The sequence below is a fragment of the Natator depressus genome, chromosome 19 (assembly GCF_965152275.1).
Source record: "Natator depressus isolate rNatDep1 chromosome 19, rNatDep2.hap1, whole genome shotgun sequence".
Classification (NCBI taxonomy): domain Eukaryota; kingdom Metazoa; phylum Chordata; order Testudines; family Cheloniidae; genus Natator; species Natator depressus.
In genome coordinates this window covers 14,344,322-14,488,500 of record NC_134252.1, presented here as the reverse complement: position 1 = coordinate 14,488,500, position 144,179 = coordinate 14,344,322, and the positions used below count along the sequence as shown (strand labels likewise).

The window sequence follows — 144,179 nt, the reverse complement described above, 5'->3', positions numbered from 1 at the left end:
CGTACAGAACTATAAAATCCCTCCTGGCCAGAGGCAAAACCCTTTCAACTGTAAAGGGTTAAGAAGCTAAGGTAACCTCGCTGGCACCTGACCAAAATGACCAATGAGGAGACAAGTTACTTTCAAAGCTGGAAGGGGGCAGGAATAAAGGGTTCTGTCTGTCTGTGTGATGCTTTTGCCGGGAACAGATCAGAAATGCAGCCTTCTAACTCCTGTTAAGTTCATAAGTAATCTAGCTAGAAAATGCGTTCGATTTTCTTTTGTTTAAGGGCTGGTAAAATAAGCTGTGTTGGAGGGAATGTATATTCCTGTTTTTGTGTCTTTTTGTGACTTAAGGTTTTGCCTAGAGGGATTCTCTGTGTTTTGAATCTGATTACCCTGTAAGGTATTTACCATCTTGATTTTACAGAGGTGATTCTTTTACTTTTTCTTTAATTAAAATTTTTCTTTTAAGATCCTGATTGCTTTTTCATTGTTCTTAAGATCCAAGGGTTTGGGTCTGTGTTCACCTATGCAAATTGGTGAGGATTTTTATCAAGCCTTCCCCAGGAAAGGGAGTGTAGGGCTTGGGGGGATATTTTGGGGGAAGACATCTCCAAGTGGGCTCTTTCCCTGTTCTTTGTTTAACACGCTTGGTGGTGGCAGCATAGGGTTCAAGGACAAAGCAAAGTTTGTACCTTGAGGAAGTTTTTAACCTAAGCTGGTAAGAATAAGCTTAGGGGGTCTTTCATGCAGGTCCCCACATCTGTACCCTAGAGTTCAGAGTGGGGAAGGAACCTTGACACAAGCTTTCACAGGGGTCACTAAGGCCTGGTCTACACTACAAAGTTAGGTCAATGTAAGCTGCCTTGCATCAACCTATTTATGTGTGTGTCTACACTCAACTTTGTCTCCCACCGATATAAGCACCTTGTTATTGCAACACAGTAACACCTCCTCCCTGAACACCATTGAGCCATGGTCAATGTACTGTGGTTGATGCAGTGCAAGTGCAGACACTGTGTGACCTATGTTGACCCTAACAGTCCTCCAGCAGCTTTCCCACAATGTCTGACAGTGGCCACTCTGGTTACATTGTAAATGCCACTGCCCAGGGGTCACAGAGACCAGAAAACAACCCCCCCGCCCCCACCACCTCTTTAAAAACCCAGCATAGTTTTGAAATGTTTTTTCCTAATTGCCCAGACTGGGAGCTCACCTGGCAGCTCTCCACTGTTGTGTGCAACTGTCCAACCTACTCTGCTATCTACACGCTCTAGACATACTCCTGCCTGGAGTAGACAGGAAGAATTAGATCTCCTGGCCTATGGGGAGAAGAGGCACAGCTAATGAGCAGACATAGAAACATCAACATCTACATGCAGATTGCACAGGGGATGAAGGAGAAGGACTACAATAGGGGCAAGAGCAGTGCCCTGTGAAAGTGAAGGAACCATGGTAGGCATAGCAGAAGGCCAGGGGTGCCATCAGTTGATCCAGTGCTGAGCCAGCCACCTGCCACTTTTACAAGGAGTTGCATGCCATACTTGGTGGAGACCCCACCTGCACCCCACAGAGCACAATGGATACTCCTGAGAAGCCTGAGACACAGACCCATACCATGAACAGTGAGGAGGAGGATGGGGGTCTTGTGACCTATGGATCCAGCTATGCCATGAGCCAGGACTGTTCAAAACTCTACCACAGTCTAGGCAGTCCCATCGGGCTCACCCTAGCATAGGTGAGCCTGATGCAGGTCCAGGAACCTCAGGTTAAGTGAGTGAATTCATTTTCCATTACAATGTTTAACAGTACAGATGGTGTCACACCCCAACATAGAAGGACACTGTTAGGATATAGATATTCAGGCCTGTCTGTAAAGGCCTGTAGTTTAAGAATTTAGGTGTATTCTTATCACTTGGCTAGTCAGAGGTATAAAAGAAAGAATCAAAATCACTGTCTGCCAATGTAAGGTCCTTCTCTTACTGTGACAGTCTGAGGCTCTGTTCTTAGGCTAAGGCCTTTGGCTAAGCAGCAGAGGCAGCCATAAGCTAGGAAGCGAACAGTCACATCCTCACATTCCAAACTAGTCACATTGAAATAAGGTGCTATTGGGCTGTCAGGCACTATCAGGACAGGATTGTATTCCTATCACCTCCAGAGAAAGGGAAGTGCCTAGAAAATGTAAAAGGAAACTTAGTTTGATAGCATCCTGTCTGGCAAGAACTCACTTATCAATAGCTGGGATGTGAAATCCTCACTTCTGTATTGTTTTGTCATTATAGTTCCCACTTTGCTATTGTTTGTCTGTATAATCTCTGTCTGGTTCTGTGATTGTTCCTGTCTGCTGTACAATTAATTTTGCTGGGTGTAATCTAATTAAGGTGGTGGGATATAATTGGTTAGCTAATCATGTTACAATATGTTAGGATTGGTTAGTTAAATTTCAGTAGAATGATTGGTTAAGGTATAGCTAAGAATATTACTATATAAATTAGGGGCAAACAGGAAGTAAGCTGGGATTCGAAAATAAGGAAAAAGGAACTTGTATTTAAGCTTGCTGGAAGTTCACCCCAATAAACATCGAATCGTTTGCACCTTCGGACTTCGGGTATTGTTGCTCTCTGTTCATGCGAGAAGGACCAGGGAAGTGGGAGAGTGAAGGAATAAGCTCTCTAACAGACACTGGTATCACATTTTCATTAATTTACTCATCTAAGTAGAGGCAGTGGTTCGGCAAACACCAGTAGAGTTATCTGCATTTCATTTCCCCTATAGGGCTAGATAGGGGTGGGCGGGCAAAGAATCACAGAAGTGTCAGACTGAAACGGACATCAGAAGATCATCTGGTCCAGTCCCTTTCACTCAAGGCATGCAGAGCAATTTATGTACGCATGGATGTCCTTTGACTCCTCCTGAGAGATCTCGATGAAACTTTGCAGAGTACTTCCATGAATCCTCTCCCGAAGGTTTCTAGTGATTGCAGGCTTATTTTTTCGTCCAGGATAGGACACTTTCCCACCCCAGTGCACAATGACTTTGATGGGCACCATTGCAATATACAGACAAGCAGCTTAAGGGCCCAGGTGGCTTTGGGACGCCAGCAATTATCCTCAGGAGTGAGTGTCATGGATCAACAGGATTGGTGCTGTGGCCCCAGCTTTGGAATGGTCTCTAGGAGGTAAACCTTTAGTGTGCCAGACCCCCCTAAGGGTCTCGCTCTTCTTCCATAGTAAGCTATGCAGCTTTCGCTGCCTCCTTAGACTGGGCCTCTGGGCCTGCAGCCCTCCAGCTTCACACCGTGAGCTCCTTTCAGCAACTCCGACTGAGAAAGACGCCAATGGAGACCTGTACACCCTTCAGGGATTAATGCACCTCACCAAGCATTTGCGATGACGCTCACACAGCGTTGTCAAAACAATTGGGTTTATTCATTAACTGGACACAGCATAGGAAGTCCTAGAATAGTCTAGAGAAATAACGGTTAAATCATAGTCCATTCTGGTTAGCCCAGACAAGCTGTAGCGAACCCCTTGGTTCAAGCTCTGTCTGTCTCTCCATCTGACCTCTTTCAGCAGACTCCAGGTGAGAGCCCTTACTCCTTCCAGCAGCCAACTCTTATCCCTCACCTCACACTGTCCCAGTCCTTTGTTCTGCAGCTGGGGAAATGCTGCTCAGCTTCCTGCAGAGAGGTGGGCAATCTATGGCCATTGGTTGGTAGATGTCAGTGTCCTGGTGATGGAGTTGCCATTGTCTTCATAGATTCTCCACTGATATGGGGTCAGCCTCGGTCAGTCCTTTTTCAATGACCCAATTAGTCCCAGATGGATGCACCATTCACACCTGTGTCTTACCATGCCCCAAGAACAAACAGTCCTTTTCCAACCATACAGCATAGAGAGGAAACTGAGGCACACACAGGCTTCATAAAAATATTACAAAAAATCCCACTTCATCACAGTGAGATATCGGCTAAAATCACCACTGCCTATGGACTATAGCACCAGTATTCAGTGCCACTGCCCATTGCCAACATTTTACTGTTTCATGCCACTGAACAATTAACTCCTCATTTTAACTCTCCGCCCACTATTCACCGTGACTGGGACTGGAGAGCATTCCTGTGCACTGTGAAGATGAAATGTCAGTCAGCATGTCTTGTCTAAAAATGTAGAGGAAAAAAGAAGGGAGTTTTGAAACTTAACTTTTGCTTTCTATTGTGACTGTTTGTTTTATCTGTAGCTGCTGCCACTGCAGCCTTGAGGGGTCCCTTCCTCCACACCTGCAGAACATTTGACCATAAGGAGGAGAAAGAGGACTTGGGAGGACATGTTAGCTGAGATCCTGCAAGCCAGTGCTGCATCAGACCATGAACAGAAGACCTAGGGGGTGAATATTTCAGACAGGTGGAGAAAGACCCAGGAGTCCCAGCAGGAAAAGAAGGGAGATGCACCAGGACATAATGGGGCTTCTCCGGCAGCGAACACAGATGCTGCAAACTCTGGTTGACCTACAGGTTCAATAAGCATGGGCTCACCTTTGCAGTCAATGTAGAACACCATTTTAGCACCTCCCTACACCCCCCTCCAACATTCAGCATGGCTTCAGGGGTCACATCCATACCCCAACAGCGGGAGGAAATAAAGACAATCACAGCTGCAAATACATTGACTTGCAAGAGCCACGGTTGGTGTATGTGTATCCTAAATGGACTGATATGGACATGAATGTTCTTTCCCCTTGTTAAATTCTGTTCTGTTCATTTATTTCAGAAGTTTTTATTGTATTTGTTTTTAACTTGCACATAGGATTTTTTGCACTGGTTTTGGTACACAGTAAAATTTTTATTTTTTTGGAAAATAATTCCTCTTTATTTCTTCACACCATATGCTGCCAAATACCTAGCACTACTGAAAACACCCACTACATGTTATTATTCATGGTGACAAAACTCATAGGATCAATGACAAACACAATGTAATAATTATAAATGCACTTGGCAAACTATAATCCCAACTATACATATAAAATGATGGGGTCTAAATTAGCTGAACCAGTCAATAAAGAGATCTTGGCGTCATTGTGGAGAGTTCTCTGTCAACATCTGCACAATGTGCACTGGCAATTAAAAAAGCTAACAGAAGATTGGGAATCATTAGGAAAGGGATAGATAATAAGAGAAAATGATCATATTGCCTCTATATAAATCCATGGTACCCCCACATCTTGAATAGTTCATGCAGATTTGGTCACCCCATCTCAAGAAAGACATATTAGATTTGGAAAAGGTGCAGAGAAGGGCACAGAAACGATGAGGGGTATAGAATGGCTGCCGTATGAGGAGAGATTAAAAAGACTGGGACTTTTCAGCTTGGAAAAGCGTTGACTAAGGGGGGATCTGACAGAGGTCTATAAAATCATGACTGGGGTGGAAAAATTGGATAAGGAAGTGTTATTTACTCCTGCTCATAACACAAGAACTAGGAGTCACCAAATGAAATTGATAGGCAACAGATTTAAAAAAAAAGAAAAAAGTATTTCTTCACAGTCAACATGTGGAACTCTTTGCCAGGGGATGTTGTGAAGGCCAAAACTATAACATGGTTCCAATAAGAACTAGATAAGTTCATGGAGGACAGGTCCAGCAACGGCTATTAGCCAGGGTGGGCAGGGATCCAACACCATGTTTTGCATGTCCCTCACCTCTGTTTGCCAGAAGCTGGGAGTGGGCAACAGGGCAACTTGATGATTGCCTGTTCTGTCCATTCCCTTGGAAGCACCTGGCATTGGCCACTGTTGGAAGACATAATACTGGACTAGATGGACCACTGGTCTTATGCAGTATGGCCATTCTGATGTTCTTATATAGAACCCAGATGTATCTGCGCCAAGAGCTGGGATAGAACCTAGGAGTCCTGGTGGGGTCTTTTTCTGCGCAGAGTTAGTAATAAATTAAGAATATACATTAAAATTTTAAACCTAACCAGTGTCCCTTAAGTGGCTTGCCACAAGATGTCAGAACATGTTATTAGAACTGAGTGGGTCTAATATTTATTTAATTTTCTTTCTTTTATAAAGGAATTAGATACAGGGCTCCTGTCAGCTAATTGCTAAGTTATTTACCAAAAACTAGAGTTTTCAAGTGCCTAAGTAGCCCCAGAAATCATGGTTAAAGTTGCCGCCCCCACCAAAATCTGAAATGGTGCCAATGTGCCAGTGATCCACCAATGCTTGCATAACCACAGAAAAGTAGCCCTTTCTCTTGATGTGCGTTATGGCTGGTGCCTGTGACAGGGTGCTAGGCAGAAAACTGCTTAGCCAACTCTCTGTCACTCCAGGTCCAATTCAGGGAGGTGAACTGGAGCTGGGTAGATCACCTGGCTCTGACTGGGGAAGCTTGAACAGCTGCTGCCTCATCAGGCTGAGGCTGGATAAGAGCCCCAGGGAAAGGAAGCTAGGGGGAGGAGCTGGAAAGAGGAAAGCTGCAGTTCTTCTGAGCACTGGGAAGCCGAGAGAGATAGCTTGCCCCCTCTCCTGCCGGTGGACTGCAAGAAGGGGCCTATGTGTATGGTGGAAAGGCAGTGCGAGCACAGCCAGTAAATAAAAGCACCAGGTGGACACTGCATCAAGGTCTCTGTGTGACTTTCTCAGCCCAGCGGGGGCAGGAGCCAGGAGGCGATTGTGCCAGGGCAAGAGTTTGGCAGCCTGAGATGGAAGAGACCTTGCAGTGGCTGGTCAAGCAGCAGGAAGGGCTGCAGAAGGCAGTGCAAACCTTTCAGCGGTCCCAGCAGCTGGAGAAGCAGGCTCTTCTCAGCTGGCAAGCTGAGCAGCAGAGGAGCCTGCGAGACTTAATTTGGGAGCAGACAACCGCTCACCGCAGCTCCCCCTGAGGGCAGGGAGTCCCCCAGTGGGGGATGGCATGCGGGCACTGGGCTTGGGCAGGGCCGCCTGGGGGGGCAAGTGGGGCAATCTGCCCCAGGCCCTGGGCCCCCAGCAGAGTTTTCGACGGCACTTCAGTGGCAGGTCCTTCAGTGCCGCCAAACACACCCGGAGTGAAGGACCCACTGCCGAAGACCAGCCGCCGCTTCTTCCACTCTGGGTCTTCAGCAGCAATTTGGTGGTGGGGGTCCTTCCGCTCCATGTCTTTGGCGAAGTGCCCCGAAGACCCGGAGCGGAAGGACCCCCGCCGCCGAAGACCCCAGGCTCCCTGAATCCTCTGGGCAGCCCTGGGTTTGGGACTGTGTAAAATGGGCCTGGCAGATGACCCCGATGCCTTTCTAGGCCCTTTTGAGGGGGTAGCTATGGGGGCAGGATGGGACAGGACAACCTGGGCTCTGCAGGTGGCTCCCTACCTGGCTTGCGAAGCCCAAGTGGCCTATCTGGCCCTGAGTGAGGAACAGGCCAGGAGCGAGGACACGGTAAAAGCAGCTGTCCTAGACCAGGGAGGGCCCTGCAGGGGTGGTGTTATAGTGCCAGATAGGACTGGAAGGGACCTCGAGAGTCATCTAGTCCAGTTCCCTGCACTCGTGGCAGGACTAAGGCCTTGTCTACACTGGCAAGTTTCTGCGCAGTAATGCAGCTTTCAGCCCTGTAATGCCGGAGGTGTAACACTGCCAACCCAGAAACTGCGCAGTTGCAGCGCTCTAAAAAAACCATCCCGACAAGAGGCGTAGAGCTTTCTGCACCGGGGCTACGGCGCAGAGGTGCCAGTGTAGACACCATGGCAATTACAGCGCTGCGACTGGCCTCCGGGAAGTGTCCCACAAGGCCTGTTCTCACCTCTCGAATCATCGGTTTGAACTCTACTGCCCTGCCCTCAGGTGACCAACCGTCATCCCCACCCCGTATATTCCTCTGTAAATTCGAAAGTCCCCTTCCTGTTTGCTCAGTAGTGCATGCAGTGGTCTCAGAGCATCTTTCCAGGTGGCCAGGCCTGCTCCACGCACCATGCAATGCCGAGCTGCTGGACTTGGAGCAATGCCGAGCTGCTGGACTTCATTGGCATTTGGGGAGAGGAGGCTGTGCAGTCCCAGCTGCACTCCACCTGTAGGAATTATGATACCTATGGACAGATTTCACGATGCATGACAGAAAGGGGCCATGACTGAGACACATTGCAGTACAGGGTCAAAGTGAAGGAGCTGCAGAAAGCCTATCACAAGGTGCGGGAGGCAAACTGCCGCTCCGGTGCTGTACACACGAGCTGCTGGTTCTACAAAGAGCTGGACGCAATACAAGGTGGCGACCCCACCTCCACTGTGAAGGCCTCTGTGGATACTTTGGTGGCTCGCATGCCAGTCGAGATTGGACCAAGCTAAGAGGAGAAAATCTTGGACGAAGATGGGGAGTGGGACCCAGAGGCAGAGGATGACTCGGAGGCTAGAGATGCATGCAGTCAGGAGCTCTTTTCTACCCCAGAGGAGCCTAGCCAGTCACAGCAGTAGGATCTTGGCAAAGCGCAAACAGGAGAGGAGGCCCTTGGTAAGTGGTTCTGATTTGGGGAACCACTGAAGCGAGTTGTTGGGGGCAGGAGGGTTGCAGAAAGCAGGCTTGTCTCCCACTGCATGCCTAGTCTGAACAGCGGAACAGGCTGTTGATTGACTCCCTCATATCACGGGAATCTCCCTCAGATCTCCAGGAAACTCTCGTGGAGACACTGGGCAATCCACTGCTGCAGGTTCTTCGGAAAAGCTGCTTTGTTTCTTGCCCCATTAACAGTAACTTTCCCATGCCACTGTGTCATCACGGGGCAGGGATCATTGCTGCACACAGGCGAGCCGCATAAGGGCCAGGGGGGAAGCTGCAGGCTTGGAGAAGACCCTCCCTTGATTCCCTGCTCACCCTCAGCAACAAGAAATCTTCCATAATGATCACCTCCTGTTGAAAGTGTGCGGACAGGAATGATTATCAGGCCCCCACTACAATCCCCATGTGCCCAGTGTACAGCAGGGTCTGGGAAGAGTGATTTACCCTGCCCCTGCAGCTACTCACAATTTTGGGGGTCTTGTGGCTCATGTGTGCTTGCCTGGGGTCAGCCAATTAGTGACAGGTGTGTGAGTACTGGCTGTGTTTTAAAGCACTGAAACAGGGTTGTCTGTGTTGCAAACAATACTGCTTCTGTAAAATGTTGCATTTAAACTTCACAGAGATGACCTTGGGAGTCCAGCCTCCCCCTTTGTTATCAGCGGCAGAACGGCTGCACAGAATTAGAAAGCAGCCAAGAAGAACTAAGGAGGACTTTCTCCGTGAGGTTATGATGCACTCCACCGCTGAGAAACAGGAATTGAAGGAGTGGCAAGACAGCAACAAGAGGGACCAAAAGGAGAACGCGGCACACCAGAAAGAAGCCACAAAGCGTCTCTTAAATGTTATGGAGCACCAAGTGGACACGCTCCAGGTGGTACTAGCTCTTCAAACTGAGCAGCTCCACACCTGCCCTGCTCTGCAGCCGCTGTCGCAAAACTCTTTCCTGTGCACCCCCCACCCCATACCAACAACACATTGTTATCAACCTCCTGGCTCCACTCTACCTGCAGCATTCCACTCCTCCCTCCTCACAGTCCAGCACTGTGGATTCCCACTACCCACTGCACTCAACACCCATCCCTCTGCAGTTTGGCCCTGCTGAAATACAGCATTGTACTCCAAAGGAAAAAGTTGCATTGTACTCCAAAGGAGAAAGTTGGGTATGATCCCTGGACATACACAAATCTGTAGCTGTCCCGGGACCCCTCCTCCTCCTCTTGAGACCTTTCCTTCCCCTATCCCTCTCCCTGATGATGAATTTTTTCATTTGACTCTTTCCTCCACGTGTTGTCTTTTAATAAAATAATTGTGTTTGTTTGAAAGCAATGTTTATTCTATTAAGTGAAAGCAAAAAGAGCACTGCAAAGCACATACAATTATGTTAAGGCCCCTTCTTGCATCATGTGCACCAATCACCTCCTAGCATTGCAAGCACTGCAATCCCTAGCATAGCAACAAATATTAGTGGCTTTCCACTTCAAATTGCTGCCTCGAGGCATCCCTGATTCTTATGGTCCCGTTCTGTGCCCCTCTAATAGCCCTGGTGTCTGGCTGTCCAGACTCAGCCTCCAGGTCCTGAGCCTCTGTGGTCCAGCCCTGAGTGAAGCTTTCACCCTTCCTTTCACAAATATTATGGAGTGTACAACAAGCAGCTATAGGAATATTGTCATTGGCCATGTCCAGCTTCCCATACAGGCATCGCCAGCGGGCTTTTAAACAGCCAAATACACACTCAACAGCCATTCTGCACATGCTCAGCCTGTTGTTGAACCGCTCCTTGCTGCTGTCAAGTTGCCCCGTGTATGGCTTCATAAGCCACGGCATTAACGGGTAGGCAGGGTCTCCCAGGATCATAATGGGCATTTCGACTTCCCCTGAGGTGATCTTCTGGTCCGGGAAGAAAGTCCCTGCTTGCAGCTTCTTGAACAGGCCAGGTTCTGAAAGATGCATGCGTCATGCACCTTTCTGGACCAGCCTGCGTTAATGTCTGTGAAACGCCCACAGTGATCCACAAGCACCTGGAGAACCATTGAGAAATACCCCTTGCGATTAATATACTCTGTGGCTAGGTGGTCTGGTGCCTGAATTGGAATATGTGTACCATCTATCACCTCTCCGCAGTTAGGGAAGCTCATTTGTGCAAAGCCATCCACAATGTCATGCATGTTGCCCAGAGTCACGGTCTTTCGGAGCAGGATGCAATTACTGGCCCTGCACACTTCTGTCAACATGACTCCAACGGTCGACTTTCCCACTCCAAGCTGGTTAGCAACAGATCAGTAGCCGTCTGGAGTAGCCAGCTTCCACAGTGCAATCACCACGTGCTTCTCCAGTGACAGGGCAGCTCTCATTCTCGTGGCCGTGTGCCGTAGGGCTGGGGTGAGCTCATCACGCAGTCCCATGAATGTGGCTTTCCTCATGTGAAAGTTCTGCAGACGCTGCTCATCAGCCCAGTCGTGCACCACAATGTGATCCCACCACTCAGTACTTGTTTTCCGAGCCCAAAAGCAGAGTTCCACTCTGGTCAATATCTCTGTGACTGCCACAAGCAATCTCATCTCATGGCTACTATGCGCGGCGAGAACAATGTTGTACTCCTCTTGCCTTTGTAGTTTAAGGAATAACTCCACTGCCACTCATGACGTGTTGGTCAGACCGAGCAGCATACTGGTTACCAGTTCGGGATCCATTCCTGCAGCCCGAAAGAGGAAGGGCCCAGCGCGCAGTACATAAACCGCTGAAAGATGGCGCCAACTGCGGACGGAAGCCCAGGGATTGCTGGGATGCAAAGCAATGCATCACGGGCATTGGGACGGGACCCAGGATGCCCCGCAACCCCCTCCGCCTTCCCACAAGTTTTAGCAGCAAAAGAGAAAGAGGTGCTGTGTGGGACAGCGGCCCAGTGTGCACTGCTCCGAATAGTGCCGCAGGCAGCCGTCAGTGTGAACACACAACAGCAGTTTTCCTTCGCGCTCCCTGAGCGGCGCCGCCCTCTGTCACCGCGGCGCTGTGACTTTGCCAGTGTAGACGGCCCGAAGCATCACCTCGCCCCTCCACGGGGTCCTGCACGCTGCTGAGAGCCACAGGGCCCTGCACGCTTGTTTACAGCCCGCCCCGTGGGTGTCTCACCTCCAGAATGATCTCCCACCGACCAGCAGCAACGCAGCCTCGCAAGCGCACGGAGTGAGCCGGCCCCCACGCGCCCACTGCCCGGGCAGCTCCGGCTCGCTGGTGTCCCTGCGCCGACAGGGCCAGGAGGCGCCCGGCGCACAGACCCAGCAACGCCCCCGCCTACACGACAGCGCGAGCGCCCCGCCCGCGAGCTCCCAGCCTGCGCGCGCAGCCCGCGCTCTCCCAGGGGCCGGGCTGCTCGGCCCCGCCCACGCTCCCGGCACTGGTTGGCGCGGAGCCGGCCCCGCCCCGCCCCGCCCCGCCCGCCACGGCTCGTGGGCGGCGCTGGCTGCGCGCGGCGCCGTCAGGCGGGGCCGCAGCGCCTCAGAGTGCGACCGCGCCAAGGGCAGGCGGGCGATGGCAGCGGCGATGGCGGCGGCGGCGGGCCTGCGCGGGGGCCTGCGCGGGGCCTTGGCGCTGCAGCAGCGGGGATGGAGCTCGGGCTCCGGCTCCGGCTCCGGCTCCGACCAGGTACCGCGGCCCGGCCGCCCAGCGTGACTCTGGCCCGGCCGCTGAGGGGTGCCGGGAGGGGCGAGGCGCCGCGCGGCGGGGGCAGGCGGGGCCCGGGGCTTCCCTGACGTGTGTCTTTCCCTGCAGCTGGGCGAGCTGGGGAGCGGGGCTGGGAAGGGCGGCGGCGGCGGCGGCTCGATCCGTGAGGCCGGAGGGGCCTTCGGGAAGAGGCAGGCGGCCCACGAGGAGCGATACTTCAGGTGAGTCTCGTACGCCGCCCGGACTCCTGGGTTCCGAACTGCGCGGCCCCCGGCCCGCGTGGGAGAGGGGGGAGCCTGGCTGCCCCTCCCCGGGTCCGGCCCGCCCGCGGCTGCGGCCCGCGTAACCTTGGGGCGCCCGGACTCGCCTCCTGGGGGCCCTGGCAGCGCGTCTGACCCCTCGGGGGGCTGCCCCGGAACAAGGGGTCACCCGTTCGCTGCCGTAGGCTCTGCCTCGCGGCCCGGCTGCTGCCCTCGGGCCGGTTGCGGGCTCGTTCCTCCTGTAGCAACAGCCCTGTCAGGGCTGGCTCGCAGTGGGAATCCCGACGCCTCTCTCGCCGGCGGCTGCAGTGGCCCTGGCGCGCTCAGTCCGGTCGAGAATAAGAGAGGAGTCTCGCTGCCGGCATGAGGCGAGGGGCGGGTGAAAGACCCTGGAATACCCCAGCTGAGACCGCAGATCCTCCTAGATGTTAAGGAAATATCAATAACTGGGATTGCCTTCTGTTAGAAGAGCTGTCTCGTATCATGCCCATCTCTGTAGTATCCCAGCACTTTATGTAGTGACCTGTGTGTGTTGCACCCTACCCTTTTCATCCTTTTACAACTCTACCCTTTTCATCCTTTTACAACCTGATTTCTCTTCATGAAATTGGGGTACGACCTGGTAAACTCTAGCCTTTTCGTTTTGGGGCACTGCTGCTAGATAGGGTCAGGTTTGGTAAATGTTAACAGCAGAGCAGTCCTGATTGCCGCCCTCCCAGGAGAACATACCTGCTTGGTGGGGATTGTTGGTGTAGCTCAGCAGCCTAGGTTTTGTGTCCAGTGGTGCCAATCAGTCTATAGAATCCTGCATTCCTGTCTAGTTGGAAACATTGTCTGCTGTTCTCCTGAAATGAAGGTGATCCAATTAGCTATGTAAACTTTGAAACCATTCTGTGTCTCGGGAATACTTGTGTGTGGGGGGGAGTTTGATTTAGACAGTCTACTTAAACCAAGTCAATCTCAAACTCCCAAATAACTTGGTTTGTCTGAACTGGTGATGTGCACTGTGCAGGGAGAAGGAGGCAGAACAGCTGGCTTCTTTGAGGAAACATCATGAAGAAGAAATCGATCATCACAAGAAAGAAATAGAGCGGCTGCAGAAAGAAATCGAACGCCATAAGTACAAGATCAAGAAACTTAAAGATGATGATTAAGCTGCTGTTGGTTGTTTTTTCATGTACAGCCGGTGCTTCTCAGTGTAATCATTGCATTGGAGACTGTATGCTTTAGCCAACATAATATAAATTTTCTCTGTTAGAGGATGTACTACAAAAGTCAAATAAAATTCTGTCTCCTGCTCTGTTTAGTGATGGTCTTATTTAAAATAACATTTTTCTTTTTCAGCTAAACCCTTGTTGGAGTTTCATATACAGTTGAAATGCTTTTTATACCTTTCTGTAGACCACATCTAAATAAATCAAATTTAAGGTAATTAGAAGGTCATCAGCTGAACCCCCACATGAGGTTATGGGCTGGAGAGTTATCAGCTAAAAACTAGCACCAATATTACTCAATGTTCACCTTCTTTGTTGAACAATTGAAACTTGTTTTCATTGCCTCAAACAAACCTTCACCCTAGTTAAAGGGGGGTTGGAACAGATAGGTGAAATAAATGAGGTTGTAAGGGGTTTTTAATCAATGTGCAATTTATTATACACCTTGTTAAAGAAGAACCCACCCCAAATACAGTGGAGTATTAGTGGATATGGAAAGTCAACCTGTTTGATTTCCTTGTTAAAATGTTCCCTTATTCAAAAGATTTAACCTATCAAGGGCTGGCTTTCAGTCTTTCTGGGTGAGTGTGTAAGTCCCCTTTCAAAGGGTGGGTTATGTTAGACTTGACATTTTACTGCTAGTGGTTTTATTTTGATGGTCAACAGATTTTCTCCACATCTCAACTACCAGCAAACAACCTACTCAGCTAGTATGTAGCTTTCTGCAAGTAGGGAGCTAAAAGCAGATGAGGAGAAGGAGGCAGACGGACAGCAAGAGTTACCACTCCTGCTCTACTCTCTCCATCTGCCAACCTATGAGTTAGGGGCAAATTCCCTAACAAACTATTTCTAAGTAGTCCCACCTTGTGCAGACTAGTGTACTTAGCTATAACACAACTAAGTAGTGCAGTGCAGTTGGTTGGATCTCAGGATTATGTGGCTGGAAGAGATGCTTCTGACCAACTGGTGGGTAGCGCACAGAGGCTTTGATACAGAAAATGTTTTCACTAGGGTACAGTTTCCACAGACTGAATGAGAATAGAGTAATTGTTTTTCTTTAAGAGTGCATAAATCAAATAGCAACTAGAAATAATTGATTTCTGCATCAGTATTTTTTTCTCCTTTCACCTGAGAAATTGTGCAGCTGCCATGTGTTGGGTTTTGCTAGTGCTGGTAAATATTTTCATTATGAGCAGGGGCATAGTGCCATGTGGTGCTGGATGCTCTGCAGACAGTAAAAGAATCCCTGTCCTGACAAGCTTATTTTTACTACATCTGCATTAAACCTGATAAATAATCAACTGTGGAGGAAAGAAACTGCCTTGCAGAATATTTCATGCCCACCCTACTTTTAGCTTGTGGGGGTGGTTGCAGGGTGATCCCAGAATGCCTGTCCTATGTCTGAATTCATTCTCTGAATTTTAAGCATTTTATTATTTTAAAGGAAGGTCTTATCTTCACACACAAGTTACGGTAATTTAAATTGGTTTGAAAGCTAGTTAAACCAGAACAAACTCCTATGTAGACATTAGTTTAAGAGGATTATTTTGCTTTAGTTTAAACTGAATCCTGACTTAAGATAAATGTCTACTTGGCCTTTTATATGTGTTAGTATCTGCAAAGCCCAGCCTACTATGGTATGAGAGGTGTGAACTACCCCACAGTCATCTCAGTGAGTATTAATGTAAGTGCCTAAATATGCTCATTTAAATGTCAGTGTTAACTATTTCTCTGCTGCCAAAGTATGTATTTTTTTTTAAAAAAAGGGAGGATCATATATGAATTGTGCTTCATTTTGGTACCATAAGTATATGGTATTGGAAGGCACCACCATTTCTTCTATCTCAGGTTGACCAGTAGAGTAAAAAAGGCCTGAGAGGAGGGATGGAGTGAAAGATGCACCTGTGCCCCCAAAGAGCCAGTCCCTCTAAGACCAGTGGGTCATCTAAGGCTTGCAGCCAGTCAGTCCCACTCTCCTCTCAGACTAGCAGAGGCAAGGGCTGCTCTGATGGATGTGGCTTAGGCAGCTTTCTCCTGGAGTCAAATGACTGATGCTCCACCGAGGGGAGGAGCTCAGCAGTGTCTATCTGATCATATTTTAAGGTGGCACAATCTGCTATGGGAGGCATTTCCAGTAGTATTCTTTCTTTTTCTTTTTTCTAAAACAGCCCTGCATAGCATGTTTTCTTCACCCACACCTGCCAGCTGTGAGAGAGTCTAAGTAGGGGCGGAGTCCTCGCTCCCGGGGAGCAGAAATGGGGAAAAAGGCAGGCAAAAGACATAACATTTGCAATAAAAGAGCTAACTGCATTAACAGCAGCACAATGTGGTGATCACAGCCCTGAGAATGAGGCAACATTACTAATCCATGCTTTCATGGAGTTGATGTCATTGGGGGTACTGATTTCAAGGTATCTAAGGTACTTTGATTGCAGGATACATATACATACATCATCCGCATACAGCTGAGGTAGCTTTGCAGGCAGTATATGGTAAGGCAGCTTGAACCCCCAATAGAGAAAATGTATTTGTTTTGAAATGGATGTCCATACAATATGATATGCCTCAGAAAGTGCTGCTGGACAAAGCTTTGGCCGTTCACCCGAGGAATTCCTCTTCTGATAAACAACTAAGCAATGGTGCTGGGAATGCTGGGGTGGAGGGAGAGGAATAGTTCACATTCCTCATTGGATGAACATTAAACTATTCCAATAACGTGGGTGGGTGGAGAACATTTCTCTTTAATGCTGGGAACAGAAGTGGAGAGGTAGGGGATACAAAATACAGGTACTATCAGCATTAACAATTGCTTTTCTCCACTGAAATTGATTTAATTAGATTTTTTTAAAAATAATATTTAGAAATTTATTTTAAAATGTTACTTTAAATACATTAATTTCTCTTCAATGTTCAGTGAGTGCACCTATGCCTTGCTCTTACATAACCACCCCACCTGGCAAATTTGCTGTCAGTTACACTGGCATCACTTTGGAGTGTAATTCTGCTGACCCCAGTGGATTTACAGTTTAGCTCAGATCGAGCCAGGATTCTCTAGTTTCCATGGCTGCTTACCCACCGCCCTGGGAGGTGGATATAATAGGCCAGGGAGGCCTCACCTCTTCCCCAAGGCCCCACCAATTGCTGCATCCCTCCTCTCCCCCTCCCCTGTGAGACCCCCCTTCCTGCTGCTCGGCATGTCCCTTTTTGCCCCCCAGCCTTTATGGGGGTGGGGGATGTAGGAGAGGGCGGACATGGAGAGTGTGAGTGGTGGGAGCCTTGGAGGGAGGGGATGGAGGAGAGGAGGGACACAGCAGGCATAGGGGGGCCATACGGGGGAGGAGGGTGGAGGAGAGGAGGGATGTGGTGGGCGGAGGGGCAGAGGAGGGCCTGGGGCAGAGCCGGGGTGGAGTGTGGGTGGAAGAAGCAGGGCAAGGAGCTAGCCTCCCCAAGGAGAAGTTTCACCTGCCGCCCATGCACCCTCCAGGCTGTACATGGAATTAGGTAGGGTCATGTGGAAATAATAGTTTGTGATTGTGTAATTAAGGACTGTAGCAGAATAGACAAGCACAAATGTTGAGGTTTCTCTCTGAGAATAACACCCACCAACTCTTGTCTCCTTCATTTTTCTGTTTCTCCCATTGTGTTTGCCACAGCCCAATGGCATCATAACTTCCTGGCAGAAGATTCCTCTTCCCAGGCCCCTTGATTGAGACTGGGAAGGGGGCATAGGTTCCAGACACTCTTCACTCATCAGCATTTCCCCATAGAGGTTACACGTCCTCTTTTCCATGGAGATGTCTGCATGAAATTACTCAGACAACAGTAACCTCGAAAAAGGAGAAGAAACAAAGGAAAATGTATTGAGAAGAGAAAATGGAATTTAAACAAAAGAAATTGTTAGTTTATCAGACATGTCAATCTAGATATACTGTGCTAGATATGGCCTTGTCAGCTTAGCTATAGCGACAAAAGGAATGTGAAGATCAATCCCCTTGAATCAAATCCAATCTCTCTCTGTGATCATGTTGGTCTGCTAACAGTCTTGTACCCCACGTTCACCCATTTTACAAGACTATGATAAATTCTGTACAAAGTATGCTTTGTGAGGTATCATTTGAAAATTCATAATTTGCTGATCGGTATTGTCCTGGTAAAATATGTGTGGCAACATACTGTATGTAAAGTTAAGTTACAAAATAAACTAAGAGATGGGGGAAAGCCGATTGCTGCAGAGGAGCACGTGGATCGGACAGAGACTTCTCTTAGAGGAGAGTCTGTTGATAGAGATTATCTAGGTTTTAGTCAGGAGGAGAGGATGGAAGAGGATAAAGGAGGATATTGATATAATAGGCATCACAAAAACCTGGTGGAGTGAGGACAATCGATGGGACACAATCATTCCGGGGTACAAAATATATCGTAAGGACAGAACAGGTTTTGCAGGAGTGTGTTGGGGAAGTGGCACTATATGTGAAAGAAAATGTAGAATCAAATGAAGTAAAAATCTTAAATGAATCCACATGTTCCATAGAATCTCTATGGATAGTAATTCCATGCTCTAATAAGAATATAACAGTAGGGATCTATTATCGACCACCTGACCAGGACAGTGACAGTGACTATGAAATGTTAAGGGAGATTAGAGAGGCTATCGAAATAAAGAACTCAATAATAGTAGGGGATTTCAATTATCCCCGTATTTGACTGGGTACATGTCACTTCAGGATGAAATGCAGAGACAAAATTACTCGATACTTTAAATGACTGCTTGGAGCAGCTGGACAGGAACCCACAAGGGGAGAGGCAATTCTTGATCTAGTCCTGAGTGGAGCGCAGGATCTGGTCCAAGAGGTAACTATAAGAGGACCGCTTGGAAATAGTGACCATAATATAATAACATTTAACATTCTTACGGTGGGAAGAACACCTCAGCAGCCCAGCACTGTGGCATTTAATTTCAGAAAGGGGAACTATGCAAAAATGAGGCGGTACTTTTAATTTCTGTTTAACTTATCAGAGGGGTAGCCGTGTTAGTCTGGATCTGTAAAAGCGGCAAAGAGTCCTGTGGCACCTTATAGACTAACAGACGTACTGGAGCATAAGCTTTTGTGGGTGAATACCCACTTCGTTGGATGCATGCAGTGGAAATTTCCAGAGGCAGGTATAAATATGCAAGCAAGAATCCGGCTCGGGATAGCGAGGTTAGTTCAATCAGGGAGGATGAGGCCCTCTTCTAGCAGTTGAGGTGTGAACACCAAGGGAGAGAAACTGCTTTTGTAGTTGGCGAGCCAGTCACAGTGTGTTTAATCCTGAGCTGCTGGTGTCAAATTTGCAAATGAACTGAAGCTCAGCAGTTTCTCTTTGAAGTCTGGTCCTGAAGTTTTTTTGCTGCAGGATGGCTACCTTTAAATCTGCTATTGTGTGTCCAGGGAGGCTGAAGTGTTCTCCTACAGGTTTTTGTATGTTGCCATTCCTAATATCTGATTTGTGTCCATTTATCCACAAATCAGATATTAGGAATGGCAATATACATTAGTTTAGTCTTTTCTCAAGACTAAACATGCCTAATTTTTTAACCTCTCCTCACAGGTCAGGTTTTCTAAACCTTTTATCATTTTTGTTGCTGTCCTATGGACTCTCTCCAATTTGTCCACATTTCTCCTAAATTATGGTGCCCAGAGTTGGACACAGCACTCCAGCTGGGGCCTTGCCAGTGCTGAGTAGAGCGGGACAATTACCTCCTGTGTCTTACATATGGCCAGGGGTGAAAGTGAGCCGGAACGGGCCGGTACTGCGTACCGGTAAGAACTCGCACTGGCCCATACCCAGCCCACAGTAAAGCGCTGCTGCGGCGTCCGGAGCCCTGGGCCCTTTAAATCCACCTGGGAGCCCTGAACGTCCCCAGCCAGCCGGACTGGAAAGGCTGGCTGGGGGATGCTGACCCCCCCAGCCCTGCCCCTTCCACCCGAGGCCCCGCCCCTTCCCGGGGCTGGAGCTGCCCCGCCCTTCCTGGTAAGTGGCCTCAGTTACTTTCACCCCTGCATATGACACTCCTGTTTATTCACCCCAGAATCATATTAGCCTTTTTTGCAGCTGCATCACATTGATGACTCACTCAGTTTGTGGTCCGCTATAACCCTCAGACTCTTTTCAGCAATACTACCGCCTAAAATTGAATTCCCTTTTTTCGCAACAGCATCGTATTGCATTAGTTTTTTCTTCCCCATGGGTGGCACATGAACTGCCCATTTGGGGAGGCTAGCCCTGGGCTCTGCCCCTTCTGCCCGAGGCTCTGCCCTTCCCGTCCTCCTCAGCCGACCGGGCCCCAAGCCCTCCCCCCCCAGTGCCCCCTGCCTGGAGTGCCAGGTGGGTGCCCCCAGCCCTGGGCTGCAGGCTGGCCTGTCTTAGCCCAAGCCGGGGAAGAGGAGTAGCCTGGGCTAGGGCCATGGGGGAAGAGTGGGAAGCAGGAGGCGGGGCTCAGGGTGGAGCATGGGTGAAGCCACGCCTGGCTGTTTGGGAACGCTCAGCCTCTCCTGGCCTCCGATGCTCACCGCCCATGTTCTTCCCAAAGTGTAGCACCTTACATTTGTCTTTGTTAAAATTCATTTTGTTGTCTATAGCCCACTTCTCCAATTTCTCAAGATGTCTCTGAATTTTAGCTCAGCCCTCCAAAGTATTGGCAACCCTCCTAGTTTTGTGTCATCTGCAAATTTGATCAGCATGCTCTCTCTTCCTACATCCAGGTCATTGATAAAGATGTTAAACAACACCGGACCCAGAATAACAGATCCCTGTGGAACCCCACTTGAGACCGCCCTCCAATCTGGCATCATTCCATTAATAGTTACTCTTTGTTTCCACTTAATGTAGTTCTACCAAGCCCACATTTCTCCAGCTTATTTATGAGAATGTCATGTGGGATTGTGTTAAAAGCCTTGCTGAAGTCCAGGTATATTATGTCCACTGCATTCCCCCATCCACCAAACCAGTTACCCTGTCAAAGAAGGAAATCAAGCTGGTTTGGTATACCTTGTTCTGAGTAAATCCAGGCTGGCTGCTAGTGATCACCCCTTCATCCTCCAGGTATTTGCAAATTGAATGTTTTATACATTGCTCTAGTAGGGTTCCATGTATTGAAGTCAGGCTGACTGGTCTATAGTTCCGCAGTTCCTCCTTTTCCCCCTTTTTAAAGATGGGCACTACACTAGCCCTACTCCAGTCTTCTATTATCCATTAGTTCGTAAATGTTACTGCCAGGGGCTCTGAGTTTTCTTCAGCTAATTCCTTCAGCACACTGGGATGAATAGCATCAGGCCCCACTGACTTGAATTCATCCAAAGATCTCTGATGTGTTCTTTTCTTCTCCCAATCTGCATCCCTTCCCCTTTGTTGTCTGTGGTAACTTTGCTAGTCGTCCGGTCACATGTTACTTTTTGTGAGAAGGCTGAAGCAAAGTTGGCAGTGAGCAGCTCCGCCTTCCTATCGTCTTCCATTACCAGCTCACCTTCTCCATTGAGCAGCAGACCCTCACCATCCCTGATTTTTCTTTTTTTTTCTCTGACATATTTGTAGAACCCCTTCCTGTTGTCTCTAAAATTTCTTGCCAGTTGTGACTCATTCTCAGCCGTGGCTTTCCTGGTTTTTGTCCCTACATGCTTGTCCTATTCCCATGTATACTTCCTTGGTGACATGCCCCTCCTTCCATTCCCGGTATGTAACCCTTTTGGTTTTTAGATATCAGTACAGAGTTCTGCAACTCAGAATTTCAACTGCACCAAGAGAATTCACCACATGCTTGGCAGTCATGGCAGTTCACCTGAAGAATCTGTGAAACACAGGCTCCCATTCTAAGCAACAATCAGCCCAAAACAGCTGTCCTCCAGTGGGGTCCCTTGTAGGGACAGCACTGCAAACCCAGCCATTGAGGCCAGTTCTCAAGGTGCTGCATTTCAGTATCAAGGGGATATTGGTCGCTAAAAGGGATATCCTCCTTCTCTTAACTACAAACCTTGAAGCACACATAATCTTGCTTTCGGAGATGCACTCATTCACCAATATGCAACTTCCTGTTCCATGCTGTGCTGTCACAAACCATATGGGATGGCATCTTATGTTAGAGAAGGGCTGTCTGCTGCCTCAATATTGGCATCTGGTCCAAATGACATCATAGAATGGCAGGCGATAAGGGTGAATGGGCTTACTCTGATCAATGTCTACAAGCCTCCATCAGTTAACTGGCCATCTCCCACTGTGTCCAGCTTTTCAGGTCCTTCCACCTACTGTGGAGACTTCAATTCTCGCATGTCAATTGGGGATATCCTGACAGCAGCACAAATGGAGAAAGTCTAATGGAATGGGCAACAGGTGCTGACCTACAACTCCTCTACAACCCAAAGCAAATGCTAAGCTTTCACAGTAGCAGATGGACAACAGGCTCTTCACCCAACATTGCATTTTCATCTTCTAGGCAACTGCCACCCAGTGGTCATAGAGTGAAAGCTGCTTGAAACTTTCCCAAAGTCTCATCATTAGCCATCTTTGAACACCATGGGCCTGCAGATATCAACAACTCACAGAAGTCCCTGTGGAATTTTTGGAAAGCTTAGTGGGAGGTCTTTCAAGCAGAACTAGAGAAATATGTCAGCGAACTGGCTGAATTGGACTTGATATGTCCAGTCAACATAAATGACTCCGACCAAATTTTCTGTGAATTAGTTCAGGCAGCTGCTAAGAAATTGATCCTTAGAGGCTATTTTGGACCATATATCCCTGGGTGGTTGTCATAGGCAATTAAGTTCTATCAGAAATTCAAATATGCTGGTAGTGAACAAGAGGTCTGTAATAAAGGCCTTGGTGAGTTAGGTGGCCTATTGGTTAGCGCACCTAATAACTCCTTCTCAGTGGGTTGGTTTTACAGTCCTGGTCTCCTTTAATCAGAGGTATGGTGAGGTGGACAGATGGTTTGACTCCCTCCTTTTGTGGGGGCAGTGGTAGGGCAGCCTAGGCCCATGCACTCCACTGGGCTCCAACCCATGGCCCTAGAAGGATCAACAGTGTCTGGCCTCCAAAGGCGCCCTCTGAGTTACTCTCCCTGGGTCACTTTTCTCTCCCCACTTTGCTGCTTTTCTCTCCGCACTTTGGGTCCTGGATAAGATGAAAAGAAGAAGAAAAGGAAACCACACTGTCAGCCCCACCGGGCTCAGCATACTGTCTTACTCCCTCAGGGAGGCTTCTCTGATGCCCTTGTCAGGAATCTGCAGAGTAGGTCTATCCTCCTTCCCAGCCTCCCCCTTCTGAGCTGGGTTGATCCATTTTCAACCCGTTTTTCAGTTGGAGCATGCTCTGCAGGGCTGCCAGGGTCCAGTTCTGTCCTTTAAGCCCTTCTGGCCCAGTATGGGGTTTGTATACCCCATCATTAATAAGAGCAAGGAACTCATTCAACTCCTGGATCAAACCAGGTTCGATTGATGCAGAGAGACAGTAACAAACATGGACTTTACTTATGCTAGCTAGAAAGACTGGCATATCATCAGAAGACTTTCTGGAGTGTCCAGCCTCAGCAAAAAGGAGTTTCCAGTCTCCGCAAATGCTATTACATCCCAGTTAATGGCTCATGGTTGTACACAGAACTTGGCTTAGTCTTTCAGCCATGAGATCAAAACTGAGGTTACAGAGAAGTGGCAGGTAGAACCCTGTGTGGGACTATTTTAAAATCCCACTCCCACCCACTTCCAGTCCTGCAAGATCCGTGGAAGCCCAGCTCCGCTGCAGGGCTCTACACTAGTCCTGTGCAGGGTTCTACTGGCAGGCTCCTAGTGTGGATTCAAACCTGATGGCTTCTTTTTTCAAAGAGCTGGACCAGGCCATAAGTTTATGACAACAGGAAAGGTTCTAGGCCTGGATTACATCCACATGGAGTTCCTTCTTCACTTAAGCCCAAAAGCTTGGCCGCTTTGGGTTCTCAAACAATGTTTCCAGGACAACTGCATCCCAAAAATCTGGTGCAGGGCAAAGGTCATCGCTATTCTGAAACCAAGAAAACTGCTGGAAGATCCCAAGAGTATCGACCCATCTCTCGCCTTTGTGCCACATACAAAGCTTATGGAGAGACTGGTTCTGATGCGCATCAACGAGGTTATTGAACCACAACTGCTGTCTGTTGTGGCTGGCTGCAGATGAGGCCAGTGTACCCAAGAGAAGTCACTTGCCTAACACAAGACATCGAAGAGGCCTTTGAGAAGGACAAGAAAATTGGAGCTATTCTGGTGGATCTGTCAGCTGCATAAGACCCTGTTGCAGACTATTCTCTGTAAGCCTCTGATGCAGTCCATCACAGAAATAACAAATCAGAGCTTCATCTTACAAGCTGGAGACAAAGTCAGCTAGCTTAGGTGTCACAGTAACAGAGTCCCCTAAAGATCTGTTCTAGCTCCTCTTCCTTTCAATGTATAGACTTGTGACCTACCAACAACTAAGGCTGATAAGTATGTATATGAAGATGACTTCTGTCTCGCTAATGTGGGTAACGATCGACACAATATCGTAGGGTCACTCAGCCAGGACACAAATGCTCTCTCCACTTATCTTTCAGTGGAGACTTACATTAAATGAATTTAAGACGGTGGCCACAATCTTCCATCTGAACAATGACCTGGCCAACCAACTCCTTTCAGTCTTCGTTGAGGACAATCTATTCCATTTCCAGCCAGTTGTCACTTACTTAGGAGTCAACCTGGACTGTAGTCTAACATACCAGTCCCCTCTTGAACGCTTAAAGAAAAAGATGACCTCCCCCACTGTGATCCAGAGGAAATGTTTTATAGACCTCAGTACTAGTGCTGGTATTTCTTCCCGTGTACTATTTTGCAGCAGTTTGAGGCAGGAGTTGGCTCATGTTACCTGAAATTGGGCCAGCTCATAAGCTTAGGGAGGACTAATGACCCACCAGAGTTTGGCAGAAAGCAGCACGTTTATTATACTGATAGCTAAGCTCAAAAGAAAGGAGGGGGCCACACTCACACTTGCATACTCATGCTCCCAGGACAGGCCTGGCACTGGAGATGTCAGGATCCTTCAAGGTAAGTGTCCCACAGTGTAGCGATGGGTGGGGCGATGAAGGTCAGTCTTCCCGAGGCACGATGGAATGCAACGTGGCAAAGCACCGGCCAGGCGGTCCGGGCGAAGGGCGTTCACGGGAGGTACAATCTTGTGAGTGCACTGCCGAGCACATGGCCTCTTCCCCTTTTAAGGACCTGTTCCTCATGGCCTGCGACTAGAGATGACTTGGCCACGTCTGGTTGGTCACACTCCACCTGGGCAGTGTCCATGCATTGGGTGTGTGATCGCTGCCTAATCAGAGTCCCAGACACCTTGTCTACCTGGGAGCTCTTCTGATCTTCCAGCTGCTCAAGCAACCCATTCATTCAACAAGCATTCCAGGAGGGAGCGGGAGGGGGAAAGCCACTTCACAAGTATTCAAAGAGGGAGAGGAGACAAAGGGGGGGAAGGTGTTACAGCCTTTTGAATATAAAGGTTATACAGAGCATACAGATCACTGCTGCTCCTACAACAACTCATGCATCTTGTTGATTCAGAGCTGAATACAGCTACCTGTATCATTAGTGATTGACTTAGCCACACATTAACGTCTAACTGATATGTGTTGGCTCATATAGCTTCCCCAAACTTCAATGAGATGCCATCACCTTTAAAAATGCACAGAGGGCTGCACACAAGTTTGACAATGGTTTCAATAGGTGTAAATAAGCAACATACCTCGCCACAACCAACTTTGTAACATCCTTTTGTGGTGGCCATTCCTACATTGATGTCCAGTGCTGCATATCAGAGCTGACAGCTATATCTTTGCAGAGTAGCAGCAACTAAGGGTATGTCTACACTACGGAATAAGGTCGAATTTATAGAAGTCGGTTTTTTAGAAATCGGTTTTATATATTCGAGTGTGTGTGTCCCCACAGAAGTGCATTAAGTGCATTAACTCGGCGGAGTGCTTCCACAGTACCGAGGCTAGAGTCGACTTCCGGAGCATTGCACTGTGGGTAGCTATCCCACAGTTCCCGCAGTCTCTGCTGCCCATTGGAATTCTGGGTTGAGATCCCAATACCTGATGGGGCTGAAACATTGTCGCGGGTGGTTCTGGGTACATATCGTCAGTCCCCCCCTTCCCTCCCTCCCTCCGTGAAAGCAAGGGCAGACAATTGTTTCGCGCCTTTTTTCCTGAGTTACCTGTGCGGACGCCATACCACCGCAAGCATGGAGCCCGCTCAGGTAACCGTCACCGTATGTCTCCTGGGTGCTGGCAGACGCGGCATGGCATTGCTACACAGTAGCAGCAACCCATTGCCTTCTGGCAGCAGACGGTGCAGTATGACTGGTAGCCGTCCTCGTCATGTCCGAGGTGCTCCTGGCCACGTCGGCTGGGAGCGCCTGGGCAGACATGGGCGCAGGGACTAAATTTTTGGTGACTTGACCAGGTCATTCTCTTTAGTCCTGCAGTCAGTCGTATTGAACCATCTAATGGTGAGCAGGCAGGCAATACGGATTGCTAGCAGTCGTATTGTACCATCTTCTGCCGGGCAGGCAAGAGATGACGATGGCTAGCAATCGTACTGTGCCATCTTCTGCCAGGCAGGCAAGAGATGAGGATGGCTAGCAGTCGTACTGTACCATCTTCTGCCGAGCAGCCATGAGATGTGGATGGCTTGCAGTCCTTCTGCACCGTCTGCTGCCAGCCAAAGATGTAAAAGATAGATGGAGTGGATCAAAACAAGAAATAGACCAGATTTGTTTTGTACTCATTTGCCTCCTCCCCTGTCTAGGGGACTCATTCCTCTAGGTCACACTGCAGTCACTCACAGAGAAGGTGCTGCGAGGTAGATCTAGCCATGTATCAATCAGAGGCCAGGCTAACCTCCTTGTTCCAATAAGAACAATAACTTAGGTGCACCATTTCTTATTGGAACCCTCCGTGAAGTCCTGCCTGAACTACTCCTTGATGTAAAGCCACCCCCTTTGTGGATTTTAGCCTCCTGAAGCCAACCCTGTAAGCCGTGTCGTCAGTCACCCCTCCCTCCGTCAGAGCAACGGCAGACAATCATTCCGCGCCTTTTTTCTGTGCGGACGCCATACCAAGGCAAGCATGGAGTCCGCTCAGCTCACTTTGGCAATTAGGAGCACATTAAACACCACACGCATTATCCAGCAGTATATGCAGCACCAGAACCTGGCAAAGCGCTACCGGGCGAGGAGGCGACGTCAGCGCGGTCACGTGAGTGATCAGGACATGGACACAGATTTCTCTGAAAGCATGGGCCCTGCCAATGCATGCATAATGGTGCTAATGGGGCAGGTTCATGCTGTGGAACGCCGATTCTGGGCTCGGGAAACAAGTACAGACTGGTGGGACCGCATAGTGTTGCAGGTCTGGGACGATTCCCAGTGGCTGCGAAACTTTCGCATGCGTAAGGGCACTTTCATGGAACTTTGTGACTTGCTTTCCCCTGCCTTGAAGCGCATGAATACCAAGATGAGAGCAGCCCTCACAGTTGAGAAGCGAGTGGCGATAGCCCTGTGGAAGCTTGCAACGCCAGACAGCTACCGGTCAGTTGGGAATCAATTTGGAGTGGGCAAATCTACTGTGGGGGCTGCTGTGATGCAAGTAGCCCACGCAATCAAAGATCTGCTGATATCAAGGGTAGTGACCTTGGGAAATGTGCAGGTCATAGTGGATGGCTTTGCTGCAATGGGATTCCCTAACTGTGGTGGGGCCATAGACGGAATCCATATCCCTATCTTGGCACTGGAGCACCAAGCCGGCGAGTACATAAACCGCAAGGGGTACTTTTCAATAGTGCTGCAAGCTCTGGTGGATCACAAGGGACGTTTCACCAACATCAACGTGGGATGGCCGGGAAAGGTACATGACGCTCGCATCTTCAGGAACTCTGGTCTGTTTCAAAAGCTTCAAGAAGGGACTTTATTCCCAGACCAGAAAATAACTGTTGGTGATGTTGAAATGCCTATATGTATCCTTGGGGACCCAGCCTACCCCTTAATGCCATGGCTCATGAAGCCGTACACAGGCAGCCTGGACAGCAGTCAGGAGCTGTTCAACTACAGGCTGAGCAAGTGCAGAATGGTGGTAGAATGTGCATTTGGACGTTTAAAGGCGCGCTGGCGCAGTTTACGGACTCGCTTAGACCTCAGCGAAACCAATATTCCCACTGTTATTACTGCTTGCTGTGTGCTCCACAATATCTGAGAGAGTAAGGGGGAGACGTTTATGGCGGAGTGGGAGGTTGAGGCAAATCGCCTGGCTGCTGGTTACGTGCAGCCAGACACCAGGGCGGTTAGAAGAGCACAGGAGGGTGCGGTACGCATCAGAGAGGCTTTGAAAACCAGTTTCATGACTGGCCAGGCTACGGTGTGAAAGTTCTGTTTGTTTCTCCTTGATGAAACCCCCCGCCCCTTGGTTCACTCTACTTCCTTGTAAGCTAACCACCCTCCCCTCCTCCCTTTGATCACCTCTTGCAGAGGCAATAAAGTCATTGTTGCTTCACATTCATGCATTCTTTATTCATTCATCACACAAACAGGGGGATGACTACCAAGGTAGCCCAGGAGGGGTGGTGGAGGAGGGAAGGAAAATGCCACACAGCACTTTAAAAGTTTACAACTTTAAAATTTATTGAATGACAGCCTTCTTTTTTTTGGGCAATCCTCTGTGGTGGAGTGGCTGGTTGGCCGGTGGCCACCCCACCGCGTTCTTGGGCGTCTGGGTGTGGAGGCTATGGAACTTGGGGAGGAGGGCGGTTGGTTACACAGGGGCTGTAGTGGCAGTCTGTGCTCCAGCTGCCTTTGCTGCAGCTCAACCATACACTGGAGCATACTGGTTTGGTCCTCCAGCAGCCTCAGCATTGAATCCTGCCTCCTCTCATCACGCTGTCGCCACATTCGAGCTTCAGCCCTCTCTTCAGCCCGCCACTTACTCTCTTCAGCCCGCCACCTCTCCTCCTGGTCATTTTGTGCTTTCCTGCAGTCTGACATTATTTGCCTCCACGCATTCGTCTGTGCTCTGTCAGTGTGGGAGGACAGCATGAGCTCGGAGAACATTTCATCTCGAGTGCGTTTTTTTTTCTTTCTAATCTTCACTAGCCTCTGGGAAGGAGAAGATCCTGTGATCATTGAAACACATGCAGCTGGTGGAGAAAAGAAAAGGGACAGCGGTATTTAAAAAGACACATTTTATAAAACACTGGCTACACTCTTTCAGGGTAAACCTTGCTGTTAACATTACATACATGAAAGCACATGTGCTTTCGTTACAAGGTCGCATTTTGCCTCCCCCCACCGCGTGGCTACCCCCTCAACCCTCCCCCCTCCCTGTGGCTAACAGCGGGGAACATTTCTGTTCAGCCGCAGGCAAACAGCCCAGCAGGAATGGGTTCCTCTGAGTGTCCCCTAAAGAAAAGCACCCTATTTCAACCACGTGACCATGGATTATATCTCACTCTCCTGAGGATAACACACGAACGGATGTTGCTTGAACGCCAGCAAACATACACTGCAATGCTTTGTTGTACAATGATTCCCGAGTACGTGTTACTGGCCTGGAGTGGTAAAGTGTCCTACCATGAAGGACGCAATAAGTCTGCCCTCCCCAGAAACCTTTTGCAAAGGCTTTGGGAGTATATCCAGGAGAGCCGCGAATGCCAGGGCAAAGTAATCCTTTCACATGCTTGCTTTTAAACCATGTATAGTATTTTAAAAGGTACACTCATCGGAGGTCCCTTCTCCGCCTGCTGGGTCCAGGAGGCAGCCTTGGGTGGGTTCAGGGGGTACTGGCTCCAGGTCCAGGGTGAGAAACAGTTCCTGGCTGTCGGGAAAACCGGTTTCTCCGCTTGCTTGCTGTGAGCTATCTACAACCTCGTCATCATCATCATCTTCTTCGTCCCCAAAACCTGCTTCCGTATTGCCTCCATCTCCATTGAAGGAGTCAAACAACACGGCTGGGGTAGTGGTGGCTGAACCCCCTAAAATGGCATGCAGCTCATCATAGAAGCGGCATGTTTGGGGCTCTGACCCGGAGCGGCCGTTTGCCTCTCTGGTTTTCTGGTAGGCTTGCCTCAGCTCCTTCAGTTTCACGCGGCACTGCTTCGGGTCTCTGTTATGGCCTCTGTCCTTCATGCCCTGGGAGATCTTGACAAAGGTTTTGGCATTTCGAAAACTGGAACGGAGTTCTGATAGCACGGATTCCTCTCCCCATACAGCGATCAGATCCCGTACCTCCCGTTCGGTCCATGCTGGAGCTCTTTTGCGATTCTGAGACTCCATCATGGTCACCTCTGCTGATGAGCTCTGCATGGTCACCTGCAGCTTGCCACGCTGGCCAAACAGGAAATGAGATTCAAAAGTTCGCGGTTCTTTTCCTGTCTACCTGGCCAGTGCATCTGAGTTGAGAGTGCTGTCCAGAGCGGTCAAAATGGAGCACTCTGGGATAGCTCCCGGAGGCCAATACCGTCGAATTGTGTCCACAGTACCCCAAATTCGACCCGGCAAGGCCGATTTAAGCGCTAATCCACTTGTCAGGGGTGGAGTAAGGAAATTGATTTTAAGAGCCCTTTAAGTCGAAATAAAGGGCTTCATCGTGTGGACGGGTGCAGGTTTACATCGATTTAATGCTGCTAAATTCGACCTAAAGTCCTAGTGTAGACCAGGGCTAAGGGATAGAGAGACAGGCATACTGATGAACTTCTGAAGTCCTAACTTACACCCACCTGTTTGCAATCTGGGATGCAGATCCTGGTTTAACAGGCTGCTGACTGGAACAGTGAGTGTGGCTGCCACAATGCAAAAATTTTGGCTTAGCCCAATCTTCACAGTGTGACTGAGGGGCAGCAAAGCAGACCGTCAAACACGTGGTGGAAGAGCGAACAATGAAAAGATTAGAGGGTGAACTGCAACACCTCCTAGAGGATGCAGCACTTAGATGGCTCAACGATTTAGATACTGACTTGTGCTAAATATGAAAGAAGACTTGAAGAGACAAGGGATCCAGGCGTATCCATACCTGGACAATTTGGCTCATTTGAGGAACATCAGATGAATGACTCCATTCACCGATCCTACATCTTTCAACACGCTGGGCCTCGGGATCAACAAAGAAAAGTTGTTACTGCTTAAGGACAGTGCTAGATTCCACAGCAGCAAGGGCCTGTCTGCCATGAAACAGGTTCAACACCACAGTAGATCTCATCAACCAGCTACAAGCTCACTTTCAAACATGAGTTTACCTCAGACTTCTGGGTCATACGGCCTCTTTTACGTATGTCGCACAGCATGACAGACTTCATCTGTGCTCCATGCAAGGATTGCTGAAATCTGTGTATCTCCCAAACAGACATCACACAAAAATATAGGTCCCCTGAGAAGTCCTTGCATCCCGAGAATGGTGGAAGACACCCTCTACAGGTAAGCAAAGGGTTATCATTTTCTCCTCACCTAATTAGTGGGGCTGCATGGGTGTGGCTCCACTAATTAGGTGCCTGGACCCTAGAGAGGAGGACCCACATGTAAGCTGGTGGTGTGGGGGGAATAGAAGGTAGTGGGAGGGGCAGTGGGGTGAGGAGATTGGTGCGTGAAGGGCTGTAGCACCTGGGGAGCTCGGCTGACCCCCTCCCCTGACCAGGTCGCCGCAGCCGGGGAGAGATGCACCTCTTCTCTCCCAGCCCCGGCTGGGCTGCGGTGGTTGGGGAGAGGTGCCTCTGGGAGCCAATGGAGAACAAAGTAGTAAGCTCACAGTGGCTGGCAGTTGTATTCTGCATAAGCCGGTGTCTCTGTTGCTCGAATGTTTAGCCCCGAGTACAGTGACAGTAATCAAGTCTGAAGGTGACAAACACATGGATTATTGGGGCTAGATCTCCAAGAAAGTAGGAGTAGAGGATTTTAGCAGCTGAAGGTGGAAGAAGGTGGTGTTGTATTCGTATGGTTCTGGTTTTTTGTTTTTGTTTTTTTGCCACAGACCATTTTATGGTTATAGGGGACCCCCCCGGCCACTGACACTGCCTGGTTATTTAGGGGATGGTGTGTGTCTCCCAGACAAACTAACTCTCCCAGTGCTAATGGGAGTACTTGATCTTCACTGGCGTTCACCAGTGACCAGGGGCACAGCACAGCTTTCAAATGTTTCCAAGGGCTTCCAGCACTTTATTGTGCAGGAGTTAGGGCCAACTCTTGTCCAGCCCTCTCCCCAAACAAATTTTAAAACTTAATGGAAATCACTTGTCTAGATTGCAGACAAGTGATCTCCATTAAGGTTTAAAATTTGTTTGGGGAAAGGTATTGGAAACCATTAAGGCCAGATCTTTGCTATCTACTATAGTTCTCAGAATGGCAGCCGTGTTAGTCTGTATCAGCAAAAACAACGAGGAGTCCTTGTGGCACCTTAGAGACTAACAAATTTATTTGGGCATAATCTTCTGATGAAGTGGGTTCTAGCCCATGAAAGCTTACGCTCAAATAAATTTGTTAGTCTCTAAGCTGCCACAAGGACTCCTCGTTGTTTATGTTATAGTTCTGGCTCTTCAGAGTACTCCCATTGACTCATAAGTAGCAAGCACTAGGTTTGGTGCTAGGTGTTTTGTAGGATAAAGACTTTATTTGCAAGCTCTTTGAAGCAGGGATCTGTCTGCAAACTCCGCAGCCATTTGTCAATGTGCTCTGTTTACTTAAGGGGCTTGTAAAAACTTAATGAGCCTACTCTGAGTTTTTAAATTTGTAACCCTTCTGCCCGTCAGAGTTGGCAGCAACAAGGGCCGGGTTCAATATCTAGGGGATCCATTCCAATAACACAATGCAAACCGGCTCGAGCCCCCACCCAGTGACCTGGGACAAATATATACCACCCCTGCTGGGCGCCTCCAAGAGGCAATACTTCCTCTCTCGCAAGCACATAGTCTGAGTGTAGCAAAAAGCCTTTTAATAACAGAGAGAAACAATGTGGCATTATGTTGGGGAAACACCACCCACAGGATTCATAACACAACCCATGAGCAAAAAAAAAAAAACCCACCCCAAGCAAATTGGGGCATGCCCCTTTCCCTTTGGTTCTTGAGTCCAGCAACCCCAAATCACCCAAAGTCCCAAAAGTCCAATGACCCAAAAGTCTCTGTCCCTGGTCAGGGCAGCCCCAGAGTTCGAAAGTTTATCTGCAGAGCTTTACCTCCCACCCTAGGTGGAGATGGGACGGGGGTAAGAGGCACCTTACATGATCTGAAGTTGAGCGCCCCACAGCTCCATAGGCCTTCGCTCCGCTCCGCCAGCCGCCCCACGTACTCCTTCACTCCGCTCCGCGGCCCACAAGCAGCTCCCGCCGTCCCACAAACTGCTCCACATCCCACCAACAGCTCCCACCGTCCTACGAACTGCTCTGCCAGCCTATCCACAAGGCACTCCAGCCATCCCGCAAACTGCTCCACGATATATCTTCAGGCTCCCCCACTACTTAACACCACGCTCAGTGATTTCAGCTCTTAGTCAGTTCAGCTCTTTGGTGAATTCAGCTTGTAGTAGGGGAGCCTCAGTGCTGCTGCACTATTAGCCCAAAGTGAGCTCAGCAGCCTGTAACTAGATTTCTAATGAAATCAAAATTAGCTCTGATATTCCACAGTGGAGAGAGGAGGAAGTGCAATTAGCATATAAGGCCCTCACCAAAGGGCCCATGCCACCAAGTATTAATACTTGTCCCCACCCTCTCTCAATTCACACAGTTTTGGAACCCATGACCCTTGCCTAGCGAGTGCTACTTAGTTGATGGTGAGTCCCTCCATCATAACAAAAGGCCAAGTACAGTTCCAAGCACAATTCCCATAATCAGGGTAATAACAATGTATTCTTCCTGCCCCAATAACAGAGACACTGGGGATCCCACAGCAGCCAAAGTGACCATTTGGGCAGCTATGGCCTCAGTCTAGGCGGGGTGGGTGTGCCTATGCAAATGAGATCGGCCCCTGAAGTTTTTTTTCCACAACTTGCCACACCTCACCACCAGATGTCAGGGTGGAGCTCATCCTGACACTGCTTACAAATTGGTGACACAAACAATGTGAAACCAGAAGTTTAACTTTGTCTGTTTCTACAGGGTTCTTTGTACTTGTACAGTGTGGGTCCTAAACACTCATTTAAAATACACAGAACCAACCACTTGATGTTTTACTTCCCTTCATATTTTCAGTGTTGCCACTTGTTTGTTTGTGGTTTTGTTTTCTGTCTGTGTTGCTTTATTACTTATTTTTACTGTTCTATGTGTGTGAAGTATTAATCAAATTAAGAATTGACATCCCATAGAAATTGTGTAAGCCTGAGTGAATGCCTTTTACTCTCCTTTCCAGTATCAGAAAATATTGTATTAATATTTGCGATGACAGCATGACAATTTCCAGTTGACTCATAGAATCATAGAATATCAGGGTTGGAAGGGACCTCAGGAGGTCACCTAGTCCAACCCCCTGCTCAAAGCAGGACCCATCCCCAATTAAATCATCCCAGCCAGGGCTTTGTCAAGCCTGACCTTAAAAACTTCTAAGGAAGGAGATTCCACGACCTCTCTAGGTAATGCATTCCAGTGCTTCACCACCCTCCTGATGAAAAAGTTTTTCCTAATATCCAACCTAAACCTTCCCCACTACAACTTGCGACAATTACTCCTTGTTCTGTCATCAGCTACCACTAAGAACAGTCTAGATCCATCCTCTTTGGAACCCTCTTTCAGATAGTTGAAAGCAGCTATCAAATCCCGCTCATTCTTCTCTTCTGCAGACTAAACAATCCCAGTTCCCTCAGCCTCTCCTCATAAGTCATGTGTTCCAGTCCCCTAATCATTTTTGTTGTCCTCCGCTGGACGCTTTCCAATTTTTCCACATCCTTCTTGTAGTGTGGGTGTGGGGCCAAAAACTGGACACAGTACTCCAGATGAGGCCTCACCAATGTTGAATAGAGGGGAACGATCACTTTCCTCGATCTGCTGGCAATGCCCCTACTTATACAGCCCAAAATGCCATTGGCCTTCTTGGCAAAAAGGGCACACTGTTGACTCATATCCAGCTTCTTGTCCACTGTAACCCCTAGGTCCTTTTCTGCCAAACTTCCTCCTAGCCATTCGGTCCCTAGTCTGTAGCAGTGCATGGGATTCTTCCGTCCTAAGTGCAGGACTCTGCACTTGTCCTTGTTGAACCTCATCAGATTTCTTTTGGCCCAATCCTCTAATTTGACCTCTAATTTGTCTAGGTCCCTCTGGATCCTATCTCTACCCTCCAGCGTATCTACCTCTCCTCCCAGTTTAGTGTCATCTGCAAACTTGCTGAGGGTGCAATCCACGCCATCCTCCAGATCATTAATGAAGATATTGAACAAAACTGTCCCCAGGACCGACCCTTGGGGCACTCCACTTGATACTGGCTACCAACTAGACATGGAGCCATTGATCACTACCCGTTGAGCCCGACAATCTAGCCAGGTTTCTATCCACCTTATAGTCCATTCATCCAGCCCATACTTCTTTAACTTGCTGGCAAGAATACTGTGGGAGACCGTGTCAAAAGCTTTGCTAAAGACAGGAATAACATGTCTACTGCTTTCCCCTCATCCGCAGAGCCAGTTATCTCATCATAGAAGGCAATTAGATTAGTCAGGCATGACTTGCCCTTGGTGAATCCATGCTGACTGTTCCCGATCACTTTCCTCTCCTCTAAGTGCTTCAGAATTGATTCCTTGAGGACCTGCTCCATAATTTTTCCAGGGACTGAGGTGGGGCTGACTGGCCTGTAGTTCCCCGGATCCTCCTTCTTCCCTTTTTTAAAGATGGGCACTACATTAGCCTTTTTCCAATTATCCGGGACTTCCCCAGATCGCCATGAGTTTTCAAAGATAATGGCAATGGCTCTGCAATCACATCTGCCAACTCCTTTAGCACTCTCGGATGCAGCGCATCCGGCCCTATGGACTTGTGCTCATCCAGCTTTTCTGAATAGTCCTGAACCACTTCTTTCTCCACAGAGGACTGGTCACCTCCTCCCCATGCTGTGCTGCTCCCCATGTTTAGCATATTAAAGCCGAGCTGTGTGTGCAGGTAATATGCATGCAAGAGGGATATTTCTGTGAACTGCAAAAATCTGTAGCATGCTCTTGTTTTGGCAGATGCTTCATTTTTTGAGAGCAGCTTTCCCTGAAAAGTTATGGTCTACGGTAGGAGTAGGTTATTAAATTGGGCCTCTGGTGCATATTTTTAATGCTTTCACTTAATGGCCATGTCTTTGTTTTATTTATATAGCAGTTTTCAGTATGCTACATTTTGGTATGTTTACTAGCTTGAGTTGTTAGAAAGGATGATAAAATACATGTACTTCAAGGGCAGTGTTAATTTTCTTTTTATCTGATTTCATATTAAATAAACATCTTAAGCAGTGCACCTTATTAATTATCCTTTGTTTTAATATTCCTTTCTTCTTCTTCCATAGCTATGAACTTTAAAAAAATTTTTTTTTAATCTAGGGGTCTTTTTTGTACTGGTGGTGCATGTCTACCCATTACCTTGACATTGGTGCTGCACATAACAAAATTCATTCCGCACTTGGATGAAAAAAATTAGAGGGAACATTGGCTGGCCAGGGGCCAGTGGGGCTTGAGCCAGCTCTGCATGGTGGGATCCGTGGAGGGAATGTCACCTCCAACCCCTGACTCACCCCAGCGGGCGACCCACCCTGTGTGGGTTGCACGTGGGAGGGGAACAAAAATTATAATTCAAAGGTAGGGGGCTCAGCTCAAAAAGTTTGAAAGCAGCTCAGGGTGCAGGGAGGGGGTACCTAAGGGCTGTGTGCAGGCAGGGGGCTAGCTCAGGGTGCAGGGAGGGGGTAGCGAGAGGCTGTGTGAGGGCAGAGGGGTAGCTTAGGGTGCAGGGAGGGGATAGCTAAAGGCTTTGTGTGGGGATGGGGGTAGCTCAGGGTGCAGGGAGGGGGGTAGCTAGGGGCTGTGTGCTCGAAGGGAGGTAGCTTGGAGTGGAGGGAGGGGGTAGCTAGGGGCTGTGTGCCGGGAGGGCTCCCCTGTGGTCCCTGTTCCCCGAGGGCTCAGCCAGCCATGGAGCCGGGTTCCCAACCCGTGGCTCTTACTGGCTGCCTGAACAAAGGGGACGGGGTGCTGAGGAGTAGCTTCAACCCCCTGCACCAGCAGCAGACAAAGGAACGCCACGGCACTAGCCAGAGCAGCAACTGTCCTGCACTGCCCGGCTCTGGCTTCCCACCTCCGACCTGGCCAGGGGGCGGGGAGAGAAGGAGGTGGAGCGGGGCGCGTGGAGCTGCCCCAGGACTGCCCTGCTCTTGCAGTGTAGTTTCCAGGGTGGGGGCAACACCCCTGTGTCTCCCAACTCTGCCCATGGGCTCAGGGCTTCTACCCCGTGGGGAATAGTGGGGCTCGGGGCTCTGGGATTCATCCCCGCTGCTCCCAGGTTCAGCCCTGTGGGGGTGCCAGAGATTGGGGCTTCAGCCCCAAGAGAGGTGCTGGGGCTCAGGCTCTGGGTTTTAGTCACGGGGCCCCATGACCCCCCCAAAAGGGTTCAGGGACCCCCTGTTGAGAACCACTGCATTAGATCATGCTATGCATTAGACTACTTCCACCCTTGCAGGTCAGAGCCCATGCCAAGTAGGCTTATGCATCTTCTGTGGCTTCCCTGAGAAGCATACTGTGACAGGCTGGATCAATTTGTGAATTCCACTTTGTTTTATGAACACCACTTATGATTATAACCTTTACTGCGGATTACAGCATCCACTTCGTAGCAGAGGTTTGACACTTAGTGGAGAGACTTTAACTGAGAAGCTATGACAAACCAATGCAGGGCCATCAGCCCTGAATAAGTCTTCCCTAAGGGAATGATGTTTTCTATCCACAGGAACACACACAAAATGGCCTTGCCTCCTGCTGGTGCTCATCAAAATACCTTTTTGACTAAGGGAAGGTACATTAGGCTGGGCACCAGAATGCCATAAAGTCACACTTTCCATTGGCTGGGATTATTGCACTGTGGTAGCACCAAACAGCCTTGGTCCTGGACTAGGACCCCACTGTTCTATGCTATGTTCAAACACACACTATGATGTTCCCTATCCCAAAAGAACTTACAATAATTCTGTGTGCAATGAGTTGGGTCACAGAGACCCCCTTGGGACTGCCACCTGATGTGCTGAGACTACTTTTGAGCCCATTTTCCCTGGCAGCTTGGGACTTCAGTACCCTCTCTTGTTGAGCCAGACACACGAGCCTGGTGCAAACACAGACCCAGGTCTGAACCATGTCCCCCAGAAGCTGCAAACTTAACAGAAAACGGCTTAGAAAGTGCTCCTGTTCCCAATGGGGTCCAAACCCTAAATAAATCTGTTTTACTCTGTATAAAGCTTATACAGGGTAAACTCATAAATTGTCCACCCTCTATAACACTGATAGAGAGATATGCACAGCTGTTTGCTCCCCCAAGTATTCATTAGTTGCTCTAGGTTAATGAATAAGCAAAAAATGATTTTATTAATTTTAAAAAGTAGGATTTAAGTGGTTCCAAGTAATTACAGACAGAACAAAGTAAATTACCAAGCAAAATAAAACAAAAACACGCAAGTCTAAGCCTAATACAGTAGGAAACCAAATGCAGGTAAATCTCACCCTCAGAGATGTTCCAATAAGCTTCTTTCACAGACTAGACTCCTTCCTAGTCTGGGACCAGTAATCACTCACACCCCCATAGTTACTGTCCTTTGTTCCAGTTTCTTTCAGGCATGTCTTTGGGGGTGGAGAGACCATCTCTTGAGCCAGCTGAAGACAAAATGGAGAGGCTTCCAGGGCCTTTTATATTCTCTCTCTTGTGGGCAGAAACCCCTTTGTTCTCCTGTGCAGAATCACAGCAACAAGATGAGGCTGTAGCACCTGGGCAAGTCCCACATCTATGCATGATTCAGCTGACGCCATTGTTTACATGTTAGTTTGAACATTCCCAGGAAAGCTCAGATGCGGATTGGCATCTCTCAAAGTCCATTGCTAGTTAAGTACTCCCAATTACTTGAACAACCCCTTTCACACTATGTTGACTAAATCTGCCTTATATGCTTCCTACAGCAAACACTTTAAATACAAGCATAGAGCCAACGCTCATAACTTCAGATATAAAAGTGATACATGCATACAAATAAGATGAATATATTCAGTAGATCATAACTTTTGCAAAGATATGTTACATAGCATAGCTAGCATACAATATATTCCAGTTATGTCATATTTACACTCATAAGCATATTTCTGTAAAGCATTATGGGGTGCAATGTCACACTATGCACTTCAAAACAGTTCTGTAAGGCCCCAGACTTTCCCTAGAAGGGAAGCAAGCATTTTACAGACAGCGGTTGCACACGGTAATATCTGCCCTAGCTGAGAAGAGAATGCAGGTATCTAATATGACAAACCAAAGTCTCAGCCATTTACTTACACTGTTTCTCAAAAAGAACCTGGAAAAACTATGCACGCTATGTATGCTGCCTGTAAAATAGGTCTCCTCTTGCTTACATAACCCAATGTTTCAGTGTTTGTGTAACCCACACACCTGGTTACTTTGCATTTTGCATCCCCTCTAATGGCTGGTTAAAGAGAACAACAGCCACTGCTTCTGCAAGCTAATGTAATGAGTCCTTTAGCTCAAGCAGTAGAGGCTTGTGCTATAGTGGTAAAAGCGTAATCCTACCGTTGACCTATAGGTGAGAAGTTGTTATAGTTGCACATGATAAAATGTGTTTTTCTTTAAAAATGAAGAAAAACCTAGAAAGTTACATATAAATTCTACTTGCATCCGACGAAGTGGGTATTCACCCACGAAAGCTTATACTCCAATACGTCTGTTAGTCTATAATGTGCCACAGAGCCCTTTGCCAATTATATTGAGAACTTTTAAAAATTGCAAAAGTCAAATACTCAGTAGTTAAAAATACTAGAATTAAGGTTTCCCATCCAATCCTAAATTTGCACCCTTTGTATCTGTTATATAATCTTTAATTATTTGATAGTCCCCCACTATGATGTCTATAAGGAGATAGCTTTCAGGTCTGAGTCACAGCCATGAACGATATAGAGAAACTAGTCACCTATGGTTATGGCAATACAAATTATCAACATGGGTTGAGACTGTTAATTGTTATAAAAATGTATTCATTGACTAATTTGAAAAAAACACATTGATTAAGTTCTGCTTTTAAGAACCGGATTGGTTTTTAGTGTCCTAAAAACCCAAGAGGCTGGTCGGTGCTCCCCTTGTTTACTCTCAAGCCTCCCCAGGAAAGGGGGTGAAGGGACTTGGGGGGATATTTTGGGGAAACAGGAACTCCAAGTGGTCCTCTTCCTAAATCTTTGTCTAACTTACTTGGTGGTGGCAGCGATACCGTTCCAAGGACAAGGAAGAATTTGTGCTTTGGGGAAGTTTTTAAACAAAGCTGGTAGAGATAAGCTTAGGGGGTCTTTCATGTGGGTCCCCGTATCTGTACCCTAGAGCTCAGAGTGGGGAGGGAACCCTGACAGAGGTGGATTAACTTCTGCAGAGGTGACATCTTCACTAACTGCTACAGCACCGCAGCAGCCCCAGTGCCGCTGCTCCACTGTAAGTGTAGCCAAGCCCTTAACGTTCTTCCACAGACTTCAAAGCAGTTCTTAAATACTCACTTCCCCTTTGCAGCCCAGCCATATCAGCACCAAGTACATAATGAAACTGACTTCTTAACAACTGCAGGACAAAGAACACTGCTAGTGACAAATAAATATCTGAATGCATCCGATGAAGTGAGCTGTAGCCCACGAAAGCTTATGCTCAAATAAATTTGTTAGTCTCTAAGGTGCCACAAGTCCTCCTTTTCTTTTTGCGAATACAGACTAACACGGCTGCCACTCTGAAGCAAATATCTGTTCAATATCCTTATCAATGATTTAGATAATGGCATAGAGAGTACACACATAAAGTTTGTGGATGATACCAAGCTGGGAGGGGTTGCAAGTGTTTTGGAAGATAGGCTTAAAATTCAAAATGATCTGGACAAACGGGAGAAACGGTCTGAAGTACACAGGATGAAACTCAATCCAGACAAATGCAAAGTACTCCACTTCGGAAGCTGCACACAGACAGAATGGGAATGCCTGCCTGGGACAGGGGGCTGTGGGAAGGGACCTGGGGGGGTCACAGTGGACCTCAAGCTAAACAGGAGTCAAACGTGCACGGCTGTTGCGAAAGAGGCGACCATGACTCTGGGCCGCGTCAGCCGGCGTTTTGTTAGCAAGACCCGAGACGCGGCTCCCGCTCGGCTCCGCGCGGATTAGGCCTCAGCGGCGCCCGGCGCCACGCTGCAGCAAGGAGGCGGCGGGACTGGAGAAAGCCCAGCGAGGGGCAACGCAGGAGCGGGAAGGCCTGGAGACCCGACCGGCGGGCGAGGCTGGAACGCGGGTGCGCTCAGCCGGGGGAACCGCCTGAGCGGGGCCCGGCCGCCCGGACAGACCCGCCGCTGCGAGGAGCGGGGCGGTGGCGCGTCCTCGGTGAGCCAGGAGCGGGAAAGCGGGCGGGGCAAAGGCCCCGCGGGGCGGCCTCGCCAGACCCCCCGGCCGGCCCGAGGCCGCGGCCCGCTCCGCCAGCGGCGGCCCCGCCCAGCTCTGGAGACTCGAAGGGGCGGGGCCCGGCCCGGCCCGGCTCGCCCTCCCTTTGTTTGGCCCGGCGGCGGGAGGACGCAGCTGCCGCGTTAAATCCCCCAGCTCTGCGCGGCAGGGCTCGCTGTTTTCTCCAATTGGCCGGAGGGAATAACGGTGTCCCGCCTCCCACCTCTCATAGGTTTCGAACGGTGCTCGTCTGACGCCCAATATGCTGATTGGCGAATGCCGGGATCCCTGGAAGCAGTTCCGGGAAACCCCGCGTGTTGCCGGGGTCGCGCCGCCGTCCATGAGGAGAGAGGAAGTGCGCGGGCGCCATTTGCAGTCGCTGCTCAGGCCTCAGCCGCGCCGCGCAGGCCGCGCTCCGGTGAGTGTCGGGGGGAGGCCGCCGCCGCCGCGGGGGGGCGGAGAGCCGGGCTGCCGCGCTCTGAGACGGAGAGTCCGCGGCCGGGCCTGCGCCCCGCATGGGGAGCCCGGCGCGGTAGCGAGGCCCGGCGCGAGAGGAGGCGGGACCGGGGCCTTGTGGAAGGCGGGGGCCGCAGGCCGCGCTCGCAGAGGCGCCTTCGGGCACCTGGCTGGGGAGGCCGGGGAGGGGGCGGCTGGGGAGGCCAGCAGCGCGCGCGGCGTCGGCTTCGCTGGCGGGGCGCGGGGCCCGCCGTGGCGGGTGGGCGGCTGCTTGCCGGCGGCGGGGGGCGCTTTGCGTGCGGGCCCGGCCTGGCGGCGCGGGTGGCGGGAGACTGGCCCGCTCCGCTCCACCACGTGGACTGGCTGCTGCCTGCGGGTGGCGAGAGGCGGGCGCTGGCTCCTGCTCCGTGCGAGGCTTCGCGCCGGCCGCCTTGCGTTATAGCCGCTGTGGGCGAGGCGCAGCCCGCTCCCTCCGCAGCCTGTGCCGCTGCAGGGCCGCTCGGGGAAGCTGCCTGCAGGCAGAGCCCCGTGGCTGCTGGCCCCGGGAGACCCCTTCCCTTCCCTGCCCCGTGTGCGTGGGTTGGCTAGGAAACCTCTTGCCTAAATGCGGATTGATCTGTATTGCCATGAGGGTGGCGACGACGACACACCTGTTCTCTGTAAAACCACCCGTAGGAAGTATTCTGCTAGTGTGGGTTTTAGTAAGCTAAATTTTACATTAAACCTATTTAAAATAATTTAGGTTACCACTTACCTATTTCGTTCTAGATGGTAAATCTTACTTAGTGTGTGAGAGAGAGAAAATTCTCTAGGACCTGATCACTGTGAAATTGCATTTTCTGTTGTAAACTTTACCAAACTTCTGTTCAGTACCATTTTGAATAAAAATACAGGCTTTTAAAGTGGATTTAGTTACTGTATGTTAGTGGCCTTGTTATCCATTACTCTGTGAATGTAGCCAGTTACCCTACTTGGCCTGTGGTTCAACATAGGTTTATTTAGAGGAAGTTGCTTAGACTTTTCTTTGTATCTTTTTGTCTTCTCTCCGACTACTGAGCAAGAAGATTCCAGCAGCTTTGATACTTTTGTGCTGTGGAGAGCATTGTGAGGGCCACATAAACATTTTGGAGTCCTATTTGTGATGTATTACAGAACGGTTACTAGTGTCATACACAGTATATTTTGTAGGAGTAAAAAAGTTTCTGTAATTTCGAACTACAGTGCTTTTTTAATCCTTTCTGTGAAGTGACTGGCTTTTCTGTGTAAATTATAGGGTTTGCAGACTAGCAAAATTCTACTTAACCTTTTTATTCTAAAAGCTGTGTTTCCTAAGAGTATTTAACATCCCTACTCAAGTGTCTGTCTAGGTAGTTATGATGTGAATCACAGTAATACTGGATTTATTCTGGCAGTATCACTGTCTGAAAACTGTGTGGTAGATAAATGATTATTACCTCTGTTTTACAGATCGAGAACTGAAGTGTCCTTTTTGGAAGATAAATTCATGGATGTTAGGGCATGTCTTCACTGCAGAGTTAATTTGAGTGATAACTCAAGTATTGTTCCTAACTTTAGTCCCTTCCACACCCAAACCCTTAACTTGGTGTGGTCCTGTTTGTAACTTGAGTTGGCTGACCCTTTTGTGGGATGGAGTTGGGGGTTAGCACAATTTGTCAGCTGCTAGTACAATCACCGAAGCCTGATATATACTAGGAAATTAGGTCGGTATAACTGTCGCTTAGAGGTGTAAAAAAAAGTCCATACCCCTGAGCAGTGTGGTTAAACTGACATAACCCCCAGTGCAAGGTCACTGGTAGAAACCCTCCAATTGACATAAGAAGTTTCTTGCAACTGGAGGGGTGTTGACTCAAATGTAGATAATGTAATATGAGTTAATTCTGCAGTGAAGTTACAGCCTTTGGCATTCATACCATGATGACAGGGTATTATACATCTATATAGATACTCTTGAGCATAGCCTCTCAACTTGGGGTTGTAATGACCTCCCTCTAGATGTGGGGGAGGTGTCCCTATGCTTTCCCATATCATGAGGTCATTTTATGGGAAAGGTTAAGAATAGCTGGTCTGGAGGGGTGGATGTGTTAAATACTCATTGTAACAATTGTGTTTACTGTACTAGAAGTTAGACTTTAGGACCTTGGTAATCTGCAAAGCTCTTAATTTGCATGAAGGCAGTAACTTCAGAGCAAAAACGTAGTCCTGTAGCTTGTTCACTACTTTTACGCTAATTAATGTTTTGTAGTATATCTTATATAATTGAAACTGTCATAAATAACTACTCATTTGTATCACAAGTATTGCTTAAGGCAGTGGTTTTCAACCTTTTTTTCATTTTGTGGACCCCCTACATTTCAGTTGAAGGTGTTGACCCATTTGGAAATCTTAGACATAATCTGCGGGCCCCTTGGGTCCTGGACCAAGGTTGAAAACCACTGACTTAAGGTAAACTGATGCATTATAGTTAGGTTTTTTTTGGCGTGTGTGGAACTTGCAAAACTTTCTTCTGGATTGCCAGTCGGAAGTGTGGGCTAGTGAGGTTCTTCAGTAATTCAAGTCTCTGTTCAACTTCCATTATAAACCCTTGCATTCCCTCACATCTTTCTTAAATTCTTCTTTTGGATTTGAACTGTCCATGATCTTAGAAAGGAGTACTTGTGGCACCTTAGAGACTAACAAATTTATTAGAGCATAAGCTTTTGTGGGCTACAGCCCACTTCATCGGATGCATAGAATGGAACATATAGTAAGAAAATATATATAATACACATACATACAGAGAAGGTGGAAGTTGCCATACAAACTGTAAGAGCTTAATTAAGATGAGCTATTATCAGCAGGAGGAAGAAAATCTTTTGTAGTGAGAATCAGGATGGCCCATTTAGACAGTTCACAAGAAGGTGTGAGGATACTTAACATGGGGTAATAGATTCAATATGTGTAATGACCCAGCCACTTAGTGGCTGGGTCATTACACATATTGAATCTATTAATTAGCCTCTTACTGTTTGTATGGCAACTTCCACCTTCTCTGTATGTGAATATATTATATATATCTTCTTACTATATGTTCCATTCTATGCATCCGATGAAGTGGGCTGTAGCCCACAAAAGCTTATGTTCTAATAAATTTGTTAGTCTGTATCCGCAAAAAGAACAGGAGTATTTGTGGCACCTTAAAGACTAACACGGCTGCTACTCTGAAACATGATCTTAGACTGAAGGTAACTTTTTTGGGTGAAGGGAGGGATAAATCTGTTCTGCTGTGCTTCAGTAAAGCTACTGGGGTAGGATGTAATTTTTCAGTTTCAAAAAAACCCTTTTTTGATACATTGAACATTTTGAAGTTCAGCCATTTTGATTTATCAATGTAATGTTTTTAAACCTCCAATGAGGCACTAGCTGTCTAGTAGGTGGTGATGGTGGGGAGATTAAAATAAGTAATTTAGGGCAGGTCTACACTATGGGGCTAAATCAACCTAAATTATGCAACTCCAGCTATGTGAATAACATAGCTGGAATCGACGTATCTTAGATCGACTTACTTTGGTGTCTACACCATGCTGGGTCGATGGGAGTTTCTCCCGTCGACTTATCTTATGCTTCTCATCCTGGTGGAGAACCGGAGTCGACAGGACAGCGATCGGCGGTTGATTTAGTGGGTCTTCACTAGACTCAATAAATTGATCCCTGGATTGAGCGCCACAGCATCGGTCCACCAGTAAGTGGAGACAAGCCCTTTGAAATGGCTTTGGTGCAGGCTCAGTGCAGAATATCCATAAGGTTTTTAGTTATGCCTGCTGTACTTTAAAGTTGATTATGTACAGCTTTGCTGCTTCATGGTAGCATAACTGTTGTAGCAAGCTGAATAGCAGTCCGGAACAAGTCCATGTTCTCAGCAGCTGTATCATCTTGTAGTGGGATTTATACTAAAAGAGAACTATTTTGGTGAGGAAAGTGCAGGTTTGACTACTTGAATTACTTGCGCATAACTCCTCCCCCACATCAGGTAACTAAATAACACCCAGAGTTCCAACTTTGCATGTGGCTAGACCTCAGTGAGGATTAATTACTTTGACTTTGAGATATGGGTGGGCAAGTAACTCAACAAAAATTATACAGTGCTGTCTTCAGTTGCACAGTTGGCAGTGCCAATATGGAGTCTTACGTAAAACACCATTCTGCAACTTCAAAATGGTGCAGTTAGGTAATGGCCTGGACACCAATATGGATTCTACACAAAACATCCACACTTACAATCTACAGTTGCTCCCAAACTTTATATACTGTTGCTTGCTTAATAGGCACATCTTTATACGTATGCGCATCCTGAAGTCCACCTGTCTTTGCACATTCTACATATTTCACGCATAGCAAAGTAAATGATCCTTCTGGAAGTGTATCTATACTCTTTGCATACAACTGGGTTAAAGAATCTCCCTGTCCTCCTGAAACTTGGGTTGTACAATTTCTGTATGTGTACCTAATCAGTTTTATATGTGCATTTTGTGCTTTCACGTATGGCTCAAACTACCAACCAGCCATGTCATGGGCATGATCCACGTGCAAACTCCAACATCTCTCCTCCTTTTTCAAACTTGCTTCACTTCAAAGTTCTTTTCTAGTCTGAATAATGAAAGTAAACATGTTACCTTCTTAATCAACTGATCTTAGCATATTCAATTAACTTTCTTTGGTGACAAAGAAATTGTACTGGTGTTTACTTCTGGTGTCTTTGCATAGCTGAGACAGCTAAGAGGAAGAGAGCTGGATTACCTTCCTCTTTGTGCATCAGTATGACTCTTGAATTCCAGTTATACCTGTGCAGCCCCATTGAAGGCAATGGGGTCATAAGGGGTGTTGCAGGGGATATGATTTGGCTTGTGTGTTGGTGAAGCATGGAGGAAAAATCACCATTTTAACACTCAGATTCTGATCTGAGTTTGCAAAACTAGCTGATGGGGGGGGGGGGGGATCTCTGCTTGTGATTGGAATGGTGTGCATGTTCATCTGGAAATCACTGAGACACAAATTACTCCTACCATAATACCTTCATGTTTCAGAGTAGAACCACACTTAAAGAAGAGTTTGCAGTTAGACACATGACAGGAAATGCATAGTTAAGGATGAATAATCTTAACTTTGCTGGTTTGTGCACATGCATTACAGTAGTCCTAAATTATGTGATCTCATACTAATTCTCAAGTTTTTTTTACAAAGATAAACATGTATAGCATGAAGAATACACTTGACTTAGATGAAGTGAAGTAAAATAGGCTTAAAATTCATACTAAAAGTGCATTCTGCATTAGAGTAATACTGTAGCAAAAACTTATTGGATTGTACACTCCTATATAAATACTAAGCTGATAGTGACACTAAATATTTCATACTATTAGGTTACAAAAGTAATACTTCATAGCTTATGAGAAGCTTTAGCTGTGGAACTGCAAATGCATTAAGTTTGCAGCTAAAAGTGTACAGCCAATAATTCTCAGCACAAGTTTTAGGTAAGCTTGAGAACATGACTAAAGTCTTAACATCTTCCATCAGGAGAGAGTTGAATACTGTGTGAAAATGACATTTGAAGTGTTAATCCAGCTTTAAGAAAAGCCTCTTAAAGGGACATCAATTTAAACTACTCACTTAGGAACATTTTTACTGTTAGAGGTAAAACAATTACTGTAGTTGAGGCTATTTGTCTATTTCACTTGTTTATTTTGTGTAATCCGTTTCACACTTTCCCTGTATTTTCTTGTGCAAAACCCTACAAGTGAGAGAAAGTAAAGTAAAATGATTGTCAAGCTACAAAAACTGGCAAAGGGGTTGGGGTGTTGGGGGAGAAGAGACAAGACTCAAAGGCTGATATGGTACCTGAAACAATTTTTTAAAACTATTTCAAGTTATTGGGGGGGGGGGGCAGGGGTGGCTTCTAAAGATACCTAACGAGCAAATTTCTAGCCTTAATTTAGCATTTATTAACTTTTGTGTAATTCACTGCACAAACTTAACATTGCAGTAATGTTTTGGGATTTAATATAATGTGAGTTTGGTGAATATTGTGTGTAGAGGTGAATAAGCATGGTTCTGTTGACATGTTTTGTACAGTAATATTGTCACTTTAAATCAGGGTGGATAAACAATTTTTTTAAAAAACCAGAAATCTGATTTTTTTTTAATTTAAATCAGATTTTTTTGATGAAATGCTTTTAGAGGGGGAAAAAACCTATCTAAAGATGAGTTATAATGTGTCTTAATTAAAACTATCATGGAATAAGGATTATAAATTCTAATTCTATGGTATGAGAAACATTTTTGTAAATGAGCTCCAATAGTTCATGGATTTAGGGACCCAATCTTATAGGGTTCCAGGGGCTTCTGTATAGATTATTTAGGTTAATCTTTCTATCTACCCAATGGGACTCGGTGCTAAGTCTAGAAGATAACATCAGAGATGCTTAGTTTTGCAGTTCTCAGACTGTGGATTTGTGTCTCTAGAGATAACATGCTTGTTAATAGCAAAAATGTTTTAAAATATATAGAGGAGAGAAATAACAGACCTCCAAACCTATTATCCCTCCGCAAATTTGTGTACACAGAGTCAGTCCCTTACCTCTCTCTAAAAGTGCAGTTTCAAAATGTTCAATGAATAGAAGATTGTTGGGAGCGGACTAGATCTAGACAAGGAGACATCTGAGATAAATGTGAGAAGGGAGGGACAGGCAGTAGAAACAAAAGTGAAACTGTTTGTTTGAGCAGCATATTCCAGGAGTCTTGAGGTCTTTTTGAGCGTAGCCTTCATTGATTTGAGATCTACCACACCATTCTCTCATTAGAAGGGAAAACCTATAATGGCAGCAGGCCGTAAAAGAGACCCAGTTTGGCTCTCCTCTATCCCTGAGTTGTGAAGAATATGTATTAAGGTTATAACAACCAACAAGAATACACTTTTATGTAGAAATCCATGATTAAATCGAGTCTTCCTGACTAGTGATTTAAATCATGATTTAAAGTGATTTTAATAAATTCAAATAAGGTATAGTATATGGTTTCTATTTAAAAGTAATGTGAGGCTTGATCAAGAAGCAGAATGAACAGTCTAAGTGCATACATGTATACCATGCAGCTGCAGAAGTTGGCTTTGTTGTATAGCTTGCATGAGGGACTGTCACTTGAGTCTTGTCCCCTCCCAGTCACCACAGTTCTCTCAATCCATTGCAGAATCTCTTGTCTGTCTAATAAGAATGATTTGGCTCAAGCCAGCAAATTTGCCCTGGTGCATTTTCAGAGCAGTGCATAGGCTTTAGTTTAGAAGCTTTGGATATGTTGCTTGTCTGTCTTGGATGTAGTTATTTAAGAGAGTTGTTCTGTGGTAGCTGACTAGATATCTTGAGGCTTAAACATTAGAAAAGGTTTATTCTTGAACCATCTTCAAATCATGTATTCCAGTACATATTGCATATGTTCATGTAGTTACTGTTCCATCGCTGATACATGCATCATCAACTTTTCTTTCATGTCTTATAAGGCCCAGCACCATTTGCATCTCTGCTGATCTTATACAGTTGACAATCCTAATTAGGTAGTTGGTTGCAACCTCAGCCATGAAAGCTGAGGTGAAAACATCTATTGGCCGGCTAAAAGAGAAATTGAGACACATTGTACAGTGAATTTGGCAAAGCCCATTAGAGTTGTCTAAGACAGTAGCTGTGCCTCTTTTGAATGCACATCCTTGCAATCTCTACTGATTGTTGCATCAAGTCTTTTACTTATGAGAAATTCAGGATGCTGCAGTCATGGCTGCGTTTGAAACTAGTAACATTCAAAATATCTTGTTGTGCTACAATTTGCAGAATCTAAAACATTCTACCTGAAGTGGTTTTTCACTTTCAGATTTGTACCACTATGGATTGAAATTGGTAATATGTCGTAGTATGGCACTTTCCATGTTTGAGTTCTGAAGCATGCTGAGCAAAAGAGTATGGCCTCTCATGTAACATTAAGTTGGGTTTGAAAGAAGGCATGACAGCAAGCCAGGAAACTATGTGAAAGTTGGCAAACGTATTGACATGTTAAGATACCCTGCATAAGAAATAATCATTTTAAGATTAGAGGAATGGGAGATGAAAATAGCAGTAGTTTTGATGTGGCTTATTGTTCACCAATTGCAGGGTGTTATGTAATACACCAGTACACTCCAGCTGCTATGGTAACCAGATACCTTACTGACAATCAAAGTTGAGTTTAGATCTGATGTACATGAAGTACTTAAAAATGTAAATTCTTCCATGTACATGTTCCACAATGTTACAGGACTGTACTTATTGAAACTTAAATCAGCTGCATCCCAAAAGCATTAAATACGATTTTGATACAGGTCATTTGCAGCATGTATACCAATTAGTTTAGATAAATCATGCATTGTCCTACAAACTAGTTATTTCTGGCTTAATGTAATATAGCTCCTGAATTTTTTCCAGCAGCATAATAAAATGGCTAATCAGGTGAATGGTAATGCGGTACAGTTAAAAGAAGAGGAAGAACCAATGGATACTTCCAGTGTAACTCACACAGAACACTACAAGACACTGATAGAGGCAGGCCTCCCACAGAAGGTGGCAGAGAGACTTGATGAAATATTTCAGACAGGTATAATATACATTTCTTGTTTCTGATTGGTTATGAAAGTGAGGGCATACCATTTTCAAATTTTATAGATTAAGGTTTAAAAATTCTCACTGTGTTTGATCTGTGTAGCTCTGAATGTATTGCTACTTTCACTTCCCTGAAGGCAAATTGGGTTTGACACTGACTTTTTAATTATTGGAATCATCCTTAGTGTTGAATGACATCCTAGTTCCTTCAGGAGACAGTGCATCAGTTTGTCTTAGACTTTCACAAGTAAAGATGTATGTTCCAGCATACTAAACTGCACATTTTTCTTAATCCAAATAGTCATCACTTCGCTTTTACTTTTCTACTGTCAGCTCCTCACAGTGACTCTTAGAACACTTAAGGGCTGAGTAGATGGCTCAGTGGGGAAAGCAACTAGCTTGTCTTGACTGGGACAACATTTGAACTCCAGTCTGCCTATGGATTTTATGTTCTGTCTAGTTCCAGCTGAACAGTTGAATCCATGTCAGTCATTACACTGAAGTTTTCACTCTAACTGCATTTTAACACAAGTCCAGGAGTAAGCTATTCAGCAAATTGAATAATATAGTCTCTGGAAATCCTAGCAAGAACGGGTCCCTTTGCAGGAAGAGGTGGTTTTTTTTGTTTTTGTTTTTTGTTTTCTGGGGAGGGGGGAGGGGGGAGGATAATTTCCCTCCATTATTTTGGTCTTATAAATGGAAACTTCCTCTTCCTCTTTAGAGTGTTCTTTGAACAGATTTAGAGACATAAATGGAACTGCTTCATGCACTTACCTGAATATCTCAGTGACAAGATGCCAGTTTCTCCTTTTAAACAGTCTAAAAATTCCACAAACCAAGTGAAGGCAGTTCAAAATAATACCTTATCCATCTTCAGTATGTTGATATTCTGGCTTGTGTGGGCAATCTCTTTTGGAAGTCAGTTCAGTGAGTTTTTACCAGCTTTTATTTGCTTAGAGATGCATTTCTCTAAGTGTGGGTTATGATAATATCCACATCATGGCTTGAGGATAGATGTAGATGGCTGGGCAAGGGACTTCTAGGACTCTAGTCTAGAAGGTGTTGCAATTGTGTTGTGAGGAGTTCTCAAGTAAGAGTATTTTAACCCAGAAATTGACTAGCTAGTATGACTTCATTGCATGGGTAACTTTTGAAAACACATTTGTTCAAATTTCCTTAATACCAACTGAAGATGTTCTACACTATGCAGGGTTTTATCAGCTCTATTAGTTTCTTTTGATGCCACAGCCAAATTTGGGGATGTACTTTGCGATTTTTTAATCTGCTCAGTCTTTTCACTTGTGAATGATACAGGTGCCTTCCAATATGCAGGATCATTTCTGAAATGCAGTCTTTGTGCTCTGTGCTATTGTGTTTTTGAACTCCAGTGGAGATTAAGGAGTGTGCAGTAATTTTAAATTCCAGAATGTTCAGTGTTGAGGAGTTCTATATGTGGATTCACACTGAAGTCTGTTAAATATCAGCAGGTTTCTTGGAAAATGTAATCTTTGTCTGTAACTGGCAGCACTCCACAGCTTCCATAAAACCACTGATATTCCAAAGAGAGGAAAAACTTCTAAATAATTTGAAAATAACATGCGATTCAGAACTGGTCCACTGTCTTTGGGTCTGTACCTGTACAGCTGCTAATAGTGTACTTGGGGTACATAGCAGGGCTCGAAATGTCTTTCTGGATACTAAAAACCGTGGGTGGGTCAAAATGTTTTTTTGTACTTTCCCAAGTGGAAAATCCACTGTAATCTCCACTCTTCCCACCTACTTCAAGAAGTCAACAAATTGTTCTATCTTTAATGCTTTTTGAGGTGAGGTGGGAGGTGGCTATAAGTGGCTCAGGTCCTCAGTCAGTTGGCTCCCTTTTCATTATGGGTAGGGTACAGGCAAGTGAGTAAGGTATAGGCAATGCTTCCCTGTCAGTGTATTTTAGAATGGCTCCATTCAAAGAAAGGAAACTTAAAGCTTTGGGTTCACAGATCTGTTGGAAATATGAGCCAGAGTTTTAATTATTTCAAACCCTGGTATGTAGCATTGTTTTTTTGCAGCAGATTGGATTTCCAAAGCTTCTGAAACTATTACTCTTGGTTTAATATTGCACTTAGTTTACTGTAGTGCCTAGGTATATACATTTTAATTTCTTAACTTTTTCATTCGTATACCCATATCCTTTCATATACTTGTGTAGGAGTATGTAGTTAATATTAAATAATGCATAATTCTATTTACTAATATGCAGCATAACTGTTGCTTGTTTTAAAAGCAAATAGCTTAGTTGTTAGCCATCTTGCTTTTGTATAATTAAACAGAAATCTGTAACTTTTCTATCTTTAACTTTTTAGGGTTGGTAGCTTATGTCGATCTTGATGAGAGAGCAATTGATGCTCTTAGGGAATTTAATGAAGAAGGCGCCCTCTCTGTATTACAGCAGTTTAAAGAAAGTGACCTGTCGCATGTACAGGTAAGGTGAGAGCTCCAGAAGTGTGAGCAGATAAGTGTAATGGTGTTTGGGCACTTCTGAGTTCCCGTAAAGCAAATACTTGATGTTGCAGTGTTCTAATGTTTCAAACCCAAATTGGAAGTTTGGCATATATCTTTGATATTGGTATTTTGAGTACAAGGCAAAAGCCTCTAATGCTAGAATGAGCACTATATATTGAGTGAATGTGTGACCTGTTAGTGCTAGCTGGAGCCTTACTGTCTTTAACAATCATCAGTTTGTTCTGATAATTTACATCAGCTGGGATGTTCTTAATGTAATAACCAAAATGCCAAAGGAATCCTTAACATGACACATTGGCTTTTGTGATGTGTAAGATCCAGTGGCTTTAGATGGCTTTTTATAATACGCTCCAATTGAATTACTTTATAAATTGTGTCTACAGAACAAAAGTGCATTTTTATGTGGAGTTATGAAGACCTACAGGCAGAGAGAGAAACAAGGAAGCAAAGTACAAGAGTCAACAAAGGGACCAGATGAAGCAAAGATTAAGGTAATGTATTTAGATATAAAAATTAAGCTGTAATGGAGGAGCAGGTATATTTGTCTCTAGAAAGAGACTAGGTAAATCTGAGTATGCTCATAAATCCTCTTCAATACACTGAAGTAGCATACAACACTGTTTGGAAGCTTTCCACTCTGATACTGTCAGGAAATGCACATCAGACAAATACTTAAGAGGCATGCTTCCACTAGTAAACTAGCAGGTGTTTTAAATTAAATACTTGATTTGAAACTTTGGTTACTGTAAGTATGTAAATTTGAACGACTAGACTGAGGCCTGTCTGAAGAGAGCATGCCTGACTGACTTTTTTCCATCAAATTTTGTGGTAATATAGATATTTTTTTGGAAACTTGGAAATAAACATAGCACACATCTTAAGCAACTGTTATGAATAGGGGTCTACTTAAATTGTGGAAAAATCACACTTTTTGCAGGTTGAGCAGGACGTAAAGTGCAAATTTCGTGGATATGTTCATACAGTTGTAAGTTCTATGCCATCTTTACTTCTGCGCTGCTGCTGATGGCGACACCACCCTCAGAGCTGGGCAGTGGGAGAGTGGCAGCTGCTGGCAGAAGTAAGGGTGGCATGCAATATACAACTATATTTGTTGTGCAAAAGTCAGCATGGTTTCTGTAAAGGGAGATCATGTCTTACTAATCTATTAGAGTTCTTTGTGGGGGTCAACAAACATGTGGACAAGGGGGATCCAGTGGACATAGTGTACTTAAATTTCCAGGAAGCCTTTGACAAGGTCCCTCACCAAAGGCTCTTATGTATATTAAGTTGTCATGGGATAAGAGGGAAGATCCTTTCATGGATTGACAACTGGTTAAAAGACAGGGAACAAAGGGTAGGAATAAATTGTAAATTTTCAAAATGGAGAGGGGTAACTATTGGTGTTCCCCAAGGTTCAGTCCTAGGATCAATCCTATTCAACTTTTTCATAAATGATCTGGAGAAAGGGGTAAACAGTGAGGTGGCAAAGTTTGCAGATGATACTAAAATGCTCAAGATAGTTAAGACCAAAGCAGACTGTGAAGAGCTTCAAAAAGATCTCACAAAACTAACTGATTGGGCAACAAAATGGCAAATAAAATTTAATGTGGACAAATGTAAAGTAATGCACATTGGAAAAAATAACCCCCACTATACATACAATATGATGGGGGCTAATTTAGCTACAACTAATCAGGAAAGAGAGCTTAGCGTCATCGTGGATAGTTCTCTGAAGACGTCCACGCAGTGTGCAGCGGCAGTCAGAAAAGCAAACTGGATGTTAGGAATCATTAAAAAGGGGATGGAGAATAACTTATTGCCCTTATATAAATCCATGGTACATCCAAATCTTGAATACTGCATGCAGATGTGGTCTCATCTCAAAGATATGCTGGTATTAGAAAAGGTTCAGAGAAGGGGAACTAAAATGATTAGGGGTTTGGAATGAGTCCCATATGAGGAAAGATTAAAGAGGCTAGGACTTTTCAGCTTGGAAAAGAGGAGACTAAGGGGGGATATGATGGAGGTCTATAAAATCATGAGTGGTGCGGAGAAAGTGAATAAGGAACAGTTATTTACTTGTTCCCATAATATAAGAACTCGGGGCCACCAAATGAAATTAATGGGCAGCAGGTTTAAAACAAATAAAAGGAAGTTCTTCTTCACTCAGTGCACAGTCAACCTGTGGAACTCCTTGCCTGAGGAGGTTGTGAAGGCTAGGACTATAACAGGGTTTAAAAAAAGAACTGGATAAATTCATGAAGGTTAAGTCCATGAATGGCTATTAGCCAGGATGGGTAAGGAATGGTGTCCCTAGCCTCTGTTTGTCAGAGGGTGGAGATGGATGGCAGGAGAGAGATCACTTAATCATTACCTGTTAGATTCACTCCCTCTGGGGCACCTGGCATTGGCCACTGTCGGTAGACAGGATACTGGGCTGGATGGACCTTTGGACCCAGTATTGCTGTTCTTATGTTCTATGTTCTTATGAACACAACTGTGAAATTTGCTCTTTATGCCCTGACCAACTTGTGAAAAAGTGTGGATCCACCCCTCCCCCCATTTTAAGTAGACCTGTACGCATAGCTGTTGCTTAAGATGTGCTCGGTGTTTTGTCCCAGGTTTCCAGAAGTATCTATATTACCACAGAATTTTGATGGAAAAGAGTCATGCCAAGCATGGCCCTATAGTATAGGGTAAAAGTAAACAAAAGACAAGATTTCACGGTCCATGATGTGTTTTTTCACAGCCATGAATTTGATAGACCGACACCCCCCCCCCCCCCCCCCCCCGTTGAGGCAAACTAGGTGCCCAAAAATTAAAAAAAAAAAAAAAGCAATCAACTTTTGGGAGGAATATGTAGTGTGCTGTTCAATGTGTCATAGAGAATGCACTAAATACTGGAAATATGTTGCATGTTGCTTCTGGGACACCATGTCAGTGTGTTTGCTTAAAACAGAAGTGTGTTCAGGCTTCCTTTTCTGAAAAGCAAGCTGAAGAGTTTTTTGCTGTAAACTTTTCTATACAACGTAACACTTCTGTGCCCACTGACAGTGGTCTGCACAGCCTCTTGAGGAGGCCTATAGCTTGCTGTATGGTACTGGCAAAGTGCAAATTAGGAAATGTCAATCCCAATTAACTGTCATATCATTAAAACTATCTAATGTGACAACTTTTTACAATTTTCAGGCTTTGCTAGAGAGGACTGGTTATACTCTGGATGTGACCACTGGACAGAGGAAATATGGGGGCCCTCCTCCAGACACTGTCTATTCAGGCATTCAGCCTGGTATTGGAACAGAGGTTAGTGTATGCAGATTATTCTACTGGGCCTTTTTGTTATGCTTTTACTAAGAAATTCAGGAAATTAGAAGTAAACAATACAACAAGTAAAAGCATAGAGTCTTGCAGATAAGGACACATTTCAGTATCCTATTGGCTTTCCGCAGTTACGTTCTGCTTCTGCAGAAGATAACCACAGGTGGCAGAAGAAGCAGAGATGGTGTAGAGAATAAAACTAGTTGAACAAGCTTTTAGGATAAGATGACCAAACTGTCAGATGACTTAAAACTCTAGCCAAACAGATCTGATTGAAAAGAAACTATTTGACCTCTTTCTTGTACAATGTGACTGTAACTTGAGGGACACTAATTGGTTTTGTTAGAGACTACATGCAAAAAATGGGTTTCAGAGTAACAGCCGTGTTAGTCTGTATTCGCAAAAAGAAAAGGAGTATTTGTGGCCCCAAAAATGGGAAGATGCTTGTAAATGTAAGTAAAGTGTTCAGGTAGAGAGCTCTGAAGTGTATACTAAATAAATGAGTATTTGTGGATGGGTTGCCTACATTTTGTGGATCGTTCACATACATTTTGTTTCAGTTACACAAGCATCCTGGAAACTTTCAGAGGACTACTATCAAAACTTCAGTTCTGTCAGTGAAATCTATTAACAAAATTATTGAAAAGGCAAACTTCATTAATTGAAGTACTTTTCGTTCAAATAGTCTTGAATCTACTGTAAACATATTGGCATCAGTAGCTGCCCCACAGCATCTTAATAGAATCTTCCTGTAAATTGCTGTAGGGAACCCATTGGTGTTATCTCTCTTCCAATGAGCTAAAACATTAGTTTTAAGGTGGTTATTTCCTTTTAATATTAACCAAAATGACTGAAGTATGTAAATAAACATTGATTAGTTGAGTCCACTATCACTTGTCCACATCCAGCTGTTCTGCAATAAATTTGATATTTTGCTGCAAGTGAAAATAACAGTCACTCTCAAATATTATATATAAAAATAAATAAAAGGCAAGAGGATACAACACTTAGTAAAGGAAACTTTTATATATCTGTCTGAAAGGACCTCTTAATTATCCTGCATTGTGTGGCTCAGTCTGGTGTAGGTCCCCAGCTTTTAAGAGCCCTAAATTCACCCTGAAGTTACAGTTCAACAAAGGAAAACTGAATGAAGTTGGATATTTTAGGGTTGGAGTGGCTTTGGTTTTTGTTCTGTCGATGCATTTATGATTGCTGTTACCAAATTCCCCCATCCCCCTCACAAACGTAAAATTTAACTGAATTTTACATCCACATCACACTCTGGTTAACAGTTTGTATGCCAAATTTTAGCCTAGATTGACATCGTTTGCCTAAATTGAAGACCCTGTGCAATGTGAATGTACAGCTGAAACTGCTAAACTGCTCCTATAGCTATTTACAGAAATAGAGTTTGTATCCATTTTATGACACTTAATTTCAAATTGTATATGTTGGTATGTAAATCAGGAGCCTATTATTATCCTTTACATTGAGAAGCTATTGATGTTGTATAAGTGGTGGTCTGGCTGCTCACCTCCTTTTCTTAGCTCCTCCACAGTAGCCATATACAACTGCTGGTATTGCAGACTTCCTTTCTACCTAGTGTAGTAGAATGATTGGGAGTAGTACAGTGATTGGTAACCCCTGTGAATCTACATTGCATAGTTGAGAGGGTTTAAGAACAGACAACCTGATGGGCACTAATTTCCATCTTTTATATACATGGAGAGGAACTCTTTCATCTCCTTCTCCGGGGATGGAGTTTGAATTAGGCATTAACACAACTGACTTGTATACTAAATGCATGAAATGGCACTGTGAAACAAAAGTCAAGAAACACTAAAGTTAAGATTGAACTCACAATCTTATGCATATGCAAAAGGATACAACTTGGGTCTTGAATTCCATCTAATCAGGCCTCAATGATTTGTGTACAGAAATAGTAATATTCATAATGGTAAATTGCCTAGAAATGGAAAGGAGATGGTTATTTTTAAGGCTGGATCTTCCATCTTCTTTTCAGTATAGGTATTATAGTGATGCTAAAACTTATACTGAGATTGGGGCCCTGTTGTGTTAGGCATTGTATGCTCACTCTCAGGCAAGGCAAAGCATGGGAGGGGAAATGGAAGCACAGAGGTGAATGAGTTCATTGTGTGGTGCTGCTGGTGTGATTACATGACATAGTATGAATGACAAATATCCATTTATTCCTTAGGACAGCATAAAGTAGTGTTAAATAGCTGTATTATGACTCCTGCCTGAAGGCACTCAGTTGGAGTCCCCCAAGACTCAATCACCCTTGTTCATGAATCCACTAGGGACACAATGTCATGCTAGTGTAATCAGCTCTGTCTTTCTGCTGCTGTTTACCTCTTCTGATACCTTCTGTATATTGGGGCCTGGATGAAAACCAACTTGCTGAGGCTCCTTTAAAATAAGGAGATAATGCTGATTTGAAGACTTTGCAAAATCTACAGTCAGTTAGTCTGGAGGTCTTGTTAAATTTGTTTTTAGACCCCCCAGATTGCTTTTTTTGGCCAGAAATACCCTTTTTGTCAATGGATGCTGACAATTACATCCCCTTGCCTCCCGCAATCCCCTTTTCTCCGTTTAGTTTTCTATAGTTTTGTTACCTTTAGTCTTGACTGTTGGGCTGGGCTATACATCAGGCCTAATGAGAGCTCATCAGAAGCTCCACCTTCTGAATAGGATAGGCTGGCGAGAACATATTGAGCTTGATTGCTTCTAGAGATACAAGACAAATATCTAGTGTAAGCTTTACACTGAATGAAATTCTAAATTCTTAGCCGACAACCACACTTCTGGCTGTAGGGCAGAGGTGGGCAAACTACGGCCCCTGGGCCACATCCGGCCCATGAGACTGTCCTGCCTGGTCCCTGAGCTCCAGCTGGGAAGGCTTGCCCCCGGCCCCTCCCCCGCAGCCTGAGCGCGCTGTGCCGCCAGCGCTCTGGCCTGCTGCTCTTGCCAGGTAGCGTGGTGGCATGGCTGGCTCCAGCATAAGGGGGTGGGGAGCAGGGGGTCCTGGGGCAGCAGTCAGGGGACAGGGAGCAGGAGGCCGTTGGATGGGTCGGGGTTCTAGTGGGTGGGGGGGGAGAGGGCGGCAGGGGGTAGTTGGATGGGTCAGGGGTTCTGGCCGGGGGGGGGGGGGACAGGGAGCAGGGGGCGGTTGGATGGGTCAGGGGTTCAGGGAGGGGGGTCAGGGGATGCAGAACAGGGGGGTTGGATAGGGCGTGGGAGTCCCAGGGGGCCTGCCAGGTGTGTGGATAGGGGTTGGGGCAGTCAGGGGACAGGGAGAAGGGGGGGTTGGATGGGGGTGGGGTCCCAGGAGGGGGCGGTCAGGGGACAAGGAGTGGAGGGGTTGGATGGGTCAGGGATTCTGAGGGGGCAGTCAAGGGGTGGGAAGTGGGAGGGGGCAGTTGGCAGTGGGGGCCAGGCTGTTTGGGGAGGCACAGCCTTCCCTACCCGGCCCTCCATATAGTTTTGCAACCCCCATATGGCCCTCGGGCCAAAAAGTTTGCCCACCCCTGCTGTAGGGGGAGTGTGGTATATCTACTCCTCCTGGGAAATTGATCTTACAGTAGCCTATGACACAATTTGGCAGACTGGTGTGCACTACACGAAGTCAAGAATTCTTCATAGATTGTACTGGCAGCTAGCTGGGGCTGTGAGGTAGATGTTTTTAAGTGGCTCTGTGACTGGTGATTCTAGAAGAACAGACTTCTGCAAGGCACAGTGCTCATACCAATTTTATTTAATGTAGTCACCAGTGACCTACTGAATACTTCAAGGCAGTTCATGTACACCAGTATTTGTTTGTCCACAAGGGACTGACTGCAAAAGACTGAAGAGAACCTGAACAGTGAGATGGCTGCAATAGGTGACTATTGACTGAAATCAAGAATATTACTTAATTTGCCCATAAGTTCTCACTTTATATTAATGCTCTTATGGGCTTTCGTCTACATCTTAAAATATGAACACTTAGAAAACTTGTAATTGCTAGTTCTAAAACATTGGATGCTTGGCATCTAAGCCTGTGATTGCAAAGTCTATGATGTTGTTTGCACAAGGGGCAGCTAAAGATGTACATCAACCTTTAACTCTTGCATTTCCTAACTTCTTAGTAATTATTGTGAAGCCTTTTGGATTTTTTTTTTGGTTTAATTTCCTAGGTATATCTAAAGGAAAAGTGCCCAGTTCTATAGCAGACACCTGTCAGTCACAAATTCACTTGTGTAAAATAGTTTTAGGCTAAGTATGCAGCTAATATCTCACTGTATTATTTGGATTGAGGATATAACATCTGCCATCGCCCTGTTGTGCTGATTGTGCAAAACTCTTGCACTGTGTACAGCTAGCACCACAACCATGTGCACCTAACAAGCTGACAAGTTCTGTTGACAAAGCTTTCTTCATAGCTAATCAACTTGTTCTGCTTCTGAAGCTAATTAGGAAGATGGAGCTTAGTTAACTATTGCGCACACATGTATACCGTATACATAAGTGCTTAACTAGTGGCTTAATGGAATTGTCTACTGAACGTGTTTAATTCTACACTTTCAAACTCTGCATGAAATTTAAGCCGAACTTCATTAAACTTGGCAAAGCACTTCTCCTCAAATCCTGTTTATAAGTCCAGTTTGACATTACATAGCACAGATGTTTGTGTTATCCCTGAGTGGGAAAAGTGGCAGCTGCTTTATGATGAGGAAAATGCTTTTTATACTCTCAATTCTAAAAGAAAGGGGTTCTGCTGAAACTTTTAAAAAATCATCTTTTGGCAGAGGCCAAACATAAAGCGGTGTTTGAGAATAGAGATTGTAGTGGAAACTTGTTAAATATACTCATCTGCTATTAAGTGACTGCTATATCTCTCTTCCAAATGGGAAGAACTCTTAAAACGTAAGTCTGCATTTTTAAAGATACATGTGAAAACTGTTTTACCTATTAAGTAACTCAGATAAAGTGTGAAGAACATTTGGTATGTTTAACTTGGTTTTCTTCTGAGTTACCAAACCCCATGTTTTGTTTGTGTGCCATTCGGTGCATGATACTCTTAAATTGTGTTGGAACCCAACTTCAGGTGTTGCTTGTGGGTCCTGTGGCTCAGAATTAGGGTACTTGGTATCATGTCCAACTCTGTTTGGATGGAAATTCAATTAAAAATGCACAAACATTTTATTTTTTATTAAATAAAACTACCTTAAGTGCACTGGATAACATTTTTTTTTAATGTGTCAAAACATGTTTGCATTTAAACCTGATTTTAAGAACGTTTATCTGTAATTTATGTATTGAACTGTTTCTGGCCACCACGTCCTTCAATATTTTACAACTAGTAGGTCTTATAATTTAACACCTAATTTCCATTCATACATTGGATGCAAAAAAACAAACATTCCTGCTTTTTCAGATCCAGGGTTTCTTAACTTTGAATGAACTAGTTAAATAAACTGAAATGGAAAAAATATTCTCCCTGCATCTTCAGAATAGGCCACTGCTGTCAAAGCTCTTTTAGCACTTCAGTAAACCCTGGTTGAAGGTGCTTAGCCAGTGACTTCCACCAGTTCGTTGGGTTGACTGTCTTTTTTTTTTTTAAAGTTGGCTGCAAACTTAATACTTTTTGTATTTCATTTAAATTATTTTAATATATTAGTGAGTTTAGGCTGTAGACCCCTGCAGGTCCCCAGCTGCCCTGCAGCTCCCGGTGGCTGCAGAGGGACCCCGAAGCTGCTCAGCGGCTGTGGGGGGAGGAGGGGAGTGCTGGACCCTCCTCCCTCCCCATTTTGTCAGGGATGGTTTTTAGTAAAAGTCATGGACTTCTGTGACTTCTTTTTTATTGCCCATGATCTGTTTCTAACTTTTACTAAAAATATCCATGAGTCCTGTATCTTCAGGAACATGGGCCGGTACAGAAAGCTGCAAGTGGGGACTTTCTTTCCAGACCAGAAGATTAAAGTGGGGGATGTTGAAATGCCCTTAGTGATCCTGGGAGACGCGGCATGCCACTTAATGCCATGGCTCAGTAAGTGCTGCCTCAAAAATCCCTGAGCTGGACCCCACCAAGAGTAGGGTCGGCTCTCCCTTGCTGCGTACGCACCGTCCTCTCCAGCGCTCTAAATATTAGTGGTTTTAGTACCCTGAGCATGCGTGTTGGGGAAAATGCTTTCTCAAATTAACTTAAATAACCTCTCTGCTCTTTTAACACATTCTCCTAGGTAATGATGATGTGGCTAGTGCCACAGCTGATCAGGGTCTTTGCATAAGAAGCAGTATTCAAATCACACTATCTCTAATACATTGTGGTAAAAAATTTTGTTACTCTCTCTATGGCAGAGGAGTATTTTAATCATCCTTGGGCTCCTTCTTGTTTGAGAATATTAGGCAAATAATTGTTGCCTTGGTTTTGTTAAAGGGAAGTGGTCTGCTTGAAAATCACACCTATTGAATCTTCTACCTTCTGTTGAAAGAATCCCCCCTGAACCCGAAAGCTGAAGGAGATTAGAGGAAACCTTTCTCTTCTTTCACGGTCTAGTAGATTTCACGGTCTTGTTAGTCATTCACTTTTTATCCTAGCATATGTCTAGCCAACAGCTAGGAGGTGGGATTGCTAGTGCAGGTAGATGTGCACATACTAGCTCTGCTTAATCTAGAGCAGGGATTCTCACGGCAAATTTTTTGGTGGTTTCAGATCTTGCTGGTGGCCTTGCTGACAATTTTTCCTAAAATACTTAACTTTCGGAAAAACAAATATGCACATATACATGTCCAAATCATTGTAATTTATGTAGGATTTTTTCACTCAGTAACAAATAATTGTCTGTCCTTTACTGGACCGAAGCAGAATAGAAACGCACACAAATAAGGTGCTTTGCATGTTCTTGTCTTTGTTGTATCTTTGCTTTTTTGGTTTCACTTTTTTTCTCCCTAAGACTTGCTAGCTGATAAGTCTTCTGCTGTGAAAAGAGATACTTGTATGATTGTTAACATCACTTTTCACACTTACTCAGCTCTGGCAAACCCTGGGACAAATTAAGCCCTGGATGGGGAGGTGGGCAGGGAGGCAGTGGGGCCCAGGGATGATGGCAGGGGTGCCGAGCTTGGGACCGGAGCCTGGAACCAGAGTTTGCCACTGTGTGGACAGAGCCCACAGCCCCATGGCCAAAGCCTGCCTCCCATACCCCTGGGAAAGTGGGGAATTCACCAGCTGCCTGCACCTCCAGCATTTGTCTCCAGAGGGGGGGCAGGACCCAACCGCTGCTAGTGTCCCTGGGAGAGGCTGTGGCAAGAAAAGGCCCTGGTAGCTGCATTTAGAAACCCTGATCTAGAGTGCTAGATATACAGTAATGCCTCGCTTAACATTGTAGTTATGTTCCTGAAAAATGCTTCTTTAAGTGAAATGATGTTAAGTGAATCCAATTTCCCCATAAGAATTAATGTAAATGGGGGGGGGTTAGGTTCCAGGGAAACTTTTTTCACCAGACCAAAGACTGTATTGTATTGTTTTTTATTTTTATTTTTACTTACACACACACACGTTTTAAACAATTTAATGCTGTACACAGCAATGATGATTGTGAAGCTTGGTTGAGGTCGTGAAGTCAGAGGGTGGGATATTTCCCAGATAACGCCTTAGTGCTAAGTGATGAACTAGCACTCGGCTGAGCCCTCAAGGCTTAACACGTTGGTTAGTCTCTAAGGTGCCACAAAGTATTCCTTTTCACATTGTTAATGTAGCCTCACACTCTACAAGACAGCATGAATGGAGGGAGGGGAGACACAAGGCAGAGAGAGACAAAGACACACACACCCTGTGTGAGAGACACCTGCATTGTTCCTTTAAGTATGCTGACCCCACTCCAAGTACATTGCCTTTTTAAGTAGATTAGCAAATTGAGACAGCTGCTGCCAGCAAGCTCCCTTTGTCCTGAGCCCTGTCATGTCCCCTCCTGTGGAGATAAATTACAGGAGATGGGGGTACAGGGGGAGGGGGACACCCTGATATTAGCCCCCTTGCCCCACCGCAAGTAGGAGGCTTCTTGGAGCAGCTCCAAGGCAGAGGGCAGGAGCAGCACACGTCAGTGGGGGGAGGGACAGATGGGCGGCTGCTGCACAGGGAACTTAGGGGAGCGGGGAGCTGATTGGGGGGAGGGGGGCGGCTGCCGGCCCACCCTAGTTCCAAGCCCCCACCAGCTAGCTCTGTCCACTGACAAAGCAGGTGGCTGCCAAACAATGTTATAAGGGAGTATTGCGTAACTTTAAATGAGCATGTTCCCTAATTGATCAGCAATGTAACAACGAAACAATGTTAACCAGGACGACTTTAAGTGAGGAGTTACTGTAGTGGTATGGTCACTGCAGCAATGCTGCTATATTCAACATGGTAACTCTAGCAGAGCTAGTGTGCATATGTCTACCTGGGCTGGGAATCACCTCCCTGCTGTTGTGTAGACATACCCTGGGATAAAAAGTATAACCTTAGCTAGCTCATTCTGACTAACAAAGTTTAATGTAGACAAGGTGCACGCTGCCTCTAATGTGCTGAGATGATAGAGTTTAAGCCTTGCCTTTAATTACATGGACTTAGTATGTGTTTAACTGTACACTGCCTTGGCTAACAGCAGGTTGTCCACCCTAGACTTAACGTGATGCAGGATATCTTTTTTATCTTGGTCTAGATAAAGGCCATGAGAATATGTATACGGGTGATGAGAGTATTTGGTGTTCTTGAGTCTGCTCATAAACCCTTGTACTTCTTTTAAAACTGCTTTAAAAAAATTCAAGACATGCGACTTTGCTTTCTTAAACTGCATTATTTTAAAAAAAAATCAATTGTTTGAAAAAGAAATTGGGTGGACACGTGTCTGTAAATTGGTGGTAAAATCTCGATACCTCTCTGCTTAGGCATACATTGTGTGTATCTTCAAAACTGTTTTTATAATACTTGTGTTCGGATGCTCAGAGCTCTCAATAACATTCAACTGTGAGTACTGAATTTCTGTTTGATATGCGTCCAAAAGTGACTCTGAGAAATCCGACCAATTTTTGAAAACTGACTTAACTTTAAAACTTAGTTTAGGAAGAAGAAAATTTTTAAGGGTGTCTACCATTCATTACATTTAGCAAAAATTTGCCAAGTTAGTTTCCATCCTGCACTGTTTAAACTTACTGTTTAGAAAACATCATGGGTATACCTTTACAACTTGACTTACCAACAAGTACAGCAAGGGTGAGAACTTGTTTCTTTTCGACAGAAGTTACTACAGTTTAGACTCAGGAAATGGAGAAGTTCAGACGTGAATAGCTATATCACCTCAATTGTGTTTAATATATTAAACCTCTAGTGTTTTCTGCTCTTCCTTATTAATTACATATTTAAATCTGTCTGTTTTTGTGTGATACATTTTTAGGTTTGGAATGGGCATGTTACTTATGAATGGCAAAGCCAGACAGACCAAAAATAGAATATCTTGAATGAATGGCTGGGAAAACTTAAGGATAGGTCCACTCTAAAAAGTTAAGGTGACCCAGCTATGTCTGTCTTTGGTGTGAAAAATCCATACCCCTGATTGCCATAGTTAAGTTGACCTGTCCCCCAGTGTAGACGGTGCTAGGTCGACGGAAGAATTTCTTCCATCAACTTAGCTACCCTCTCTAGGAGAGGTGGATTAACTGCATTACTATAGGGACAGGAGAACTGCTTCAGTTTAGCCACTCACTACAGCTGTGCCGCTGCAGTGGTTTAAGTGTAGACATATCCTAATTGTGAAACGAGTCTATAATGGATAGATAGTATTACAGCCGTAACTAGGGGTTTCTTCTATAGTTGTTCATAAATTTATTGTTCATGCAGTTTTTGTTCCCAGAGAACTTCATTTAAAATGCCAATTCCAGGTCAGAATCTGCAAAGGCTTTTAAAGAGGTTTTGTTTTCTCTCCAGGTTTTTGTTGGCAAGATTCCCAGAGACTTGTATGAGGATGAATTGGTGCCACTCTTTGAGAAGGCTGGTCCAATTTGGGATCTGCGCCTCATGATGGATCCTCTGTCTGGTCAGAACAGAGGTTATGCTTTTATTACCTTCTGTGGCAAAGACTCAGCACAAGAAGCAGTCAAACTGGTGAGTTAATTCATTCTAGACACAGCAGGTTAATAGTATTACTCCACCAAGTTTAACATACCTTCTTTAAAATCCCTACTCAAAGCTCAGCTCTGCTATAGTTCATGCAGTGAATTGCCATGTGACAGTGGCTATGTGGTTGATCTGTGACTATTGCTGCTGATTGGTTTCAAATTGTGCGCACCTCCAGTCTGTGGTAAAACATACTGTGTTACTCCTTCTGCAGCCCCAACACCTTATGTACAGATGCAAACATGCTTTTTCTTCCACCTGTTATATCTTTGGTTTGGGGCTCTGCACCTAGGGACAGTCCTGGTACAGTGAGGCTTCAGCCTGCTTGGGCCTCTAAATTGAATCACAATATAAGAGTTGTAGGAAAAATAAAGTATTACGTACTAGGTTTCACCTGTGAGCAGTGACTTTCACTACCTGTTATGTCAACACACTTCCCCACAGTACATAGAATCCAAACTCTTCCTGTGTTTGTTTTTTTTAAGGAAGTATTAGCTCAGATTTTCTCCCTGGACATGGCTGTTTCTAGGGTTTTACTGTTAAGGCTGCTAAGCCCCAATCTAGACCTGTAGTGTTAAGAAAACTTCAGTTTGATTCCATATTAAAAAATGAACTTAGTTCTGGGGTGCAGGCAACAGCCAGAACAGAGTAAAAGAACTGAGACTTCAGGGGAAATGGCAGACTCAGTGCCCCAGTCTCCCTCAGTATATGGTGTTACCTAATCCTCCTCAGTATATGGCCATCTGAAGAGACAACCTCATAAGACCACAGGGCAACTTCATGTGACATCGCTGCTGTTTTGCAATCAAGTTTCACTATATGACATTGAAGTATTTGAATCTGCCTTCTCACTACAGAGGGGCGGATGGGAACACTGTCTCTCCTACTGCTTCCTTTGCAGTCCCAGGAGAGCTCTACTCAGCTGCTTTACCTTTTTCCTGCTGAGGTACAGCAGCTCTTCCTCTAGATTCCTGATATCAGGGAGAGCAGGATAGATACTTGATTGACTCAGCCTGAGCCTAGAGGAACTCCTAGTAAGGGATTACTCCCTTCCTTCACAAAACCATGAGGGATAGCCCAAGAGAGGGAAAGGGTGAAGACTGCTAGTTGACAGCTGTCCCCAAAAGACCATATGCCAGCTGTGGAGAACTAGAATGGAAGCTGTACACTTACCTATGACCTGCCCCTCCACAGCCCAATAATATCCTCTGTGCTGGGGCTGCAGGATGAGAATCACAGGAACTGAATGCTTTGGTTCTATTCGCTCTTGGGTAAATCCTTAACAGGTGACTTGCAGGTGCCTTCTGTTCTCCTTGTATTGCCTAAGTAGTCCAAATGGAGCAGAGCGGGCCAGAGAATTCATCCCACTTGGGGGGGTGGGGTGGGGAGTGATTGGCTCTCAGGCTGAGAAGGTGGAATACTACTGCTGCTATGTAGCCTCTCTCCAGGTTCATCGAAACCCACTTAACGTTTTCCTGGTAGGATCAACACCTGTTAACAGGGTGAGGTTTCAAGCAAACACTTGCAGCTTATTAGCCTCACTGAAAAGAACTCAGCAGTCATAATCTAAGAACTTGAACAAACATATGATTGTATAAGATTATCTTGGGCTTTTCCAGGACTCAAATTCCCAGTAGGACATGCATAATTCATCTTTTCCAATAATATGGAGCTGAAATTCATAGCCCTAAGAGGTCATGAAAAGTCAAGCTTTGAAGTTAACACTTCCAAAAACCATTGTTGGCCCACTCCTGATTCTTGTGCTGGGCCTTGATACAATAATTTGAAGCAGGAGAAAACATTCCTTGGGCAGGTTAGTTTAAGAAACTCCACAAAGTTGTGTCTCTGAAGCTGCCCAAGATATGGAAATGTTAAAATAACTCTTGGATGTGGCTTAGTGGACAGGCAGTGGGTCACTGGTGAATGATTTATCACAATCTGCAATTTATCATATGGATGTTTTCTCCCATATGTGCATTGTGTGTGTATATAAATTTCAAAAGTGTCCTATCCAGAATTTTCAAACTCAAAATGTTTGTACAGGCAGTCCTCGACTTTATGATGTTTGACTTACAACAAACAGCACTTACGTTTATGAATTGACACCCTGATTTGACTTGACAATTGGTTTCCACTTTGACGCTTGGTCCCACAATCGAGTTACGACGTTTTGGCTTATGACGCAATTTTCAGGAACCAGTTGTCGAAAGTCCGAGGACTGCCTGTATTAGTGTTTCGTGGTTGAATTTATACTTGGCAAAGAGGTGAAACCTGCTTTTGAGAAATAGAATGTCGTTTCTGCAAGATACTGGAAAAAATCAGTCTTAGAGCTTGGTGTTCATTATTTTTAGCAAAGATTTGAGTTTCCATTCAGATTGAATTAAGATCATTGCACTTCAAGTAGTATGGGACAATGTTGACTTGTGTAGGCTTCACTCATAGGGTATGATTCTGCTTTTGTTAACATCAGTGACAAAATCTTTAATGACTTAAATGGGAGTGGGATCAGGTTTGATTAAAAAAAAAAAAAAACCCCCACAAAAAACCATAATCAACACTTTGTTGAAAAGCAGATTCTGAGTTCACTTACAATAGTTAATAGAAAATTAGAAGTTTATTATGAATCACTCTATTTGTATTGAAAGCAAATTTTCAAATGAATTTGGATCAGATATTAATCTGTCCCTTCAATAAACTGTTCTTTAAGTGCTTGCTCATTGTGATTCCATTCTAGGTGTGCGCGTGCCCATGTGCGCGGTTGTCAGAGATTTTTGCCTTAGTGGCATCTGGAAGGCTGTCTGTGGCACCCCCTTGAGTTCCACATCCATGCGTGGATATATCAGGCGCCGCCGGCCTTGTGCCCTCTCGGTTCCTTCTTACTGCCCGTGGTGGTCAATCGGAGTGCCTTTCCTTGCTTGACAAGGACGAGCAGTTTTTCTCCCTTTGACTTTGTGCCTTAAGGCCTTGTATGTAGTTAAGTACCCATTAATACCTTAATTGTTAAGGTTCCAGCAGGTTCCCCTGGTGGGGCATGCCCCGGTCTCTGGGTTTCAAGCCCTGAACAGACTGTAACAGGCCTATACCTGTTAGTGACCCTCACGGCAGTTGTCTCAACTGCTTGGGGGAGGCACATGTTAAAGACAAGTACTGTATCTGTAAGAACTTTTGGCCCCACACGCAAAAAGAGTGGGACATTCAGCTCCAGGCTCTCCTGATGGAGTCCATCCGCAATCCAGGTCTCCTCGGCATGAGTCACCAAGCACCTCGGCATCGATAAAAAGTACACCGGCACTGGGCTCCTCCCGGCACCACTCCCTGTTACCAGTACAGAAAAAGGTTTGGAAGCACAGCTCCCCAGCACCAGTGAAGAAAAGCAAGGGGACAGCAGGGAAAGGAACTGCCTTGGGCCATGCACTCACCCTAGAGCCCCGTGGTCGGCTTTCTCCAGCTGTTAGCCCAGCAAAAGGTCCTCCCCTGACTACTGCGAGCAGTACTAGACTATCTTCCTTGCCGGCACCAATGCCAACACATGCTCCCACGCATTGAAAGAGCACAGGTCTCTGCCCGCACAGCAGGTGCTGCAAGCTTTGGCGAAGGCTCCCGAAGAGGGCAAGTGAGTGTTGGAGCGCCGCAGATCCCCCAAGATGATGGTGTGCTCTCCACCACCGTGCCGATGCACGTCAGAGCCTCTGTCCAGGCTGCCAGATGCTTGCCGTTGGTCGCCGGCACCGTGGCCTCTGTCACCTTCACCCAAACAGTTTGCCAAGAGGAACGAGCTGGTCCCCCTACTACTGGCACCAATTGCCATCATGAAGGTTGTTTTCTTGTTGCCGATCACTGATGCCGTGGCAACGTTCTCCTTCCTGTCTCTGGTCCCTCCTGGCACCGACACGGGTCTCCATGGCGTGGGTACCAGCCCCCCTATGCAGGGCACTGGTCACCGTTATCAGTGAGCTCAAGGCAGACTCGGGCATCTACAGCCCCTCTGTAGTCTCTGGAAGGAGGTTCCTCTGGAACCGAGGGTCGCTTCAACTTGTCGCATGGACCCCCAGAGGCGGGAATGTGTTACTGAGCCGGCATAGACAGTATAGGGGCAATGGCGGCAGGGACAGTGGCCGGTGCAGTGGCCTTGTTGAAACGCATGGGTTGTTCCAGTCATGGCTATGACCCTTCATTGGTAGCTCCGTCGGAGTGATAACCACCAGCACCAGTGGCACTGAGCCTGGAACCAGAGACACACCCAGAAGCTGAGACTTGGTAGGTGGTCCCCACCACTAAGCCACCCTCCCCGATGGAGGACGACGACGACCAGGGTCCCCCTCCGGTGGGACAGTTGTCATTTGCATCCTTGGATGAGGCGGTTGCAGGACCCTTCACAGCCAGCATGCCCAATGATTTTTTTTATTATAGCCCACCAGGCCTTGGGTGGCCAAGAACTTGGGCCTCAAGGTGAAGGAGATGGCTGAACAGGCGGACACTTTATTCAGTGTCCTGTCGGCCTCCACCCTGGTTTTTGTGGTGCATGCAGAGGTCTTCAAAATTGCCAGGGCCATCTGGCAAACGCTCTCCTCCATCTCCCCCACCTCAAAACAGGCCAAAAATAAGTACTTAGTCCTGCCCAAAAGTTTTTTTGAGTATCTTTATACCCACCTTCCCCTTGGCTCGCTAGTGCTCTCCTTGGCCAATGAAAAGGAAAAGCAGGGGCTGTTACTTTTCTTCAACTGCCTCCTCCCCTACGTGCGGCCTAGCTGTGGGTCACATCGGACTGCTGGGTTCTTGACATAATATCTTGGGGCTATCCCCTGCAATTTTTGGCTACCTCTCTTTCCCCTCCCCAACAAGGTTTCTACTCCCGGTACTTCCTAATGCCAGAGGCAAAAGGGGGCCTCAGACCCATCCTGGACCTGTCACTTCTTCAACAAGTCTCTCAAGAAGCTGAAGTTTCACATGGTTTCCCTGGCCTCCATCATACCTCCCTGGATCCAGGAGACTGGTAGGCTGCTCTCAACTTAAAGGACACTTATTTCCACATTTCTGCATTCCTGGGCCACAGGTGTGTGTTCCAGTTTATGGTAGGAGGGTGCCATTTCCAGTTCACTGCGCTACCCTTTGGCCCTGAGGGTGTTCACAAAATGTGTGGCGCCAGTAGCAGCTTAGCTCAGTCGTCGAGGAATCGATCTGTTTCAATACTCAATGACTGGCTTATCAAGGGCAGGTCTCCAGAATAGGTACAGAGAAGCCTCGACCTAGTGCGTTCTACCTCCTGCGACCTGGGCCTGTTGATAAACACGGAAAAGTCCACATTAACGCCTGTCAAACGCATGAAGTTCATCACAGTAGTTCTCGACTCCAGGCGAGCCAGGGCCTTCCTTCTGGAAGAATGCTTTCAGGCCTTGTCAGAATTGATCTGTCTGAGGGACCACCCACTCACTACAGCCCACATCTGCCTATGCCTGATGGGTCACATGGCTGCTTGCACGTATGCGGTTCCCCACACTTGGCTAGACCTACAGCCTCTCCAAGCGTGGCTGGCCTTGGTCTTTACCCCAAGCAAACATGCTCTGGACCGGGTGGTCATGGTACCGAACCAAGTCCTACTATCTCTGCGCTGGTGGTTGGATCCCCGGTCGATGCTCCAAGGGGTCCCCTTCGCAACTCTGTCCCTATCTCTAACCCTGATCTCTGACGTGTTGGATCTGGGCTCAGGCGCTCACCTGGGCAAGCTTTGCACACAGGGCCGTGGGCTGAAGGACAACTTAGCCCACCATATTAATGCAAGGGAGCTCAGGGCAGTCCTCCACCTGGCCTGCCAGGCATTCTTTCCCCACCTGAGAGGCAAGATGGTGCAGGTCCTGACTGACAATACAACTGTGATGTATTATATCAACAGGCAGGGAGGTGTCAGGTCCTCGACCCTTTGTCAGGAGGTGCTCAGCCTTTGGGACTTCTGCGCATGGCATGCCGTCCATCTGTTTGTGGCCCACCTACCTGGCTCCAGCAATGTCCTGGCAGATCATAGAATATCAAGGTTGGAAGGGATCTCAGGAGGTCATCTAGTCCAACCCCCTGCTCAAAGCAGGGCCAATCCCCAATTTTTGCACCAGATCCCTAAATGGCCCCCTCAAGGATTGAACTCACAACCCTGGGTTTAGCAGGCCAATGCTCAAACCACTGAGCTATCCCTCCCCCTGTAGGAATTTCTCAATTGTGACAGCTCACTCAACTAGGCAAAGGCGTCGTCAGAAGCCTTCTTGACACAGTGCCATTCCAGGAAATCTGTCAGGCTACGACCTGGTTGTCCGTCCACAGGTTCACATCGCATAATATGCTGACCCAGGAAGCTCAAGATAATGTTGGCTTTGGCAGAGCAGTGCTTCAGACTGCAAGATGGTAAACTCCAAGCCTACCTCTGAGGATTTTGCTTTAGTCACCTAGAATGGAATAGACATGAGGAAGCACTCGAAGAAAAAATGGTTACCCACCTTTTTGTAACTGTTTTTCAAGGTGTTGCTCCTGTCGATTGTATTACCTGCCCTCCTCCTACTCTGTCGGAGTTGTTGGCAAGAAGCAACTGAAAGGGCGTGAGGGCGGTGGCACTTGATATTCCAACGCATGGGCGCCGCACTCAAGGGGGCGCCACAGCTAGCCCTATGGATACAGCTAAGGCAAAAATCTCTGACTGTGCATGTGGGCAAATGCACACCTAGAATGGAATGGACAAGAGCAACACATCTCGAACACCAGTTACAAAAAGGTGGGTAACCGTTTTTTTCAATTTGAAGAATTACACTACTGGTGAATAAAGAGAGAAACCTTTCTTTTGAACTTCTCAAAGTAACCTACTTCTTATTATGAGGGCATTTTATCAAACATCTGTTTTCCTGAGCTGCTGTTAGTATCTTAAAGTAGGTAAACTGCTTTGAAAATTCCAATTTAAGGAAGTTGGATGGGATTTCTGCCTAAAGATGTTTTTGAAAGTCCTACCTGCTAAGTTTTTCTTTTTTGTTTAGGCTCCTCTGAAAATCCCAGACTAAAGTCATAAAGGAATTCTGGATAAACTGAGGAGAATTGCAAAAAGAGGAAGAAGGCTCTTTCCTCTAAATGTTTCATCATCTTGTCACCATCACCCGTAGAGTAATCTGGCTTTGACTAAAACTGGGACTAATGTGGATTAGCTGATAGGAACTAAAAAAACAAACAAAAAACATTTCCTAGAAAGCTTTAAAATGTTAAGTGAGTTTTTAACTAGAAAAGCTTTGTCTATGGCACTTCACGAAAGGAAAAAATATTCTCATCGCTCTGGGCCACTATAATGAGCATGAAACTTAAATGAATTGTGAAATTAAGGAAAGTGCTCTTTAGGGAAATGAGGAAATACAAATGAGGATTGGTAGATATCATGTTTTGTTACACTGCTGAGAAAAACCACCTACCTTATGTTGTGATTGCATGTTCAAGAACGTGAGAAATACAAATCAAACTGTTTCATACTTTTAATTGATTTGACTCTGTTTCATATCAGGCTAATAATATCACTGTTTGTATTCTGGTAGCAGCCACAATATTCGGGATACTCTTCAGATGCAGGAAGAATTTTCTTTTGGCCTAAGAAGAAAAGCAGCATATAAAGGGTGGCGCGAGAGAGAAGCTATCAAAATGTGTTTTTTGTTGTCTATATTATGTGGCTTTTCAGAAAGCTAAAAATCAACAATCTCTAATTCTGGCCAGTATAGCATGATTTCTATTACAGTATATAATCTTTACTATATATATCTAAATTCACATCTCTATTAGGAATTTTAATTTTTTTTACTATCCTTTTGATCCATATTGAATTAAGGAGTTAAAACTGAAATATACTGGTGGCATATCTTAATATTCCCTAGTGTGACAACTATGAAATCCGTCCTGGGAAACACCTTGGAGTGTGCATCTCTGTGGCGAACAACAGACTGTTTGTTGGATCAATTCCAAAGAACAAGACCAAGGAAAACATATTGGAAGAGTTCAGTAAAGTCACAGGTAAAGAGCTTCCGCTTAACAAAGAGTTTGTATGGTAAAAGATTAGTGCCAGGAATTAACTCATAGCAAGGTAGCAACTGATAGTAAATTTTAAATGCCAGTTGTAATGAAAGATTATTTCCAAATGGGAGTTCCAGGTTCATTGCTGGTGGGAAGTACCATAAGCTGTATGAATTTCCAGATTGATAGCCCGTATAAAAGGTTCATGTTTCTTTTGCATTCACACACTGTACCTGAATTGTATATGTGACTGCTAACAACTTTTTATATGGGGGAAACTGAGCATCAGAAACTAACTTTTAAAAGGCTGATCTCACTTTCTTGAACTCTTTGTTTTAAAAAGAAGAAAAAAGTGGGTGGGGAGGAGCAAGGTTGGTTAGAGTTGATCTACCATTAAATGAAACTTATTTTTATTCTGGGTGGCTTTGAGTGGTCAAACTCGGATCTTCTAACAGAGGGAGAGGCTCTGGGGCAGCCTCTAAATATAGACCATCTGGTGAAGAATGTCATGGAAGCAGAACCTAGAGCCAATTGAGAGGTTGGAGGGAATGATCAACTTTTGGCCCAAAAATATGGAGTTGATGAAGGGTGGGAGGAGCCAGATCAGGTACCAGTGCAAACCCTGTTTTGTTTTCTCCCCCCCATCATAAGCAGTGGGTGTGAGGAGAAAGCAACCCACCATCATGAAGCTGGAGAAGATTCAGGGAGAGTTGGTGCAGAATTATTGATCTCTCATGCAATTCTCCTACAGGAAGGGAATGTCCCATTGCTTCCTTAATAGGGTAGCAAGTTATAAGAACTGCAGGGAGCAGACAGGAAAAGAGTTGGTCTGCCCTGTCCAGCCTCTGTCGTTTTCAGAGGGATATGGTGAAAGGATCCCTTGAATTCTGTTCTAGGATAGATGGGATTGAAGTGTTAAATATTTTTCAGAAATGAAGAAAATATAAAACAAAAGGTATAAACTAAAATTGATATTGTATTAGGATTCAGAGCAACAGCCGTGTTAGTCTGTATTCGCAAAAAGAAAAGGAGTATTTGTGGCACCTCAAGTGAGCTGTAGCTCACGAAAGCTCATGCTCAAATAAATTGGTTAGTCTCTACGGTGCCACAAGTACTCCTTTTCTTATTGTATCAGGAGTGTTTCATGTGTGTTTGGTGCACCTTGGATTGATACAGAGTACGTAGACTTCAGAAGTAGGATGATTAAGTATTTTGAGAGAGGCTTCTGCACAATACTATTTAGTGTAGGGGAAGCCGCCTTGACCTGGAAACCATGAACCTCTATCAGCTGCTGTTTTGTATTTCTGTGTATGTCCCCACCCTTGTTACTGACCTGAATTGAGACCCAAACCGTATCAGCCAGTCAAATATGTACCCTATCACGCTCTAATGCAGTGGTGGGCAAGCTGCGGCCCATCAAGGTATTCCACTGGCAGGCTGTGAGACAGTTCGTTTACATTGACCATTTGCAGGCATGGCTGCCTGCAGCTCCCAGTGGCCGCGGTTTGCTGTTCCCGGCCGATGGAAGCTGCAGGCGGCCGTGCCTGCGGATGGTCAATGTAAACAAACTGTCTCTGGCCTGCCAGTGGATTACGCTGACAGGTGGGCAACCTGCAGTCCCTGCTCTAATGCAAAACCTTAATGGTGACCGTAGTAGTAATAAGGCAATTAACAGACTGCATAGATGTGGTGTCGTACTCATGCATCAACACAATTCTGTGTTAGAATACAGGTTAGAAGCTGGGATATACGTTGCTTTTCAGTATCTGCTGGGGAATGGAAGTGAAAGTCCAGTGGATTCCTGGATTGTCTGACCAACTGTGCTGTAATGCAGCATGGAAGTGTCAAGAAATTCAGGAGACTCTTCCTTTAAGGCTGAGTGGGTTAGATGTGTCATGTTGCAACCTTAACTGTCACTAAATGTTTTGGTTAATAACTTCTAAGTCAGTGCTGAAATGGAATAGGCTGTACATCATGTGCCCCATCCTCCTATCCACTTATGACAATTAATAGGTCTGGTGTGCAGAATTCAGGAAGGTGGATCTGGGGTAGGGGAGTGGTGGGGTGTTTTTTTTGTTGGAGAGTTCCAATTCCTGAGAACCTGACTCTTTTTGGGGGCGGGGGGGGGGGTCTATGGGGGGGTAAATTGTGTGCGTGTGTCTGACGGAGGTACTTGGATGCACTTAGTTCAGTGTTCAGCTTCTGAGTCTGCAGAGACTGGATGGAAGCATGTTGAGAGGTAGCTTGTTCACTTTACGGGTACTTAGACATGGAAAAGATATGTGATACTGCAGAGCTTTTTAATGTTGTGGATAGAGGCATACCATGGTCACATGCCTGGAATATGAACATGCACAAATTCAACCCTGAAATGCTGTAGTTTCCTAGTAGTCCAGGTGATCAAATAGTGGAACAGTTTACCCAGTAAGGTGGTGGACCCTTAATGTGTGCAGGTTTTGAGATTAGACAGGATTAGAGAATTTCCTGGAATACATGTTCTAATCCAGTTTATGGGAGAGGTTTTGTGGCCTATGTGCTGGAGTTGGGCTGGATAGGCTTGGTGGTTTTACCTGACTGTGGAATCTCTGAATCTATTAATTGCTCTCTTCATCCCCTCTCCTTGTGGGTTTTGGTGGAGAATGAGACTGGCTGCATTTCCCTCAAAATCCTCAACTGTTGTAGCTCTGTATTCTGGTGACTGTATAAGCTGATCTCATGTCTCAGCTGGCTGCCTGCAGAGGTCAGGAAGGATTTTTTTATCCCCCAATACACAGTTGTAATACGGATTTTTCTCTCCTTCTGAAGCATCAGATCTGCCATGGGTAGAGATGGGCGGGGTGGGCCAGTGCTCTTGAGATACAGAAAATCCTGTCTTAGATGCTTGTCTGGTGTCTTGCTTCCATGGTCAGGATCTAACTGATTGCCAGTTTTTTTGGTTGGGAAGGAATATTGGTGGGGTTTTTTTGTCTTCCCCTGAAGCATGGATCTTCTGCTAGGATTACTTTCGCATACCTCACCTAATAAATTCCCTGTCATTGCAGGAGGCTCAAGCATTGGTGGCACCTCAGTTTCTCCTGTTTTATACCTGTGGCACATGCCAATTTAGTATCCTAAGGAATAAAATGCTTTGGTTTTAACAGAAGTTGCTGGGCTCAGTGTAGGGGTATTTGGGTGGGATTTGTCTGAAATATACAAGAGGTCAGACCTAGATGTTCCTTCTGGCCTTAAATTTTATGAAACTATGTCCAGCTGTTGGTTTTACAGAGGGTTTGGTGGATGTAATCCTTTATCATCAACCTGATGATAAGAAAAAGAACCGGGGATTCTGCTTCCTGGAATATGAAGATCACAAGTCTGCAGCACAAGCTCGACGTCGGTTGATGAGTGGGAAAGTAAAAGTCTGGGGAAATGTTGTGACTGTGGAATGGGCTGACCCTGTAGAGGAACCAGATCCAGAAGTCATGGCAAAGGTAGGGATGGCAGAACTACTCTGCATTCTGTGATGATTTTATTTACACCTTGGTGGCAGCAGGTTTGGTGCTGCCTCTAAATGATGTCACTCTTCAGTTGGTTGGGGAGTTAGATGGACTAATGTCTCTGAGTTCAGTGCACTTTCTCCCAATACTCCCGCCCCTAGAGTGGAAATAACTAGCACTAGAAATCAAACTTGCCTGTCCAGTATGGCAGTACAGGGCACTTCTACTAGAGAGGCCATTCCCATTAGTTTAGAGTTAGATAGGACTGTCATACTGCATTGGACTAATGGTCTATCTCTTTTAGCATTCTGCCTCTGGCAGTGCCAGATACTGGATGCTTTAGAGGAAGATGGATCCACCTATAACTCATTGACCCCAAGGCATGTGGCTTATGTCAGCACTATAAACTCTGTAGTGTTCTATTGCTTAATAAAAAAAAATACCTTCCACAGATATTGAGGGCTGGATTTTCTGCTTTATCCAGTTTCCTCTGGGCACATTGAATATGAGGGAGATGTGATTGGACCACAGTTTTGAGAATCTCACTCCAGCCGTCCCCCCTCCCCGTACTGGAGGGAGCAAGCATAAGAGCCAGCTCTGTTCCATTGGTAATCTCTAGCAAGAGATTTGAGACAAGTTTTTCTTCGAGTGCTTGCTCATGTCTATTCCATTGAAGGTGTATGTGCTCGCCACATATACCGGTGCCAGAAGTTTTTCCCGCAGTGGTATCCATAGGGGAATGGCTCTGGTGCCCTCTGAAGGGGTGTGCATATGCCCCAGTATAAGGGGTGCTGCCGGCTCCCCCCACCCTCAGTTCCCTCTTACCGTCTGTGATGGTGCTGGAACATCTCCTTGCCTCAGACAGCTTACTCTTCACAACTAGGCACATTTGAGAACTTTCTGTATATAGTTGTTAGAAATTTGTTAGTTTTATAGTTCCCTTAGTGTAGACTAGGTGTTAATTTGTTAGTCCCTAATAGGATGTAGCCCAGGTCCCTGGGCTTCAAATCTTGTGACTGTTGCAAGAAACCCATGCCAGTCTGTGATCCCCAGAGAAGCTGTTTGAAGTGCTTAAGAGAAACCCATGTTAGCCACAAGTGTCACATTTGCAAGAGCTTCAGACTGTGGACCAGAAAGGAGCGGGACAGTCGTCTCAGAGCACTCCTTATGGAGTCGTCCCTTACACTTGCCTCTGAGCCGACCAGATCGGACTCTACTCCCAGCCAGTGCTGCTTCAGTGTGGAGTGAGCTGCCATCACCGGTACCGATCCCCATCCCTGGTACCAGCTAAGGAGGAGAGCAAAGATCTGTGAGGCACAGCTCTTCCCCCTCTGGATGGAGGTCAGACTCTGAACCCCACTGAGCACTCGAGCCCACTGCAAGACCCACCCGCCACCCTGGGGAATGGCAGAGGCATTCAGCACCTGGTGGTGCTGTTGACACTGGAGGCTTTTCAGGCCACAAGGAACATTCTGTCCCTGTTGGTGCCGCCCACGCTGGTCACGGGGGTGCCCCGTTTGAGGAGTAAACTTGCCTTGGGATCCTTTCAATGGTCCCCATCAGTGCCACACTGCTTCTCACTTCAGGGGGTGCCCCGTCAACGCTCACCTGAGCTGTGCCACCAGCCACTGGAAGCAGGTCGGCTTGCCTGCCAGAGTTTCCGGCATCTGTCCCCGGACTCCAGGCTGCACTCCTCAGGCTCAAGGTGGCGATCACTAGAAGGCTAGCACAGACCTGTAGAGGTGCGGCACCTTTCCCCAGAGCCCTGGTGCTGGGAGCTACGGAGAGTCAAGACGTTGGTCCCTGGAGTCCCATCACCGATCGCTGGACTGCTGGTGTGGTTCACTGCAAGCGCGTTGACGATCTCCAACACGTTGGTCTACTCATTCACATTTTCCCTTGACGGAGCGGCATTGCTTGCTAACCATAAGGCGTCGATCGCTGGGTACCATTGCCGATCCGCCGAATGTCGTCGCTGGGATCATGGCACCAAGAGCCATCGCCCTCGTAAGGTCCTCAGCGGAGGTCCAGGGCCAGAGCCAACGGGATTGGTGTAGACAGGCAGCCACAGCACAGTCGTGCCCCCCCAGACATGTGTCCCTTTTCTTGGGCTCCAACAGCGAGAAGGAGATCCTGCCTGCGGGCCAGGGTCACCCATTGGGGGCACTGGCATTCCCTGCTGGGCCACCAGTGGCAGCATGGCCCCAGGGCCAGTGGCCTGCCTCCTGGCAACTCTGAAACTTTTGGGGATTTCCCCAACCATCACAGGGGCATAGGTCGGCCTTGGGGGCAACTGACAAATGGTCAGAAACAGTCTCCTGCCCATCCCCTGATTCAGACGCAGAGTCAGAGTAGGCTTTCCAGGATCAGCCAGCCTCGGCTGAGGCTCCCATGGCAGAAGCAACAGAATTGGCAGACTTGCCTGTACCTGCCTCTTCATCGTCTTTGCCTTATGAGGTGGTAGCGGGGGCCCTCTCACCCAGTTTCCCAGAACAATGCCAAGGCTCACCAGGAGCTCCTGAAGAGGGTTGCCTCAAACCTGGGGCTGGAAGCCAAGGAGCTGGCAGAGCCCTCAGACTCCCTGTTTGATGTACTGAGTGTGGGAGCCCCCACCAAGGTAGCATTGCCGGTGCACAAGGGAGTGGTGAAAAATCACTAGACCCTGTGGTAGACACCCTCCTCCTGCACCCACATCTCCAAGTGGGCAGAGCGAAAATACTATGTCCCCGCTAAGGGGTATGAGTCTCTTTATACCCACCTTGGCCCAAGTTCACTGGTTGTATCAGCGGCCAATGAGCATGACAGACAAGGCCAACCAGCGAAAAATGCCTAAGAACAAGGAGGCAAGGAAGTTAGATCTTTCTGGTAGAAAAATTTATTCTACATCCAATATCCGGCTGAGAGTGGCCAACCATCAGGCCTTGCTTTGCCATTATGACTTTAATATTTGGCAGTCAATTCTCAGACTTGCTGCCAGAGGAACCCAGGAAGGAATTCCTGGCTGTCCTCGATGAGGGCTGGGTGGTGTCCAGGGCAGCCCTCCAAGCGGCCTCAGATACAGCAGACTGTGTGGCCCGAACCATGGCCTCAGCCATTTCAATGAGGTAGGTGTCCTGGTTGCAGTTGTCAGGCCTTTCGACGGAGGTTCAACAGTCTATCCAGGACCTCACGTTCGATGGCCTGGCACTGTTTTACGAGCAAATAAACAATAAATTGCACGCCTGAAAGACTCGAGGGCTACCTTGTGCACCTTGGGCCTGTACATGTCGGGGCCGGCAAGGAAGCGGTTTAAGCCGCCACAGACCCATTGGTTCAGGAGTCAACCCTGGTCAGAGCCCTTTTGTAAAAAGGGAAAGGGCTATGAGTGCCGGCAAGGCCACCAGCGGGCATCCTCTGCTCACTTGAGCTCCACCTCTAACCAACCGGGTGGGAAGCAGGCATTTTGTGGGTACACTCGAGGGTGACCTTCCAGTCTGTGTCCTGGATCCTGCTTTCCTGTTTTCCAACAGTCTGTCCCCCTTCCTCCCTGCCTGGGCCTCTATAACATCTGACCGATAGGTCCTCAGCACGGTAGCAGGGCAGTATACCCTCCAGTTTATTTCTATATTCTCTTTCCCCCCCCACCCCCGGTCCTCCTTCAGGGACTCTTCTCAAAGCATCTGCTCACTCAGGAGGTGCAGAGCCTTCTGTGGGTGGGAGCCGTGGAGAAAGTCCTGCTGCATTTAAGGGGCAAGGGGTTTTACTCTCACTATTTTTTTTAGGCCAAAGGGGGGCCTATGCGACCTGCAGAGCCTCAAGAAATTGAAGTTTCATGTGGTCTCCTTAGCCTTCATCATTCCTTCCCTGGATTTGGGAGGCTGGTACGCTGCCCTCGATTTGAAAGACACTTACTTTCACATATCGATATTCCACGATCAGACGGTTCCTAAGTTTTGTATTTGGGACCGCCCACTACCAATTTGCAGTGCTCCCTTTTGGCCTGGCAACAGCGCCAAGAGTGTTTATGAAATGCATGCTGGTGGTGGCGGCCTACCTCGGGCGTCGGGATATCGAGATTTGTCCATACCTTGACAACTGGCTCATCAAGGGCTGGTCCAGGTCCAGCGCAGCATTGAGATGGTGCAAGCTGCTTGTCGAGCTCTGGGCCTGCTGATAAACGAACAAAAATCAACATTAATCCCAATCCAATGGATAGTTTATTGGGGTGGCACTTGACTCTACCCGAGCCAGAGCATTTCTGCCAGAGGCCAGGTTCAGGGCAATGTCAGAGCTGATTGCTAGCGTCACTGCATATCCGCTCGCCATGGCCTGGGTCTATCTGACTATTGGGTCACATGGCAGCATGCACATGGGTGTGAGGTTTTTTGTAGGAGTGGTGGGTGAAATTCTGTGGCCTGCGTTGTGCAGGAGGTCAGACTAGATGATCATAATGGTCCCTTCTGTGGCTCTGTGGGACTTCTGTATACACGGTATTCTACAAAGACAAGATCCAGCTGCAGCCCCATCTGGCTTTCCTGCCTAAGATGGTGTCGCATTTCCATGTCAACCAAGATATCTTCCTCACGGTGCTCTGTCTGAATCCTTACTCTACCAATGAGGAGAGGCGGCTGCACGCTCTGGATGTCCAGCACGCCCTGCGTTCTATCTGGAGCACACGAAGCCCTTCCGCAGATCAACCCAGCTCTTTATCGTGACATCTGACAGAATGAAGGGCCTTCCGGTGTCCTCTCAGAGGATTTCAAATTGGATCACCACTTGCGTCCGTACTTGTAATGATTGGCACAGGCTGTGCCTCCACCGATAGTGAAGGCTTACTTGACTAGGGCTCAGGCGTCTTTGGCTGCCTTCCTGGCACATGTCCCTATCCAGGACATCTGCAGGGCCATAACGTGGTCTTCAGTACACACATTCACGGCACATTACGCCATCACTCAGCAGGCCAGAGATGAAATCGACACGTCCATGAACTCCTACACGTCTCCATGGTACTGCTTGGGAGTCACCTGCAGGTGCTTGCTCATGTCCATTCCATTGAAGGAAAAAAGACAGTTACCTCTTGTAACTGTTCTTCGAGATGTGTTGCTCATGTCCATTCCGTGACCCGCCTTCCTTCCCCACTGTCTGAGTTTCTAGCAAGAAGGAACTGGGGGTGAGGGGAGCCAGTGGCGCCCCTTATACTGGTGCATATGCACACCACTCCAGAGGGCGCCGGAGCTGGTTCCCTACGGATACCACTGAGAGGGAAAACTTCTGGCATTGGTGCATGTGACGAGCGCACACACCTACAATGGAATGGACATGAGCAACATCTTGGAAAAAGAACAGTTATGAAAAAGTAACTGTCTTTTCTCTTGCACCACCTTAGTGTCATCAAAAAAACAGAATGGAGTGAAGAATGTGCACCCAGACTCTAGAGTTCCCAGTCAGAAACCCTGATGATGATGCATGTGACACTGGCTGCCAGCAATGTTCCCTCTAATTTTTTCTATCTGTGTGGAATGAATTTTGTTATGTGCACCAATATGCACACCAAAATGTGAGATGTGCGCCACCAGTGGAAATAAAAAACCTACATATAATATATATTTTTAAAAAGTTACCATAGGGATAATTACTCCAGCCACCAGTACAGGTTAGGCATTTTAGAAGTCGCTACTCAAGGAATTAAATTTTAAGCATAAGAGAGAAATAAAATTATGAAATGCGTAGAGCAGTCAAAAAACTAAAATAACAGCACTTTGAAAGAATAAAATTACAGAGAATATACATGCATTGCAGGAAGTACTAAAGTAACAACACAAGTATGTGTTGGGAGGTGAGTGTGACAAGAGACTGTGGGGGGAGGGTGTGCATGCACACGCACGCTGACTGCTGGGGAAGTATGAGACTGTGCGCTGTCTCTTTAAGCAGAGAGGCACTCTCAAGCAGTTCTGTCCCGCTCCTGAACTGCCCTATTCCCCCTCTCCCTCTCTGTAAAGGTGGGGTACATGGGTGGGGGCCACCCCGGCTCTGCATAGCAAGCAGGAGGGGCCCGGGAGCAGCTGGCCACAAGCTCCAAGGCAGAGGGCAGGAGCAATGCAGCTGCAGAGCAGCAGGGGAGAGGGTTGCCCTAACACAAGTCACTGGATGTATGTGGCTCTACTAATCAAGTGCCCAGTACTTGGTTAACTCTTGGGCGGCCGTGCAACTTAGAAGGAAAACTGATTGCCAGCAAGGAAAACAACTAAACTAAACTGAAAACCCCAAAGGATATGACCTGCTTTCTTTGAAAATAGTGACTGATTTTTCAAGACTCAACTGAAATATGTCGTTAGGAAGTAGAGCATAATAGAGGAATGGGGTTTGTTTGCGGGAAGTCAGCTAATACTTTTGTTCCCTCCTATGTCTGATTAGTTCTGGAATTACTTACATCTTTGTCTGATACTTTTTTTCATTAGGTGAAAGTTTTGTTTGTGAGGAACTTAGCCACTACAGTGACAGAAGAAATCCTAGAAAAATCCTTTTCAGAGTTTGGAAAGCTGGAAAGAGTGAAGAAATTAAAGGATTATGCTTTTGTTCACTTTGAGGATAGAGGTGCGGCAGTAAAGGTAGGATTGTGGTTTTTATTTTTGTATGGCTAAACACTAACTGTAGCCTTTGGTGAAAAATATATAGAAAGTGTATGTTGGTAAGAGATTATTTTTCTCAACTTCATGGTACATTGCAGTGTACATTTAATTCTATATAGTGTAGGGTCTGTTTGATATTGCTTCTGCTTCAGGAAAACTCCAGTGATTTATTCTAATCACTTTCTGTTGCAGAAATTCCTTTTTAAAAAGCATTTTTTACTCCTGGGGGAATTTTGCACCAAAAAATTAAAAAAATCTGCACACAATATTTAAAAATTCTGCATATTTTGTTTGTCAAAATAACAATAGAATCACTCCAGTTTACATTATTTTGGTCATTTATTTCAAAACATCTGTCAACAAATATCCCCATGATACAGATGGGGGGTCGGGGGAGAAAATATTCCTCCAGAAGTAGAAAGGGAGAGAGACCTCTATGATGACCCAGTTCCAGTTGCGGGGCACCCCCTAAGCCCAGACACTTGCACCCTGTCCCTCCCAGAACCTTTACCTCCCCTCAGGTTTTTCACTGTCCCACCGGGAGATGTGGTGCAGTTCAGCCCTGCCCTTCCTCACTCTTTGCCAGAGCCGGGCCTCCCAGTCTGTCTTCCATCCCTGAGCGGATGAGGATCAAGCCAGGAAGCCAGAGCATGCAGAGCCTCCATCCCCACAGGGCTGGGTGTTCCGTGAGCTAGAGAGCTGGGCTCTGCAGAGTACAATGGTCCCTAATGGCTGCCAGCAGCTTTGCTACCCCAATTCTGCGAGGGGAAACAGGAAATTTTGCACAGAACATTAATTCTGTGAAAATTCTGTATTGCGCAGGGGCGCAGAATTCCCCCAGAAGTAATTTTCTGGCTCTTGTTTGCTGCATGCTATCCCATTGATGGGAGGTCGGAAGAAGCTTGCTGACTTATCCACTTGAGCCCTTGCTCTGCTTCCAGAGTCTGGAGCAATGTGCATGGTGGCTGCAGATTCATTTCCTCCATAAGTAGCTTTTGGCAACAGCCTGCTGAACAGGCACTCAGCTTTTTACTATTGAGCCAGCGCCTGGGGATGAGGATACAGTGGAGTCGCATCTTACGCAGGGGTTAGGTTCTAAAAGTGAAAATGGCGTATAGTCAAAATTATCCTTGAAAATCCCTTAAATCGCCCATAAAGTACAGTATACTGTACATGGTTTTGGGTATACAACCTTGTACAGTAATATGTATAAATGTATGTGTACAGTATATAATAAAGAGTATATATGCCCAATATAATTTTACAGTACTGTATTTTTAATTACGGGGGTAATTACAGGGGGTTGTCAGGGCTTGATGTCGATCCAGGAGACAGAGGTGATGGAGAGCTTGGGTGACGGAGAGTTGTAGATGAAGTGGTTGGCTCTGGTTCAGCTCGAAGTTGATTGCGTAGGCTCATCTGCTGCTGGTTGTTTTTCCTTGAAAAACATGGTGGTCGGCAACTATCGCTGTCATCTCTTGAGCTGCTCAAACATTTCTTGATACGGTCTCAAATTGTCCGTAATACTACATGTGATTTTGAGGCTTCGTTCCATAGAGGGATCATATTCAGAAATTAAATCATTCAAGTGTTTTGCTGCTTGGAACACTTGAGCAAATATATGAAGATTCCAACTTGCTGGCTCTTCTTGTTCGTTGTTGTCGTCATCATCTTCTGTAGACGATTTTATCAGTTCCTCTAACTCTTCGTTAGTCAGTGTTTCTCTATGGCTCTCAATTCTTCAGTTTTTCCTCAAGGATGTCGACGAAGCCATCACCACCCACTTGCCTGGCTACCTGAACAATGCGTTTCGCTTCTTTGTCAATGGTCGGGAAACCCTTAAAATCATCCACACATTCTTTCCATAGGTTTCGCCAACATGCGTTGACTGTTTCAGGCTTGATTGCATCCATTGCCTGTTTAATATAAGTGAGGCAATTGGCAATGTTGAAGGACTTCCAGCACTCCATCACATTAAGATTGGGAACAGCATCCATAGCACTACATATCCATGAGAACGTAAACCTCATGTACGTGGCCTTGAAACAGCGAATCACGCTTTGGTCGAGAGGATGGAGGTGGTATTGGTGGGGAGAAAGATGACTTCAACATCGTTATGCGCAAACCGGAGTGCCGCAGGGTGGCCAGGAGCATTGTCTACGATCAGCAACACTTTAAAGTCCAGTCCTTCCTCTTCGAGGTACTGCTTGACCTCCAGAATGAAACACTCTGGAACCAATCCAGAAATAATGCTGCCATCACCCAAGCCTTTTTATTTGATTGCCAGAATGCAGGCAGGAGATTTTTGTTCTTGCCTTCTAGTGCACAGGGAATTGCAGCCCTGTAGAGCAAGTCCGGCTTTATTAAATGCCCAGCCACGTTGCTACAAAACAACACAGTCACATGGTGTTTAGCTGCTTTGAAGCCAGGGACTTGTCTTTCTGATTTCGAAATGTAAGTGCAATTGGGCATTTTTTTCCAGAAGAGCCCAGTCTCATCAGCATTAAAAACTTGTTCCGGAAGAGAACCCTCTTCTTCTATGATTTTCTTTAATTGTTCAGGGTAGGGCTTTTGCTGCCTCTTCATTGGCAGATGCAGCTTCACCAGTAGTCTGCATGTTTTTGAGGTTGAAGCGGTTCCTAAAACTGTTAAGCCAACCTTGGCTGGCTTTGAATTCCTTCTCATCAGAAGGCTGTCTCTCTTCGGCGGGAGGTTTGAACAGTGCGTAGAAGCTAAGATCCTTTTCTCGCAACGTGTTGCCATCGATAGGCACACGTTTACGGTTCATGTCTTCCAGCCATAAGTTTAATGCCTTTTCAGTCTTCACTAGAGTCTTATCATGCACCCGGCTCATCACCTTAGTAGTTATTGGAGCACTTGATGCCATGGCTTGACGAATTTCTCTTCGAATCTTGATGGCACGGATGCTAGATTCGTTGCGGCCATATTTACGTGCCATGTTGGAGACTGACGTATGGTCTCTCAGTAAGTCCAACACAGCCAGTTTTTCCTCCAGCGTTGGAACAGATCGCTGTTTCTTCAGTTGAGCACCAGATGAAGTAGTTGGCTTGCGTTTAGGGGCCATGTTGTATGAAAAATATGTATCTTTAAACACTAGAATCACACAGCGCGGCGGGATGCTCACACTATGAGAAGCATGCGGGAACTGAGACCGACTGAGGGAACAGCAGATTCACATCTCCCCATCTCACGCTCACTCCAGGGCATACGCTCATTGAGTGGAATGGTGGGCGGAATCGCCCGCACTATTTACAGGTATTTTTTTTTTCTTCTTTTGCAGAGCGCGTATAGTTGAATTCGCGTAAGTTAAATGCGCGTATGATGCGACTCACCTGTACAGCTCCTTTCCATCAAAGCTCAGCATTTCTGAAATGTGGCCACTGTGGCTGCATGCCACCACCAGGGGGTTTTCCTGAGGCCACAACAGCCTCCTGGGCATGGAGGGGGCAAAGCAGTGGCTCCTTGCCGCAGCGCCCAGAGTCTATGGAGAGGGCTTCAGCTCCCCTCCCCCGATTTCAGCTAGAGGCGGGCTTCTGGGCCCCCACCGCCCAGCTTCAGCTGTGGGACTCTGGGGAGGGGGCTTCAGTAGGGCCAGCCTTGCCGGGTTCCCTGGCCAAGTGGCAAGGAGTGGGCTGAACGTGGGATGCGAGGCTGTGGAAGGGAGCTCAGGACAATGGGGGAGGGAGGAGAGGAGCAGGGCCTGGATGGGATGATGGGGCACCCAGGAGGACGAAGGGAGGCAGCAGGAACCAGAGGTGATGGGTTGAGAGGCAGCAGGGGCTGGGGCACTATAAAATACAACTGTACATTATTTTTATTATTGATTCTGGGGAAAAAAATCACCACCACAAATAAATTACGATTAGGACATGTATATGTGCATATTTATTTGCTTTCTCTAAAGTTAATTAAGTATTTTAGGAAAATTTGTCAGAGCGGTCACCAGTGAGAGTTGGTGGCTGCACTCTGAGTCCACCAAAAATTTTGTTGTGAGAACACCTGTTTACCTCTATCCTGTAGTTGCTTATACATTAAGAGAGTCTACTGTTTTAATTAAGCAAAAGGGAGCTGTGTTTTTATAGAAATTACTGCCCAGGAGAACTAGTCAAATGACATTAAATCAAGAATACAGTTTGAGCAAATGAGAACAGAAGAAATATTTAGTCAGATTTAAGTTGTTTTTTTTATACGTCTACTTCAATTAGTGAGATTTTCTTTCTCCAAAATGTTGGATTCCTCTTTCAAGTAAGGTTTAAGAGATCACAATAAACACTGTCCAAGATCCCCTTAAGTCCTCCCTTTCACAGGGATCCTTTTCCCACCCTCCAGCCACAACCCTGTGTGACTTCTGGAGGTTACAACTTGCTCACTTTTCTTTTTGGCTGTGGAGCATCCCTGGCGGATTCTATGGGCAGCATTTACCTGGGGATCTCTTAGCACAGGGGTGGCCAACCTGAGCCTGAGAAGGAGCCAGAATTTACCAGTGTACATTGCCAAAGAGCAACAGTAATATGTCAGCAGTCCCCCATCAGCTCCCCCGTTCCCAGCACCTCCCACCCACCGGCAGCCCCACCAATCAGCACCTCCCAATCAGCTGTTTCGTGGTGTGCAGGAGGCTCTGGAGGGGATGGGGGAGGAGCAAGGGCATGGCAAGCTTGGGGGAGGGGGTAGGAAGGGGTGGAGTGGGGGAAGGGCCTCTGGCAGAGCCAGGGGTTGAGCAGTGAGTATCCCCCGGCACATTAGAAAGTTGGCACCTGTAGCTCCAGCCACGGAGTCGATGCCCATACAAGGAGCTGCATATTAACTTCTGAAGAGCCGCATGTGGCTCCAGACCCACGGGTTGGCCATTCCTGTCTTAGCAGAATGGTCTTCTGCTCGTCTTTTACCCTATACTTTTCAGAGAGAGGACCGATCTTTTAAGTGTAGTCAGTGTGCACGTCTGGTCAAGCTGATGTGTATAGATGCCTGATATGGATGCAAATCAGGTTTTCATAGGTGTTTGTGGTTTTTTGGTGGGCATGCTGTTCATACCTGTAGTCGAGAACTTGCTTCTGTGCAGTTATCTGAAATATGAACAGGAGTACTTGTGGCACCTTAGAGACCAGCAAATTTATTTGAGCACAAGCTTTCGTGGGCTAAAACCCACTTCATCGGATGCATGCAGTGGAAAATACAGTAGGAAGAGACACACACACACACACCCACAGAACATGAAACAGTGGGTGTTGTCATACACACTATAACGAGAGTGATCAGTTAAGGTGAGCTATTACCAGCAGGAGAGAGAGAAAACATTTTGCAGTGATGATCAAGATAGGCCATTTCCAGCAGTTGACAAGAACGTGTGAGGAACAGTAGGGGGGAAAAATAAACATGGGGAAATAGTTTTACTTTGTAATGACACATCCACTCCCAGTCTTTATTCAAGCCTAATTTAATGGTGTCCAGTTTGCAAATTAATTCCAATTCAACAGTCTCTTGCTGGAGTCTGGTTTTGAAGTTTTTTTGTTGTAATATTGCGACTTTTAGGTCTGTAATCAAGTGACCAGAGAGATTGAATTGTTCTCCGACTGGGTTTTGAATGTTATAATTCTTGACGTTTGATTTGTGTCCATTTATTCTTTTACGTAGAGACTGTCTGGTTTGGCCAATGTACATGGCAGAGGGGCATTGCTGGCACATGATGGCATATATCACATTGGTAGATGTGCAGGTGAACGAGCCTCCGATAGTGTGGCTGATGTGATTAGCCCCTATGATGGTGTCCCCTGAATAGATATGTGGACACAGTTGGCAACGGGCTTTGTTGCAAGGATAGGTTCAAGGGGTAGTGTTTTTGTGGCGTGTGGTTACTGGTGAGTATTTGCTTCAGGTTGGGGGGGCTGTCTGTAGGCAAGGAGTGGCCTGTCTCCCAAGATCTGTGAGAGTGATGGGTCGTCCTTCAGCATAGGTTGTAAATCCTTGATGATGCACTGGAGAGTTCGGGGCTGAAGGTGATGACTAGTGGCGTTTTGTTACTTTTTGTTGGGCCTGTCCTGTAGTAGGTGACTTCTGGGTACTCTTCTGGCTCTGTCAATCTGTTTCTTCACTTCACTTCAGCAGGTGGGTGTTGTAGTTGTAAGAATGCTTGATAGAGATCTTGTAGATGTTTCTCTGTCTGAGGGGTTGGAGCAAATGCGCAATATTACAACTAAAAGTCGCAATATTACAACAAAAGAACTTCAAAAACAGACTCCAGCGAGAGACTGCTGAATTGGAATTAATTTGCAAACTGGACACCATTAAATTAGGCTTGAATAAAGACTGGGAGTAGGTGTGTCATTACACAAAGTAAAACTATTTCCCCGTGTTTGTTCTCCTCCTCCCCCCCCCCGGTTCATCACACGTTTCTGCTCAGCTGCTGGAAATGGCCCATCTTTTTTTATCACTACAAAAGGTTTTTTTTCCTCTTCTGCTGGTAATAGCTCACCTTAACTGATCACTCTTGTTATAGTGTGTATGATAACACCCATTGTTTCATGGGGGGTGTGTGTGTGTATATCTTCCTACTGTATTTTCCACTGCATGCATCCAATGAAATGGGTTTTAGCCCACGAAACCTTATGCTCAAATAAATTTGTTAGTCTCTAAGGTACCACAAGTACTCCTGTTCTTTTTGTGGATACAGACTAACACGGCTGCTACTCTGACACCAATCTGAAATGTTTCTTTTTAAGGAAAATAGGTGTATTGTGTCTATGCAACGTACAGTTCAGTTGCTTCTCACTTTTTAGTAAGTTCTAGACTGCGCAAAGATCAGGTTTCTTATTGAGGGGCTCTTAAATTTCATTTTGTTTTTCACTTTATCATACAAAGACAAGGAGAGCAAAACAAATGTTTCAGTGTTAATGATAGAAGAATTTAGAATGGTATTGACATGTCATCCTTATAACTAGTGTAAGAGTGGAGTGTTGAAGGAAGTTTTTAACTTCTGGTGGCTCAAATAACCTAACAATTCATAATAGATGTAGAAGTTAACATTTGGGGGTGACAGTTCTGTTAGTTTGTTCAACGTATCCTGCAATGTGAAATCTCTGAAAGGGTTTATTATATTTCCTCTTCAATTGAAATTGCATCTTTTTTGGAACACTAGTGAACATTTTTAGAAAGACTTAAATTTTTTCTGATGACTGGAAGTAAACTCAAATGTGTTTTTCTGACTTTCATACAGGCCATGAATGAAATGAATGGAAAAGAGATAGAGGGGGAAGAAATTGAAATAGTGTTAGCTAAACCACCAGATAAGAAAAGGAAAGAACGCCAGGCTGCCAGACAAGCCTCCAGAAGCACTGCGTAAGTCTTCACTTCTGCAGTATTGTAATGTACAAATAGCAGAACTTCATGCTGCTACAGAACGTAAGCTAACAGAGGCAGTCCTTCCCCAGCCCATATATTGTCAAACTTAAGCAGAAAGTAACGGTGGTTTAGGAGACTTACAAGACAAATTTAATGCGTGTTTCTTTTTTTATTAGGTATGAAGACTATTATTACTACCCTCCACCTCGTATGCCACCTCCTATTAGAGGCAGAGGTCGTGGAGGGAGAGGTGGATATGGCTATCCCCCAGATTACTATGGCTATGAAGATTATTATGATGATTATTATGGTTACGACTATCATGACTACCGTGGTGGCTATGAAGATCCCTATTATGGCTATGATGATGGCTATGCTATAAGAGGAAGAGGAGGAGGAAGGGGTGGGAGAGGTGCTCCACCACCACCTAGGGGGCGGGGAGCACCACCACCAAGAGGTAGAGCTGGCTATTCACAGAGGGGGGCACCCATGGGACCACCAAGAGGAGCCAGGGGTGGGAGAGGGGGTCCTGCACAGCAGCAGAGAGGACGTGGTGCTCGTGGAGCCAGGGGCAACCGTGGGGGCAACGTAGGAGGCAAGAGAAAGGCAGATGGGTACAACCAACCTGATTCCAAGCGCCGCCAGACCAACAACCAGCAGAACTGGGGCTCCCAACCCATCGCTCAGCAGCCGCTCCAGCAAGGTGGTGACTATGCCGGTAACTATGGTTACAATAATGACAACCAGGAATTTTATCAGGATACTTATGGGCAACAGTGGAAGTAGACAAGTGAGGAGGGCTTGAGAATGATATTGGCAACATAGAATTGGCTATAGCTCTACATCCTTTAAAAAAAAAAAAAAATTGGCTTAATGTTTCATCTTTCAGTAGCAATTGGCTGCCATTTGTATTGGGCTGAAGAATCACTCTATTGTGTATATATTCGAGTCTTTTATTTTCCTTTTTCATAAACGCACTTGGACATTATTGGGCTTGCAGAATTCCCAAACTCCATTTGGGGTTTCAGTGCTTTTATTGTTTTAGGCTTCATTTTAGCAGTTTAAAAGCAGGATGGGCACACTGTTCAATCATGATTTTGCAGAACCTCTGGTTTTGGACAGTTTCCTTTTTCGGATTTTGGGTAGACTACAATAGGAGTATGCTGTACATAAAAGTAAAAGCTAGTGCTTTGTCTTAGTAGTTTTAAGAAATTAAAACAAAAAAAATTAAGATTTCTTGTATTGAAAATAACATGATTGTATGTTTTGCATTCCTAGAAGTAGGTTAACTGTGTTTTTAAATTGTTATAACTTCACACCTTTTTGAAAATCTGCCCTACAAAATTTGTTTGGCTTAAACGTCAAAGCCGTGGCAATTTGTTCCTTGATGTGATTGTATTTCCAATTTCTTGTTCATGTAAGATTTCAATAAAACTCAAAAATCTATTCAAAACATTACCTATTTCAAATTCAATTGTGTCCTAAAACATTATTTCATTGGTAATTCTTGGAAGAAACATTGTTTTCAAAGTATAACTGCCTATGTGAGTGATCAAATTCATTCAAATTTCTTGTGCTTTCCAACATATAGCATTGTGGACATCAGACTGAAAGCTAGGCAAAATTACAAATAGTCCAAAGGGGGGCACTGTTGTTTAATTGGTGTTCTATAACCTAATCACATACTACTTTGCTTTTTAAAAGGGTTCAAATGCATCTGAATGTTCTTGCAGAGCTTAACAGTTATTAATTTTAATTATCTCATATGGAGAAGGAATTTGGAGACTGCAATTTTTTAGCCCCTGTTCCTTTTTGTTACTATTATGTATTGTGGGGGCCTCTAGCAGCCCCAAAATAGGTATCTGTCCTTTTTGTACTATATGGTATACAAACATGTAGGAAGACAGTCTCTGTCCCAAGAATCTTAGTTTAGGTGAAATGGTTAAATTTGTTTGTGCTAATGTTTATGACAAGGTCAAGACTTGTAAGTTAAAGTGCTGTGGCAGTATAGACTGAGTTTGCTACAGACAACACAAACGTTCTCTACATTCTGCTTAATTCCGTCGCTGGCATTTCAGTGATCTGCCATGGTGAACAGTTTGCCTTAGAATTTTCATACCTTTTAATAAAGGCTTAAATTTAAAAAAATGCTAGTCACCATCTTTCTGGGTGATTACTAGCTATGTTTTTTGGAGTATTCTGTATCTGTTGGGCTATGCTGTTACCCCAGTGAACACTTCTTTTTCAAGAAAGAAAAACAAAAGGATTAAAACTTGTTACAAAAAAAAAAAAATCATTCCCGGACCTTCAGAATGTCCAAATTAACACTCTCCCTCAGATATGTTGATCAAACTATATTACACAAATTGTTGGGGACATTAAACTTCAGTGGGCACACGTTCCCTTTGCCTCTCGGTGCTGTTTGGTGTCTTTCATAACAATTGTATTAGATCAGAATATAGAGACTATTTCTTCCCTCACATACCGTTTTTGTTTTTTGAGTCTCGTAGACATTTGCATGGGTTTTATGGCTTCTGACCTGACTGAACTGGAGTGAGAAAATGTATACCTGCTTCTCAAAATGAGTTTTCCCTTTGTGTCAATGTACTAACTTAAAGGGTACAGATCCAATGAAAACATCAGCCATGCAACAGTCCATAAAGCATTTTTTAACTTTCATTCTAGTCATGGTATGCCAGTTTAAAAAAAACCAAAACCATACAAACCTGCCTTAAATCATTGGGCCAAATCCTGTAGTCCTTATTCAAGCAGTGAAATCAGTGGGAGTATGGCCTATGTAAGGGTTGCAGGTTTTTGCTTGTGGTGACTATCTGTCTTTGTAATTCTATTAATACATGAGCATACATCTTAACCTCTTCTATCAGAGTCTGGCTTCATAGTAGTTAAAGGTTTCAGAGTAGCAGCTGTGTTAGTCTGTATTCGCAAAAGAAAAAGGAGTACTTGTGGCGCCTTAGACTAAAAAAGTAGTTAAAGTAATTGTCATGAAAAGATGTATCTCTTTGTGGTAACCAAACAAAATCCCACATCCCCAAATAGTATTTTCATTTTAGTAAATTATAAAGATGGGGGGGAGGAAATCTAGTATAGATTAAACTAAACTGGAATCAAATTAAAGTACTGCCTTCCCTCCCTGGAAGGAACAGAACTTTTACTTAATGGTCAGTTCAGACTGCTTAGAGACCCTTGACAGAGGGAAAGTGTCAAAATGTTTGTTTATGGGGACAAAGGCTAAAGTTACTCTAATATAATCTGTTACAAAAAATAGCAAGGAACAGAAATAACGTTAAAACTGTTTGCCTGAACTACAAAGCTGCATCTTTGGATACCTTTACACCAAAATACAAGTTATTCTAATGCTTTGATAGACATTGGAAGTGAAGTAATCTGTTTTGCACAAATTGAAAATGAAATTCAGTTAATTTTGATACTTGCAAGATTTACAAGCTGCATTGATTTCTTTATGCAACTTGTAGATGCCCAAATGCACCAGTTAAACCTTGCAAAAACTCTCTAAATAAAACCCGTATTTTTTAGAAGACTCTTCCCCATAGTTTAGCGCATCAGTGGTATTATACATTGAAGTTAGAGAAAACTGCACCAAAAGATATTGCCATAAATATACCATAATAAAATGGAAGAACATAGCATGTTCAGTGACAGACACAAAGGAAGAATTTTATACCACCTTTCCAGTACCATTTTGACAGAACCAAATAGTAAATAAAATAAAATTTAAAAAAAAATTACTCTTGCACATCTGTGTCTTGACCTTTCCTTCTGCATAATTTGTTAGAAAATAATGTATGGCAGGATTTTTCATCTTGAAAATGGGTTTCACCTCACACACCCATGTTTAAATTCAATCGTGCAAGTGTCCTTCTGGGGTTGGTGGGGGAGCCATGAAATGGGATTCTTATAATTATTTGATCACTCATTTATAGCAGTTGCTTAAATGTCTGCATTGATATGAAGGTGTTTGACTTTAAAAAAAAAAAAAAAATTAGGTTGCCAGATTTCTAGTAATTCCAAAACTTTTTGAGCAAAAATGTTAACGCAGTTATGTTCTGGTAGACTTAATTTCACATTGAAAAGGTTAAATTCTTAATTTTTATTTTTAACAATTCATTAAGGTTAGTCTTCATTTACAAAGAGCTAAATGTCTTTTCTAGTACTATAATTTATTCTAACAGGACTCAATTTCATTATTGTATATTGATACAAGATGACAATCTTTCAACAAGCATACTGTTTAAGCATTTTTTCAAAATTCTTAATCCAAAAGAACTAGGAGATAGCCACATGAATGCGATTTTGTATTTATAAACACCTGGTTATATTTTTGCCCCCTCTGCATTTGGACCCCATTATCTAAGCCCATTTGTTGTATTTGAATAGTAAAAAATACAGTAAACACTCTTGCTATAAGGCTAGTAATAAAACAAATGCAAAGTATCGTGAGGGAATGTTCCACTTTAGTCTAGAAGTAGTACTACACTAAGCACCCAATCCTGGAGTCCTAATGAAAACCTCCTATCATTTCAACAGGAGTTGTTGCTTGGTGAAGTACTACAAGGTTGGGTTCTTACTGTTTCCTATATATAGGTCAAATCCTGAAAATTTCCTATCTGTAATCTCTGCTCACCCATTGATTTAAATAGAACAGTTTTGTGTGAGTAAGGCTACTTGCATGACTACAGCTTACAAAATTGGGCTCTCAATCACTCGAGTGAACTATTTGTGAGAGTGGCCAAGAGCCTTATAGAAAGAGTGCACTGGGTGATGCGTGTTTTCCTGTTTCTCCTTTATATAAAAAAAAAAAAAAAAAAATGGGAGCTTCTGTTAACTTAAGACTTGTATGAAGCTGCTTTGTGTGTAACGAATTGGCTGGCTTAATCTGTCTGGACAAAGTCCACAGTGACAAACTGGTATTTTAATTTAGCATCTAAAATCTATTGGGTAGAAAAGAGTATCTTAATCTTTAAAATGAAAATCTTGATTGTAGTATTTTTTTATTTTTATTTTTTTTAAAAGCAAAAGATTACATGGGCAAGGTGTATCTGTCAAATAACTGAGTATCGGTCAGGAATCTGTGAAATTTTAAAGTAGTTGAGTCCCTCTGGAGAAATACTTTAACATCTTGTTTGGAGGTTACCAGAAGCTCTGAGTGACAAGTCAGAATATATTGCATCATATTTTCTGATGTTATCCAGAAACCTGTAAGTGTCACTTTCCTGTTTTAACTCCTTCCTTTTATTACCTGACTATCAGGGAAGCGTGGTTGAGGCTGCCCTGACCTGACATGTCATGATGTCGACTTGCTAGGTGGGGTTCGCAGGGGACATTAACCATTGGAGTTGTCGGTAAGAGAACTTTCTTTCTAATTTTCTTCAGTAAGATGAAAGGGCTTTTGGGGGTGGAGGGAGGAGCCAGGCTCTTGTGCCTTATTATAAGCATTTGTCGAGAGCCAGCATTTCAACGGAGAGTTTCCAAATGTAAAGGTAATGCTTAAAGTTAAATCCATCATGTCTATATCCAAGAGGTGAGCGTGACTTCTTAGCTAAATGATCTTTTTTCTCTTCCAAATTATTTGGGATTGTGTAATATTTGAAAACAAACTATTCTATAGATGTTAGAGACATAGGAGGCTCTAGGTACTTCAAAAGTGTATCCAGAATTAAAACAAGCTTATTTTGGGTACATCAGGAACAAGCTAAGGAAGCATATGAAATGGTTCTTCACTAGTCTCAGAAAGCTGATTAATAATTTTTCCCACTAGGCCTTTTAAACTCAAAACCATAGTTTTGAGAGACCTTACTAAAATAGAGGTGGCATGAGCATAGTGCATGTCCCTGTTGAACCTAGACACCTGAAAATGAGTTGAAGTCTCAACTAGGGACTGTTCTAGTAACATTTAACCACTTAGCGAAACCAGCGTGCAGTCTAGAACAGATGGGCATTGTTCATGGAAAGCCTGCGACTATACAGTGTTGTGACACAGAGTTGAGGTATGTTGGCAAAACTTTGAGGAAACGAGTTATAGAAGGTGCTGCATGTCAAGATAGAAGTTCATTGACAAGATTGAGGTGGGAATCCTGTACAGTACCTGTTAGTACTGTGCTTGGCTTGTGCAATACCTGTTTCCCTGCATAACATAAGAATGGGCATACTGGGTCAGACCAATGGTCCATCTAGCCCAGTATCCTGTCTTCTGACAATGGCTAATATCAGATGCCTCAGAGGGAATGTACAGAACAGGGCAATTGAGTGATCCACTCCCAGCATCTGGCAGTCAGAGGCCATGGGACACCCATGTATCTCTGACCGTCTTGGTTAATGGCTGTTGGTGGATCTATCCTCCATGAACTTATCTAATTCTTTTTTGAATACAGTTATAGTTTTGGTCTTCAACATCCTCTGGCAACAAGTTTCACAAGTTGACTGTACGTTTTGTGACGTGCTTCCTTTTGTTTGTTTTAAACCTCCTGATCCCAAGATTGCTTAGTTTGCTTAAGAGCTTTTGGTGCGGGACCTTGTCAAAGGCTTTCTGAAAGTCCATGTATGAGAGATTCACTGGATCACCTTTGTGTACATTTGTTGCCACCCTCAAAGGATTCTAATAGATTGGTGAGGCACGATTTCCCTTTACAAAAGCCGTGTGGACTCTTCCCCAATGAACTGTATTCATCTTTGTGTCTGATCATTCTATTCTTTACTATAGGTTCAACCAATTTACCTGGTACTGAAGTTAGGCTTACTGGCCTGTAATTGCCGGGATTGCCTCTGGACCCTTTTTTGAAAATCTGCTTTAATTAGCTATCTTCTAGTCATCTAGTACAGAAACTGATTTAAGTGTAAGTTACAGTTCTGTAGTTTTATGTGTGAGTTCCTGCAGAATGCTTGGATGAATACCATCTGATCCTGGTGACATAATACTGTTTAATTTATCAGTTTGTTCCAAAACCACCTCTATTGACACTTCAGTCAGGCACTTTTAAGAACATAAGAATGGCCATATTGGGTCGGACCGAAGGTCCATCTAGTCCAGTATCCTGTCGTCTGACAGTGGCCAATGCCAGGTGCTCCAGAGGGAATGAAGAGAACAGGTAATCATCAAGTGATCCATCCCCTGTCACCCATTCCCAGCTTCTGGCAAACAGAGTTTAGGGACACCATCCCTGCCCATTCTGTCTAATAGCCATTGATGGACCTATCCTCCATGAATTTATCTAGTTCTTTTTTGAACCCTGTTATAGTCTTGGCCTTCACAACATCCTCTGTCAAGAGTTCACACAACAGAGTCAACCTGTGGAAGAAATACTTCCTTTTGTTTTAAACCTGCTGGCTATTAATTTCATTTGGTGACCCCTAGTTCTTGTTATGAGAAGGAGTAAATAACACTTCCTTATTTACTTTCCCACACCAGTCATGATTTTATAGTTCTCTGTAGACTGTTCCTCAGATTTGTCACGTAAAAATGTCTCAGGTGTGGGAATCTCCCTTGCATCCTCTGCAGTGAAGACCAATGCAAATAATCCATTAAGCTTTTCTGCAATGACCTTGTCTTGAGTGCTCCTTTAGCAGTGTGATCATCCAGTGGCCCCACTGATTGTTTGCCAGGCTTCTGGCTTCTAACATACTTTAAAAAATTTTTGCTGTTAGTTTTTTGAGACTTTTGCTACCACACTTGACTTGCCAGAGTTTATGCTCCTATCTATTTTCCTCAGTAGGGTTTGACTTCCAATTTTTAAACAATGCCTTTTTGCCTCTAACCATTTCTTTTACTTTGATTAGCCTCGGTGGCAGACTCTCAGACTTTAAGGCCAGAAGGGACCCACTGTGGTGATCTACTTGTGACCTCCTGGACTTAGCAGGCCACAAAGCCTCACCCACCCATTCCTGTAATAGACCCATTACCTTTGGCTGAATTATTGAAGTTCTCAAATCAAAATTTAAAGACGTCAAGTTACAGAGAATCCATCATTTACTCTAGTTTAAACCTGCAGGTGACCACCTCCACGTTGCAGAGGAAGGTGAAAAATCTCCAGGTGCCCTGCCAATCTCACCTGGGGGAAAATTCCTTCTCAACACCAAATATGGTAATCAGTTGGACCCTGAGCTTCTTGGCAAGACCCACCAGACAGACACCTGGAAAAGAGTTCTGTAGTAACTCAACCGTCTGTGACAGATCCCAGGGGACAATCTGGAATTGGGGGACCGCTGTAGTCTCTTGACTTTCCAGCCTGGGCGCTCTCTCATGATGGTTTTGCTAGGGTCAAGCAGTAAACCCTTTAAGGTGCTGTGATCACGTAGTCAACAACATGCTGCTGGGACGTGCCCAGCTAAATTGCATGAATGCTCTCTAATCCACTCATGAACCCCACACAGAAAAACACAAGCAAATACCCCCAGCATTGCAGCCTAGAAATGTACCATCTTACACTGCCGAAGACCACCTACTGAACAATATAAAGTCATTAATTCATTCACTGCTTCATCAAAAGATAGTGGACAAGCACCAGCCTTTGTCATCTGAGCAGATTCCTCAAGCACTTTAGACAGTCACTGGTAAAGATAGACTATTAAGTTTTATTAACCACAGAAAGATAGATTTTAAGTGTTATGCATAGAGGTCATAGTTGGTTACATAAGAAATAATAGGTAAAATCCCAATCTATATTCTGAATGGTATCAGACCAACCAAGATTGAATCAAGCAGTTTTTCTCACCCTACTGGATGTTGCAGGAAGAATTCTATTCACAGTTCATACTAACTAGAAAGCATTCTAGCTAGGACCATCCCTCCTCAGTTCGCTGAAGCTTCTCTTTGTTTTCCAAAAGATCTTGGTTTCCAGTTGTTGAGATGGAGGCGGAGAGTGGTGGACTCATGATGCCACTGTCCCTTATTTTATTTTATACTCTTCATGTGCCTGGAAAAATAACAAGCTCAAACATGGAGTCAAGCATCAGGTGTCTGGATGGGCCTTGCTGAGTCAGAGAGTTAAGCTATCCCTATTGTGTGGAGCTTGAGTAATTCTTCTGTTGAATTGTAAATCTGTTTACTATGCCCTGCTGGTTAGTGGCTGGTGAGGGTCTCTTAACATCTAAGTATGTGCCACCTCCCTTGTTGCAACTGGGGAGCTAGCTGTGGGCATCTCTGAGACTCAGCATATTTCAATAACCACCATATAGCAAAGTCTCATAATTCCATATGCAATGTTGATGTATGTATTTTGACAGAACAATGGGTTTCAGCAATCATGACTTTTCATATGGTGCTTGCAAAGCATTCTTTGTACAAAATATCATAAACATTTAACACTGATGAATATGTGGGTATAGGGTGCTATTGAGGTACAGTATGTCACACCCTCCCCGTCTAATGCCCTATCTCTGGCTGTTAGGGATATTTTGCTTCTAGCAGGTGTAGATAGACTACATATTTTAGGCAGTCTCATCGTACCATCCTCTTCATAAATTTATCCAGCTGGATCTTGAAGTCAGTTAGGTTTTTTGCTCCTGCTGCTCCCCATGGAAGGCTGTTCCAGAACTTCACTCCTCTGATGGTTTGAAACCTTGATCTAACTGAAAGCCTAAACTTGTCGATGGCCAGTTTGTATCTGTTTGTTCTTGTGGCAACATGGGTGCTTAACTGAAATAACTCCTCTCCCTCCCTGGTATTTATCCCTCTGATATATTTAGAGAAAGCAATCATATCTCCCATCAGCTTTTGTTTGGTTAAGCTAAGCTTGCAAAGCTCTGAGTCTCCCCCCATAAGGTAGGTTTTCAGTTCCTCTGATGATCATCCTAACACTTCTCTGAACCTGTTCCAGTTTGAATTTATCTTTCTTAAACATGGGAGATGAGAAATGCACACAGATGAGGTCTCACCATGTCATATTATGGTACTAAGGCTTTCCTGATCGCATTAGCCTTTTTCACAGCCACATCAAGTTGGCAGCTCATAGTCATCCTGTGATCAACCAATGCACCCAGGTCTTTCTCCTCCCATGTCTCTTCCAACTACTAAGTACTCTTATTTGGTCCTCTTACTATTCTTTTTAATTTGGGGTATACAATTAATTTGCACCTCTATGGTGGTTTCAAAATTTCCATACAGCTTGCTGGCATTTCACTCTTCTAAGTTCTATTTAACTAGCTTCATTTTTGTGTAGTTCCCCTTCCTGAAGTTAAATACTACTGTGGTGGGCTTCTTCAGTATTTTTCCCCCCAACAAGGATGTTTAACTACTGAGTGGTTCAGCTATATTCACCTCTTGGACCAGACCCCGTGCTCCATCTAGAACTGAATCAAAAATTGCCCCTCTCTTTGGGTTCTAGGACATGCTGATCCAAGAAGCAGTTATTTATGGTGTCAAGAAACTTTATCTTTGCATCCTGTCCTGTAGTGACGTGTATGCAGTAAATATGGGGATATTTGAAATCTTGCATTATTATTGAGTGTTCTGTTTTTATAGCCTCTCTCATTTACCTGAGCATTTCACCATCCTGGTCAGGTGGTCAGTGTTCATACTGCTATACTCTTCTTATTCAAGCATGGAATTTATTATATAGAGAGATTCTGTGTCATAGTTCGATTTTTACTATATTTGACTTTCTTTCACATACGCTAGTAGGTGGTTGGCACGCCATCATTCCTGTATAATTTGTACTTGGTATTAGTGTCCCATTGATTGTCGTCATCCCACCAAGTTTCTGTGTTACTATCTCCATATCCTCATTTAATATCTGGCACATGAGTTCACACATCTTAGTATTTAGACTTCTAGCATTTGTATACATGCAGTTACAAAATTGGTCAATATTTGTGTCCCTTAATGTGATGTAATTGAATGAGACTCTTTTTTTTTCATTTGACTGTTTCTGTTCAGTTTGTACCTCTACTTTATCAACTTTTGTCCTCTCCTCTTTACTAGGGTATAGAGAATCCCTGTTAATATATCCTCTATTGGATGTCTGTCTAAACCATATGCTCCTCTGCACCTTTCCCCTAGCCCTTTTAAACAAAACAAACAAACAAAAAAACCACTCCTCCTACCACTGTTTTTATTTTGAATGCCAGTAATCTGGTTCCGTTTTGGTTTAGGTGGAACCCATCCTTCCTATATAGGTTTCTCCTTTCCCCAAAGGTTCCCCAGTTCCTAATAGTATTGGGAGAAGGGATACAAGTTTATCATCTCAGATGTGCATTGGGCCCCTGCAGTTCTGCCTGTCTTTCTCACTGTGCCGGTGGAACTGGAAGCATTTCAGAGAATGCCACCGTGGAGGTCCTGGACTTTAATCTCTCTTATTTTGCAGCCTAAAATTGGCCTCCAGGACCTCTCTCTCCTACCTTTTCCTATGTCAGTGGTACCTATGTTTACCATGGCCACTAGCTCATCCCCAGCACTGCACATACATCTGTCTAGATGTTTTGAGAGTTCCACAACCAGTGCACCCGGCAGGCAATACACCATGCAGTTCTCCCAATCAACACAAACCCAACTACCTGTATTTCTAATGATCAAATCCCCCGTTACTATTGCCTGTCTCTTCCTGATAAATGGGATTCCATCTGCAAGATGGGTATCCTCAGTGTGAGAGAATACCAAAACATCATCTGGAAGGAGTGTCCCAACGATGGGATCATTTCCCTCCACTCCAGTTTGAGGATCTTCTACCTCAAGACTTTCATCCTCAGCAGCACAGAGGCTGTCAGACTGGGGGTGGAACTCCTCCACTGTGTCCCTGAAAGTTTCCTCTGTACCTCTCTAACTCCTTTTGTTCCTTCAGTTTAGTCACTTTGGTCTCCAGTACTCTGTCTCAGAGGGTCATGAGCTTCTTGCACTGAATGCATATATAAGGCATGTAATCATACTTGCCACATTCAGTGCAATAAACTGGATAGCCTCCACTCTGGACTTCTGCCTGCATTCTTTTCACTCCTGCAGATTTTTTTGGTTGTTTCTTGGTTGGTGTTTATTGGCCTAAGTGTGGAGAATGTTAGGTGTCCCTTATTGTCTTACTCCCTCTCTGAACTCCCTTGCACAAATCCCCTGTTTGGTAGCTCCTCTGATCACTTAGGAGCTGGCTTTTTAAACCCCTGTTTTCTTACTGAGTAGCCCTGCCCTTGATTAACAGTTAATGCATACTAAATGGATTAGGGATCAAAGCCTCATTAAGCTCTCAGCTTTGTCTAGCAGGCCGGTAGGCTCAGCACACAGCCTCTCCAAACAGACCACAATATATACTACACTCAAGTAGCAAGCACACAACATGCAGATAATAAACTCCCCTTGTCTTAAAGTTGTATGCATTTAGAGATTAATAGTTCTAATAGCCTACAGCAGAAATGTAGTATGATCAAATTCTACATCTTTGAAGTTTGTGCCAATTTTTACAGCTATCGTAGTAAAACAATGTCAAAAACCACAAGTGGTGGCTGGTTGTATTCCTTGGAGCTACAGATCTGAAGCAATACTCCAACTCCAAATGCAAACATAGACTGGAGATGTCACTTTACAAGCAGTTACTAGTGTATTTATACTTCAGTGTGGTTTTTTGCAGCATGAGTGGTGCTGTTTTCATGATGATGATCACAGTGGTCTCTCTTGGCCTTGGAATCCAAATCATTTTACTAAAATACTTTTCCTTTATCAAGTTAACACAACTGTAAGTTTTTGTTTGTTTTCAAACATGGCATCCCAAATAGGCTGTGTAGAGCTGGGAATAAAAGGTTATGGGACCTGTTAAGTGTAATTTTGTAGGACAATCTTTTGGAGACAAAGCAAGTCAAAGGATTATGTGTAATCACGGGAACGGTCAAAATGGTGGGTTAATAGCTCCCATACCTGACACGTGGAGGACATAGTTACAGCAAGCCACAATGGAAATAACTACAGGAGCCACACATGGCTTCTGAGAAATAATACCAGCAGTCTCTGTCAGTGAGCGCATTCTGAGTTAATACTGTAGCTCATAACAGAATATTGAATCATAGAACTGGAAGGGACCTCGAGAGGTCATCTAGTCCAGTTGCCTGCACTCATGGCAGGACTAAGCATTCTCTCTAGACCATCCCTGACAGGTGTTTGTCCAACTTGCTCTTAATCTCCAATGATGTAGATTCCAGAACCTCCTTAGCAATTTATTCCAGTGCTTAACCACCCTGACATTTAGGAAGCTTTTCCTAATGTCCAACCTAAACCTCCCTTGCTGCAATTTAAGCCCATTGCTGCTTGTGCTATCCTCAGAGGTGAATTACTTAAAAAAAAAAAAAAAAAAATTAAAAACACTAATGCTGCACAGTCAAGCACTCAAGTTTGAAAATGCCCAAATTTCTGTGCAACTTTAATTTGCCTCCCTAGTAGTTTTTTAGTTACATAATCGCATACTGTCTCTTCCATAAGACTCCTGCTAGTTTCAGTGAATGCGTAGTTACTCGATACTTTTCATGCTCCTCTTTCCATGTGCGGCTCTAGGTCTTATTTTCTGCACGCCACCCAAACCCCCTGCACTAAAATACAAAGTCCGTAACTTTTTCATGAATGTTTCTATGCTGCTAACTCTAGTATAAGTTTCAGAGTGGTAGCCGTGTTAGTCTGTATCAGCAAAAACAACGAGGAGTCCTTGTGGCACCTTAGAGACTAACACATTTATTTGGGCATAAACTTTCGTGGGCTAAAACCCACTTCATCAGATTCATGGAATGAAAGCTTATGCCCAAATAAATTTGTTAATCTCTAAGGTGCCCCTAGTATAAGTGTTGCACATGTTTTAGTGAATTTATCTTCACAACACCCTTCTGAAACTGGTGGTCATATTCCCATTTTACAGATGGGGAACTGACACATAGAGATTAAAGTCAGCACTGTCAAGTGTCCACTAATTTTTAATGCCCAACTTGAGACATCTAAGGCCTGATTATTTTCAGAATAGTTGGCATTTTTCTAGCACTTCATATGCTCAAAGCACAGATCCCATTGCAGTAGTTGTAGTTGGGAATGGTTGGCACTTCTGCAAATGTGGGCCTAGGCATTTCTCATTGGGAACATGCACTTAGCAACCATTTGTGAAAAGTTTGGTTTGAGTGACATGCTGGAGTTTATTCAGAACTCTCTGGCAGGGACAGGGTAAAATCCAGTTCCCCAAGGCAGCATTCAACAGCCATAGCTATTCCATCCTTTTATTCCCACTATCTCCTGCTTCATCTGCTGTGCACCTTCCAGTTTCTGAGACAAGTGAGGCAGGAGTCCTGCAGTCCTAATTCATTTCCATAGCAGAAGTCATGCCATAGACTGGATAAGGCTGGAGTCCTGTGGCAAAAAGTGTTTTATCATATAATTCAAGACTTACCATAATGCATATGCACAACGGGGCTGAATTAAGGTTGCACAGGCAATCTTAATTTGGGCATTCTAAATTTTGAGTGCTTGACTTTGCAACCATAGCATTCTTTTAATGTAGTTTTTTGGATGGAATTTCCTTACTTTTAAAGAAGCAGACTGGAAAAAACCATATTCCATCACATGGAGCCATATTGATTCCCAACTTGGGTCAACAGCACAAACATCTATTGCTTGAGCTAATGCTGTAATTAGTAGCATTAGTAGTCTGTTATAGTCTGTGAATCTGAATAGGATGAGACTCTGCATTTCTGCCAATAGAGACTTGGGACTTGTCAGTTCAGTTCCAGGTTCTGGAGGAGGGTGTGTTCTAGTGCTTATTCTGTCCTTGTAACCCCCTCACTAGCTTTTGTCCCTTTTCCCATTTCTCATTCCTCTTCGTTCTTGTTAGGGTGTTTCCTCCTTACATAAGAATGGCCATGCTGGGTTAGACCAAAGGTCCATCTAGCCCAGTATCCTGTCTTCCGACAGTGGCCAGTGCCAGGTGCCCCAGAGGGAATGAACAGAACAGGTAATCAAGTGATCCATTCCTTGTCACCCACTTCCAGTTTCTGTCAAACAGAGGCTAGGTACACCATCCATGCCCATCCTGGCTAATAGCCATTGGGGGAAAAAAAATTTTTTTTTCACCTCCCACCCTGGGTGGAGGGGGTGTGTGTGTGTAAAGAGGTACCTTAACTTGTTCTCCACCCCTCTCTGCGGGGCGCTGCATACGCCTTTGTTCATACTACCGGGATGCCAGTGGTGGGGGGGAGCATTGAGACCACAGCTGAGTCTTCTTGCTCTTAGTTCTGTGCCCAACATGACAGCAGCCAGAAAGCACAATTGCAGGGAAAATTCTGCTCAGCCCTGCATCTCCCACGTTGGAGTGTTCTCAGTGCAGGTTTCAGAGTAGCAGCCGTGTTAAACTGTATCCGCAAAAAGAAAAGGAGTACTTGTGGCACCTTAGAGACTAACAAATTTATTTGAGCATAAGCTTTCCTGAGCTACAGCTCACTTCATCGGATGCATGCAGTGGAAAATAAAGTAAAGTAAAATAAAGTCTCTACGTAAAAGAATAAATGGACACAAATCAGACGTCAAGAATTAGAACATTCAAAAACCAGTTGGAGAACACTTCAGTCTCTTTGGTCATTCGATTACAGACCTAAAAGTGGCAACTCTTCAACACAGAAACTTCAAAAACAGACTCCAACGAAGGACTGCTGAATTGAAATTAATTTGCAAACTGGATATAATTAAGTTAGGCTTGAATAAAGAACTGGGAGTGGACGCGTCATGGATTGCCATGGAGGCTATCTTTCTCTCCCACTCAAAGGGTTGGGAGGCACTAGCTTACTTGCAAACTTGCATCAGTGTAAATTAGAGAGTTATATTTAAAATTTTAGTTAAACCACTGCAAGCACTAGTGTGGATGTTCTTAAATGGGTTTTAAATACCTTATATCAGCTGTGTGTAATGTGGTAATAGGCAGCACTCCCGTTTAAACAAGCTTTAAATCCATTTAAGACCTCCTACATAGGGGTTTTACACCAGTCTCAATTGTTTTTAAACATATTTTAATTAAGCACTAAGTTGCTCCTATTTAGAAAAGGCCTTAATGTCTCCAGGAGAGTCAGACTCCCAAGTGAGCATCAGACCACACAAGGATTGACCCTTAAGACTGATTTCTTAGTAACAACTGAATCATAGACTATCACGGTTGGAAGGGACCTCAGGAGGTCATTTACTCCAACACCCTGCTCAAATCAGGAACAATCGCAACTAAATCATCCCAGCCAGGGCTTTGTCAAGCCTGGCCTTAAAAACCTCTAAGGATGGAGATTCCACCACCTCCCTAGGTAACCCATTCCAGTGCTTCACCACCCTCGTAGTGAAATAGTTTTTCCTAATATCCAACCTAAACCTCCCCCACTGCAACATGAGACCATTACTCCTTGTTCTGTCATCTGGTACCACTGAACAGTCTAAAGCCATCCTCTTTGGAACCCCCTTTCAGGTAGTTGTAAGCAGCTATCAAATTCCCCCCCTCATTCTTCTCTTCTGCAGACTAAATAAACTCCACTTTGGGAGGGCATAAGACATACTCTTTTATGACTCATTTGAAAATAAAACTGGAACTTTAAAAGGAGCTCATGGCAACAGCCAGGGCTAACAATAATACTCTTGGAATATATTTCCTCTGGCAGGTCTCAAATCCTTGATAATGGTGGGTATATATTTTCTCCATTCTAGAAATGGGGAAATAGACAACTTTTTTTAGTGTGTTGCCCAATATGCTGTGGACCATTGTCAACTTGATATAGAATCTGGGTTTCATAATTCCCAATACTCTGCTCTGACTCATTCATTTACTGCCTTTTATACTGGATAATTCAATGTAGAAGACATCACACTGGGAAACAGGGAGTACGGATAATATGTAGGGTTTTAATTAGGGCTGTCAAGCAATTTAAAAAAATTAATCGTGAGATTAAAAAAATTAATTGCAGTTTTAATCACACTATTAAACAATAATAGAATACCATTTATTTAAATATTTATTTAAATACTTGGGGTGTGGGGCTCCAGCCTGGTGCTTCAGCCCCACCTGCTGCTTCCAGAGCTGTGGGCTGGGGCTTCAGCCCCTCTGCTGCTGATGCCTCCCTCTCCCTACTCAGAGGTCTGAGATTAATGTGTTTAAAAAAATTAAATACAGTGGTATTGTAGCTGGGAAGAAACTTTTAATAAGCTATAAAGGGGGTACCTGTTACTTTGACACAGTTTAGAACAGCCGCTTGAAATAGTTCTTGTCCATCATAGCTGTTTTTCTACCTCTCTTGTGATGGTCACTCCATCTCCAAAGTCTGGATCCAAATCGGGTTCTTTTGTTAATCAGTTACCAGAGGACCCTCTCCCATCCACCGGCATCACATTGAGAAGAGAACCTCATAGATAGGAGAACCTTGGGCCACATTCCCCTTGGACAGGTAGGTACTAGCACTCATGAGGAGGTACAGAATATAGAGTTCTTAGTTACCACAAAATTAATATGCTTTTCTCTAGTGTCAAAGGATCCCCAACGAGAATGTTCTAACCAGAATAACTCTCCGTTCTCCAGAAAAACTTGGGTGGTATTGTTTGTTACCAAGATCCTCTCAACACGAAGTGAAGAAGTTGCTGTAATAGGCAGCACTCCCATGTGGAGCTAGTGATGTGGGCATGTGCTAGTGTCAGTGACCCCAAGAGACTCTGAATTTGAGGACATTCCAATTTACCCAGGCACATCATCCATAAGTTAGTACAAGGGCCCAGGCTTTTCCGTTCATGCTATTAGAATACTGCTAATTGGCTTAAAGATAGAACAGCTCCAAGCCCTACAGACCGAGGGAGCACATTTAGTGTCTGGGAGCAGCTCTTCTACCTGTCCAACCCATGGCTGAGTGACTGGAGCGACTTGCTGTACTTGTGGATGAGGAAGCAGAGGGCAGTCAGCCTACTTGAGCCACTCTGGGAGATCCTTCAGACATAAGTCTGTCTCACTTGTGGAGCAAGTAGTTGATGGAAAATGCAGCAGCTCTGAACACAGATACAGCTGTCCTCGCCAAGAATGGCGCATAAGGCAAGGATGATGATAGTAAAACCTCAGTTTGTCTCTTTTGATATGCTCTTGCTTAAGGTGTTCCTTGAGTCTTCCTGCATGCAAAATATGTGACCTGTGAACCCCTTCCTGAAAATCCCATTTCCTGATTTTGCACAAGGAAAGTCATTATTCAGGCCATCCTTATGCTTATTTCTTTTCACTTCAGTCTCTACTGACTTCCTGTCCTGAGCCCAGATATGAAGAGAATAGACTGGGCTGCTCATGGGAGCACCAGGAACTCACTGGTCTAATACAACTTTAAAAACCTAGATCAGAAATTTCATCACCGAGGCCTACCTAGAGTGACTTAGAGGACTAAGAAGTCATTTTGTGGTGCTCAGTTCTACTGTGATATACACTATAGAAATGCTTGTATATAATACAGATATTTCTACTCCCATCATGCTGCCCCTCCGTACTAGTGGTATTCCAGAGTTGTCTTTTCTCCCATGTTCTTACCATTACAAATCAGACACTGAATCCTCACCAGATGTGACTTTAGAGTGCAGTTAGGAGTGTGTGTGTTCCCTCAAATCTTTTGCTTTCCCTCTTTTCCCATTTGCTTTAGGATTTTATTTAAGGATTGCTACAAAGATCCACTTGGTTCTGAGGTAATCCCCTGAAGATACAGAAACAGAAGCATCTACCTACCTTTATGATTGGATTTCTGTTTCTCTTTTCCCTAATTCAAGAGATTTTTTCCTTAAATTCACATGGCTGTAATTTCCTAGGACACTTAAGCTTTTTAGACATCCAGGAAAGAATTTAACGTAAGCTTTTCTGTGGAATTACCATTAGAGAACATAGCATTTCCTTATCTGAGAGCTTAGTTAAAGTTAAAGATGCAATCATGACTGCCCCCTTGTGGCTATGCGTGTAATTATGAGGCCAATTAATATTTTTTTCCCCTCCAGTACGGATTCAGACTGAAACTGCCACATCTAGGGTGCTTGCACGAGGAAGAGGTTGAAATGCTGGTGTGATGTTCATTGCTCCTACTCCTGCTGGTTCGTCCTGAAGTCCTGAAGTGATAACTTGAGGCCCCTGGGAAATAAAGATATTTCTTCCTGCATTGTGGCTTTGGTTGTTAGGTGCTGCAGGTTCCTCTTTTCGCCTCTCCTTTTTAGCTGGACACTGCCACCCACTATTTACCTATCTTAGTCCAGTTCTGGACACAATTAGCTGTGATGGCTGATATTTTAAAGGAATTCGGGGTGCCTGGGGAACGATGGTAGAAGCTTGCACGCTAAACCTTGATGTTTGCAGGTGAGAGGGGGAACCACAAATGAATGGCTAGTCAGTGAGCTTCAGATTTGCTAAAACTGACCCTGCTATTTCTCAAACGAATAGTGTATCTTACAATGTTTTTCTACAATCTTAAGAACATAATGTTGCATCTTACAATACTTCTTAATTTTTACTTAAATTAATTTTCTTATTATAAAGGTCCAGTTTCTTTGTTACCGTGCACTTTTTATAGGATAAGCACGAAGGTTGATATTTGAATAATTTGGTTATCGCTGTACTATCCATTTCTTTTTAAACAGCAGTGTGCAGGCTTTTTTTAGGTGCAGTTAACTTTGAAGCTAAACTGGCCTGTTTATGATAGTAAGTGTTCACTGTTCTGTGTACTGAATGTGCACTCTGTGCTAGTACAATGTAAAATGTTTTTCATTTTGGCAACTCTCATAAACATAAAGTAGTTTACAAGACTGTAGGATACTGCATGCATGTATCTAAACAACAATCCTCTCTAACTCCTATGCATCTTACAAGGCCCTGAGGAACTGAACATTTGGCTCAGCCTACTCTGATTTTCTGTCCCCTTTTCACTATGTTGGCCTCTTTGAAACGCAGCCTTCCTTAGCTGTACACTTTATGAACTTGATGAAAAATCTCTGCAAAGGGTGCACCGTGTATGACATTCAAAGGGTCATAAATTAGGCAAATCAAAACCAATTTCACTGTTCCAATCCAGGGTGCTTGCAGTGAAGACTCTCTCTGCCAAATTTCAGCTTAAGAAATGTTCCGGGGAAGAAAAGGGTTGCAAGACTCTTTGATAATGTAACGTGGTTTTTTTCATTTCCTTTCACCAAACCTGAAAATATTCCAAAAGGTGAAAGTTTCCAAAAGTTATGAGTAACAGATTGCAAGGGGTTAAAACTGAAACTCTTAAGTAATTTTAGCACTCCAGCTATAGCATTGGCTGCTGTTGCTTTTTTCTTTTTTTCTTTTTTGCACCTTCTGTTTGAGGATCTCAAGTAATTTTATAACATGTTCATTGAGTCTTACCCAGCTCACAGGATGTTGTATTATCCATCTTCTACAGACAAGGAAACTAAATCAGGTATTTTGTCCAGTTATGAATCAGGGACAGTGCTGGAATACAAATTAGGACTTCAGCTTGCGTTTCCCTGCTCTTACCACTTGACTAAATTTCCTCTCTTTTTGAAGACAGCTCGACTAGAAAGTCAGTTGCAGAATTCATTATGAAACCATTTAATTAGTTATGTTAATTGAGATGTATTATAGAATCACTTGCAACTGGTGAAGGAAACCCCCAGAGGACACCGGAGACTTTAATTCCTCCAATTGGTTGAGTTTGCTGCCTGTCAAGAGCAAGATCAACCCATCAGGAATGTGTGTGCTGGGACCCAGTTAACAGGTAAACGTTCCCATCTTGGAGTTTTGTTTCCATAAGCAGGATGTGGCAATAGAGGAGAGGTGCAGAGTGTCAGACCAACTTTAAACAATATAGTTCTTGCTATTCCTGTTTAAATCCTATAACTTGGACTGCCATAAAATTGACACGCCTGATTAGTAGCTACTTGACATGGTTCTGCTGGAAAAGCAGAACTTAGAATACTGTCCTCGAGGAGGGGGAATTATCACTACCCTGGAGTTTCACATTCTCTAGCCATCTAGTTAATGTGAGTGGAGTACCGTGAGTGCTCTGGGGACATGATATAATGAGTTGCCCTCTCTAAATATACTCTACTTCATATGCTCCTAGTGACCTGATCTGTGAACGACTGATCTGCTTCCAGTAGGTTTGGCTGGAGGTGGATGGCAAGAATAACTGAAACTGTATATCCATAAAAAAATACTTTCAGCGCTGTCCACTTTGTATAGAGTAATTCAGTCTTCACTTCTGGACTTCCTTATCATTATGTTTGTAAATGAAGGGAGGGTCGGGGCTCAAGTGAGGTAAAAAATGAAACTGGGTTTCTATTAAATATTTTAATAGAAAAGCGTGTTTTTAAAAAAAGGGGGGGGAACAAGGAGTGATCTTAATATATACTGGTTAGTTGACAGCAAAACAGATTCACTGTTTTTTAGTGACAGACTTATTCGTGAATTGACTGCATCTTCACTGTCCCAGTCTGTTTCTAACAGTGAGCCAGCAGGTGTTCTGAGAGGAATCATGATTGTTCCACCCCAGAGTTGGCTAAAACAAATCTCTTCTATTCCTCAGTTCATAGTGAATGTAGATAGTATCAGTGAGTGGAATTGTACTTGAATAAAACTACCTTTAGTTTGCACAGCTTCTTAAACTTCCATATAGAGACGCGCTTCTTGCTATGCAAGAACTGGCCGTTATACTTGAAAATAAGATTTTAATTGAATAGGCGTTTCTGGACTTCCTTTTGGCAGCCCTACTACTCGCACGTTGATCTCATTTGGGAATCTGCTTTCATAATGATTCAGTATAAAATCAGTAGGGCTGTCAAGTGATTAAAAATATGAATAACGATTAATCACGCTGTTAATAATATAATAGCATTTATTTTAATATTTTTGGATGTTTACATTTTAAAATATATTGATTTCAATTTCAACACGGAACACAAAGTGTACAGTGCTCACTTTATTTTTATTACAGATGCTTGTAAAAACACAAGAAATTATTTTTCAATTCACCTATTACAAGTATCGTAGTGCAATCTCTTTATCATGGAAGTTGAACTTACAAATGTAGAATTATGTACAAAAAATAACTGCATTCAAAAATAAAACTGTGTAGAACTTTAAAGCCTACAAGTCCATTCAGTACTACTACTTCAGCCAATTGCTCAGACAAATTTGTTTACATTTGCAGGAGATAATGCTGCCTGCTTCTTGTTTACAGTGTCACCTGAAACTGAGAACATTGCACTGTTGTGGCCGGCGTCGCAAGATATTTACATGCCAGATGTGCTAAAGATTCATATGTCCCTTCATGCTTCAGCCACCATTCAAGGGGACATGTGTCCATGTTGATGACGGGTTCTGCTCAATAATGTTCCAAAGCAGTGTGGACTGATGCATGTTCATTTTCATCATCTTGAGTCAGATGCCATCAGCAGAAGGTTGATTTTTCTCTTTTGGTGGTTTGGATTCTGTAGTTTCCGCATCGGAGTGTTGCTCTTTTTAAGGTTTCTGCTCCACACCTTATCTCTCTGATTTTGGAAGGCACTTCAGATTCATAAACCTTGGGTCGAGTGCTATAGCAATTTTAGAAATTTCACATTGGTATCTTTTTTGCATTTTGTCAAATCTGCAGTGAAAGTGTTCTGTAGTGAGGCGGTGTGGCCTCCCTCTGAGCCAGAAAGGGAGGAACTACCCTCTGTGCCCAAGTGGGTGGAGCAAGGTCTGCCTCTCCCTCCCACTGGAATTGGGTAACAGGGAAAGGAAGTATAACGGGCAGGGCTTCCAGCTCAGTTGGAGCTGAGACACGGAGGGAAGCAACGAATCCTGCTCGCTCCTGGCTGCTGACTCTGCTGCTGAACCCAGTGGTGCCCTGCCTGCCAGAGAACTTGCATCTGCCATGGACCTGCCGGGACTGCCATTGGCCACCTCCCCAGAAGAGACTGAGGATGCCCCACTGATCCAGGTATACCCCGAGGGGAGGAAGAGGCCCAGGGACAGCCAACCTCAGTCGGGCTGTAGCTCTGCCTGAGGCATGGTCACCATGTTGCAGCTGGAATCTCCGCTGACCCAATGGCGGACCACTCCACCACTGTTAGGTCCTGGGGTCGAGGTCTGGTGAAGTAGGGTGGGTGGGCCCAGACCCCACCTGTCACCTCACCCCTGGGGTGGCAGCCTCTCCTCGCCAGATCCAGAGGCCTTTGTTTGTCGGTTGTCTGCCGGAACTAGGTCGTTTGACCCCTGGGGCTTTTGCTCTGGCTCTGCATCAAAAGCCCAGAGCTAATTGACTACTGGGTTTGCTCTGTGCCTGACTAAGAACCCAGAGCTTTATTGACTCCTGGATGTTTGCTCTGCCTCCGCATCCAGAGCTCAGAGCTAATTGACTGCTGGGTTTGCTGTGCTCCTGCTTAAAGCGCCCAGAACCCATATACTACTGGGTTTGCTTGGCCCCTGTTTAAAGGGTCCAGGGACTAAAGACTGTTGGCTGCTCTGCCCTGGGCTAAGGGCCCCAGAGCATATGGACTCCTGGGAGGCCCTGTCTATACCTAAGGGCTGGAGCCCGTTGACTATTGGGGATTTAGCCCTGTCTGGGATGCTAACACCTATTTGCTAGTTTTCCCCCAGATACCAGGTGGTGATCCCAATGGCATAGTGAGGCAGCATGGCCTCCCTTTGACCCAGAGGGGGAGGGACGACCACTACAGTTCTTAAAACGAACAACATGCTGGGTCATCATCTGAGACTGCTATAACATGAAATAAATGCAGGTAAAACACAGAGCAGGAGACATACAATTCTCCCCCAATGAGTTCAATCACAACTTTCATTAATGTATTGTTTTTTAAACGAGCATCATGAGCATGGAAGCATGTCCTCTGGAATGGTGGCCAAAGCATAAAGGGGGGGCATACGAATGTTTAGCACATCTGGCACGTAAATATTTTGTGACACCGGCTACAAAAGTGCCATGTGAACACCTGGTCTCACTTTCAGGTGACGTAAATAAGAAGTTGGCAACATTGTTTACATTTACAGGAGATAAACTTGTTGGTCTTAGCAATTGGCTGAACTAGAAGTAGGACTGAGTGGACTTGTAGGCTCTAAATGTTTACATTTTGTTTTTGAGTGTAGTTATGAAACAAAATTAAATTTGGAAGTTGCACTTTCATGATAGAGATCGCACTACTGTACTTGTGTGAGGTGAATTGAAAAATGATTTGTTTATCATTTTTATAGTGCAAATATTTGTAATCAGAAATAATATAAAGTGAACAACTATACACTTTGTATTCTGTGTTGTAACTGAAATCATTATATTTGAAAATGTAGCAAAACATCCAAAATATTTAATACATTTCAGTTGGTATTCTATTTGTTTAACAATGCAATTAAAACTGCGATTAATCCCGATTAATTTTTTTTGAGTTAAATTGTGTGAGTAACTGTAATCAACAGCCCTAAAAATCAGCTTATTTACAAAAGTGTTTTTTTAAACCTTAAACCAGCAAGTCACTTTCCATCTCTGCCCTAGTTTCCCACATGTAAAATAGAGGTAATGATACTTATGCTCATTTCTAACGTGCCTTGAGCTCTACTGATGAAAACACTGTATAAAAGCAGGAGTGGTAGTGTTGGTATTACAGCAGTATGGAATTTTTGACATTGGATTCCATTTGATAACATACATCCTCTTTTAATAGATGATGGCTGCCAGCAGCAATACGGCTGAGATTTGTTCCAAAGGGACTCCAGTTTTGGTGCATTTTTTCTTAGTGCTATACTCTTGGTCATGTGCAGCCCATACGTGCCATGTTGGGTGTTCGTTATACAGGTGCTGATTTAGCAAATCACAGGCTTGACTTCAGGCATGTGGTTAACCTCATCCATATTCAGCAAAACACTTAAGCATGTGTCAAGTGAATCCAGCGCAATGTTGAATCTGATTGCATTGCATTTTGCTTAGCAACTTCTTTAATACTGTTGTCAGAGCCACTAGAGTGCAACAGAGAACTAATGGAGTGTGCTAGAGGTGATATATAAAGCATCCCTTATTTTCAAAGTAAAGCCACTGCTAGAAGCTTGTTAGAATCATTTTAAAAGGGTCTAAGTAAAATTGCATTTCCTATCTACAGCACAGTGTCCCCTAACAATCTGTTCATCCACCTATCTCCTGGCAAGGAATCCCTCGAGTAAGCAGAGGTTGCTTGCTAACCCCATGTACAGAGGTCATTTCCCACTCTCATAGGCCCAATGTTTTCTGGGTCTTAATGTGTCTAGACTTCGAGGGGTATATATTTAATATCAAACTACTCACATCAGCAGCTTAACTCTACAGAACAGAGCCAGCACAGCTCCCAGAGGTCCTTTATCAGTGATCCCTGTTTAAAATAGTTACCAAATAGAATGAATTGAATAACAGCCAATGAGTATTAGAAAACAGGCAAATTGGGGGGACGGTGTGGTAGAAAGGGGGATGTGTAGTCTGCTTACTTGAAAATCCTGCAGCCAAGTCATGCAGTGCCTAAAGTGGTAAGATTAAAGACTTCTGTGAACTCCATTCCCATATACTTGGACTTCTTCTGGTACGTACCTTTTGAGTGCAGTCCTGAAGGAGGAAATGTGGCAACAAATTGGAGGATTCTAGGGTATAGTCCCAACTGAATCACTGTTTCATGATGTATGTGACCATGGCCAGATGATTGCTTTCTCGTAACTCAGCATGTCCAGATGGACATTAGGGAAACACAGCATATTGTTTCACAGAGGATCCTGCTTATCTGACCTGAGCTTTCCTGGAATGGCCTCCAGGAAGACAGTGAAAGTGTGCAACTGTGGATTTCCTGATGCTGTGTTAAAGCAGAATGCGTTGATACCCCACCCCAAGAGTTTAGGTACAATAAACCACAGTAGCAGGCCTGACTAGAAAGTTTGATACTTTCACTTTATAAATGTCTAAATCAGGCTAATAAAATCTTCTAAAATGACTTGTTTGAATAAAAACGAAAGTTTGAAATGGAATAGCTGGTCCCCGAGTATCACTGGTATTCGTAGTAGGTTCCAGGAGTCTTTTGGGAGGAAAGAAAGAGAGCATGGTGGTATCAGAGTGAAGTATCACTAGTGTAAATTAAAATCTTCGTTTCTTCTCCTCTTGTGAAAGTTTGCCTCTGATAGCTGCTGAGACCCATGCCCGTCTTCCCTGCGCCTCAACCTCCTTGAATGCAGGTGTGGAGGGATGTTTGGAGGACAAGATGGCAGTAGTGATCTGTTGGTGGGGGGAAGCAAGGCATGGCTGGGATCCCACATTAGATTTTAAGAAAGTAACTGAGTTGGGTTGTTCACATAAACTATTAAAGTGCGGATAGTCTCATCAACCCTGCCCTCTTACATTGGTCCTATACCTACATGTCTTATTTGCATTAGTTTGTCCCATTGGAATGAATGGAACTACTTGTAAATAAAGATCACAGGTCAGTTGCTAAGGGGATCTACAAATATGGCAAAAATCTGTTGGCTGATAAAAATATCCTGTTTCCTGGCTGAAATCTGACCTTTCAAAAGTATGACAGAAACTGCTTGTCTGCATGGCAACCAACAGAGTGGTAGTATATAAATGAAGTATCTGTATACTTACTGCTTTAGTTTAATCTGATATCTTAATTCCTTCACCTGCCAACCATGAGGCATTTTACCGGCTTGGTGTGTGTGTACTATCTTCTTTTTGCCATCTCGGATCTCTAACCAAGCATCTGACAATGAATTAATTTAAGTCTTGAGAGAGCAAAAAGTCATTTTTTATGACTTCATATTAAAATTGTGTGGTATCCTACAATAAACTAGACACAGAAAACTGAATAAGGCAATAGATCCATCCCTGAGTTCTGCTGATGGGAGCTTTGCTCTTTCTGACAGAGTAGTTGTCAGAATTACCAGTGGGGGTTGTGGCTGTGTAGTAATTCTGAATTAGGAATCATTGCAGATGGCATTACTCAAAAGGACACTTCAAGTCAATGATGCTTGGTAACTTACTGAAGGCTTCAGGGCACTATATCAAGAGTCCAGAGGCAAGCAACCCTATAAAATTTACATAATTTCTGCATAAGCACATCGGGAGAGTCATGCCTCATTCAAAATGTAGATGTTAATTCACAATAAACATATAGCCAGTAACAATTACAAATGGTCTTGATTAACAAGTCTCTACTAGAGTTGTGTTAAAACCAGGAGAGTAAACAAAAGTTAGAGATATTAACAAACAAACCAAAAAAAAAAAAAAAACCCTACTAGATCATCCGGTTAATCTCCCTCGGGCTAGTGAAGGGTTGCTCTGTAGGACATACTGTATATCAGAGAAAACTGTGAGGCTACTAATATTAAAGATTTAACACCTATTCCCTTCAGAGTAAATTGCATTAATGGTTTAGTGGGTGGCCTTTCCTTTAGAGGAAGGAGACCAGACAGTCTGAATATAGTCGATCCACTGGGAATGTGGAACAACCATACAGCATTTCTAATGTCCCACTTCTGCTTCAGTATCCTAGACCAATTCTGTCTTTCACACCCAGAGGTGTGTTGGTACAATCGCAGCAGCCAGTGGGGAATGAATAGGGTAGGGTAAGGAATAAGAATACACGGTCCATAATAGCAAAGAAAAAAATGCCTTTTTCCTTCTGGATAAATCAGCTGAAGCCAGGTAATACTGACTGCTAGCAATGAGGGATAAAGGGGAGAGCTGATGCTCACAAATGGAGATGCAGTCTATTAGGGGATAGGGTCAAACTTCAGATTGGTTTTACTTGTGACTATTACAGTTTCTAAGGGGCACATCTTTTCTACAGTATGGAGTATCCTGCTGGCAGTGGATTCAGTGTTCCATTGTTGCGGTGGTTTGAAATGGATTCCTAGTGTCTTTGCATGGGAAGATATGTACCATGGAGTACTGCTCTATGCAGGATTCTGAGACACCAAAGGAGAGTCAGGCCAGGGATGGGGTCTGGATCTGCAATTACATGGATCTACTGGCCATTTCCTCATCGAACAGGGTAGGCATGTATTCCAGCTATAGATGTGCTGACTGATGGGGAAGTGTCTGTATTCCATCCCCCTTGCAGGGACCTTCTTGCACCAAGTCTGTTTGCTATGGCTTAGTGCAGGCAGGACACTTTGCCTTGAAAGCATAGAGCCTTTGATAGTATTGGTCACGCAGAGAGAGCTCTTTGGAAAAAAGGACTGAGATTTTTATCTCCAAATTATAATAAGGGACTGAACTGTAGTGCCAAAGGCACCTGGATACTTTGGACTACATTTCAGTTGTGATATACTGGACAATGACATCTTCATAAATATCTGCAAAGTGGTGTGATACCAGTGTATGGTCCTTCTACTTCCCCGTGATATTAAATTATGTCCTAATCACAGCTCTGTCAATGAGCTGAATGCTATTTTGCTCCTTTCTGGAAGAATGCAGACGCTGGTGTAAGGAAAGGAGAAGTGAAAACCTTTTTGTTATCTATGTCCTAATATAAAATAACTTTCCATGACGAGTGGGGATGGCCATGTTAATGACCTATTAAATGAGCAGATGCTTTGGAAATGGTTAACTATCTCCCGTTTCATTGAGTAACACCAGTCAGAAATCTTCAAACTGAGTCCAGATTTTTAATTTATTCATGACATTTTAGTAGTGTCTGTTTTTAAATTGTCTTCTCTCCCGTGTTTACTAATACATTTTAGCCTCCCTCCCCTTAGGATATTCATCAGATGCTACAAATCTAGATGTATGGTAAGTAATATTAGTTTTTCATTCTCATGTTTCCGAAGAGCAAACTGGACTCAAATTACAGTGTAGTTTTGTGTTTTGTTTGTATATTCTCCCCATTACTGTTTTTAGGCATTCTTGAACCATCTCATCCAAATAATTGTTCTGTTCATCTCCATGTCAATACATTCACCATTTGAAATCAGGCTAGATCAGTTAAATTACATCTTGGATAAGCTTTGAATTTATATTGAAAAACTTCTAAAATATTTTACAATTAGAATTTGCATGTTTCATTTGAATAATGTAACATCATTCTGGGAGGAACATTGAGATGCAGAAGCGGAAATGTGATTGGTAATATCACAAACAATTTAAGCAGGCTTCCAAAATGGGTATAGTTTTCGTCTGCTTTATGCTGCACTAAATTGCTTCCCAAAATATATGGCATGACATTTATGAGCCACTCTCTTGGGGGGGTGTGTGTGTGTGTGTGTGTGTTTACTAAAGCACAAATGTTTAAATTTTATTAGTGTTGTGTTCTGCAGTACATTCAACAAGAACAATTCAATAACAGGGAAGCCGCTGCAGTGAATCTCTGCTTACACCAGGCTTAACTTTGGTCCAGTAGCTCTTTATTTAAAATAGCCTGAAGTAGAAGGTTTAACTTGTGATAATGAATTTGATATATTTTGTCTTAATTTCTCTAGTTTTGTGTAACAATTGAGCTTCGTTGCACATTAATTTAGGAAACCAGGATGTTCCAATGCTATGTTGTAGTAGTAAACTGACAGAATGTGCTGTTTGGCTGAATGCCTTCTGCCACCCAACAAGTCCACCAAATAGCAGACTGTTTTTCACTCTAGAGTGGCTAATTGCTATTAGAACATGACTCACAATATTTATGTTTAAACAGTTTTACTTTTTGGTGGGTGAGAGGGTTTATGCAATATATCCTTCCACTTTGAAAACTAATTCCTAGTGGAAGGATAAATGAAAGGTAGAGGAAGTTGTATGCATCTTCCATTTAGTATTTTGAATGTTACATTCATTTAAAAATCTTTCTCCTTTTTAACTTTCTAGGTTGCCTGAATTCTATTATCTAGGAGCCTAACCATAGTTTGTGGCCCACAGTCCTTGCTTTGTCAGAAAAATTTAAGCTCCCATTTACTAATATTAAAACTAATTCTGTTTGCAAATGTAGAAAATTAATTTTCTGGCACACAGAAGCATCTTCAGCATCTAGCTAATCTTTTTAAAGAGTTCACACTGTTAGTTCTTTAGTTGTGCAGGGTTCAGCCTTAAACAACTTTCTGTGGCAGGAAACTGGGGAACTATTTCTGCTATTGTAGATTATTTTTGCTTAATTCCCTTCACTGGAATGGTAATGACTGGGAACTTCAGCGTGCACTTATAATGTATCACTGGGGAGCTCACTCTCTACCAATAATACTGCAGTACTAGTGCAAGTGACTTATGCCATGCAGGAGGGGATAGAAGGAGGGAGAAGGCAAAGTAGAGTGAAAACCCCACCACCCTCCTCAGCGAAGTACAGAGTTCAGCGACTGAGGAAGGCTCAGCTTCCTTACTGTGTGTCTGATTAGGATTGTGAGAGGGAAAGCAGAGCCAGAGTCATTCCTGATGTCTCTTTGTTCATGACCACTTCTTTAAGACTTCCATGCTTGAAGTAAAGCCTCCTGCCTGTGCAACACTCTGGCTTTGAACCTCCCGAATAGCGAAGACACTATTGCATGGGCGCAGACCCTTGGAAGGAGAGAGTAGGTGAGATCTTATTGCTACTTTCCTCTTTGGCATGAACATCCATTAAAAGGGCAGGTGTTTTGCCTCTTTGGGCTCTGTTGGCTTGATGTTAAGTCAGCTTTCCAGGTGGAGGTCTAATAAACTGTTCGACAGATCAAGTGTACTGACCCGTATCAACCAAACCTTACCTACATGGTGAAGGGAGTGGGTAGAGTTCTACTGGAACTTCAGAACAAAGTGTTTCCTATGATTCCCTTTGTTTTTCTCTCCAGATCTAACGTGGTTCTGACAGTATGCGTATTTGGATCTTCCTGTGTGTTTTGATCTTTAGCCCCTCTCTTTGTTTGCATTTTTGCGGCCCATATTTTCTGGTTTAAACCTCTGCTCATGTTCTGTTTTTCAGTTTGACCTAAGTTTTTTGGATACAAAGTGGCTACAAATATCTTCTGCTTCCAAAACCATTACTAAATGACCCCAATTTGTTTGTAACCTCCTCTCTTACGCTTTGTAAAGCAAACTAAAGGCCTGCGGTTCTGAGGAACTTACTTTCTGATAGTGATAGGAACTTCCTTTGCAACGGTCACTGAGCAAAAATACTGAAATAAGCATAGAAATGGAGGAGGATAAAAACCATCAAGGTGCACAGGTGACCCACCCTTTCATTTTAGGGAATACATCTACCTGTTTCTGAGGCATGATCCATGCTCCAAGAGAAGATAAACCTCTCCCCTCAGGCTCCTGCCACTCTATCTTGCAGGAAACATCTTCCTCATTCCAGAATTGTAAGATTTTCATGGTGGTACTTACTCATGACTACATAATTAAGCATCTGGTTCCATTTATATCTAGAGATACTATTGGCTTCCAAGGAATTCTTCTTTTTCCTAGAACCATGATAAGGTGGATTTTGTCAGAAAAATTCCAGATTGAATCTTGTTTTTAATTTCTAGGGGATCCACATGTTCTGCTGCTTGCATTTAATTCACATTTAATTCATTTGAACCTCTATCTGGGATATAGGTAGTACTTCTACTAAGCAAGAAAAATCCCCCTGTCCTCCTCTGTAGCTTCCTGTCACCAAAATAAGGTCATTTAGAAGACCTTCTCCAAATATGTATACATCTCTGTGGAGACCACACAGCACTTAGATACTAAATAAATAACTTTCTTTGTTTATAATACCCCCTCTGTTCCTCTTTTTTTCTCCAGTTAAACAATGAACCATCACACACTCCGCTGACATTAGTAAAGTGAACTCAAAATCCTTATCCCTGTCAGTACATTTCATAAACAGGTTGCTTCACAACTGTTAGATCCACAGTATTGGATTGCTCCCCTACATTGCTCAGGTGTTACACAGCTTTGTGTGGGGGCAGGGCTGTTTGCAAATTCTGGAACCCTTGTTCAGTCTGGATTACATCTTTGCTCTGCATTGTGTAGAGATGGGAGGACTGAGGCAGCACTGGTGGATCTGTGACTCTGCAAATCCATCAGCCATTGCTTTTTCCCAGAGGAGGAGCACAGCAGATGCAGAGTGGCTTAGTGGGATGGAATTGTGTGACTTGGCAAGCTCATACTTCCCCAAAATTCGACACACTGAAGTTTTCTCTGGTTGTCTTCATCTTGCAGAGAAACGGCCCCATGTTGTGAATCACAGCTGCTAAGTAGTTCTTGAGGAATCATAAAATTAATAATTTCTGCAGAATTGGTGATCGTTCTGCCTATTCACCCCTTGTGATTATACTGACTAGGTACAAGATGTTCTGTCAGTAAAGTCAGTAAATTATGTTGTTGCCTGCTATCTTTAATTTTAGTGTCATGGATTGTGCTTGTCACTGAAAATCCATTCCACGGTATTGAGTAATTCTCTGCAGCTCAGGTGCCCCCTCAGCCTCCTGTGGTTCCACCGGGCTCAACTGGAACTTTAAGGCCTTTTGGACAATAGGGGATTTAGCTAAAATTTTTTACTGTTCAGTGTTTATTAGTTCAACTGTAGTAGAGTCCGATGCCACCAAACCCCAGTCTACAGTAGGGCTCCCATCAGTGCAGCTTGATAAAATTCCTTGTGCATACAAGGCCTGTGAGAAGTGTTGTGGAATACCATTCATTCTGTCTTCAGAAGTGTTAGGAAAGACACTACTTACTGAGTCCAAGATTGTTAGATTGCCTTTTATTGGTATTGCCATAGTGCTTAGTGGTCCTACTCATGGCCCCGGACCCCGCTTGGCTGGGTGCTGTACAAACACAGAACAAAAAATGGTCCCCGCCACAAAGAGCTTGCTATCGAAGTAGAAGGCAGCAAATGGGTACGGACAGATTGATGGGGGTACAAGGACACAGTGAGACAGTAAGTGACAGTAACCAAAGTAACAATCTGTTCTATAGCTGATCTTTTAGTGGTCTCACATGAGATTTCCAGTGTACAGCAGGAAGAACACAAGCAGTAAATAGTCTTTACACCATTCCCAGACCTCCCTTTCTGATTTCTACTTGGAAAGTGGGTTAGTTGGTTGGTTTTTTTAAGCACACATGCCTGTTAGTGTCTAGCTCAGATTAAAGTGTTCGGTGTTTTTCCTAGTTCTTCATACTACACCATTTCAAGATAATGCCTAATTAGATACAAAACAAACATTTTATTTGTTCAACTACAATTTTGGCTTATTTGTACAACGCAAAGACCCCACATACATAAGGTCTGCCAGTTTGTTGTACAGTAGAACCTCAGTTACAAATACCTCGGAAATTGAGGTTGTTCGTAACTCTTAAATATTCATGACTCTGAAGAATCATAGAATCATAGAATATCAGGGTTGGAAGGGACCCCAGAAGGTCATCTAGTCCAACCCCCTGCTTGAAGCAGGACCAATTCCCAGTTAAATCATCCCAGCCAGGGCTTTGTCAAGCCTGACCTTAAAAACCTCTAAGGAAGGAGATTCTACCACCTCCCTAGGTAACGCATTCCAGTGTTTCACCACCCTCTTAGTGAAAAAGTTTTTCCTAATATCCAATCTAAACCTCCCCCATTGCAACTTGAGACCATTACTCCTCGTTCTGTCATCTGCTACCATTGAGAACAGTCTAGAGCCATCCTCTTTGGAACCCCCTTTCAGGTAGTTGAAAGCAGCTATCAAATCCCCCCTCATTCTTCTCTTCTGCAGACTAAACAATCCCAGCTCCCTCAGCCTCTCTTCATAAGTCATGTGCTCTAGACCCCTAATCATTTTTGTTGCCCTTCGCTGGACTCTCTCCAATTTATCCACATCCTTCTTGTAGTGTGGGGCCCAAAACTGGACACAGTACTCCAGATTCGGTCCCTAGTCTGTAGCGGTGCATTGGATTCTTCCATCCTAAGTGCAGGACCCTGCACTTATCCTTATTGAACCTCATCAGATTTCTTTTGGCCCAATCCTCCAATTTGTCTAGGTCCTTCTGTATCCTATCCCTCCCCTCCAGCGTATCTACCACTCCTCCCAGTTTAGTATCATCTGCAAATTTGCTGAGAGTGCAATCCACACCATCCTCCAGATCATTTATGAAGATATTGAACAAAACCGGCCCCAGGACCGACCCCTGGGGCACTCCACTTGACACCGGCTGCCAACTAGACATGGAGCCATTGATCACTACCCGTTGAGCCCGACAATCTAGCCAGCTTTCTACCCACCTTATAGTGCATTCATCCAGCCCATACTTCCTTAACTTGCTGACAAGAATACTGTGGGAGACCGTGTCAAAAGCTTTGCTAAAGTCAAGAAACAATACATCCACTGCTTTCCCTTCATCCACAGAACCAGTAATCTCATCATAAAAGGCGATTAGATTAGTCAGGCATGACCTTCCCTTGGTGAACCCATGCTGACTGTTCCTGATCACTTTCCTCTCATGTAAGTGCTTCAGGATTGATTCTTTGAGGACCTGCTCCATGATTTTTCCAGGGACTGAGGTGAGGCTGACTGGCCTGTAGTTCCCAGGATCCTCCTTCTTCCCTTTTTTAAAGATTGGCACTACATTAGCCTTTTTCCAGTCATCCGGGACTTCCCCCGTTCGCCACGAGTTTTCAAAGATAATGGCCAAGGGCTCTGCAATCACAGCCGCCAATTCCTTCAGCACTCTCGGATGTAACTCGTCCGGCCCCATGGACTTGTGCACGTCCAGCTTTTCTAAATAGTCCCTAACCACCTCTATCTCCACAGAAAACATTGTGGTTTTGTCAAATGTTTAGGGCTGAACAGTGACTTAATCCAGCTTTGATACATTACTATGCAGAAGAAAAATGTTGCTTTCCCTTTATTTTTTAGTCGTTTATGTTTAACATAGTACTGTATTCTCTTCCCCCCCCCGGCTGCTGCTTGTGTACTTCCGGTTCCAAGTGAGGTGTGTGGTTGACTGGCTGGTTCATAACTCTGGTGTTTGTAACTCTGAGGTTCTACTGTACGTTTACGTTGCTTTTTACCTGACAGTTGTTTGCCAGATATTTCCTTTGGGAGATCAGTATTTTCATTACTAATACCTAATAAAATCTGCTGTGGAAGGGAGGCATTGGCTACAGAATGTCGTATTCACATCTTTAGAGGAACAAAGTGGTTTCCTGGCCAAACTTGGGTGTGAGGCTTAATCCATCCACGTTATTTACTGACAGTTGTATATCAGACTGTATCTACTCATTCAGCACCAGCCTCCTTTGCCTTGATGCAGCATGGGTCATCGCAGATTTTTCGGTCTGGGATGGTCTTCCTTTATCACTCTCCTTTAGAGCTGCCTTATCTGTTATGAATAGAATCTAAAAAATCTCTTCTTCCTTGTGTGTCCTTTTTATAATTGCTGTATCCTTCTGCTATTTAGTTTTAGAATTTAATTATTTCCAATTCATTGTTTTGATAGCTTGGTTTAGCAACACTACAAATAATTGGAATCTACGCTAAAAGTGGAAGCCAATATTGTGAATGTTAATGGTAATTAATCAAATTTAAAACCTCTGTAATGTACTAACATGAGAAGACTTGGATGCAAAGTGCATCTTTTGCTTGGCTAATATCTTTTTTCTATTGTTTGGTGGTTTTGCTATATATTTTCAAAATCTTATAGAAATGTGTTTTTTTAAGAAGTAATGAAACAACATTGTTGAGGTGCAAGCTGATAACAGAGAATGGTAAGTAAGCAGTAAAAAGCCTTTCCCTAACATTGTCTCATCTTAAATTCCCAGAACAGTGTGTGAAGTGTATGGGAAGCAGCTGAAATCAGGATAAGATCTAAAGAACAATGCAAGGAGAGCTAGGAACACATTTTTAGCTGTCTAGAGGGTGCATGGTCTGGAGCAATGAACACTGTTTGGAATTAAGGACTTGGTCTACCACTGACCTGCTCTGTGGCCTTTGACAAGTCACTTCACTTCTGTGCCTCAGTTTCACCATCTGTAGAATGTGAATAGTGCATATCCACTTATCTCACATGGAAAGCACTGTATAGGTACCTATTTTTTTTCCAGGCAGTTTGCGCACATGTTCAAATTAGGTATCACTGCCTGCCTTGTGGTGAGAATGCAGCTTTCTACCACTGATAGGTGGTTAAGGACAGATAATTAAGTTCATTGAAGTTTTAAGGCAGTGTTTGCTGTGATTGCTGTGAAGGCTAATGAAAAGTGACTCTGGCAAATATGTCAAGATTCTCTAATGTTTATACAAGATTTGCATAGACTGCTCATTTGTAGGGGACTTCCGTTTAAATTTCTGAATTGCTGCCCTCATACCTATGAAAGTGATAGGTCTTGTTGATACCTGACTATATAAACGCTTTTTTAGAAGCTGAAATGTTTCATGAGGAATAATGAGCCATAAGAATTTGAGAGTAGGAAAATAACATATCATTGGTACAATCCCATATTTCTTTTTTACTAGATCTTGTATTTTTATTTGCTGTTCTAAATCAGTCATGAGAATTCAGACTACAAAGGAAGAGATTCAGGAGAATATTGTGGATACCTTGATGCAGGTTAAACAGAGTTGCTACAAGAATTCTCAAGTTAAGAATTAACTGCTAGAACAATGTATTCAATCTATATTTTGGAAGAAAAAGGCCTTTGTCTTGGAATACGTTGGTACTATTAAAAAGGGACAAATGACAGCTAGTAAAATGATGCAAAAATAGCATTGTTTAGACTGCTGTCCTCTTCGAGGAACTCCTGTACCTGCTGATCAGACAGTATGTGATCCAAGAAATGAACTACGTGTGTATCAAAATATCAGGTGGGTGTTGTAAGTGTATTTTACAGTCTTCTCTTTTGTAGTGTATTGAAAGCTATGCATGTGTATTGTATGTTTTTATTGGTCCTTCTTGTAATTGCCAGTTTCCTCTAATAAACATCTCTCTGAAGTCAGTATTTTGTGGCTGTTTTCCAAAGGTCTGGGTGTTTTTCATGTCACCTGCTCTCAATGCAGCACCCTTTCCCTGCTAAACCAAGAGAAGAGGACTCCTCTGTCATAACCATTCATTTTGGGTTGGAACTCTGTATACGAGCGCTCAGCTTTCAACTAAAATACTTTCCACCCTAGTTTTCAAAAATCATGTAGCTGGTTTAGATGTTCTGAAGATGTATTGGCTCAATTCAATTGTGAAAATATCAGTAAAATTAAAGTTTATCAAGTGATTCCTGTGGAGCATGGTTCAGTAACTTTGGCTATTTTGGGGGTGGGGGGGGGGAGAATCCCAAAAACAAATCAAAACAATTAAATTCAGATGTTCTTGGTTGAGATCTTGTCTCTTTGCCCCAATTAAGGGCCATGTCCTGATTGGAATTACCGTAGTGAAAAAGAAAGTCAGTTACTTTGAACTTACACTAGTGACTGAAAGAGGAATTTAGTATCCGCTTGGTTTTACTGTCAGCTGCAGTGGTGCAATAATAATAATAAAAAAAAGTTAATCAAAATACCTGCCGGAATGCAGATATCCACAACTGCAACACTCGCTGCTTGTGCCAAAAGCATGTGCTGAACTGACTTCAGGCATTGAGTGTTAGGTACCAAAAATGTGGAGGAAGGGAATTGACATGCAAAATGTAGGCACAGATGCAGTTTATAGTCCCTCTCAGCTTTGGGAGCTGTTCTGGTCAGTCATGACAAGCAGCTGGGCTTTGTTTTTAATTCTGAATACACACCTTACCAGAGACAGAAGCGGATTCCTTTTCCTTTACTGTCTTCTCATTGCATTTTACCAACATGCCAATATAGCAGTATCCACAGAGATACAAAAATCAGTCAACCCTACTGTGACCTTCCCCTCTGGTGTTATCTGGACCAGTGATCTGTTTGGTCACTCCAATCCTTGACTCTGGGAGCCAGCCTTACCCTGCTCGGCTGTGAGAACCCCCACTCCTGGGCTGTTCACACAAAGCCTCTGGCATGTAAGCTGCTTGGATTGTGCAACCAAATGACACTAGCCAATATCTCCGGCCCCAGACACTGCACTAGGAACCTCTGTCTTGCAGTGTCCAGTTATGCCCACTGGATGTTGCAAGCTTATATGAGTTTGTCAATTTAACAAAGAAATTGATATGTACCAGGTTTGTTATCCCAAGGGGAGTCTCTGACACGCTTCAAACCAAATGCACTGTTTCAGGTAGAATAAACAAATTTATTAACTACAAAGATAAATTTTAAGTGATAAGTCAAAGCACAAGTCAAATTTGGTCAAATGAAATAAAAGCAAAACGTATTCTAAGCTGATCAATGCCCACACAAACTTAGATGCTTCTCACCAGAGGCTGGCTGGTTGCCCTTCAGCCAGGCTCTCCCCTTTGATCAGTGCTTCAGTCGCTTGGTGGTGGAGTCTGCAGATGGAAGTGGAAGAGAGAGGAAGAGCATGGCAAATGTCTTTCCCTTTTATCATGTTTCTTCCCTCTTGGCTTGCTCAGGTGAGCATTACTTCATCGTAGTCCCAAACTGACCAAAGGAAGGGGGGTGACTCAAGAGTCCAACAGATCCTTTGTTGCTGCCTAGGCCAGTGTCCTTTGTTTCTGTGAGGCTGGACTGGGTTTGTCCCATACATGCCCTGATGAGGTGTGAACTGCCTGTCTGCTCTTGGGGAGTGTTTTGACTGGGCTTGTTTTAAACCAGGAGGACACATTTTCAGCCTCATAACTATATACATGAAATTACAAGCTATAACATTACTATAACAGCGGTCAGTGCCTCATGAGCCTTCCGAAGACACCCCACATGACACACTTTGCATTGGATACCACACAATCGTATAAGGATGAACATGGGGTGTAGGGTGTTCTGTTGAGGTACAGAGCGTCACACCTATCAACTTAACAGAAATGAAAGTTCAAGATCTGGGACAAGATGTTGAGGATGGCATGTTTACTGGTAGCTCTGTGGGAAAATGATGAATTAAAGGAACAGAGTATCTGACCCTGCAGGGCCCTTCTCATTAGCACTGGGCTGCATGATCTGGGAAATTCTTGACTTATAATCCTCTTAAAACTGACTAGGTAGTGATTGGCACTGAGATCTGCTGTGGATGGGCTTTATTCTGGGTCACATGTACAAATCTTACTGAAGAATGCTTATGTGCAGGCTTTTTAACATTGAGCAAATGACAGTACTCCTGGGTTTCCTAGGTATGTAAGCGGTGCTGTTGTCTTAGTCGCCCCCTCCTCCCACTCAAGGACAGTATTGTGAAATCTGTCAAGTTTTCTTAAAGCTCCAACTGTTCATCACTTGATGCTTGTTCCACCATTGGGTTTGCTTAGTAGCATGAGAGCTGTGCAGTGTGTGTTCTATGGAAATTATTTTAGTGACTAATGATGGGTTAAGCGCGGCAATTTAGGATGAGAACAATGTGGGTGAGCATCACAAAGCAAGCTTTTCTCCACAGCCCAATTACTCTGCCTTCCTGTGTCTGCTGAAGATCCTGTTGGGAACAGAACTGATTTAACCATTGTTTGCGAAGATTAGCTACCACTGACTTGGGCACATCCTTAACTGTAGGCCTAGATGTGAAAGGCTGTGTCATCTCGTACTAAATATCTACCAATCCTGTCTCTGCATTTGGATTCCATTGGAACCTAAAGAAACACATCTTTAGTATTTGGGCTTGATTGTGTGAATTGCTGAAGTCAGTGGAAACTGAGTGTGTGCTGCAGATAAAGAGTGGGCCCTATGTCTCAGAGTTTTTTTTTTTCTTGGTGAGGCAGGAGCCGTTTAGAAGTGAGGCTCTATAGTTAGCTGTACCTAAAATCCTGCAGCAACGTTCTTGGAGTCTGCAACGCTGGATGCAGCAGACTGAAAATTGTGTGGCAGCTTCATTTAAATAAACACTGATGCTTTACATCAATTAAATTTGAAAATTAGTACCAGTTGGTTTTGTGATCCCAATAGGGAAGCAACATCAACATATTAGATATCAGCTATACTTTGAGTTATACTTACGCTGTATAGTTGTCAGCTAAACTTTAATCAGCACTGAAATAGTTAAGTGACACTTAAAATATTCTTCAGTTTCAGAGATGTCAGGCAGTTCTCAGAGCTGTCTATAGGCTGGCTGGCTGGCTTTGTCTACAGAGGAATGGAGTACTAGTGGCACCTTAGAGACTAACAGATTTATTTGAGCATAAGCTTTCGTGAGCTACAGCTATGCTCAAATAAATTGGTTAGTCTCTAAGATGCCACTAGTACTCCTTTTCTTTTTGCGAATACAGACTAACACGGCTGCTACTCTGAAACCTTTCATTACACAGAGGAATGTTACACCAGTATAATCTAAGGGGTCAATTTAAACAAATACAGTTAAATTGGTTTGAGTGGCTTTTTAAAGTTTAGCTTAAGGTACAGGCTTCATGAAGAACTTTGAGTTATACTTATGCAAGTATAATCCCTCCATGTGAACACTCTCCTTTTGGTAGTTTTTTTTCCCTTCAGTTTAGCTTAGACCCCTTTCCAAGAAATATAAACTAACCTCCAAAAGCACTCTATCAAAATAAGTGTCCACACAGTGTTGTACCGGTATAATTATATTGGGTAAAATTCACATCTTAGGTTATAGTGGAAAAATTTGCCCATGTAGGTCAAGCCTAAGGCAGTTGGCAACAGGCCTAAATTAAACTGAAATAAAATGAAGCAAGAACATCACACAGGTTTGTTTAAGGGTAACTTTTCCTATGTTGATAAGGCTGCAAGGAAGAAAACCTTTCATGTAGGAAGAGAATGTAAACTTAAGCGGCCTCCTGTCTTTGCAAGAGAGGCTAAAAGTACTTATTAAAAATGAAAACTAAGGCTCAGCAGGCTGCTGTACAGGGGCCTCTGCTTGCTGCAAATTTTACAGGATTTTCTTTTGTCTCCTGTGACTGAAGTTAAAACCTGCCTTCATATTTATTTTAACCAAAGCAGCGGGTCCCTTAATTTTTTTTAAAAGAATTAAACTTGTATGCGAGTTTAACATTAATATAAACATTCGAGGGCTTGCCCACACTGCCATGTGCAGCTGGAATTGAAAATAGAAAAAGATCAAATTTCTTTTTAGCCTTCAGACACTCTCATATCCAAAGTACGTACAATAGAGAAGACAGATGGGTATGAAAGCAGCTGTGCTCTATTTTATTTATGTTCTTATGGATGTATTAACTGATAAGAACACACACATACTGCCTTTGAGGAGCTTCCAAAAGTTTTAAAAAATCTCCAGACACAAGGCCACCATATTCAATATATTTTAATAGAATTAAGTGTTCTGGAGACTTGTGCAAATAATAGACCTTAAACAGTCTTGAATCAGCATTCCCTCTCTTCCGCTGCGCCCCTGGCCTTCGACTGTTATCTGTGGGATGTGAACAAAAAAAGTGAGGAAAACAGCGGGGACCTACAGGGCACAACTCCTATATACACAAGGTATTGTAGATTTAAGAAATGCGGTCTTCCTTGACATTTTACTCAGCCAGCGATGCTCTGAACATTCTTCTCATGGCATGTTCCAGCAGCCTGCTGTCCCACAAGAAGTGCATGAACCTCTCAAAGAATGAAAAAACTCAATAATGGGGATTTCAGCTATCCCCCTATTGATTGGGTACATGTCCCCTCAGGACGGGATGCAGAGAGAAAGTTTTTTGACACCTTAAATGACTGCTTCTTGGAGCAGCTAGTCCTAGAACCCACAAGAGGAGAGGCAATTCTTGATTCAGTCCTAAGTGGAGCACAGGAGGTACGCTTGGTAATAGTGACCATAATATAATTAAATTTAACATCCCTATGGTAGGGAAGACACCACAGCAGCCCAACACTGTAGAATTTAATTTCATAAAGGGGGAACTGCACAGAAGTGAGGCAGTTAGTGAAACAAATTAAAAGGTACAGTGCCAAAAGTGAAATCCCTGCAAGCTGCATGGAAACTTTTTAAAGACCTCATAATAGAGGCTCAACTTAAATGTGTACCCCAAATTAAAAAAAAACATAGTAAACAAAAAAAAAGTGACACCATTGCTAAACAACAAAGTAAATGAAGCAGTTAGAGGCAAAAATATGTCCTTTAAAAAGTGGAAGTTAAATCCTAGTGTGGAAAATAGAAAGGAGCATAAACTCTGGCAAATGAAGTGTAAAAATATAATTAGAAAGGCAAAAAAGAATTTAAAGACCAGTTAGCTAAAGACTCAAAAAGTAATAATTTTTTTTTTTAAAGTACATCAGAAGCAGGAAGCCTGCTAAACAGCCAGTGGGGCCACTGTACAATCGAGATGATAAAGGAGTGCTCAAGGACAATAAGGCTGTTGCGGAGAAACTAAGTTCTTCACTGCTGAGGATGTGAGGGAGATTCCCAAACCTGAACCATTCTATTTAGTTGACAAATCTGAGGAACTGTCCCAGATTGAGGTGGCATTAGAGGAGGTTTTGGGACAAATTGATCAGTCACTAGGACCAGATGGTTTTCAACCAAGAGTTCTGAAGGAACGAAAATGTGAAAATGCAGAACTACTAATTCTAGTCCGTACCTATCATTTAAATCAGCTTCTGTACAAAATTGCAGGAGCATAACTAATTTGATGCCAATTTTTAAAAAGGGCTCCAGAGGTGATCCCAGCAATTACAGGCCTGTAAGCCTGACTTCAGTACCGGGCAAACTGGTTGAAACTATAGTAAAGAACAAAATTGTCAGACACACAGATGAACATAATTTGTTGGGGAAGAGTCAACATGGTTTTTGTAAAGAGAAATCATGCCTCACCAATCTACTAGAATTCTTTGAGGGGGTCACCAACCATGTAGACAAGAGGGATCCAGTGGATATAGTGTACTTAGATTTTCAGAAAATCTTTGATTACCTGTTCTGTTCATTCCTTCTGGGGCATCTGGCATTGGTCACTGTTGGAAGACAGGATAGTGAGCTAGATGGACCTTTGGTCTGATCCAGTATGGCTGCTCTTATGAAAACCTACCTGTGAAGAGTTTCACAGTTGTGTGTTGAAGACCCCCTACTACCTCCTTCCTTCCTTGGTAAATACCAAGGCTGAAATGTCCTTGGTGGTTTGGATCAGGTTATTTATTGTAAACTATGAATGGGGTAGGGGAATGGTGTGGAGTAAAGCAGCATCTCAAGGAAGGTAAGGGCTGTGTCATTGCTGTAGAGTCGGGGCAGATCAGTCCCATCTCTTAACAGCTGGGAGGAGTCATCCGTGGATTTATTAGACAATGGATCTGCAAGTAGCACCACCAAACCATTAACTGAACCCAGGAATGAAACTTACCATCAAGGGTTGATTTTAGAAGCGTTGGCTGAAAATTAAGTTAAACTGCCTTGTTAAAACACATGCCCGCATTCCTGGATCTAGTTCAATGGTTTGTGATAGACTGTAGTTCAATCTTAGAAACACCTAGTGGCTTCCAAGATTCTGTGATTAGAGAACTTGTCCAGTCCCTTCTCGTGGTTTATTACACTTAAAAAAAAAAAAAAAATCTTGAACATTGATGACTTGAACTCTGTCATTGCATCTTGTTATTCCTTTGTCTACTAGATGAAAATAAAGTTCTGGGATTGGTTATTTTCTCCCTGTGAAGGTACTTACAGACTGTGATTAAGTTGCCTCTTAACCTTCTCTGTAGTAGCCTAAATCGACTGAGCTCCTTCAGTCTCAACCCAGTTATTCACAGCTAGGAAAAGTAATTTTTAATGGATGTCTACAGCTGCTCTCCTGCTATCTGAGAATTTTATACACATTTGGGTATTGAATTGCAGCTGCCACAAGGCTATGGGGTAGCAATGAAGCACTGCATCTTTGTGAATGCCAGAAGTTGTTCTGTTTCCCATTAGCTGCTCCACTTCCCCTCCTCCTCCTCCCCCCCACCCCCAATCCACCACAGCATGTTCCTTCTCCCAGTTGCCCTCCAGCAGTGGAAGTGGCCATAGTTTTGAGACTGGGACAGTGTGTGTAGGTGCAGCTAATCCTCCCCCTTGCAGAGGACTCTTAGATATCAACATCATCCCACAGCAACAGGGTCCCGTGTGCCTTTCTATACACAAAACACACAGTTGGCAGGCACTGGGGAATGCTGGGGGTCAGCTGGGCCTGGTACCCAGTTTTTCTGTGCTGGAGAGGGAAGAGCTGAGTTGGGCCTGCCAAGATTTGATGCTGTGTATGGCAGGTGTGACCGGTCCCCCCTAGGGTGCAACCTGGAACTGGGGTACCACTGAGCCCTCTGACTCACTCACCTGGGTTGCCTCTCACCCTGTGCTGCTGTGACAAGCTGCAGACCGTTTGTCCTGGTCCTACACTCCCACCAGCATTCACACAGGCAGGGATACACCCAACTGCAGTTACATGTAGGCTCTGGCCAGTCACTGCATGAACCAACAATAGAGGCTACAGCCAAATTATCCTCGGCTCCCCAGCCTAGGACCCAGAGCTGTACTGCCCTGTCCTGGTCAAAAACCCAACCAGTATGAATTTGTTACCCCTCCCTCCATGTGGAGAGGAATATGCACAACACCTTTAAGTGGGCAGAGATTATCCCAAATACTCAAAAATACCTTGGTTAAGATAAAACATAAAACAAGTTTATTAACTACAGAAAGATAGATTTTAAGTGATAGCAAACAGATTGAAGCAGATTACCTAGCAAATAAACAAAACTGCAGTCTAAGCCTAATATATTAGATAGGACTTGAATCAGCAATATCTCACCCTGACTGATGATACAAGCAGTCCACCAAGCTTACACACACAGGCTAGAAATCCCTTTAGCCTGGGACCCAGTTCAGTCTTTGTTCCTCAGGTGTTCTCTTGTATGGGGAGTGAGCCCCCAAAATAATGTCACTGCCCATCTTCTATAGTCTCTCCATATAGCGGGAACCCCTTTGTTCTAAGCCAAGTTCCCAGCCCTTTTGTGGAAAAATACAGGTACCAAGATGGGAGTTCCGTGTCATGTGGTCTGGTCACATGCCCTTGCTGAGTCATAGCAGCCATTATCCATAGGCTGTCTGAAGCGTCCACAGGTGAGGATACACTTTTCCATGGTTCATTGTCTTTGTTCATGGGCCATTAGCACTGTCTAGCTTCTTCATGGTTGTGCCTGAAAGGCTAGGTGTGGGTGTTTCCAACTTCACAACATCTTTCAGTAACACATGCATAGCAAAACTTTATAATGTCACATACAATGACAGCACATACAATCCAACGAGATATTAATTTTCAGCAGATCAAGATGTTTAGAACGATAACTCACAAGGCACACTTTGTACAAAACATAATTCTATGACAGTCTTGAATATGAGGGTACCACGGTATCACAGCAGGAGTCGGGGAGTGTCAAACCTATTGCCAGCCTGAGCCTAGTCCCTGCAGCTGAGCGCCACCACATCTCTGGAAAAATGGAAAGTCCACTTAGCAGTGACAAATCTCAGAACAAAATAAGATGACAGCTTCCTAGCAGCTGTATCACTAGCTACAGCAGAACCAATTGAATGCCCCTTAACAACAGGCAAAGCTAGAGATTCCTTGAATTAAAGTGGTCCTTAATGGTGACCTACAATGGGAAATACAATGAGTGCCTTGTCTGCTTTAGCTTAAACTGTTATTCTGGAATAAGTGTTCCCATGGAGCTAGGCAGGAAGAGCTCCAGGGATAGACAAGCTCTTATTTAAATAGGTTTTAAAAACTAAAGAGTCTGAATAAAAAAGTTAATCAGGTTTCATTTTCTTGGTTGAGGGATGTCCTAGTCCTACTTGTGCTCCAGTCAGCCACACCACGCTAAATAATCTGTAGCCACCAGTCTAGGAAAGAACGTAAGCACCTGCGTAACTTTATTTATATTATCATAGCACCCAGGAGCTCACATCATGGACAAGGATCCCATAGTACTAAGCACTACACAAATCCTTATGACTAATCCCACTGACTTCAACTGACCAAACAAAAGGTCAGTGGCAGAAGGTTCCATATTGGCACTGCCAAGGGGGTGGGGGAAGGAGTGAAATGGTGAAATCTACAGAGAACACAAAATAACTTAGGTCAGTCATGACCAAAGAGGACTATGAGGAACCGGAGAAAGAACTAATTCAGCCAGCTGAATGGGCAATTTGTTGGTAGAAGAAATTAAATGCTGATAAATACAAAGGCCATGAATAATGGAGTGAAGAGTATGCTTATAAAATTTGCTGGTGACATCAAGCTAGGAGGGGTTGCAGGCACTTTGCAGGACAGGATTAGAATTCAAAATGATCATAAATGGGAGAATAAGATAAAATAAGATGAAATTCAATAAAGACGTGCAAAATATTACATTAGGAAGGAAAAATGAAATGCACAACTATAAAATGGGGAAAAACTCGAGGCAGGCAGCAGTGCTGATGAAAAGGATCTGGGTGTTAAAATGAATATGAGTCAATGAGTTGTAAAAAGGGCTAATATTCTGAGGGTGTATCAGCAGGAGTGTCGTATGTAAACAGGAGCTAATTGTTATATTCTAGTAAGTATAGATGAGGTCTCAGCTGCAGTATAGTGTCCAGATTTGGGTGCCACTCTTTAAGAACGATGTGGACAAATTGGAGAGAATCCAGAGGAGAGCAACAGTAATGATAAAAGGTTTAGAAAACCTGACCTATGGTGAAAGATTTTTTTTAAAATTGTTATGTTTTGTCTTGAGAAAAGAAGATGGGGGGGGGGGGGGGAAGATAAGGGGAGAACCTGATAGCCTCCAAATGTGTTAAGAGCTGTTACAAAGAGGTTGGTGATCAATTGTTCTTTTTCGAGTAGTGTCTCTATGGGTGTTCCACTGTAAGTGTATCTGTGCCCCTCCGCCTCTAATGGGAGATTTTTAGGAGCAGTGTCCATTGAACCTGCACATGCGCCCTCCCTCCCTTGAGGGCAGCCTCGAGGCTATCTAGCACTGTGCGGGCAACCCCCCCTATGACATTCTGCACCTCAAAGCACCCAGTGTTTACCATGGTGATATGATTATGATATGTTCTGTACAAAATATGCCTTGTGAGGTATCATTCTAAAAGTCTTGCTCTGCTAAACATTAAAATCTTGTGGGATTGCATGTGCTGTCATTGTATGTGAAGTTATGAAGCTTTGCTACGTATGTGTTACTGAAAGATGTTGTGAAGTTGGAAACACTCACAACTAGCCTTTCAGGCATAACAATGAAAAAGCTAAACAGTGCTAATGGCCCAACAAGAAATTCAATGGATCATGGAAAAGGCTTGTCCTTACCTGGGAACTCTTCAGCCAGCCTATGAATAATAGCTGCTCAGGAAGGCTTGCAAGAGCATGTGACCAGCCCACATGATACTGAACTCCATTTTGGTACTGTAATTTTCCACAAACTGGGCTGGGAACTTGGCTTGGAACAAAGGGGTTCCTGCCATATAGGAAAACTTTATAAGAGAGAAGTGACATCAAGACTAGGACTCACTCCCCTACAAGACAACACCTGGAATCACCAGAGGAGCAAAGACTGAACTGGGGAAGGGGATCCCAGGAGAGAAAGAAGAAAGCTCTGCCTGTTTAAGGAAGCTGAAACCTTGTACCATCACTCAGGGTGAGATATTTCAACTACCTGAAAGGGGGTTCCAAAGAGGATGGATCTAGACTGTTCTTAGTGGTAGCAGATGACAGAACAAGGAGTAATGGTCTCAAGTTGCAATGGGGGAGGTTTAGGTTGGATATTAGGAAAAAACTTTTTCACTAGGAGGGTGGTGAAGCACTGGAATGGGTTACCTAGGGAGGTGGTGGAATCTCCTTTTTGGGGTATGGGGGGAGGGATAGCTCAGTTGTTTGAGCATTGGCCTGCTAAACCCAGAGTTGTGGGCCTCTTTTCTTGAGGGGGCCATTTAGGGATCTGGGGCAAAAATTGGGGATTGGTCCTGCTTTGAGCAGGGGGTTGGACTAGATGACCTCTTGAGGTCCCTTCCAATCCTGATATTCTATGATTCTGTATTCTATATATGATTCTCCCCATGGAAGGAAAAGGCCTGGGTAGAGACCGTCGAATTGTGGAAGTCAACGAATGGCTACGCAGGTGGTGTCGGAGAGAAGGCTTTGGATTCTTTGACCATTGGATGGTGTTTCAAGAAGGAGGAGTGCTAGGCAGAGACGGTCTCCACCTAACGAAGAGAGGGAAGAGCATCTTCGGAAGCAGGCTGGCTAACCTAGTGAGGAGGGCTTTAAACTAGATTCACTGGGGGAAGGAGACCAAAGGACACCTGAGGTAGGTGTGTTTTGAGTGAAGCATTTGGAAATCTTAGCTCTGGTCACAAGGGCTGTTGCATATCTTTCCCACATCGAGAGGAGAGTAGACTAATTTAATGAGCTTGCACCATACAGACCCCTGTGCAGTGCAAGACCGTATAATTCTAGGTTTATACTCCTGTACGGGTTCCAGACTGGGGAGCTGGGAAATTGGCTGGTGCCTTTATTGTTGGTCCATAAGTGGTTTAGGTAAAGCACTCAGGTGACTCAGTTGGGTGTGTGTTGCCACCTGCTGTCATGTTGGGTGATAACAGGGGCTGGCTGGGTATCACCAACAGAGCAGTGTGGGAGGTCAACCTAGCTGAATAGTTGGGGGCACAATGGTTCCAACAGCTTCCAGGTTGCACCCTGGGGGTACATCTCGTTATACACCCCTTGGTCCCTCTCAACTGCCTTTGGCTGCAAATGGAGCAAGCAGTTCATAGAATCATAGAATCATAGAATATCAGGGTTGGAAGGGACCCCAGAAGGTCATCTAGTCCAACCCCCTGCTTGAAGCAGGACCAATTCCCAGTTAAATCATCCCAGCCAGGGCTTTGTCAAGCCTGACCTTAAAAACCTCTAAGGAAGGAGATTCTACCACCTCCCTAGGTAACGCATTCCAGTGTTTCACCACCCTCTTAGTGAAAAAGTTTTTCCTAATATCCAATCTAAACCTCCCCCATTGCAACTTGAGACCATTACTCCTCGTTCTGTCATCTGCTACCATTGAGAACAGTCTAGAGCCATCCTCTTTGGAACCCCCTTTCAGGTAGTTGAAAGCAGCTATCAAATCCCCCCTCATTCTTCTCTTCTGCAGACTAAACAATCCCAGCTCCCTCAGCCTCTCTTCATAAGTCATGTGCTCTAGACCCCTAATCATTTTTGTTGCCCTTCGCTGGACTCTCTCCAATTTATCCACATCCTTCTTGTAGTGTGGGGCCCAAAACTGGACACAGTACTCCAGATGAGGTCTCACCAGTGTCGAATAGAGGGGAACGATCACGTCCCTCGATCTGCTCGCTATGCCCCTACTTATACATCCCAAAATGCCATTGGCCTTCTTGGCAACAAGGGCACACTGTTGACTCATATCCAGCTTCTCGTCCACTGTCACCCCTAGGTCCTTTTCCGCAGAACTGCTGCCTAGCCATTCGGTCCCTAGTCTGTAGCGGTGCATTGGATTCTTCCATCCTAAGTGCAGGACCCTGCACTTATCCTTATTGAACCTCATCAGTTGTCCCTTCCTTATCTGTGTCAGTAGCATAAGTAGTAGTTTTTGTTTCTTTTGATCTCCTTAATAGTGTTTCCTTTTTACTCCATTGGGATTAAAGAAAAAAAAAGAACTTTAGTTTACATTTTCTGGCCTGTCTGTGGGGATTCCCCGCCCCCTTCCCCCTCCCCCCCCCCCCCCCCGGATGTTTAGAAGACTCTAAACTTTTTCAAATTAAAAAAAAAAGGAAAAGAAGAAGAAGAGAAAAGAAGATGTTTCTTCTGCATTCCTCACTGATACAGGGTGATAGCCCCCCTCCCCCAGGGGCATGCCCAGCTTGCCCGGCTCCAAGAGGTGCCTCTCCTGCGAGGAGTTGATTCCTGCAATGGCCACACACTCTGACTGTGTCTGGTGTCTGGGAGACTCCCATATCCCTCAGATGTGCTTCCTCTGCCACCAGCTAAAGCTGCAGTCTTGCAGGAACTGGGAGCTGAAGTTAAAACACTTCCTCCTCCAGTCTTCAGGGGACTCCAGTGCTGACCCCAGATCATCCCCAGAGCCTTTAACTTCAAAGGGGGTACAGTCATGAAAAAAAACAGCAGAGTCCCCTTGAAAAGCATGGGCTCCAAGTAGTTGGCCAGCCAGGGGTTCCCCCGTGCTGCTACCTCAGTACCGACAACACCAGCAGGTCTGAAGCACAGTACCCAGAATGGGGCCTCTGCTATGAGTTCTGCTGCACTGCCTGGATAAGCCAGAGGCTCAGGCTCTGAGGCAGTGGTACCACCCCATAAGGAGAAAGACAATTACTGTACCATCTCTAAAAGAGCGGCACAGAGAAAATTTTCAGTACCGGGTGTGACAAAACTCCCGTCTAGGGAGTGCTCTGCACCTTCTCAATGACAATGTACCACAGACACTCCTCCGCAGTGCCGAGTGAGCCCACAGTAGCACATAAACTCCAGTACCCTGGAAATCTGATGGTTGGGGAAGAACCGCAGTCCCCAGTACTTGGTACCGGGACCCCAGTACTGAGCACATCCTGGCACCCAGAATCACTCTCAGCACCGGGCTGTGTACCACCAGTACCCCAGTCAGTGCCACCCTTACCCAGTGACGAGTCTAACAGTGGCCAAGAGGAGGTCATTTCCCTGGCCTCACATCGTGGCCCACCATCACAATGCAAGGGTCCTCCTCAATTCCATCGAGCTGACCCATGATCATGGTATGGGCCCCCTGGAGTAACCCCACTGCCCATACCATCCTCCCCCCATGGCTGTACTGTGATCCTTGGGTGACCACATCCCACATGTTGTGGCTGTCCAGTGTCTCTTAGAGAGTCCACCAGATGGTCTCCTACAGCCTAGCTGTCCAGAGCTCCTGAGCCAGGAGAGGAGAAAGCTTTTTCAGAACAGGAAGAAGGGCCCAAAGGGGAAGCTACCCCACCAGCAAACTTTGCCTCATCTCCACCAGATGAGGCCATAAAGCCTCCCCCACATCACTAGGTGATGATTTTAAAAACTTTCTGGATCTTCCCAAGAGGGTGGCAGATGAGCTGCAGATTCCCCTACAGGAATTGGCAGATACACATCACAAGTTGGTGGAAACTACATCTCTCCCAAAGAAGCAGACTTTCTGTTTCAACATTTGCAACCCAACTCCATCATAGTGGCTGTGGTTAATGCATGACGCAAGCAACATCATGCCAAGTTGACCCCATATGATCAGGCTTGGGAGGACTACCTATTCGTCAGCAACATTACAATATAGAGTCGCGACTTACCAAGTTGTCATGGCCAAATATGATTTTATTAATTATGGGAAACTCAATGTGTTTCTGGAACCTTTACTAAAGACAAAAAAGGAACAGTTTCAGGCCATTCTCAGAGAGGGTCAGTTAATAGCCAGACTGGTGGTAGCAACAGCACTGGATGTAGCCAATACAGCGGCCTACCTGGTGTCCATGACAGTGGTCATGAGGCGGGCTTCTTGGTTACACCTTTCTGCCCAAAGAGCTGCAGAAGACCTCCAGTATGAAGGGCCCAACCTGTTCTCAGAGAGGACAGATTCTTCTCTCCACATCCTGAAGGATTTCCAGGCTACATTACGCTCCCTAGGAATCTACACTGCGGGACAGAAGAGAAGATATAGCTCTCAGCCAAGCACAGGTCACAACCTCCTCAATACCCACCATCTCAGTACTGTTATGAGCCACAGCGTAAGAGGACTAGAGCTCAAAAGTGGAAGCAGTCCGCATCCCAGTCTGCGACCTCTCAGACCGCCTCTTCTAAGCACTTCTGATGGGTTGCTCAAGGGCCCGAACAGTTATATCTTGCAGCATCAGCTGCCATCTACACACCTGTCATGCCCCTTCAGAAGTTGCCTGGCCCTCTTTCACAGCAGCTGGGAGACTATCACCTTTGACAGAAGGGTCCTGGAGATTATTTCAGAGGCTTACGCCATTCAATTCATGTCCCTCCCTCATCCCAGTCCTCCTTCCCCATCCCTCTTTGGGGACCCTTCTCATGAGAACCTACTTCATTAGGAAATACATCATTTGTTATGCCTAGGGACCATAGAATGAATCCCAGTGCAACTCAGGAGCAAGGGGTTTTACTCCCATGATTTCCTGATCCCTAAGGCAAAAGGAGGTTGGAGGCCCATTCTAGATCTAAGGGCATTAAACAAATACGGGAAGGCACAGACGTTCAAGATGGTCATGCTAGCAGACATTATTCCAGCTCTAGAGCAAGGAGATTGATTTCCAGCCTGCGACCTACAAGATGTCTACTTCAATATCTCAATACAACCAACCGTACCATCCTTTGGGCAGGACCAATATCAGTACAGACTGCTCCACCCAGAGATTCTCCAAGGCTCTCTATATTGTAGCAGC

At 44.6% G+C, this 144,179-nt stretch overlaps 2 protein-coding genes and 1 long non-coding RNA gene across 5 annotated transcripts; all 3 read left to right on the top strand.

The window, feature by feature from the left end:
* The first annotated feature begins 12,008 nt into the window (after window positions 1-12,008).
* On the top strand, window positions 12,009-13,722 carry ATP5IF1 (ATP synthase inhibitory factor subunit 1). The gene is made up of 3 exons (XM_074934285.1): window positions 12,009-12,147; window positions 12,274-12,386; window positions 13,438-13,722. Exons 1-3 carry the CDS (start codon window positions 12,034-12,036, stop codon window positions 13,577-13,579), a joined length of 369 nt encoding a protein of 122 aa, XP_074790386.1. The 5' UTR covers window positions 12,009-12,033; the 3' UTR covers window positions 13,580-13,722.
* Window positions 13,723-41,549: 27,827 nt separating this feature from the next.
* HNRNPR (heterogeneous nuclear ribonucleoprotein R) lies at window positions 41,550-92,949 on the top strand. 3 transcript variants are annotated; one of them, XM_074934540.1, is made up of 11 exons: window positions 41,557-41,735; window positions 50,272-50,440; window positions 52,800-52,918; window positions 53,343-53,450; window positions 56,149-56,262; window positions 66,242-66,418; window positions 74,317-74,452; window positions 77,717-77,922; window positions 84,366-84,515; window positions 91,768-91,889; window positions 92,069-92,949. In XM_074934540.1, exons 1-11 carry the CDS (start codon window positions 41,580-41,582, stop codon window positions 92,676-92,678), a joined length of 2,067 nt encoding a protein of 688 aa, XP_074790641.1. In that variant the 5' UTR covers window positions 41,557-41,579; the 3' UTR covers window positions 92,679-92,949. The 3 variants fall into 3 exon arrangements, with proteins under 3 accessions (XP_074790643.1, XP_074790641.1, XP_074790642.1); XM_074934541.1 differs by having other exon boundaries at window positions 41,559-41,735; window positions 50,275-50,440; XM_074934542.1 differs by lacking the exon at window positions 50,272-50,440 and having other exon boundaries at window positions 41,550-41,735.
* A 26,876-nt stretch (window positions 92,950-119,825) lies between these two features.
* Window positions 119,826-128,850, top strand: LOC141974655 (uncharacterized). Its single transcript, XR_012635789.1, has 3 exons — window positions 119,826-119,883; window positions 120,590-120,623; window positions 128,255-128,850. It is a non-coding gene; the product is annotated as an uncharacterized LOC141974655 (long non-coding RNA).
* Window positions 128,851-144,179: the final 15,329 nt, after the last annotated feature.

What these genes read in the sequence shown, in the direction of transcription:
- ATP5IF1 (XM_074934285.1), top strand. Translation starts at nt 12,034, where the DNA reads ATGGCAGCGGCGATGGCGGCGGCGGCGGGCCTGCGCGGGGGCCTGCGC. An exon ending in CCGGCTCCGGCTCCGACCAG is followed by an intron (nt 12,148 to 12,273) that starts GTACCGCGGCCC and finishes CTTTCCCTGCAG; the next exon opens with CTGGGCGAGCTGGGGAGCGG. An exon ending in CACGAGGAGCGATACTTCAG is followed by an intron (nt 12,387 to 13,437) that starts GTGAGTCTCGTA and finishes TGCACTGTGCAG; the next exon opens with GGAGAAGGAGGCAGAACAGC.
- HNRNPR (XM_074934540.1), top strand. Translation starts at nt 41,580, where the DNA reads ATGCTGATTGGCGAATGCCGGGATCCCTGGAAGCAGTTCCGGGAAACC. An exon ending in GTGACCTGTCGCATGTACAG is followed by an intron (nt 52,919 to 53,342) that starts GTAAGGTGAGAG and finishes TTGTGTCTACAG; the next exon opens with AACAAAAGTGCATTTTTATG. An exon ending in ATCCAGAAGTCATGGCAAAG is followed by an intron (nt 77,923 to 84,365) that starts GTAGGGATGGCA and finishes TTTTTTCATTAG; the next exon opens with GTGAAAGTTTTGTTTGTGAG.